This window comes from Heteronotia binoei, chromosome 10, assembly GCF_032191835.1.
Source record: "Heteronotia binoei isolate CCM8104 ecotype False Entrance Well chromosome 10, APGP_CSIRO_Hbin_v1, whole genome shotgun sequence".
Lineage (NCBI taxonomy): Eukaryota > Metazoa > Chordata > Lepidosauria > Squamata > Gekkonidae > Heteronotia > Heteronotia binoei.
Genome location: NC_083232.1, coordinates 94819826 through 94942687, shown reverse-complemented (window position 1 = coordinate 94942687; position 122862 = coordinate 94819826). Strand labels below are relative to the sequence as shown.

The following is a 122862-nucleotide window of genomic DNA, read 5'->3' as shown; positions in this document are numbered from 1 at the left end:
TGAAGAAGAAGAAGAAGATATTGAATTTATATCCCACCCCCCCACTCTGAAGAGTCTCAGAGCGGCTCACAATCTCCTTTACCTTCCTCCCCCACAACAGACACTTTGTGAGGTGGGTGGGGCTGAGAGGGCTCTCACAGCAGCTGCCCTTTCAAGGACAACTTCTGCCAGAGCTATGGCTGACCCAAGGCCATTCCAGCAGCTGCAAGTGGAGGAGTGGGGAATCAAACCTGGTTCTCCCAGATAAGAGTCCGCACACTTCACCACTACACCAAACCTACTCTCCAGAATAGTCCACTTGGTTAAAGAGCTCAAGTGAAAAACCAATTCTCTGCAGCTTGTCATCAACCGGTTTTAACCAAAAGCTTCAAAAACCATCTTTATCTAGGTACTATAGATAGCACTCCCCTGAGGAATAAATAATCTTTAGAAGGAGGGCAACTAAGGTGATTAGGAGGTTAGCTATGAGGAAAGGCTGAAGAGTCTGGGACTTTGCAGTTTAGAAAAAAGATGACTGGGGAAGGCAATGGCAAACCACCCCGTAAAAAGTCTGCCATAAAAATGTCGTGATGTGACGTCACCCCAGAGTCGGAAACAACTGGTGCTTGCACAGGAGACTACCTTTACCTTTTTCAGAGGGACATGATACAGGATGGACAAAAGAAAATATGGTACCATAGAGTTTCCCTTCCAAATTGCTAGTGTCCAGGAAAACCATAGAGTTTTCCCAGAAGCTCCTAAAGCGGCCAGCACATGATGTCGTCAGCGCGATGATGTCACTTGCGAGTGACATCCTCACGCCAGTGACGTCGGGTGGGGATCCTTCAGGGATGGGGACCTCCAGGGTAGGAGAACCCCCGCCCCACCCAAGAGCTTGGCAGTACAGCCCTAGTATTCACCTAAGCTTTTAATTCAAAGCAGGGCTTTTTTGGGTCGCACAAACTCTTTTACAGATTAGGCCACACACTCCTGATGCAGCCAATTCTAGAGCTTGCAGTAGGCCCTGTAATAACAGCCCTGTAAACTCTTGGAGGATTGGCTGCATCAGCGGGGTGTGGCCTAATATGCAAAGGAGCTCTTGCTACAAAAAAAGAGCCCCAATTCAAAGATTGATCTTTTAATTAAAATATTAATCTTTTGACACTATTTTAGTCTGGAAACTTTTTTTTTTAGCTATCAACAGCTTGTTTTTATGGTCTGTGTTTTAATGCTGAGCTGAGCTTTTAATATTTTTTAAATTAATATATTTTTTAATGTTTTCTTTTTCTTTTTTTCTTTTAAAGTCACCTTGGGCAGGTTCCTGGAGAGTTGGCATAGCTTTCTCCTAAATAAAATTACAAAATAAATAAGTCCACCTCCTAAGGAGCGGTTGACCCCGCCAGTTTAGTGTAGTGGTTAAGCGTGGGGACTCTTATCTGGGAGAACCAGATTTGATTCCCCACTCCTCCACTTGCAGCTGCTGGAATGGCCTTGGGTCAGCCATAAATCTCACAGGAGTTATCCTTGAAAGGGCAGCTTCTGGGAGAGCTCTCTCAGCCCCACCCACCTCACAGGGTGTCTGTTGTGGTGGAAGAAGATATAGGAGATTGTGAGCCACTCTGAGCCAATCAGAGACTCAGATTCAGAGAGAAGGGTGGGGTATAAATCTGAAGTCTTCTTCTTGACGATGCAGCTGGTATTTAGCAGCAGAAACCTTTCCCCTTCCTTCCGTGGGGTAGTTGTGATGTCATGGGAGCACAGGGAGGGGTGTGACCTAGTACAAACACTCCAGGGATTCCAGGAAATTGAGCTATTGGTTACAAAAAGTCAAAGAGTCAACATAATTGAGGGCATCATTAAATCCGGCACCCGAGGCCAATAAGAAATGCAAATATTGGTGTTGCCTATGGATCGTGGTTGTCATAGAAGCTGGTGTCCTTCTGTGATGTGTCTACTCATGTGTAAATGCTTCAGAGGGCAGGTAACATTTTAAAAACGTGTTGTGGATTTTTTTAACAAAAGCAATTGTTCTAGGGATTGGATTCAAAGGTGCTCTTCTGCCAACAGAGGAATCGTCTACTCAAGGAAATACTCCACCCAGAGAAGCTTCAGTATGCAGAAGATCCCCGTGGGGATGGGAGGGCCCCCTTTGGATCCAGTGGATAGTCACTTTATGAAGAATTGAACAGGCAATAGCAAACCACCTCTGTTCATCCTTTAGCTTTAAGCCTTACAGAGTCTCCATAAGCGGGCTGTGACTTCACAACACTTTATACAGACACACACAGGCAATGGGGAATGCTCAGGGTTTGCCTCCCCTCATCTGCGCATAGTATTTGCCCCGTGACGCAGAGTGGTAAAGCTGCAGTACTGCAGTCGGAACCCTCTGCTCACAACCTGAGTTCGATTCCAGCAGAAGCTGATTCAGGTAGCCGGCTCCAGGTTGACTCAGCCTTCCATCCTTCCGAGATCGGTAAAATGAGTCCCCAGCTTGCTGGGGAGGGAAGTGTAGATGACTGGGGAAGGCAATGGCAAACCACCCCGTAAAAAGTCTGCCGTGAAAACGTTGTGAAAGCAACGTCACCCCAGAGTCGAAAACGACTGGTGCTTGCACAGGGGTCTCCTTTACCTTTTTTTTTTTTACAGCATAGTATAGGGCTGCACTCTAAGATTGGAGAACTGGGTCAACGGCGCCAAGCCAACTATATGCAACTCAGGGTTCCTGCACAAGCATATTATTGGATCATTCAAACAGGCCAGGGGCTCGTGATTGGATCAAGGCAACAGGGCAAATTTTCACCTCCAGGAATTCCACTCCTAGGCATTATGCAGCTGAGGGGAGGCAAATCCTGATATTTTCCCATTGCCTATTTCTATGTGTATGCATGCGTATAAAGCGCTGTAAAGTCACAGCCCACTTATGGAGACTCTGTAAGGCTAGATGGCCATCTGGCAGCAATGAAGATCCTGTGAATTTGGGGTAGATATTCATGGGTTTCCTGCATTGTGTAGGAAGTTGACCCGGGAGGTTCCTTCCAACTCTTCTATGATTCTATAATGGAGCGGCTGGTCATTTTTTCCACGCACGTTGCAGTGGTGCGCAGAGACTATTTTCACCTTGTAATTCTCCGGGCGACCAAAGAGACGTCTGCTGTGTTTCGGAATTGCTATCGACAACAGTGAGATTGTATTTGTCTAAAGAAATTTCACCTCCAGGACTTGATTTTTACAGCTGGCACTGAAACAGTTCCCGAATGCTTTGGGTAGAGAGGTAGTTCCTTCAGAGGCCTGAAGGTGGAGCTCCTGTTGTTCTTTGGCGTTGCCACAAACCTAGACATCCCGGAGGCTCTGGTGGATTTCTCACCCGAATCCTGAAGATGGAAGTCTGCCTTCTTCTCCCCCCTCCTCCCCCAAAGAGATCCAGAATACAGATCAGGTGTAGGTGTGTCATCTGCCCTTATGGAAGTTTATCTGTGTTTCCATTTGCCTGGCTTCTTTTAAAAAATCTTCCTTCCACAGTTAGACAACTGAGATCAACCAGTTTGGTGTAGTGGTTAAGTGCTCGGACTGTTATCTGGGAGAACCGGGTTTGATTCCCCACTCCTCCACTTGCACCTGCTGGAATGGCCTTGGGGCAGCCATAGTTCTTGCAGGAGTTGTCCTTGAAAGGGCAGCTTCTGTAAGAGCTCTCTCAGCCCCACCTACCTCACTGGGTGTCTGTTGTGGGGGTGGGGAAGGTAAAGGAGATTGTGAGCTGCTCTGAGACGTTGAGATTTGGAGTGGAGGGCGGGATATATTTCCGATATCTTCTTCTTCTACTTCACAAAAGGTAAAGGTGCAAGCACCAGTCATTTCTGACTCTGGGGTGAAGTTATTTTCACAGCGTTTTCATGGCAGACTTTTTACGGGGTGGTTTGTCATTGCTTTCCCCAGTCATCTACACTTTCCCCCCAGCAAGCTGGGTTCTCATTTTCCTGACCTCGGAAGGATGGAAGGCTGAGTCAACCTTGAACCGGCTATCTAAACCCAGCTTCTGCCAGGATCGAACGCAGGTTGTGAGCAGAGAGCTTGGACTGCAGTACTGCAGCTTACTACTCTCCGCCATGGGGCTATTCTACTTCACTAGCGGCCATGAAACAGCAGCTACCCAGGGAGCAGAGGGCTGCTCCTTTTCTTTCCCTCTGTCCTCATTCAAAACAGCTGGTCAAAAACCTGCTGAAACCTTCAGCAGCCCTTAGCGGGCATATTTCTCACCAATTAAAGGCAGATGTATAAGGACGCTGAAATCGCTTACTTGTGTATGAGCTCGCTGAAGTCTTCTAAGTCCTGAACGCTTTCAAATTCATGGTTGTGGGCTTGTTTCTCATGTGCAATCTGTCCCGATTGTTTAAACAAACTGTCACAGTAGACCTCTTTGGGCTCAGTCTGTGAGGGACATTTTTCTTAAATGGGTTAGGTAAGCAGGGATCTAATTTAAGATAAGTGGGGTTCTTGAAAGCCAGTGCAGGAAATATCCTTGGGGTGTGTCTAAGGAGGATAGAAGTACTGATAGGAAAACTTAATAAAGCTACAAGGACAAATTACAAATCCAAGCACAAGCTTTCTAACAGCTGGACAGCGAGTGAGCCTCCACAGTCTAGAAAACCTGCTGGCACAGTTCACTGGTGTGTCAGGGTAGTTAGTGGCTTAGTTCAGTTATTACCCATGGGTCTCAACAGTCCTAAGCTCTGCTCATGACCTGAGTTCGATCCCCGGCGGAAGCTGGGTTTTCAGGTAGCCGGCTCGAGGTTGACTCAGTCTTCCATCCTTCCGAGGTCGGTAAAATGAGTGTAGATGACTGGGGAAGGCAATGGCAAACCACCCCATAAAAAGTCTGCCAGGAAAACGTTGTAAAAGCAACGTCACCCGAGAGTCAGAAACGACTGGTGCTTGCACAGGGCACCTTTCCTTCAACAAAGGTGATCACTTGTATTTTATTGGTAATCATGGTATACACCATGTCTTGTGAGCCGCCCTGAGCCTGCCCTGGCGGGGAGGGCGGGATATAAATAAAAGTTTATTATTATTATTATTGTAGCGTCAAGGCACTAGGCAGTGATACCTTACATTCATCTCACCTCAATACCCAGAGCTCTTAATCATAATCGCTTATGGAATTATTGCATTTATCCAGCAACTTGTGACTTGCATTCTGCTGGGCTAACATAACTCAAGAGCAAAGCAGTGAAAAGCTTTCAGATCCTTCATTGGGGATGCACTGATTTTGATAACATCGTCTAGATTCGGCATAATCGTTGCAGGTTTCTAACCGGGCTGAACCCACACCTGGAAATCCCTTCTGTATTTTAGATCAAGATGGGAAGTCATGTTAGTCTGTCTGTAGCAGCTGAAAGAAGCGAGAGTCCAGCAAAACCTTAAAGACCTTCAAGGACTTGAAGGGCTGTCATATAGAGGATGGGGTGGAATTGTTTTCTGCGGCCCCAGAAGGTAGGACCAGAACCAACAGGTTGAAATTAAATCAAAAGAGTTTCCAGCTCAACATTAGGAAGAACTTCCTGACCGTTAGAACAGTTCTTCAGTGGAACAGGCTTCCTCGGGAGGTGGTGGGCTCTCCTTCCTTGGAGGTTTTGAAACAGAGGCTAGATGGCCATCTGACTGCAATGAGGATCCTGTGAATTTAGGGGGAGGTCTTTGTGAGTTTCCTGCATTGTGCAGGGGGGTTGGACTAGATGACCTTGGGGGTCCCTTCCAACTCTATGATTCTATGACTAAAAAAATGTGGCAGGGGATGAGCTTGTGTGAATCACTGATCACTTCTTCAGATATGACTCACACAAGCTTGTCCCCTGCCACAAACGTTGTTGCCTTTAAGGTGCTACTGAACTCTTGCTCTTTCCTTCCATGTTTTGTTGGCCTTTTGTTACACAACATGCCCCGAGAACTATGCATTAGTCCTGTTAAGAGTATATGGAGCCCCAGCCCCTTTCCTCCGATGGATCCGGTTGAACCAAAAACATTTTGCCCAGTGCTTGATTACTACTATTATTTAAAAAAAAAATAAAAATAGCGGAGTGAATTGATTACCCGCACAATAGTTCAGATTAAAAGGGTTCCAAATCATATACGCTTCTTGTTAGAGTTTTTCTTTTGAAGGGAATGGGCAGGGGGAATCAGTAATTGATTATCGAAAATTGCTTCTCTGCCTGAACACCTGATGGGTAAGTTTTCCATTAGTCTTATTGATGTTTGAGAGTTAAATGGCTTTGTGTGTGGTTTTTTTTTTTTTTTAATGTTTCAGGTCTGAACAGAAATCAGCATGTGTCTGCATCCCCTGCAACTTTCTTCAAAAGCGGAATGTCCTTTGATTTCGAAATGCATGTTCTGTTTGGATGCAAAAGGCAGAAAGTATAACTTTTCATAGGAAAGTGATCTGTCGTCGAATGGTATCTGACCACAAATGTGAAGAAGGCCTGTTTAGAATTAGGGCTCATTCCCATAGGGTACCGCAATGGTGATTTCCCACTGAGCGTGTGTTGGACACAGAACTGCTCCCAATCCTTGTTGTTATGTGTTTGCTGTGTTATGTATTGCATCTCACTGAGTTATTATTGCCTGAACTTGAGATAGGCACTCCTTGCAAACCAGGATCCTGAAGCCTGGAAGAATTGGCCAATCAGGATGCTAGGCATGTAACAACTTGTAACAAAGAGATGCAAATGAAGGATTCTGGAGTGAGCCAATAGCAATAACTGTTGCCTGTTGGGGGGCATGGTTAACCATGGCCAGAGTGTATATAGCAAGTGAAGTGCCTGTGCTGTTTGTGACTGTTTCTTCTTGCAATAAAGTGTTCTTGGTTGAGTCAGAGCTGACTGAAATCCCTTTACAATACTTGTCCTCTTGATAAATCCATCTGCATAACCCACAAGTTTTCAAACACCTTTGAGTTAGAAAAAAAGTAATAGTTTTTTATTTATTTACTTTTTTAACTTCATTTACACCCCATCTTTCTCCCCAGTGGCGATCCAAAGTGGCTGACATCGTTCTCTTGTCTTCCAATTTTATCATCACAACAGCCCTTTAAGGACGGTAGGCTCAGAGACTGACCCAAGCACGCTTTCATGGAAGACTGGGGATTTGAATGGAGTCCCCCAGATCGTAGTCCAGGGGTGGCCAAAGTTGCTTAATATAAGAGCCACATAGAATAAACATCAGATGTTTGAGAGTCACAAGACATGAGTGTCAGATGTAGGTGGGTAGGAAGGAAGGAAGGATTAAACCACAATTCTGGTGGTTTGATCCCCAGCTCCCACTTGGAGGCTGGCATTCCTAATGGAACCATGAAAGAAAAGCCACAAAACCACCTTAAGGAAGAGCTTCAGTCAAGCCATTGTGGTGTAGAGCAGAGGTGGCCAAACTTGCTTAATGTAAGAGCCACACACAATAAATGCCAGATGTTTGAGAGCCACAAAACAGGAACATCAGATGCTTGAGAGCCACAAGACAGGAAGGAAGGAAGATAGGGAGAGAGGTGGAAAGAAAGCAACTTTTAACTTTACATGCATTCTCCAAGCTGCCAGCTGGTTTGGCTTGGAGAAGTGATTCAAAGAGAGAAATGCCTTCTTCAAGCTGGTCAACAGGGACTGAAGGCTTCAAGAGCCACACAATATGTGTGAAAGAGCCATGTGTGGCTCCCGAGCCACAATTTGGCCACCCCTGGCGTAGAAGTTAGTGTCAGACTATGAACAGAAGCAGTCAAACTGTGGCTCGAGAGTCACATGTGGCTCTTTCACATACTGCATATCATGTGGCTCTTGAAGCTCCCCCCCCCACCTCACCCCATCAGCCAGCTTGGAGAAGGCATTTATCTCTTGAAATCACTTCTCCAAGCCAAACCAGCTGGCAGCTTGGAGAATATATTTTAAAAAGTTGCTTTCTTTCCATCTCTCCCTCCCCATCTATTTTCCTTCCTTCCTTCCTTCCTTCCTTCCTTCCTTCCTTCCTTCCTTCCTTCCTTCCTTCCTTCCTTCCTTCCTTCCTTCCTTCCTTCCTTCCTTCCTTCCTTCCTTCCTCCAACATCTGATGTTCTTGTCTTGCAGCTCTCAAACATCTGACGTTCTATGTATTCTATGTAGCTCTTATGTTAAGCAAGTTTGGCCACCCCTGGCCTAGCCATTTTAGGGTGAACCACAGGACTGGCTTACCCTCTCTGCACAGTCAATTACAGTCTTAGGGGCAGTAATACATTCTAGAGACCTCAGTGGAATTTATATCCGACTAAACATATTTGGGATTACCCTGCCTCAGGGCTTTTTCTCTGAAAAAATTGGCGCCAGAATTCTTAAGAGGGAAATAAAGGAGAAACACACCGTTGCCCCTCGTGAACGTGTAAACATTTTTTGAGAATTTTGTTTCCACAAAGAGGTTCCAGAACTCCGTTCCGCCACATCCCCCCAGGAAAAAAATCCCTGCACTGCATAATAGTGTATTTAGATTTAGGAGTGTAGCCATGTTGGGAAGGAGGAGGAGGAGGAGAAGATGAAAACTGCAGATTTATACCCCGCCCTTCTCTCTGAATCAGAGACTCAGAGTGGCTTACAATCTCCTATATCTCAGGTTGCCAAGTCCAATTCAAGAAATATCTGGGGACTTTGGGTGCAGAGCCAGGAGACTTTGGGGGTGAAGCCAGGAACAAGGGTGTGACAAGCATAATTGAACTCCAAGGGAGTTCTGGCCATCACATTTAAAGGGACAGCACACCTTTTTAAATGCCTTTCTTCTATAGGAAATAATGAAGGATAGGGGCACCATCTTTTGGGGCTCATAGAATTGGACCCCCTGGTCCAATCGTTTTGAAACTTGGGGGGTATTTTGGGGAGAGGCAGTAGATGCTGTACTAAAAATTTGGTGCCTCTACCTCAAAACATACCCCCCCCCAGAGCTCCCAATACCCACGGATCAATTCCCCATTATTCCCTATGGGAATCGTTCACCATAGGGAATAATAGAGTGCCCAGTAGAAATTTCCCTCCCCCCCCCCTCACTTTCTAACGTGGGGGGAGGGCCTCCAAACCAGGGAATCCCCTGCCCCCTCCCTCTCTCTCACACACACAAATACTGACTGGGTCTTGTTCCTGCAGAACTTTACTTGATCTGAAAACGAAAGCAAAACAAAGGGAGGGGCCGTTCTCCGAAGCCCTTCCTGTTTCCTGCTCAGCCTTAAAGGCACATATTTTAGAAACGGACCTGCAGGAGCAATAAAACTACATGGTGACTGTGGGGGGCGGGGCTTCCCCTGCCGGCCAGCTGGCTGGGGGCGGGGAGAAGCCTGTAAAAACAGGGGATCCCCCGCTGGGACCTGGGGATTGGGAAGCCTACCTATATCTTCTCCCCACAACAGACACCCTGCGAGGTAGGTGGGGCCGAGAGAGCTCTGACGGCGTTCCTGTGCGCTCCTGCTGCAAAAAAAGCCCCAGGTCTATGCATACATAAATATTGTTGCTGTGAAATTTTTGTATCTGGCTTGAGCAACTAGGATTGAGCAGCCCACTTTGTCCTCCAACCCAGTCTTCTTGTGAGGTCCGCCCCCCCTTCCACATTTTAATTTGAAAGACGTACATTAAAGACGAATGCTTCTCTGCATCGCGGGGTGTGCACACACCTGATAGCAGCGGCACAGAATAAGTAGTGGTGTCCATGGAAGCAGGGAACAGCCTAGATCTTGGTTTTAATTAAATAGTTAGGAGTCTGGGACACTTGATAATAAATTAGGTGACATGTCGAATGTGTTTGCTGTAAGCTGTTTAAATGTTTACTGATGGGCTAGTGTTCTGTTTGTTTGCAAAGAAATCAGATTAATTATTTTGCTACCAAACGTTCTCCATAGCACACACTTTGCTCTCCAAATGAGATGCTGTAAAAATACATTAGGAATTCCTAAGTCAATATTGACCTAAGGCTCCTGCCACAGGTTTTAGACAAATATATGCGCAGCCACTCTACGTCTAATCCATGTGCACATAATTAGCCATTTTTATGAATTTTCAGTTTACATATAATAATTACTTTTATTGTACTTCTGACCATCATGGAGAGTGCAAATAAAAAGACAGGTCGGCCTAAATGCATTCCTCTTATTTCCGATAAAATAAATGGGAGATTAGGAAGCTATTATGAGGAGGACCTGTTTTGATGGGAGGGGTCAGAAAAATTCAGCTTCCTAGCGGTAAAGTTGAGATGGGCCGAATGGCCGTTTTAGTGGTCCAAGAGCTGGGTCACAAAACATGGACCAGTGACCAATACTCCCTCTAAGCTGTGGGGTTTTGTGAGCAAAAATTTTACTTTGTGAGCTACTGGCATTAAAACCGTTTGCTCTGGGACCATTTTTCCTGAGCTAAGACAAAAATGTGTGAGCTGGAGGCTAAAAAAACTGTGAGCTAGCTCACACTAACTCAGCTGTGAGGGAACACTGCCAGTGACCATCTTTGGCTTGGCCTAGTCCATGATCTGAACCTAAGTGTAAGTGCACTGCCACTAGGGTTGCCAGCTCCAGGTTGGGAAATTCCTGGAGATTTGTGGGTGGAGTCTGGCAACAGTGGGGTTTGGGGAGGGGAGGGACCTCAGTGGGATATAATGCCACAGAGTCCTCCCTCCAAAGCAGCCATTTTCTTTGGGGAAACTGATCTCAGCAGTCTGGCAGTCAGTTGTAAGTCTGGGAAATATCCAGGGCTCACCTGGAAGTTGGCAACCCTAGCTGCACACTTGGTCGTCTTCTTCTTCTTCTTGAGAGCCAGTTTGGTGTAGTGGTTAAGTGCATGGACTCTTATCTGGAAGAACCAGGTTTGAGTAGGCTTCCCAACCCTCCCGCCCTGGCGGGGGACCCCTGAATTTTCAGCCTCCTCTCCCGCTCTTAAAAAATCTGGGGGCGGGGGGAGAGAGAACATACCTGTAGACATCATGTTGTTTTACAGCTTGGGATCCATTTTTAAAATGTGTCCCTTTAAGGCTGCACAGGAAACAGGAAACAGGAACGGCCCCTCCCTTTCTTTTCCTGTGCAGCTTGCTTTCGTTTTCACAGCGAGCAAATTGATCCATGGGTATTGGGGGCTCTGGGGGGGCTATTTTTTGAGGTAGAGGCACCAGATTTTTAGTATAGCAGCTAGTGCCTCTCCCCAAAATACCCCCCAAGTTTCAAAAATATTGGACCAAAGGGTCCAATTCTATGAGCCCCAAAAGATGGTGCCCCTATCCTTAATTATTTCCTATGGAAGAAAGGCATTTTAAAAGGCATGCTGTCCCTTTAAATGTGATGGCCAGAACTCCCTTGGAGTTCAATTATGCTTGTCACATCCTTGTTCCTGGCTCCACCCCCAATGTCTCCTGGCTCCACCCCCAAAGTCTCCTGGCTCCACCCCCAGAGTCCCCAGACTTTTCTTTAATTGGACTTGGCAACCCTAGGTTTGAGTCTCCACTCCTCCACTTGCAGCTGCTGGAATGGCCTTGGGTCAGCCATAGCTCTCGTAGGAATTGTCCTTGAAAGGGCAGCTTCTGTGAGAGCTCTCTCAGCCCCACCTACCTCACAGGATGTCTGTTGTGGGGGAGGAAGGTAAAGGAGATTGTAAGCCACTCTGAGATTCAGAGTGAAGGGTGGGGTATAAATCCAATATCTTCTTCCTCATCTTCTTGTCTCATGTGTACATGCAGGAGGCAGGGGAAGGCCCTGTACGTTGAAACCTTGAAATTTAGCTTTCATGCCAAATTTGAAATACCCGCCATGAGGGAATCTCCCTTGGTCTCACATCTAGGTAGCATCCTGGGGCAGCTTGGGCTAGCTGGTGGAGATTGTAGCCACAGACCTCAACACCACTGCCAGCCCCTGATGTTGTCACCTGAGCAGGTCACCCAGGTTGCATTTGGAGAAGATTCTGTCTTTACTGCCTCATGAGCCTGTCATGACCAGTTTTTGCACAGGAAGCTCAAACCAATAGGCTGATATGAAGCAAAAATCATGGGTGGGGGGGGAAGAGAATAGACTTTACAGGAGTCCATCCCCTAGGCTGTTTTTTTGTTTTCCTATTAGTCTGAAGAAGTTGTTAGGAATACAGCAGATTGTTACATTCAGCAACGTGAGTAAATTTCCCCTGTAAGATCACAATCGTGTGTGCTTGCTGTGTTTATTTTGGCTGCTTGTTAGATTGTGTGAGTGCCCTTTGAGAATTTTGTTTCCATGAAGAGGTTCCAGAACTCTGTTCCATTGTGTTCCCTCAGACAAAAAAGCCCAGAGGGTTACAAATATGGAAGTCAATTCCATATGCTAATACAGAAAGATGTACAGCTCTTCTAATTCCGTTCCAACAGGTGTTGTGAAGTTAACATCATTTACAAAGTTGAGGGAATCTCCAAACAAAAATATATATGTGGTACTAAACCTACAGAAATTCACAGCTGGCTTAGATTCTCTTGGGAAGTCCTGTTCATAAGAACATAAGAGAAGCCATGTTGGATCAGGCCAATGGCCCATCCAGTCCAACACTCTGTGTCACACAGTGGCCAAAAAACCAGGTGCCACCAGGAGGTCCATCAGTGGGGCCAGGACACCAGAAGCCCTCCCACTGTGGCCCCCCAAGCACCAATAATACAGAGCATCACTTGCCCCAGACAGAGAGTTCCAACAGACAGAGAGTTCACTTTCAATTGGTTAGTGTTTGTTCCACACTACCCAAAATGCAGAACACAGAAGAAGTCCTCTTGCTTTAGGATTGAGGCCTAACAAAATCTGCATGAGGTTAGATAGGCTTGCCAGTCCCCAGGTCCAGGTGGGAGATCCCCCAGTTTTTGAGGCTTCTCCCCACCACCAGCCAACTGGCCGGTGGGGGAAGCCCCACCCCAACAGCCACAATGTGCCTTCAAACCTCGGCAGGTTTAGAAGAGGCTTGCAACTGTTGGTGTTTCTGAATGTGTCTGTGCCTTTAAATCTCAGCAGGCAACCTACAGGGAGCAGGATGAGCAGACAGAGCCAGGTGGATCTCAGTCCTTCTGTTTGCTTGGAGGAAAACTGCACCCCCTACCCGGGCTGTTCTTTTGTTTTTCTGAAGAAGTTGGTTGAAATACAGCAGATGGTTACATTCAGCAACGTGAATAAACTGCCTTAGATCACAAAAGTGTGTGTTTGCTGTGTTTATTTTAGCTGCTTTGTGAGAGTGTGTGTTCTCTTTAATTTAGTGGACGTGTAGCTGTGGTGGTCTAGGAAATGAAGACTGTCTTCAGGGGAACTGCACTGTGGTTTGTTTATTTGTTTGTTTGTTTATGGGACTGGGAAAGTCTTCTGGCTCCACCATGAAAGTCGCCCAGCTCTGTCCCCCAGTGTCCCCAGATATTTTGTGAGTTGGGTCCGGCAACCTTAAGGTTAGGACAAATACTACTTGGACAAACTGTTCTTACTTTGCATCTCCCTTCTATAGGACTTCTTTTAATGAAAGTATATTGCTACGAAGAGTCATACAAAATACTTAGTATTTTTGTGGCTCAAGTTCTCCAAACCCCCAACAGCAACTGCAAGTTAAACACAGCAAAACCAGCAATGGAATTCCTTATCGAGGGAGGAAGAAGGAACAACAAGGAAGTGGATCTGGGGCATCGTCCATTTCCGAGGAGACCGAGATGGCTGCCGCTGAGAATTCTGTCATACAAAAGATCTTGGCAGTAACTTTTACTCAAGGCCTGTGATTCAATGGCTTTTAGGTGAGGCAAAAGCCATAAATCCCTCTATTTAGGATCATTTTAATCACTCAGATCGGCATGAAATTATGGCACAATTTGGAGGTAGCGCTTCCACTCTTAAGGGAGATGGTGTGCTATTAGAATGGGCTGGAACGAAGGTTTTAAGAAAGCACAGAGCAGATAATGGGAGAGGAGCTGACTTTTGCTCTGTGAAGGCTGATTGCCCGGTTCTTACAGTACCGAATGAGCCGTGGAGGTGATAGAGGCCCTTTTACTTCTTTTCTTTTACCAAGCTTCCTTTTGAGATGCTGAAAAACAAAAGTTACAGGAGCCCGTTTATGGTTCTGTCTTTTTCATCTGGAATTGATATCGGAAAGAGCAGAAATTATTCATTCACATAAGTAGCCTAGACAGTGGGGTGTATTTCTCAGCACTATTGACCATATTATAAATAAGGGTGGATCCCACAGGTCTAATGGAGGTGATCTCTCCCCCTTGGAAGGAGCCCACCTCTGATACCAGAGAGCTCTTTTGGCCAGAGGAAAGCGTACCTACTGATGAAAAGATCCATGGGTCCCAACCTGTTGTCTTTTTCAACTATTTTAGCAACTCCAAGTAAGCTCCTGGAACAGAGAAATTGGGCTTAAAGGTCCAACAGGATAACAGCCTAAACGACGAGGGGCCAAACTTGCTTAACATAAGAGTCATATAGAATAAGCGATAGATGTTTGAGAGCTGCAAGACATGAACATCAGAAGTGCTGGATTAAACCCTGTGGAGGCCCCTAGGCAGTCAAGATCTTGGGGAGGGGGGGGGCTTGCAAATGATCTCCTAATATCTCCTGCAGGCACCTTCTCAAAAGCCCCTTTGACAAAGCTGTGGAGGAGAGGCAGAGAGAGGCAAACTGGCCCGGGGACCTTAAAGATGTGGGGGTCCACAGGCCAGTGCCTTCTCGGCCTATTTGTTAATCCGGCCCTGAACATCAGATGCTTTGAGAGCCGCAAGACAGGAGAGGGAGGGAGGAAAATAGATGGGGAAGGAAGAGGTGAAAAGAAAACAACTTTAAATACCTTCTCCTTTATCTCTGTAAGTGTTTTGTAAGTATATCTTGTCTCAGGACTGTGATGTCAATAGACTAAACTATACCTTCTCCAAGCCAGCCGGTGGGATTGCGGGGTCTTCAAGAGCGACGCAACGTGTGAAAGAGCCACGTGTGGCTCCCGAGCCACAGTTTGGACACCCCCGGCCTAAACTCTGCAGAGACTGATAAGCCCAAATAAAGTAGCTTCATTTGTCATTTTTTAAATTCCCTACCACTCCTCCCAAGGGCTACAGTCTACAGACAAATTGAGAAAATCTAGTTCAGTGAGTGAACTGCATAACTGTGATTGCTTTTAATTAAAATCAGCAGTAATAAGCTCAAAGTGCTTTACTTTTTATACATCGTTTTCTTGAGATTCATGGCACCCAGGGCTGGACCTAGACTGTCTGGCACCCTAGGCAAGTCTAACTTCTGGCACGCCCCCCCCCCCCACCAATAATGTCCCCGACTCAGACAGTGGGCACCCAATTTGGCACCCCCGGAAGGTTGGCACTCTAGGCAATTGCCTAGTTTGCCTCGTGGCAGAGCCGGCCCTGATGGCACCCACTCTGACACCAGCATCTGTTACCAGAATTCTTTGACTCTTGATCCTCAGCTCTTCATAGGATCGGGGAGACTTGTCTTAGCAGTAGTATGTGCGAAAAGGATCTAGGGGTCTTAGTGGACCATATGCTGAGCATGAGTCAACAGTGTGATACGGTGGCTAACAAGGCAAATACAATCTTGTGCTGTATCAACAGAAGTATAGTGTCCAGATCACATGAAGTGATGATATCGCTTTACTCTGCTCTGGTAAGACCTCACATGGAGTGTTGCGTTCAGTTTTGGGCACCACATTTTAAGAAGGATATAGACAAGCTGCAACGGGTCCAGAGGAGGGCGACAAAGATGGTGAGGGGTCTGGTGACCAAGTCCTATGAGGAAAGGTTGAAGGAGCTGGGCATGTTTAGCCTGGAGAGGAGGTGGCTGAGAGGTGATATGATCACCATCTGCAAGGATTTGAAGGGCTGTCATATAGAGGATGGTGTGGAACGGTTTTCTGTGGCCCCAGAAGACAGGACCAGAACCAATGGGTTGAAATTAAATCAAAAGAGTTTCCGGCTCAACATTAGGAAGAACTTCCTGACCGTCAGAGCGATTCCTCAGTGGGACAGGCTTCCTCGGGAGGTGGTGGGCTCTCCTTTCTTGGAGGTTTTTAAACAGAGGCTAGACGGCCATCTGACAGCAATGAAGATCCTGTGAATTTAGGGGGAGGTATTTGTGAGTTTCCTGCATTGTGCAGGGGGTTGGACTAGATGACCCTGGAGGTCCCTTCCAGCTCCATGATTCTAAGCATCTGAACTCTCTCTCTCCCACCCCAACTTCCCCATCCTTGATTTCCTTTTATATAAACCAAACATCCAATGGCACCTTAAAAGATTAACAACATTTCTATGACAGCCCACTTTGTCAGACGGATCCCTGATGGAAAGTCAAACTAGGAAATTTTATAAGGCAGATTTAGGGGGAGGAGCCGAGGTTTGGTATGAATTATACAAAGAGCCTTTCCTGTTTAAGTCTCGAAGTAAGGGGGAAAGGGAGGAGCTGATGTAGAAGATGCAGGTATGTAGATCAAGCACTAATACCTTGACTTCTTCCCCTAAATCTGCCTCATAAAATCTACCAGTACTGCTCTCTGTCACCTGAAGAAGAGGGATGTGATCAAGGAAATAGGGTTCCTGGCAATAGCAGAGATTCTGGTGATTCCTAGAGAGGCTTGACATCACATCTGCGGACTGCATTGGTAAGCCAATTTGGACCGGTGGGTTGGGAATCTCCAGGGCGGGGGAACGTCTGCCCGGCCGGAAGCTTGGCATCCTTATGCTTCCATTATCAGTGGTATCGCTTTAAAAAGGTTAAAGGTAGTCCCCTGTGCAAGCACCAGTCGTTTCCGATTCTGGGGTGACGTTGCTTTCACAATGTTTTCACAGCAGACGTTTTTACGGGGTGGTTTGCCATTGCCTTCCCCAGTCATCTACACTTTCCCCCCAGCAAGCTGGGTCCTCATTTTACCGACCTCAGAAGGATGGAAGGCTGAGTCAACCTGGAGCCGGCTACCTGAACCAGCTTCCGCTGGGATCGAACTCAGGTCGTGAGCAGAGAGTTTGACTGCAATACTGCGGCTTTACCACTCTGCGTCATGGGGCTCTTAAAGGAAAGGTCCCCTGTGCAAGCACCAGTCATTTCCGACTCTGGGGTGACGTTGCTTTCACAATGTTTTCATGGCAGACTTTTTTACGGGGTGGTTTGCCATTGCCTTCCCCCCTTATTATTTTTTTAATGGCACTACAATAGCTATAGATCAATATACCACTGTAATGATAGGTTAAAAAAGAGCCCCGTGGCGCAGAGTGGTAAAGCTGCAGTACTGCAGTCAAACTCTCTACTCACGACCTGAGTTCGATCCCAGTGGAAGCTAGGTTCAGGTAGCCAGCTCCAGGTTGACTCAGCTTTCCATCCTTCCGAAGTCGGTAAAATGAGTCCCCAGCTTGCTGGGGGGAATGTGTAGATGACTGGGGAAGGCAATGGCAAACCACCCCGTAAAAAGTCTGCCGCGAAAACATCATGATGCGATGTCATCCCAGAGTCAGAAATGACTGGTGCTTGCATAGGGGACTTACCTTTCTAATGACAGGTTTAGCAGATTCTCTGAATTTCCAGGTTTCATTTTAAAAAGTTAGTCCCTTGTGGAGATATGCCTTTCCTCGTATACCTCCGTGAAGGCAGCAGCTAGAGACATTTTTTTTTTAAAAAAAAAGCAACAACAAAAGGCGGGAATTGAGAGAACTTGCTAGGCCCATTGTTACAAGGGGATATTTCTGTATCAATATTGTAGTGCTGCTTATAAAGAGGGGCACCAAAGAAGAGGTGCAAGGACTCCTTGAAGAAATCCCTTGGCACCTGTCGCATCAACCATCACCAGTGGTCTGACCTAGCCTCAGATCGCAAAGCATGGAGGCACACCATCCACCAGGCTGTCTCTTCCTTTGAGAACGCACGCATAGCTGGTCTCGAGGACAAAAGGAGATTGAGGAAGAATCGCACTGCTACAGCACCAACCCCAAATCAGACTTTTCCCTGCAGCCACTGTGGCCGGACCTGCCTGTCCCGCATTGGTCTTGTCAGCCACCAGCGAGCCTGCAGCAGACGTGGACTACTGCACCCTTCTTAAATCTTCGTTCGCGAAGTCAAGCCGAGAGAGAGAGAGAGCTTATAAAAGTAAACATAAAAAAACAAATGTCTTCAGGGAGGGGAGGGGAAGGAGTGGTTTTCCATTTGTGACAGTCCAATCATTAAAAAGCGGGTCGGAGGTGGGTGGGAGTGGGGGAGATGAAGAAACCCGAAAGAAACATTCTGCATGAAGGAAAAGAGTAGACGACTCGAGGCTCATGCTTATCATCACCCAGTTTCTTGGCAGTGCCTGGCCCTTGGGAACTCTGTCTTGCTTCTGCCTGGGATTTTTCCATCATAGCCCCATCCTGGTGGGATTCCTTATCGGAAAAGCAGTGTTCCCTCTAAGCTGAGTTAGTGTAAGCTAGCTCACAGATTTTTAGCCTCCAGCTCACACATTTTTGTCTTCGCTCAGGAAGGAAGACCCCAGAGCGCGCTAATTGATGCAGGAGCTCACAACATTCTGAATAAAACTTCGTTGGTCTTTAAGTTGCGACTTGACTCCTACTTTGTTCTACTGCTTCAGGCCAACATGGCTCCCCACTTGGATCTAACTTTAATGCCAGGAGCTCACAACTTGCTCACAAAGTAGAATTTTTGCTCACAAAACTCCGCAGCTTAGAGGGAACACTGTAGAGGAGACACGTGGCTTGTGGGACCTCTCAAGCTTCCACATAAGCAGGGGGGGAATTCTAGCAAGAGCTCCTTTGCATATTAGGTCACACCCTCCTGATGTAGCCAATCCCCCAAGAGCTTACAAACAAGAGTCTTGTAAGCTCTTGGAGGATTGGCTACATCGGGGGGTGTGGCCTAATATGCAAAGGAGCTCCTGCTAGAATTCCACCTTTCTGTCCAAGTATCCACCAGGCAGTTAGAATCCAATGACAAAATAGCGAAATGAACAAATTGAACGAACATTTGGTCTGGATAGCATTGGCGTGGGAAACCAATAAAATGGTAACATGTCAGAATTGCAAGCAATAGAGCCATTAACAGACTACGTTTATTGCCTCGTCACCCTCTCACCATCATTCTTCCGTTCTGACATTGTTGGTCTCAGAGGTGCTACTTCTAGTCCTTTTAACCCATCCGAAACAGCAACCGAGCATCCTTCTAATGAGCCTTTCGGCCCGAGACATTCTTTCCTGGCCGCCGGGATGCAACAGAACATTATGAGAAGGATTGATTTTCCTTCCTTCCCCCTCCCGTCTCTCCCCACCACCCCCACTACCTATGTGTCATTTCTTCCTTATTTCCTTAATTGCTGGTTCCTTCGCAGTAAAGACGGCCGATCAATGGGGTTAATACAGAAGATGGCTGGGTGGCAGAGTGCCATTGATTCGCCAGCAGGAGCAAAGCCCTGCCTTCCCCCAAGTTTTCTTCGGTTCCCTCTTCAGCATTCACAGCGGCACTGTTGACATCAGCTTCGGCCCTGTCAATCTTCACCTGCTGAGAGGAGATGCAAAGGAATTACGAGGGAGGGTCCCCGCTGGGAAGCCGGTGGTAAGCCAATACACACCATTTTAATGTCTGTAATCAGAGCCCCCACCACGGCTTTCATCTGCTCCACTCCGCAGCCAGGCCACCTTAATGGCGCTTCATTAATAGCTCTGGAGCCCACTGTACAGAAAGCGGCCATCTTGGAGGAATTTAACTCTTAGGCAATGCAAGAGGGGGGAGGCCAGATGGACCAGGGAGGGCTGCGGAAAGTTAAAGCGGGATGGGGGGAGAGAGAAAGGAGGGCCCAAGCATATTATTTCATCTGCTGTGGTGGGTGTGAATAGATGGGCTTGTGGCCCCGGGGGGGGGGGGAAGGGGGGGAACTCCAAACGAACCTTTCCCTGCCATGCTGGGATTTTCGAACAGCCCTTCTTTAGAGCATCAACACACCGCCTTATGTGTTTCGCAGCTGAGAAATCAAAACTGGCCTGCTTTTGTCTGAGCCTTTAACACGTTAATTGTGCCAAACACAAGGCAACAGCTAATCAAATCCGGGAGCTTTTAGGAGACAGAGGCAGGCTCATCCTCCAAAAGCTTTCAGGGCTCTTAGTACAGGGCCCACTCTAAGCCCCAGGGGTGTGCGGCCTAATATTAGGGTTGTCAAGTCCAATTCAAGAAATATTTGGGGGCTTTGGGGGTGGAGCCAGGGGACTTTGGTTGTGATGAGCATAATTGAACTTCAAAGGGAGTTCTGGTCATCACATTTAAAGGGACCACACACCTTTTGAGAGCCCCGTGGCGCAGAGTGGTAAAGCTGCAGTACTGCAGTCGGAGCCTTCTACTCACGACCTGAGTTCGATCCCAGCGGAAGCTGGTTCAGGTAGCTGGCTCAAGGTCGACTCAGCCTTCCATCCTTCCGAGGTCGGTAAAATTAGTCCCCAGCTTGCTGGAAGGGGGAAGTGTAGATGACTGGGGAAGGCAATGGCAAACCACCCCGTCAAAAGTCTGCCGTGAAAACGTCATGATGCAACGTCATCCCGGAGTCAGAAACGACTGGTGCTTGCACAGGGGACTACCTTGACCTTTTACACCTTTTAAATGCCTTCCCTCCATTAGTGAAGGATAGGGGAACTTTTTTGGGGGCTCACAGAATTGGACCCCCTGGCCCAATCCTTTTGAAACTTGGAGGATGTTTTGAGGAGAGGTGACAGATGCTATGCTGGAAATATGACGCCTCTACCTCAAAAAACAGCCCCTCTCCTGAGCCTCAGATACCCATGGATCGATTCTCCATTATACCCTATGCGAATCTTTCTCCCCAAGGAATAATGGAGTGCCCAGCAGAACACGCCTCACCGCTTTCTGATGACCCTGAAGCAGCAAGAGTGCCTCCAACCCGGCGGATCCCCTGCCCCCACCTGGGGACCGGCAAACCTACCTAATTTGCAAAGGAAGCAGGAGTCAAGCAGCACCTTTAAGACCAACAAAGTGTTATTCAGAACGTAAGCTTTCGTGTGCTAAAAGCACACTTCTTCAGAGGGGTTAGGTACAGTGGGCTGAAATACATGTAGTTGGTGGGCTAAGAGGGCAAACTGATATAGAGCTAGGATCACATGGCAAAGCAGTGTCACAAATTAGAGGGCCGTTTGGTCTGGACAGCCATAAAAGGTAATAAAAGTTGCCTGCCAGTTGGTGTTGCTGCAAGTCTAGGTAGGGAAAAAAAGGACATGTATTTCCTCATAAATACAAAAAAGAGCCTCGTAAGCTCTTGGAGGGTTGGCTACATCAGGGGTGTGTGGCCTAATATGCAAAGGAGCTCCTGCTAGAATTCCACGCCTGGGTTTGAGCAAACAGATGGGATGTTTTGGAGGGCATTCATTCGTAGGGTCACCATGAGCCAGTAGCTGCTTGATGACACTTGACAAGGACACACAAAAGGTAACTGGAGGGACTGAAACACATCTGTAACTCTCCCATTGAAATGAAAGGATATTAGCCCTGACCTGGATAGCCCAGGCAAGCCCAATCTCCTCGGAAGCTAATCAGGGCCAACTATGGGAAGTACTTGGATGAGAGACCTCCTTGGAGTACCAGGAGTGGGAGGCAGAGGCAGGCTGTGTCAAGCTACTTCTCTGAATGTCCTTGATGCCATGGTAGGGGTTTCCAGAAGTCACTGTGACTTCCAGGCATGCCATGCACACACACACACACACACAAAACAAAGCAAAACAAAAACCCTAATGGTTATTCATCCTTTGCTGAATCATGCTCATCATGGTTTATTATTAGAGTTGTTCGGTTCCTTCTGGCCACTAGCAGGGAATGGGTTGAGTTGGGTTGCCAGATTCAGGGTGGGAAATTCCTGGAGATTTGGAGATGGAGCCTGGGGAGGACAGGGATCTCAGTGGGGCACAATGCTATAGAGTCCACCCTCCAAAGCATCCATTTTCTCTAGGGGATAGGGCTGCCAAGCTCCCAGTCTGGGTGGAAGTTCTTCCGCCTGGGAGGTTTCCAACCCGCCGGCCCACATTGGGCCAGCAGGGGGGGACCTCCCCCGACATCGTCGGCATGGTGACGTCACCCGGAAGTGACGGCATTGCGTCGGCAACGTCGCTCATCTTCACTCTAGGAGTTTCTAGGGAAATTCTATGGTTTTCCCGGACACTCTAGCCATTTGGGAGGGGAAAACTCTATGGTACAATAGGTACCATAGAGTTTTCCCCTCCCAAATGGCTAGAGCACCCAGGAAAAAAAAGAGTTTTCCTAGAAACACCTAGAGCGGCCGTGAAAACATTGCTGGCATGATGATGTCACTTCCGGGTAATATCATTGTGTCGCGTGCACGCGAAAGTCCCCTGCCGGACAACGCGGGGGACTTGGCAACCCTACTAGGGGAACTGATCTCTGTAATCTGGAGATGACCTGTAATTCCAGGGGATCCCCAGATCCCTACAGGGACCAACTATTTTCTAAAGAGGATTTCAATCCACTTCATATTTTTCTGTGCAAGCACTACTTTTTCATTGTGAAGCTGGATGCATTTTAAAAGTTTGGAATTGCATGCACATGAAAACTTATACCTTGAATTAAACTGTGTTGGTCATAAACTTTGTTGGACTCCAATTTGGTTCTGTTTCCTCAGACAAACATGGCTACCCACCTGAATCTATCCTGATTCTCAGCTGGTTTATTCCTTGATCAATTACTTAGAGATTTATCAACCCTGATTCCTCCTCCCCCCCCCCCTTCAGAGTGGCTCTTCCATTCAGCTGTGGCAGCCCCCTGAAATGTGTATGAGGCGATGGCCTCAGAGGAGGTTTTAACAAAAATGTACCTCAGGTATCATTTTCATAGCTACTTGGAGACTGAGGTAAGCAGTTCACTTTTTTTCAAAAATATTAAATTGCCCAATCTAATTGAGGATCTTAAAGAAAGAAATGATGGGGGTCGTGGGGAAATAGATTCCTTGCTGCCATTTTCAGCATTTCTAGACACTCAGAAATTCAGTTTCGTTGTGGGCTATTGTGCACTGAGAGACACATCTCTGGTGACACCATTATCTTATATTGTTCATCGCTGTCTGTCATATTTTAGATATATCAAAATCAAATTAGAGCAACACACATTCCTTTACAGTCGCACAACTATAAATTCCAAATATTTAATTTAAAAAACCCCCCAATTCTAAAGGACTTATTTTAAAGTTAACATTTTTAAACTGATTATACGGTGTTTGTGACAGATAGTCCTGTCAACATTGTTGCAGTTATATTTGGCCCTTCACATCCCCAGTGAAATGATATTGTGATGTGATTAATTGTTTTGTAAATAAAAATATTTTTTAAATCATCAATTCTATGTTTTTGGAAAGAGAAAGAGAGAAAATCTAATTTTAAATAATGCTTTTGGAATACTTGGAAGGTTTTCACATCTCAGGAGCTCCACGGCGCAGAGTGGTAAACTGCAATACTGCAATCCAACACAAATTTGATCCTGGGTTCAGGTAGCTGGCTCAAGGTAGCCTTCTGAGGTCAGTCAAATGAGTCCCCAGCTTGCTGAGGTTAAAGCGTAGATGACTGGGGAAGGCAACAGCAAACCACCCTGTAAAAAGTCTGCCAGGAAAATGTTGTGGTGCAACGTCTTGCACAGGGGACTACCTTACCTCCCCTCACAACACACACACACGTCTCAGTCACATCTTTCTTCTAATCTTGTGGCTCTTTGACTAAGATAACTGGGAAGTTGAAGCATATTACTAACTGTGCCTTCATGTTAGGCTTTCTGGCATAATAGTAAAATGTGCTACAAATATTGCTTCTACTTAGACTCAGCTCCAGTAGCACCTCAGGGCCAACATGGTTTTCAGGATATAAATCTGACAAAAGGAGTTTGGACTCTCAGATGCTCATACCAGAACGCTGAGGTGTGGTTGTTAATGGGGCTCCCTCAATGGGAGCACATTCAACCAGTGCTGAAAGAGCTGCACTGGCTCCTTGTTGTGTACTGAATCCGCTTCAAAGTGTTGGTATTGACCTTTAAAGCCCTGTATGGCCAAGGACCTGTCTATCTAAGGGACCACGTTTCCCCATATATACCCCAGAGAGCACTGTGTTCAGTAGGCTTGCCAATCTCCAGGTCCCAGGGGGGGTTCTTCTGCTTTCCCAGGCTCCTTCCTGCCCCCAGTCAGCTGGCTGGAGGGGGGAAGCCCCACCCCCAGAGGACCATGTGCCTTTCCACCTCCGGAGGCTTCAGTCTCTGATTGAAAGGCTTCCTCTTGGGATGGTGTGTCTGTGTTACTTTGAAGAAGTTGGCAGCAACTTCTGAGTAGAGAGGCCAATCCCTCACTTCAGAGTCGCCAGAAAACGAGGTGTGGGGGAGGGAAACGTCTTCTGAGCACTTCATTATTCCCTATGTGGAGATTGATTCTCATGGGAAATTGATCTGGAGGTTTGAGGGGCTCTGGGGGAGCTGTTTTTTTAGGTAGAGGCACCAAATTTTCAGTATAGTATCTAGTGCCTCTACCCAAGGTACCCCCCAAGTTTCAAAACGATTGGACCAGAGGGTCCAATTCTATGAGCCCCAAAAGAAGGTGCCCCTATCCTTCATTATTTCCTATGGAAGGAAGACATTTAAAAAGGTGTGCTATCCCTTTAAATATGATGGCCAGAACTCTCTTGGAGTTCAATTATGCTTGTCACACCCTTGTTCCTGGCTCCACCCCCAATGTCTCCTGGCTCCACCCCAAAGTCTCCTGGCTCCACCCCCAAAGTCCCCAGATATTTCTTGAATTGGACTTGGCAACCCTAGCGTTCAGGAAGTCAACATCTGTTATCCATCCCCGGACCAAGGGAGGCCAGATCATGCTCTACAAAGAGGAGCCTTCTCTGTGGCAGCCCCTAATTTATGGAACGCACTTCCAGAGGCCACGAGAGCCCTGCGGGATCTCTCCCAATTCCGCAGGGCCTGTAAAATCGACCTTTTTCGGCAGGCCTACAGTAACTAATGCGTAAAGAGCTGCCACTAGTATGTCGCTGAATACTACCATCCATCTACCATCCAAATAGAGCAATACAGAGAATTAAGAACTGTAATGAAGCTGGACCGCCTATGTAAGAAATTTTATAGCACCATTTTAAAGTTTTTAAATTATAAATTGTTATATATGTTTTGATTTTATAATCATAAGGTATTGTATTGTGGTATTGTGACTGTGAGCCTCCCAGAGTCTGTATGGAGTGGGCGGCACACAAATTTAAGGTTAATACCCTGAAAACCTGTTGGTCTCTAAGTTGCTTCTGGATTCATATCTAGCTGTTCTACTGCAATCTATAAGAGCCCCGTGGCGCAGAGTGGTAAAGCTGCAGTACTGCAGTCGGAGCCCTCTGCTCATGATCTGAGTTCGATCCCAGCGGAAGATGGGTTCAGGTAGCTGGCTCGAGGTTGACTCAACCTTCCATCCTTCCGAGGTCAGTCAAATGAGGACCCAGCTTGCTGGGGGGAAAGTGTAGATGACTGGGGAAGGCGATGGCAAACCACCCCATAAAAAGTCTGCCGTGAAAACGTTGTGAAAGCAACGTCACCCCAGAGTCAAAAACGACTGGTGCTTGTACAGGAGACTATCTTTACTTTTTTTTACTGCAATCTAACACGACTACCCTCCAAAACTACTTCTATTTACAATTATGTTCCAAGTAACTGTGTCACTGTATTTGACTTTTCTCATCCCGATTTTTCCATGCCGATCAAGTCCTCGAAATCTGGAGAGACGGCGGTGTGTGTTCTGCCTACCTGCGGCGAGCTACGTCTTGTTTTTAAACCTGCTAATTTCTACAGCTTATTTATGCACCAGTAGTCAGGGGGGTATTACCAAGTGCAACGAGGGGGAAGTCGCATCCCTGGAGGCAAATGCTCTTAAAAGGATTCCCCCTCCCCTCGCTGGCCGGCTGCAAAATACAAACTGGCAGCACTGCCTCTGGCAGGTGCACTCATTGGGGGAGCCCTGGGGGGGGGCAGATTGGACTCCTTGCCGGTTGCAAAGTGGCAGGGAAATGCAGCTGCACCTGGTGGTAGAAATCTCGGGCTTCACAGGTGGAAAATTGACACAAGGCGAGTTCAGGAGAATCTTTACCCCCATGAGGTGAGACGCCCTCCCTTCTGCAGTCTTGGAGGGCAGATATCACAAAATGCCCTTTGAAGATCATATCTGCTCCTGCTGTAATGAAGGGATAGAATCTTTAGTGCATGCCCTGTACGACTGCAAGGGGTACAACATTCACCGTGAAATCCTTCCTTTTCCTGCAGTCTTGCCTACCCCTCTTTATCAAAAAATGCAACAACTGAAGGGTCTTCTGAACGATAGGAACCCTAGGCTTATACTCAAATTGTTGTGGTTAGCCGCCCTGAGCCTGCTTCGGCGGGGAGGGCGGGATATAAATATGAGGAATAAGTAAATAAATAAAAACTAGCTAAGTTTGACTGGCTTGCCACCGGAACTAGAAAATCACTCGTAGCTCCGAAGGGTAACAGCTAGGCATTTTCTTTCTCTGTCTCTTCGTTGGTAGCTTTTAAAATGTTTAATCTCATTCTAAACCAGTGGCGGCCTGGCCAGGGTGTCAGCTTCCCCGATGGCAAGTGGGCCCTGTGGACCCCCAATGAAGTGGGCCCCCTTAAACATTAAACAATATGTTAAAAATGTTAATGACCTTTTAGTGGCTTGAAAATATATTAAAAGTTCCAGTATTAGTACAGTGATGCAACTAAAATATACATTTTGTGTAGGGTTGCCAGCCTCCAGGTGGGGCCTGGGGATCTCCCGCTTTTACAACTGATCTCCAGCTGGCAGAGACCAGCTCCCCTGAAGGAAATGCCATCTGCATTTGCATTTAGTATCTACTGTATACTGCCAGTAATGCGTACACTGTAATTACTAATATATATATATATATTGCAAAAGTTTTAATTGTACCTTTTTTCCACTTGCGTATTTTTTTTAAAAATTATTTCTTACAAAAATTAAATTATAGCCTTATAGTTGGGGGCCCCCCATGTCTCCTCCCGGCAACCAATATTTTTAGACCCAGACCGCCACTGTTATAAACTGTATGTATGTTTTAGAATCGATTGTAGCAATTTTACCTCTGTTCTCTCAGCATAATTTATATGGCTTACTGTAACCGGCACTGGTTTTATCTGTATTGTTTTTGCTGGCTTCTGCTGCAAATAAAGTTGACTTTACACAAAGTCCATAAGGTGGGGGACAGAATGGAGAAAGCACACTCATTCATTCATTCATTCATTCATCCAGGTGGGCAGCCGTGTTGGTCTGAAGAAGTGTGCATGCACACGAAATATTCTGAATAAAAGTTTTTTGGTCTTAAAGGTGTTACTTGACTCCTGCTTCATTCATTCATTTTGGATTTATATCCCGCCCTCTCCACAAGTGGACTCAGGGCAGCTAACAAATGTCCCAAAAAGATTACATACTAATTTCACTAAAAAAACAAGACAAGACTAAAAATTGTAAAATACAACCTTCCGGTGCTGTTCAAATAGCAGGGAGTTCACAACTTTTGCAGCAGGCAGATTCAGTTCTTATTACTTTCTTAAGTTGTTCTATCCATTGGTGGTCCTTGAGATGTTACCTAATTACTCAGTATTTGCTCAATTGTACAGGAAGTCATGGATTTTGCAGGGTGGCACATGCAGAAAGCCATCCTCAGATGGTTCTTGTTAAGTCTAAAAAATTGTGGAGGATCCATTCAGGGGTTTCCTCCTACAAGTCCAGTTTGGCCCTTGTATTAATAAGAGCTGAGACATCTGCTTAAGAGATCAGTGCTGTGGGGGCTGGCATGTTCGAGCCATTGGGCGGCTGTTTCCATTGGCAATGCTGGTCACCTTTCCAAAAGCGAGTTCTTGGACAGAGCTATTGCAACCCTACACTGGCATGTTGGCTTGGCTTTGTGAATCTGCCCGGCAACAGATGGAGAATCAACTAGTTTTTAAGGCCTAGTTTTTGTTCCTTGCAGCCATCTGAAAGTGTTTGGGGTTTTTTTTGTTCTGGAACATTCTTCTTTTCCATCCACCCACCTCCTCATCCATCAGCTCTGCTGCTCAACATCTTGCAAACATTATTCATAGCAGGCTTCTTGGCCGGGCTCAACCTTTCTCTGTGATACACAACTCGCTTTTATTCTGCCGTGCACTCAGGAGCCTGTACTAGTACAGCGAGATCTTCGAACTCAGGTTTTGTCACCCTTTTAACAGCATCTCACTCGTTTTTGTTTACAAATCCTTTGTGATTAAATGGATAGATAAAATAAGATTAAATTAGATAGATAGATAGATAGATAGATAGATAGATAGATAGATAGATAGATAGATAGATAGATAGATAGATAGACAGACAGACAGACAGACAGACAGACAGACAGACAGACAGACAGACAGATAGATAGATGATAGATAGATGATAGATAGATGATAGATAGATGATAGATAGACAGATAGATAGATAGATAGATAGATAGATAGATAGATAGATAGATAGATAGATAGATAGATAGATAGATAGATAGATAGATAGATAGAATCAGCCATCACTTTGTACCCACTATGCCAGTATTCATCACTGTATCATTGAATTCCATGCTCTTCCATTAATATGGACGTGTGGCATCTGTATCTTCAACGTCACTATAAAAAGCAATTTGTGTGTGTTTGTGTGTGTGTGTGTGTGTTGTATGCTGTCAAGTCACTACCAACTTATGGAGACCTTATGAACGAATGCCCTCCAAAACATCCTCTCATTAACAGCCTTGCTCGGGTCTTGCAAACTGAGGGCCCTTGTGGCTTCCTAGAATGAGTCCATCCATCTCCTGCAGAATATTTCTAATATGATATTACTTGGTGAGATTAAAACATCACCAAATCCAAACTGCACGTTTCTAGAAATATCTCATCACAAGATGGTCTACTTTGTTGTATGGGGCTGGACAAAACAATCCACAATGCCACAGCACTCTAGGAATTCCCATAACCTCTGTGGTAAAAACCATAGAGATGGTGGAATTCTCCTTGAGTGGTAAATACTATAGAGATTAGGAGAGTCTTTGAATGTGACAGATGCCTTGATGTCACTTCCAGTACTCACCTGGAAGTGACATCATAGCATCACACACCATCATTCTCACTCCCATTTTTTACTTCTGTCCCATTGAGCAAAAACAGGGGCCAGAGTATATGGGTTACTTGATGTGTGGGGCTGGCTGTGACCCATGGTGCACATTGTAAAGTTGGCAGCCCAAAGACCAAGTTGAGGACTATTGATGCTACATCTACGTTTGCTCTGGTGAGCACAAAAGCGCTTTTAGCAGGTATTTTTGATCAACACAGACTTTCTTAATGACATGGAAATGAAAATATGAATGGTATTGTATATATAGTTGTCTCTCTCTTTTAAAATAAAAGGTTGGTTTTATGGAAGGAAAATATATAAACTTGATTTTTGGAGTTAAAACCAACTCAAGTTATTCTATCTGTGTTTTATTTCCTCCAATGTGGAATATTAGGATTTTACAGGGAAAAATCCACATGTTCCAAAAGCTGATTACAGTATTTTTAAAGAATAATTACAATAATTTTTCTCTAGCTGGAAACCCTTGCCTAAGTCTTACGTTACTTCCAGAAGGTCCTTGGGTGATGACGGACTTCAGGAGATTAAAAAAGAGACCACTTGTTTGTTTACATTTAGATAATAAGATCCATCGTTAAAAACTCAGTGCATTATAAAAAAACCTTTGGTTACTTAGTAGCTTACTTACAAACATTTTTCAGACTTAAACACACTGTAAAAGATGGTGTTAAACCAAAAGCCCCTTAATTAAACCCCTGGGTAAACAGAAACATTTGGGCCTGGTATACGGTTGCCAATCCCCAGTTGGGGGCAGGGGGTCCCCTGGTTTGGAGGCCCTCCCCCCACTCCAGGGTCATCAGAAAGGAGGGGAGAAGGAAATGTCTGCTGGGCACTCCATTATACCCTATGGAGACTGATTCCCATGGGGTTTAATGAAAAATTAATCTGTATTTGGGGCTCTGTTTTTTGAAGTAGAGGCACCAAATTTTCAGCATAGCGTCTGGTGTCTCTCCTTAAAACAACCCCCAAATTTCAAAAAGACTGGACCACTTATTTTTGGTCATATTTACTTTGACCATTTTTTCATTTGCGAACTATCTTTGCTCAACTATTTCATCCCTCCAAGTTCCTCAGTAAACCAAGGATCTGAGGCTCTGAAGGAGGGAAGCGGGCCAGTTTGGTGTGGTGGTTAAGTGAGCAGACTCTTATCTGGGAGAACCGGGTTTGATTCCCCACTCCTCCACTTGCAGCTTCTGGAATGGCCTTGGGTCAGCCATAGCTCTAGCAGAGGTTGTCTTTGAACGGGCAGGTGCTGGGAGAGATCTCTAAGCCCCGCCCACCTCACAGGGTGTGTGTTGTTGGGGAGGAAGGTAAAGGAGATTGTGACTGCTCTGAGATTTAGAGTAGAGGGTGGGATATAAATCCAGTATCATCATCTTCTCCTCCTCCAGAGAAATCGTGTCCACCAATCAACAAGGGCCGTGACAGGAGCTCGAATCTTGATGAACAGAAAATCCTTCTGATTCATTGACTAGGTGATTTCTCTCTAGTTCCCACCCCTGCTCTCCTTGCATCTTGGGAGGAGCTTTTACATTGCGGAGTGTCCTCGTTTCAGCATCACACAGACAATAAGCTTAAGAAAATGCTTCTAAACAGACAAGGAAGCATAGCTGGCTACAATAGTGTCCAGATCACGTGATGGGATGGTATCACTTTACTCTGCTCTGGTAAGACCTCACCTGGAGTATTGTGTTCAGTTTTGGGCACCACATTTTAAGAAGGATATAGACAACGGGTCCAGAGGAGGATGACGAAGATGGTGAGGAGTCTGGAGACCAAGTCCTATGAGGAAAGGTTGAAGGAGCTGGGGATGTTTAGCCTGGAGAGGAGGCGGCTGAGAGGTGATAGGATCACCATCTTCAAGTACTTGAAGGGCTGTCCTATAGAGGATGGTGTAGAATTGTTTTCTGTGGCCCCGGAAGGTAGGACCAGAACCAATGAGTTGAAATTAAATCAAAAGAATTTCTGGCTCAACATTAGGAAGAACTTCTTGACCGTTAGAGCAATTCCTCAGTGGAACAGGCTTCCTCGGGAGGTGGTGGGCTCTCCTTCCTTGGAGGTTTTTCAGCAGAGGCTAGATGGCCATCTGACAGTGATGAAGATCCTGTGAATCTGGAGTAGGTATTTGTGGGTTTCCTGCATTGTGCAGGGTTTGGACTAGATGACCCTGGAGGTCCCTTCCAACTCTATGATTCTATGATAATCTCTTTTACTTTTAACTACAGTCTCGAGCGCAACTGGATTTTGATATTGTAAATGTGGGAAACAGTTGACTTGTGTTATACAGGTTAGGCCTGATCCGTTTGGCGATACCTTCTGCTTTTATAATCTATAATCCTCCAATATGCTCGCTTGTATCAAATAGCTACAAGATTTTTATGCAGAATCAGGTGCTTGCTCTACGGCGTTATTTAAAGCCAACATCATTATTCTTCCTCACATTTTTCTTTTTTTGTAAAATAATCCAACCCCCATAAATTTCACTATTTACAGTTGGCATGATACTATGCTAACACCACAGATGGATACAGATGTAATATTTATCTTCCCCCCCCCCCCCATTTATTTCCATATAGATGAAATGGGTGAAAATTGAGCTTTTGGACTCATCCGAATAATTTTAAAAGCCATTATTGCAAAATGTCTGTACCCATCTTGTTAAAACAGCAAATGGCAAGAAACCGGGCTATCTGTCTCAAAGTATTCTGAGCTTGGCCATGGCAATACTGAACTGGTAGTTCCCACTGCTGCAGTAATGTTGGTACAGTTCACTCCAGGTGAAACTGGGGTGAATTGTGCACATGGTGTTTTGGTTGCAATCCTTGCCTTCCTGTGTTATCAGATAAGATTCAAATGAGTAGCTGTGTTGGTCTGAAGCCATGGAACAAAGTTTGTGTCCAGTGGCACCTTTAAGACCAACAAAGTTTCATTCTGGGAATAAAGTTTTCATGTGCATGCACAAAGTCATCTGATGAAGTGTGCATGCACATGAAAGCTTATACTCAGAATTGAATGTTGTTGGCCTTAAAGGTACCACTGGACTCAAACTTGGTTCTATTCTTACGTAGATGTTCTATTCTACACTTTGTTCTATTCTTACGTAGAATAGAAGATTCTATTCTATTCTACATCTTCTGGGTTCTTGAGGACCACCCAAGTTTCCAAACGGTTTTATCAGAGGTGAGAACTTCACATGTACAGAGCACGTCAGTTAAAAAAAAGAATTCCCCCTGTACCCTTTGAAAATAGTTTCTTTTTAAACGAACATGCAGGAAAAAGCCTTATACTGAATCTGACCTGTGGCGCGTCAAATGTCAAGCATGCTATTTCTTATTTGAATTCTGTTTTCTTCCTCTCTCCATGACAATGGCCCTTTCTCATAGCTGCAGATCAAAGCTAAAAACTCCCCTCTAAGTTCTCACCTCACTTTCTCCTTTCCCACCTCATGGTGGCAAATGTAGGAATGCTGTAACTTTGATGATAGAAAGAAAGGAGGTGCCTTCCCCCCCCGACCGGTTCCCATTCATAGCTTATTTACTGCATGTAAGAATGTGTGAGACTGAGGGAAGTTTCAACCGCAAGATAGGGCTTTGCTTAGTTGTAACAGTTCACACTTACTTGTTATGTCTTGAAGCTATCTTTCCCATACTCTTTGACGTAATCCTTAAAACACCATGCTATAAGCAACTCTGTATCACTTTCAAGGTGCTGCACCTTGAGCAACATGGATTATCAATAAACTAAGACTTTGTATTCAATTGCTTGATTACTTGAAATACCTATGCTTGACAGAACCAATGTTCCCTCTATGTTGCAGAGTCTTGTGAGCAAAAATTCTATTTTGTGAGCTACTGGCATTCAAGTTGTGAGCTACTGCATCAATTATTGTGCTCTGGGGCCATCCTTTCTGAGCTAAGACAAAAATCTGTGAGCTAGTTCAGCTTAGAGGAAATACTGATCAGAACTGACTATTCAGACATGGTCTCAGGCCAAGATCTTTTGTATCATTTGCTGCCTGGTCCTTTTTAATTGGAGGTGTTGGGGATTGATGAACCACAGCCCTCCCCAGAAACGCACAAGTAAAACTTAAATGCTTAGACCAGGGGTGTCAAACATGCAGTTCGGGGGCTGAATCAGGCCCCCGGAGGGCTCCTATCAGGCCCCCAAGCAACTAGCTCATGTCTGCTTCCTTCTCCCTCTGCTTCCTTCTGCATCTCAACTTGTTTTCCTCTGGACTCAATTGCACAGGAGCTACAGAGCAAAGTCTCCATTGGCTGAGCCTTCTCTCCGTCCTGGTCCCCTAAAGGAGGAGGGGAAGAACCAGAGCTTCCTTTGCCCAGTTCCCTGGGAGAAATACAAAGAAAGCACCTTTAAGACCAACAAGTGCTAATGTTTTAAGCATGTTTTATTTCAAGGTTTTTAATCTTTAGTTGTGTTTATGTCCTTTAAAAAGTTTATATCACTGCTAATCTTAAATAGGTGCACACATGGTCCAGCCCAGCTCAGCCTGGCAAGGTCTCATTTATGTCAGATCTGTGCTTCATAATAAATGATTTCAACACCCCTGGCTTAAAATATTTGGAGAGGGCACCTGTTTTGCTTTATTAGTCCTCCAAGTCAAAATGACCAACAAACTCAAGTGTGGGAATCCCATTTCCCACTTCAATGCTGCAAAGCAAGTGTGCAGAGGTGCAGGGGGGGAGAGATTGGTACTGTGCAATAGCTTAGCTGCTCCTCTGAACCCCTGTGGCTCAGTGGCAAAGCATCTCTTTGGCATGCAGAAGGTCCCAGGTTCAATCCCCAGCATCTCCATTTAGGGTTCAGGTAGTAAGTGATGATGATCATTACTGATAGGAGCCCCGTGACACAGAGTGGTAAGCTGCAGTACTGCAGTCTGAGCTCTCTGCTCACGACCTGAGTTTGATCTCGACGGAAGCTGGGTTCAGGTAGCCGGCTCGAGGTTCGCTCAGCCTTCCATCCTTCCGAGGTTGGGAAAATGAGGACCCAGCTTGCTGGGGGGGAAAGTGTAGATGACTGGGGAAGGCAACGGCAAACCACCCCATAACAAAAAGTCTGTTGTGAAAACGTTGTGATGCAACGTCACCCCAGAGTCAGAAACGACTGGTGCTTGCACAGGGGACTACCTTTACCTTTTAGTAGGTGGTGTAAAAGACCTCTGCCTGAGACCCTGGAGAGCAGCTGCTAGTCTGGATAGGCAGTCTTGACCTTGATAAACCAGTGGTCTGGTTTTATTTTATTTTCTTACCTTATTTATAGTCTACCTTTCTCAAAGGGACTCAAAGTGGATTAAACAGAGCGAGTCAATACAATCAACAAAATGGGACATTCAATGAAATATGCACTGGGATTGTACGAGCTTGGAAGCAACCAGGAATCTAAAAGGTAGGCCTGGAATATGGTTATAAGTATTAACATGGCACATTAAGCAGTACAGAAATTAACACAATAGGCTCCTACTTACAGTGGCTTATACACAGCAGTACAGACCACAATCCTTAATCATTTATCCAACAAAGTTTGCAAACCGTCGCATACAGTTGCAACCGTAATTACCTGTGCAGAAAGGTCCTCTTGAACAATTCAGTTTTGCAGTTTGCGGAAGGCCAGGAGAACATACGAAGCTGCCTTATACTGAATCAGACCCTCGGTCCATCAAAGTCAGTATTGTCTTCTCAGACTGGCAGCGGCTCTCCAGGGTCTCAAGCTGAGATTTTCACACTTATTTGCCTGGACCCTTTTTTGGAGATGCCAGGGATTGCTTCTTTCATCCCACAAGGCGGAAGCCACAGTGGAAGAAAGCGCGTGTATGGGCGTTAGTTGATTTTGCCTGCTTGCAGAGGGCCCTGCTTGGACGAGCACGGCTGTCATGGCAGAGCTCACGTAAGGCAGTTTCATGCACCCCTGCATAACCCCTGCCCACCTTCTCCTCACGTGGAGGCATATCAAGAAAACCATGTCCTTTAATCAGGAGACCAAGTCATGTGAAGAAAGCCTGAAGGAGCTGGGGATGTTTAGCCTGGAGAGGAGGCGGCTGAGAGGTGAGAGGATCACCACCTTCAAGTACTTGAAGGGCTGTCATCTAGAGGATGGTGTGGAATTGTTTTTGTGGCCCCAGAAGGTAGGCCCAGAACCAATAGGTTGAAATTAAATCAAGAGTTTCCGGCTCAACATTAGGAAGAACTTCCTGATCGTTAGAGCGGTTCCTTAGTGGAACAGGCTTCCTCAGGAGGTGGTAGGTTCTCCTTCCTTGGAGGTTTTTAAACAGAGGCTAGATGGCCAACTGACAGCAATACAGATCCTATGAGTTTAGGGGGAGGTGTTTGTGAGTTTCCTGCATTCTGCAGGGGGTTGGATTAGATGACCAACTTTGTTGGTCTTAAAGGTGCCACTGGACTCAAATGGTAGTAGTTATTGGCATATCAAATGGAATACAAAGGCCCTTTATAAACTAGTCGCTATTTTCTAAATGAATTAATTATTGTACTAGTATTTTAAAAAGGCTGGAACAACACCCCTGCCCAGCAACAGAAATGAGCACTTGAATAATTTCTTTCCTTGAAGCCAGAGAGTATGGAATACTTAAGTCTTAACTAATCTTTTTTTTTTTGGTCTTTCCACTTTCTAAATATTTGCAAGATACAATTTATAGCAATTGTAAAAATAAGGTAGCACAATGGAGTTTCTAAACCTACCATGTGTAACATTTTATCTGAAAAAGCATACATTTTACAATTCTGAAAACATCTGTACCAACATTTCTCTTTCTTAATGAGTAAACAACACAATACTGATATATAAAATACTAGTCCCCATTTTCAGCTTTTCCTGTTGTGATGAACTTCCAGTTTCCAAATTTCTTACTTCTTAAAGTTCAAATCTTTGGCTTTCCTGTTACCTTCTTTTTTAAAAATAGTTAAGCTGGGTGGATTTTTATTTATCAAAATGGTCTTCTGACAGCAGCTTCCTTTGCCTTGACACGCAAGTAACTTGGAGAACAATGCAAAGTCTTGCGGTGCCTTACAAGCTGACAAAAACATCATGGCATAGGCTGTGTTGTGAGCCGAAGTCCACTTTGTTAGATGAATGAAGGTTTACTTTCAATTGGCAGAGATATAACCAAAGCTGCAAAGAACCGAAGAAGTTAGAAGGCCCTGTTCCCCAAGGTGAGCAAGATCATAATGCAGCAAACACATGGGAAACGGAGATCTTGTCAAAACGGAAAGCGATTCACTCAACACCGGCCACTCCCTACTGTTGATGGATTGGTGATGTCAGATAAATCTGGATAGCGTACATAACCCTTTCATGAGGGACAACTATTCTTTCTCATCGGTTAACCTCCCCGAGTCCCTGTTGAGCTCAAGTAGGATGGAAAGCATATGCAGAATTGATCCCAACTGAGCTGTTTCTCATGGGAGTCATTCTTTGCAATACTTCTGTTGACGTTCTGCAACCTGCTTCTGTTTCCCATTTTCATGCCTTGTTTGTGTCCATTTAGACTTCTGTGGACAGCATGCAGTTGAGCCAATGAAAACAGCAGGACGATGCTCACACACGAGTGCCTCAAACACGGGGCACATCAGTTCCTGTCATGGCACCAAGTGTTTTCGAAAGCGGGTGGGGCTCCTTCCCAGCAAGTTTCCGATTAGCCACTGACAATCTGATCGGCTGGAGAGATAAAAATAATGTTGTTTGGCAGTAGGTGCCACCAACATAGAATCAGAATCAGAGTTCGAAGGAACCTCCAGGGTCATCTAGTCCAACCCCCTGCACAATGCAGGAAACTCACAAACACCTCCCCCGAAATTCACAGGATCTTCATCGCTGACAGATGGCCACCTAGCCTCTGTTTAAAAACCTCCAAGGAAGGAGAGCCCATCTCCTCCTGAGGAAGTCTGTTCCACTGTGGAACCACTATAACGGTCAGGATGTTCTTCCTAATGTTGAGCCGGAAACTCTTTGGATTTAATTTCAATCTGTTGGTTCTGGTCCTACCTTGTGGGGCCACAAAAATTCCACACCATCCTCTATATGACAGCCCTTCAAGTATCACCTCTCAGCTGCCTCCTCTCCAGGCTAAACAGGCCCAGCTCCTTCAACCTTTCTTCATAGGACTTGATCTCCAGACCCCTCACCATCTTCGTCGCCCTCCTTTAGACCCATTCTAGCTTGTCTATATCCTTCTTAAAATGTGGTGCCCAAAACTGAACACACTACTCCAGGTGAGGTCTTACCAGAGGAACGTGATACCATCACTTCACATGATCTGGACATTATACTTGTTGACACAGCCCATAATTCCATTTGCCTTTTTAGCCACCACATCATACTGCTGACCCATGTTCGGCGTATGGTCTACTACAGTGGCCCCCAACTTTTTTGGCACCAGGGACTGGTTTTGTGAATGACAATTTTTCCATGGACCAGTGGGGTGAGGGTGCTGGGGGTTTTGCTGTCCCAGGCTGCCCACACCTTCTCCCTGCCCCCCCCATACGGATCTTTAAATGAGGAGTAGGTGAAGGTCTCTGCCTCACTCCGCGGCCTGGTTGCTAACAGGCCATGGACTAGGACCGGTCCACGGCCCGGTGGTTGGGGATCCCTGGTCTACTAAGACCCCTAGACCCTTTTTGCACATACTACTGCTAAGACAAGTCCACAGTATTGTTCTTATTCTCTCTCATTCCTCTTCCACAGTGTACTTAGGATTTTTGTGTGTGTGTTACTCTGCCTCCCATGGTGGCCATTTTGTGGCTGGCTCCACCTCCTATGGAGGCCGTTTTGGTGTTGCACCTGCCATCCTATGTCAAGAATCAAATGGTGCTTGTGGGTTCATAAAGGCTGGGGACCCCCGCGTTAGAGGATGTGCAGGTAAATGAGCCTGTAATGGTATAGCTGACATTACTGACAGTCCTCTGACATGGTCAAGTGGTGGTGGGGGGAGATATATGACAACTGTGATTCAATTGATTTGCTAGTCTCTTAGGTGCCACCGGGGGTGGAATTCTAGCATACAAGGCTCTTTTTTGTAAGCTCTCGGAGGATTGGCTACATCAGGGGTGTGTGGCCTAATATGCAGTCCTGCTAGAATTCCTTACAAGGCTCTCAGTACAGGGCCTACTGGAAGCTCCAGGAGGATTGGCTACATCAGGGGTGTGTGGCCTAATATGCAAAGGAGGTCCTGCTAGAATTCCTTACAAGGCTCTCAGTACAGGGCCTACTGGAAGCTCCAGGAGGATTGGCTACATCAGGGGTGTGTGCCTAAAATGGCAAAGGAGGTCCTGCTAGAATTCCTTACAAGGCTCTCAGTACAGGGCCTACTGGAAGCTCCAGGAGGATTGGCTACATCAGGGGTGTGTGGCCTAATATGCAAAGGAGCTCCTGCTAGAATTCCTTACAAGGCTCTCAGTACAGGGCCTACTGGAAGCTCCAGGAGGATTGGCTACATCAGGGGTGTGTGGCCTAATATGCAAAGGAGGTCCTGCTAGAATTCCTTACAAGGTTCTCAGTACAGGGCCTACTGGAAGCTCCAGGAGGATTGGCTACATCAGGGGTGTGTGGCCTAATATGCAAAGGAGCTCCTGCTAGAATTCCTTACAAGGCTCTCAGTACAGGGCCTACTGGAAGCTTCAGGAGGATTGGCTACATCAGGGGTGTGTGGCCTAATATGCAAAGGAGGTCCTGCTAGAATTCCTTACAAGGCTCTCAGTACAGGGCCTACTGGAAGCTCCAGGAGGATTGGCTACATCAGGGGTGTGTGGCCTAATATGCAAAGGAGCTCCTACTAGAATTCTACCCCTGGGTACCACAACCGACACTATTATCTTGGCTGCAACACAGTAACACAACTAGCCCTCTGGAATTAACCTGGAAGGTTAATTTAACTTGAAACAGCTTAGCTCAGTTTCCCACATTTTCAATACACAGTAAGGAAGGCGCTACGCAAATTCTGTAAAATGGTAATTTTATTCCCCCTCCCAAGTATCCAGAATATCCCTTCAGTAACAAATGGACAACCAAACGATGTTCATACGGAGGAGGAAGAAACGGTGGCCAGACTACCAAATTACATCAACGGAAACCCAGGAGTCCAGTTTGTCGGGGGGGAACAGTGCAAAGTGAACAGCCTCTCGCCGGCACTCTCGACACCTTCATTTTGGATTAGAAAAGTTTTACAGAACAATTTGCAGCAGCAGCAGAACTTTGGAAAAGATGCTGTCCCCCAAATGACCCACATATATTTACAAACCCCAGGGAGCCAAAAATCAAAATCAAAATAAAAAAATACACAGAATTTATGAAAATAGAGGTTTCCTATTTCCACCCCACAGGAGTCATTGCTGCTGTCTGAAAGGCTCACGAGATGGTCGCCAAGTCTCAGAGTTCGTCTTTCTCCCGCAATAAGGTATACCTATGTTCGCTGGGTGCTAGCTTCTGGAAGGAACTCTCCGGAGGGCTACTTGCTATATCCTGAAGAGGCTGAAAAAGAACAAAATCATATTTTAAGGGAAGCTACACTCCTCTTTCACACATTTATTTGCTCAACTATTGCTAATTAAGAACATAAGAGAAGCCATGTTGGATCAGGCCAATGGCCCATCCAGTCCAACACTCTGTGTCACACAGTGGCAAAAAAATTTATATATACACTGTGGCTAATAGCCACTGATGGACCTCTGCTCCATATTTTTATCTAAACCCCTCTTGAAGGTGGCTATGCTTGTGGCTGCCACCACCTCCCGTGGCAGTGAATTCCACATGCCAATCACCCTTTGGGTGAAGAAGTACTTCCTTTTATCCGTTTTAACCTGGCTGCTCAGCAATTTCATCAAATGCCCACGAGTTCTTGTATTGTGAGAAAGGGAGAAAAGTACTTCTTTCTCTACTTTCTCCATCCCATGCATTATCTTGTAAACCTCTATCATGTCACCCCGCAGTCGACGTTTCTCCAAGCTAAAGAGTCCCAAGCGTTTCAACCTTTCTTCATAGGGAAAGTGTTCCAGCCCTTTAATCATTCTAGTTGCCCTTTTCTGGACTTTCTCCAATGCTATAATATCCTTTTTGAGGTGCGGCGATTATTATCGGAAGCTCATGCAACATAGTGGCACAGACTTCTGCTAACCAGAAAGTACCCAGTTCAAGAATCAAAAACCAAGCAGGGTTTGGTACTTGGATGGAAGTTCACCGAAGAAGATGGTAAACCACCTCTGAACATCTCTTGCCTTGAAAAACCCTACGAGGTCATCATAAGTTGGCTGTGCCTTGACAGCAAAAAAAAAGGTCAAATGCAGTCCTAAGACAGCCAGTTTGGTATAGTGGTTAAGTGCATGGACTCTTATCTGGGAGAACCGGGTTTGATTCCCCACTCCTCCACTTGCACCTGCTGGAATGGCCTTGGGTCAGCCATAGCTCTGGCAGAGGTTGTCCTTGAAAGGGCAGCTGCTGTGAGAGCTCTCTCAGCCCACCCACCTCACAGGGTGTCTGTTGTAGGAGGAGAAGCTATAGGAGATTGTAAACTGCTCTGAGTCTCTGAGATTTAGAGTATAGGGCGGGATATAAATCCAATAGCATCTTATTCTTCCTTCTTCTAAGGTCTTCAAATGCGTCCTGAAGACTGATGGGACCAGGCGCACTTCCCTGGGAAAGTTGTTCCATGATTGTTGAGCAGCCATTGAAAAAAACCTTCTCTCATGTGCCTCCTAGAAGCATTTCCCGCTAAATTTCTATGGCAACCAAGTTGTATTCCACAACATCAGAAGAGCCCTGGCTGGATCAGACCAGTGGTCCATGTAAGTCCAGCATCCTGTCTCACATGGCAGCCAACCAATTTCTCTGGAGGTCCAACAAGAGTGCACGGAGGAGCAGCTCCTTCCCCTGATGTTGCCTCCTGGCACTGGGATCCAGAGGTTGACTGCCTCACCATGGCTTGTATCCATTGACAGAGCTGTTCTCCATGAGTCTCAAATCCCTTTTTAAAGCTATCTATACCTGTGGCTATTGGAGATACATATGGAGCAGAGGTTCATCAGTGGCTATTAGCCACAGCGTATTGTTGAAACAGTGATGCTCTGTATTCTAGGTGTTTCGGGGCGGGGGCACAGTGGGAGGGCTTCTAGTGTCCTGGTCCTAGGAGGTCTACTGGTGGACCTCCTGATGGCATCTGGTTTTGGTGACTGTGTGACACAGAGTGTTGAACTGGATGGACCGTTGGCCTGATCCAACATGGCTTCTCTTATGTTCTTCTGTGACACAGAGTGTTGGACTGGATGGACCATTGGCCTGATCCAACATGGCTTCTCTTATGTTCTTCTGTGACACAGAGTGTTGGACTGGATGGGCCATTGGCCTGATCCAGCATGGCTTCTCTTATGTTCTTAAGTGACACAGAGTGTTGGACTGGATGGGCCATTGGCCTGATCCAACATGGCTTCTCTTATGTGACACAGAGTGTTGGACTGGATGGGCCATTGGCCTGATCCAACAGGGCTTCTCTTATGTTCTTCTGTGACACAGAGTGTTGGACTGGATGGACCATTGGCCTGATCCAACATGGCTTCTCTTATGTTCATCACTACGTCTTCTGGCAGCAAATTCCACATTTTAATCAACTTGCATAAATAGAAATATCTGAAGAGGTGAGCATTGACTCATGAAAGCTCACGGCCTGCCACAAATTCTGCTAGCCTTCAAGGTGCTACAGGACTCTTGTTCTTTTCCAGTGGTATCAACAGGCAACGATGGAAAGATGCAATGTCTCCATCATGAAAAGATGCAATGTTTCCTTCCCAATTAAAATGGAGATGCAAAGCATCCTGAAAATAATGGGCCACAGGAAAAAAAAACACACTGACTTCCCCTGAGGCTGCTATGCCTTTCTAAACGCCCGTTTCCTGATTCCCAAGATCAAGAAGAGCAGTGGGGACAGCAGTGGATCGTACGCTGTCCATGGACTGAGTCCTGGCACCACCAGTTTCACTCAGGAAGCAGAGCTGGGAGGTCTTTGCTGGACAACCTCAATAGAAACTGTACCCCATTCTATTGTCTGATGACGTATGCACGGATACGAAAGCTTACATTCTGAATAAAACTTCGTTGGTCTTAAAGGTGCCACTGGGCTCCAACTTTGTTCAATAGAAATACTAAGTTAGAAGATATTGGATTTATATCCCGCCCTCCACTCCGAAGAGTCTCAGAGCGGCTCACAATCTCCTTTCCCTTCCTCCCCCACAACAGACACCCTGTGAGGTAGATGAAGATATTGGATTTATATCCCGCCCTCCACTCCGAAGAGTCTCAGAACGGCTCACAATCTCCTTTACCTCCCCCCCCCCACAACAGACACCCTGTGTGGTAGATGAAGATACTGGATTTATATCCCACCCTCCACTCTGAAGAGTCTCAGAGTGGCTCACAATCTCCTTTCCCTTCCTCCGCCACAACAGACACCCTGTGAGGTAGATGAAGATATTGGATTTAAATCCCGCCCTCCACTCTGAAGAGTCTCAGAGCGGCTCACAATCTCCTTTCCCTTCCTCCCCCACAACAGACACCCTGTGAGGTAGATGAAGATATTGGATTTATATCCCGCCCTCCACTCCGAAGAGTCTCAGTGCGGCTCACAATCTCCTTTCCCTTCCTCCGCCACAACAGACACCCTGTGAGGTAGATGAAGATATTGGATTTATATCCCGCCCTCCACTCCGAAGAGTCTCAGAGCGGCTCACAATCTCCTTTCCCTTCCTCCGCCACAACAGACACCCTGTGAGGTAGATGAAGATATTGGATTTGTATCCCGCCCTCCATTCCAAAGAGTCTCAGAGCGGCTCACAATCTCCTTTACCTTCCTCCCCCACAACAGACACCCTGTGAGGTAGATAAAGATATTGGATTTATATCCCGCCCTCCACTCCGAAGAGTCTCAGAGCGGCTCACAATCTCCTTTCCCTTCCTCCCCCACAACAGACACCCTGTGAGGTAGATGAAGATATTGGATTTGTATCCCGCCCTCCACTCCGAAGAGTCTCAGAGCAGCTCACAATCTCCTTTACCTTCCTCCCCCACAACAGACACCCTGTGAGGTGGGTGGGGCTGAGAGGCTCTCCCAGCAGCTGCCCTTTCAAGGACAACCTCTGCCAGGGCTATGGCTGACCCAAGGCCATGCTAGCAGCTGTAAGTGGAGGAGTGGGGAATCAAACCCGGTTCTGCCAGATAAGAGTCCACACACCTAACCACTACACCAAACTGGTTAGAGAATGCCGCTGTTGTGGAAGGCAACAGCCCAGACGCCAACAACATGGCAGGGCCTTGAAAAATACACTTTTATGGAATGAATGAATATTTTATGTTTAGTCAAAGACAATTATTTACAAGCCACAGGCGATTAACCATAATTCGTTATTAAATACCTTATTAAAACCACCAAAAATATTCCAAGGAGTATATTTGATCATAGAAATCTTCAAACCTTATAAGAATCCAAAAAGTCTAAGTCCAGAATGTCAAATATCAAACGTCTATAAGATCATATAAAACACACCATTCAGGCAGGGCATACAAATCATACAGAATCGTGTTTGTTATTGTGGAATTTTACCAAACGGTAACACAGAATTGAGCTGTTTGTCTGGAGATAAGCGGATTTTCATCAGCTGAAAGTTTCCCCAGGCAGACCTTGTCTGCATCAGCTATTGTTCTGTCTAAAAATGGGGAAATAAACTTATCCCTATATACTTGATGGAATGGACATCGAAAGAACATGTGGATCATTGATTCCACGTCTCCAATGAAGCAAGGGCAACATCTGTCTTCATATGGAATCTTCTTATATTTCCCATCTAGCACCTTTGAAAGAATAACTGCACACTGAACCAAAGTAAAGGCTTTTCTATAAGAGGGCACCTCCAAATAGGCGAGGTATTTGGCCATCCTCATATGAACATGAACATATGAAGCTGCCTTATACCGAATCAGACCCTTGGCCCATCAAAGTCAGTATTGTCTTCTCAGACTGGCAGCGGCTCTCCAGGGTCTCCAGCTGAGGTTTTTCACACCTATTTGCCTGGACCCTTTTTTGGAGATGCCAGGGATTGAACCTGGGACCCTCTGCTTCCCAAGCAGATGCTCTACCACTGAGCCACCGTCCCTCCCTATGATGGCATCCTCATGACATGTTTGGACTCAACAGGTGTCAGAAAAGGTGCACACTTTATGGAGGGTGTGCATGTTTCTTTGAAACATGCTAGATTTGATAGGTAACCGGTTACCATGAATATGCAGTGCTCAGGTTCATTTTTCATATTATAAAGTGCATAATGATTTATCTACTGCAGAACTGTAAGCATTTTTCTAAGCCACTCTATATCCGTACTTGAAAAATCAAAGATTTCCTCACAGCCACCCACTGCAAGGTTCTCAGAAGTCTGCAAGTGCTTTCTTCCTTACCTGACCAGGCACTGCATCGGTTGGATCTGGGCCATGATGAAACTCCCTGTGCAGCTTTCCGGAGTGTAAATCTAGTACAAACTGCTTGAGTTTACCCGGAACGCTGCAAACAAGCAAAACAAAAATGGAAGCATCCAAATGACAATGGAACAAAAAAGCATCCCGAGCATCATTATGCGGAACTGGGGGGGGGGGGGGGGGAGACACAACCAGAGAAGTCACTCAGCAGTAAGGCATCTGTGCCTGCTCCCATTGCCACCTTTTCCTGGTTTTTTGTTTTACTTTTTCTCAATTTATACTCAGGCTTTCATTGGCCTTTGCAATTGTTTGTTTTTCCTTTTTTTTTTTTGGCACCAACAATACAAAAGGGGCTGAGGCGAAGGCAAAGGGGAACCACGAATTATAATAAAGGCAGCCTTTCAAACAGCCCTGTGACGCAGAGTGTTAAAGCTGTAGTACTGCAGTCCTAAGCTCTGCACATGACCTGAGTTTGATCCCAGCGGAAGCTGGGTTTTCAGGTAGCCGGCTCGAGGTTGACCCAGCCTTCCATCCTTTCGAGGTCAGTAAAATGAGTCCCCAGCTTGCTGGGGGGAAAGTGTAGATGACTGGGGAAGGCAATGGCAAACCACCCTGTAAAAAGCCTGCCGTGAAAACGTTGTGAAAGCAATGCCACCCCAGAGTCAGAAACGACTGGTGCTTGCACAGGGGACCTTTCCTTTCCTTCAAACACAATTGTTGTCTTTGCATACTCTATATTCCAGGGGTGGCCAAACTTGCTTAATGTAACAGCCACAAAGAATAAATGTCAGATGTTTGAGAGCCACAAGACATAAACGTCAGATGTTTGAGATCTGCAAGGAAGGAAGGAAGGCAAATAGATGGGGGGGGAGAGAAAGATGAAAAGAAAGCAACTTTAAACATATTCTCCAAGCCGCTGGCTGGCTTGGCAAAACGATTTAAAGAGAGAAGTGCCTTCTTCAAGCCAGCTGACAGGACGGTGGGGGCCTTCAAGAGCCACACAATATGTGCGAAAGAGCCACATGTGGCTCCCGAGCCACAGTTTGGCCACCGCTGCTATATTGTTTTGGGTTTTTTTAAAATAAAAATGATAAAAATTGCACACCCCAAAACCCCCCACATTCCACTATAAACAACATCTAAACTAAAAACATTTCAAAGCACGTAGGTCATACTTCCTTTGCTGGAGATATCTTTTTTGTTTGTTTGTTTAAGTCAATAATGTGGGACCGAGAGCCAGAGCAGGGTCTAGGGGGAAGCTACCCTACCCGCGGCTTTTTTCTTCCTTCTGATCTCCTGAGGGCACAGCAAGCCTTTCTTCCCTTATTAATTCCCAACGCGCTGGGCCGCCCGATAACTTCATTGTGTGCTCCCTCCGCCACAATTGCGGCAGCAGAGCACAGCAGGTGCCAAATGCACAGTTTACAAATACAAATGACTGTCAGGTAGCCGGTATTGACAGAAAGCGCCTTTGAAAGCTTCTCCGGGGCCTGAGTAATTGCGCCGACATCAGAGATGAACACTGAAGGGATGGCCATTTAAATTGCATCGGAGATCATCTACCGCCTCTCGGCGCCGAAGAATTAGAATTGGGGACGCTGCAGCCGGCCTCCTGTAATTCGGACATGTCAGATGTTCAGAACGCTGAACATCAGGAGGAGGTGGCAAGATGGGGGCTGGAGCCATTCAGAAATCATCTCAGGAGAAGAGTCGATTGTTTCTTGTGGCAGCATGACGGCAGGGAAACAGAAATGGAGCATTGAAGAGGACACATTGTACATGCAAACAGGGAAGCGCTCTTTGCCGCTGCAAATGCTCTTTGGGAGAGAGAAGGACCAAGGAGGTCAAGAGACCACCCATACTAATATCCCAGGCACAGGCTGCATTTGCTTTATAGTTGGTTTGATGTAGTTTACAAGACTATGCATGGGACAGAGAAGGTAGAGAAAGAAATACTTTTCTCCCTTTCTCACAATACAAGAACTTGCGGATATTCAACAAAATTGCTGAGCAGTCCTTCTTCACCCACAGGGTGATTAACACATGGGAGTCACTGCCACTGGAGGTGGTGGCGGCGACAAGCATAGACAGCTTCAAGAGGGGATTGGATAAGCATATGGAGCAGAGGTCCATCAGTGGCTATTAGCCACAAGGTGTAGATGGAACTCTCTGTCTGGAGCAGTGATGCTCTGTATTCTGGGTGCTTGGGGGGGACACAGTGGGAGGGCTTCTGGTGTCCTGGCCCACTGGGAACTTCCTAATGGCACTTGGTTTTTGGCCACTGTGTGCCACAGAGTGTTGGACCATTGGCCCGATCCAACATGGCTTCTCTTACGTTCTGATGTGTAGTAGTTAAGTGTGCGGACTCTTATCTGGGAGAACCAGGTTTGATTCCCCACTCCTCCACATGCACTTGCTGATGTGACCTTGAGTCAGTCACAGGTTCTTGCAGAGCTGTTCCTCTCAAGAGCAGTTTCTGTTAGAACTCATTCAGCTCCACTTATGTCACAGGGTGTCTGTTGTGGAGAGGAGAAGGGAAAGGAGATTGTAAGCCGCTCTGAGACTCCTTCGGGTAGTGAAGGGCAGGGTATATAAATCCAACCTCCTTCTCAGCAACACCTGAGGCCCTCCCTCTCACTGCAGGTCTTGCTCCCTCCCTGAATTGTTCCTTCAGAAGCACCTGAAATAATTCCATTTCCTAGATCTCCCTGGAAATCTACCACTGGATCCCTTTAGTACAACTTTTATTCCTTCCTTTTCTAAATATGGACGTAAGCTTGAAAGCAGGAAGCTTACAGGGCGAGATCGCAGGGCAGGAATGAAGACCAGTGTGATAGCAGGTAATGCTATCATTGCTATGGAGATGGGACCTTAAGTACATTACTTGGAAACAGAGCTTTTTTTGTAGCAGGAGCTCCTTTGCATATTTGGCCACACACTCCTGATGTAGCCAACCCTCCAACAGCAAGCTCTTGGAAGACTGGCTACATCAGGGATGGGTGGCCCAATATGCAAAGGAGTTCCTGTTACAAAAAAAAGCCCTGCTTAGAAACAATTAACTTCAGCAAGTCTCAGTTCCTTTTAACCTTGCACAGGGCCTTTTTTGTAGGAGAAAGCCAAGCAGGGACTCATTTGCATATTAGGCCACACCCTCTGACATCACCATTGTTTCACACAGGACTTGTTTGTAGGAAAAGCCAGCAGGAGCTCATTTGCATATTAGGCCACACCCCGACACCAAAAGATCCCCCGTGGTGCAGAGTGTTAAAGCTGCAGTACTGCAGTCCTAAGCTCAGCTCACGACCTGAGTTCGATCCCCGGTGGAAGTTGGGTTTAGGTAGCTGGCTTGAAGTTGACTCAGCCTTCCATCCTTCCGAGGTCGGTAAAATGAGGACCCAGCTTGCTGGGGGGAAAGTGTAGACGACTGGGGAAGGCAATGGCAAACCACCCCATAAGAAGTCTGCTGTGAAAACGTTGTGAAAGCAACGTCACCCCAGAGTCGGATACGACTGGTGCTTGCACAGGGGACCTTTCCTGACACCAAGCCATTCCTGCTTTAAAAAAAAAAAGGCTCTGACCTTGCACAGAATTTCAGCCAGCTCTATGGCAGAAACTGCAACACAAGCTTAAGAAATTGTCATGCGAGGCATTAAGTTCAAGCTCAGGGATCCGGCACTTCATTCACCCAGGATTAAAACTCTGACCCACCAAACTGGTCCAGTTTGCTGCACCTGAAGGCACTGAGCTCCTCTCTGTACGTTTCAAACACACAAACAGATGGGATGCTCAGGGCTACTTTTCTCCCACGACAGCCTCTCAAAGCCACTTCTGAACACTGGGTGACCCACTGAGAAGAATCTTGTAATGAGCAACAGGACAGTGGCGTTGGTACAGGCTGTGTACGCGACGGAAACCATTTGGGCATGCATATGGGGTTCTCTGGATCCCAGGCAATGCGTTTCAGTGTTTGTGATTTTTTAAAACATAAAATCGCACAACTGTCAATCGTATGTTGTATTTTAAGAAACACCCCGAGCCTCCCCTGCCTTGGCAGGGCTTTGTTTAGTTGCGTTTTGCTCACCCATCTGAAAAGGCTTTGGGTTCCTCCCCACAACCGCTGACCTCTTTGGAAGACCAGACTGTCGAGACGGAAGGAACAGGGTACTCACGCCAAGTCGCCGAAGTCTGAGAAGACGTACATATGTCTAAAGCTGTCAATAGCAATAACAGGGCAATCTGCGGGAGTCTTCTGGATGTGGAGAAGCGGATGCCGGAACTTATCGCAATCGGCGTGTAAAAAGTTTATTGAACCTTTAAAAAAGCGGAGAGGTGAATTTACATCTAGGTCCCTTTAAAACTGCGAGACACGCAACTCAATGAAGTCATGCTAACCAACACAACGGCACAAACAAGCCTCTAGGTAAAGCTATCTATTCGATCGGTTGGCTTCCCCTACTGTACTATTCCACTGTGCTGTTCTGCTGTACCTTTTTGTTATACCATCTTGCTGGACCATCCTGTTGTACTTTTACTAAATACTGTAATTGGTTTTTATTGTGATGTTACTGCGCTTTTATCACTTACGATGTACTTCGTTCTGAGCCCCCATGGGGGAATTGGCGGAATATAAATAAACTACTACAGGAGAAGGGAGAAGGGAGAAGGGAGAAGGGAGAAGGGAGAAGGGAGAAGGGAGAAGGGGGAGGGGGAGGGGGAGGGGGAGGGGGAGGAGAAGAAGAAGAAGAAGAAGAAGAAGAAGAAGAAGAAGAAGAAGAAGAAGAAGAAGAAGAAGAAGAAGAAGAAGAAGAAGAAGAAGAAGAAGAAGAAGAAGAAGAAGAAGAAGAAGAAGAAGAAGAAGAAGAAGAAGAAGAAGAAGAAGAAGAAGAAGAAGAAGAAGAAGAATCACTTCCTGCCTTGTTCAACTCAGGCACTATTTAGGGGGAGGCATGTACTAATTATCTGTATTTTTATCTCCGGCCTTGGGTACTGAGAAGACATATTTTAAATAAGTAACTGTGAGATCTTGCAGCTATTTCTCAAAGCTGGAGGGAGGGGAAGAGCTGAAAAGTGGTTAAAGGTACTTGTTAAGTCAATATGCCCAATAATAACAAGCAAAGCTCGTGGCCAATTACTGCAAAAAATATTTTATACTTTGAACAACTTATTAAAGTGCTTCTAAGTGCATAAATTGCATACTCGTATTTTATACGCTGTAAAAACGGTCACAATGCATGCAGACTCAAAAAAAGCAGAGCACATTTGCAGGTAAGCACAAGCTCTATAAAGTCTCACAAAAAGCTTATTTCTCTACAAGAGCACAGCTCAGTCCTCAGATCTCAGCATTCACGTGTAGCCCAGTCACGGTGATTCGGTGGAAAAGCGCAACAGCAGACCGGTATCCACACTGTTTCCCAGCAAGCTTATTTAGGCGCTTATATAATAACGAGATGGTGATACAAACACAGGTTACACTTCGAGTCATGCATCAGTGCTGGCGTTCTGGATGCATCAATGCTGGCGTTCTCGGAGCCTTATAGAGCTTGTGCTTACCTGCAAATGTGCTCTGCTTTTTTTGGGTCTGCATGCATTGTGACTGTTTTTACAGCGTATAAAATATGAGCATGCAATTTATGCACTTAGAAGCACTTTAGTAAGTTGTTCAAAATATATAATTTTTTTTTTGCAGTAACTGGCCGTGAGCTTTGCTTGTTATTGTTGTACTACACGGTCTCCTCTTGTGTAAGTCAACATGCCCATCTTCAGAGTCAAATGTGCAGAGTTTTAAGCGGAGGCTGAGGTGAAAGAAGTTGAAAGAACTGTCCCATCTGCCGTTGCTAGCATAGATTAGAAACGCACACAAAAACGCTGTGTATACTATATTTTCAATAATTATATTATAATCACTCAATGCAGCACTGACTCGTAATTACTCTTATTCATAATTCATATAACTTTTCAGTCCAACTCACAGTCCAAATTCATAAACCAAATAAATTGGAAATCCCAGTCCTGGATGCTTGAAGAAAGGTACCATTCTCCTGCTGTACCTTCAGCTTTCAGACGCAGGTGGCACCGTGAAGACGTGTAATGTTTCTTAAAGGCAGCAGTCCGCTATTCAACCGGTGCGGCGACATGATTCCGGCTATTCTCGTGTTTCGTTTCCCACTTCCACGGGCCGTGACAGTTACTAGTAACCCGTGCTAAGGCAACCGCTCTCAAACGCTACAGCTCATTAATCACAATAGCACGAATAGGTTCTACATATTGCTAGCACAGAGGCAGCTCTCCATGGAGTTAGCATCTGTTACACCAGACAGCCCTTTGTTTTAAAAGAACAATGCCTTCTCCAAGCCGGCCCATGGGGTGGTGGGGGCTTCAAGAGCCGCACAAGATGTGTGAAAGAGCCACATGTGGCTCCCGAGCCGCAGTTGGGCCACCCCTGCTAAGACACCAATACCTTGAATTGGACCCAGAACAGATAAGATCCTGATGACTGGGCCTTGACAACAAGTGGGCTTACTGCATTTTGCAGCAGCCAAAGCTTCTGGATAGTCTTCAAGGGCAGCCCCATGTACTGCGCATTACAACAAATCGATAAGATTTCGCTGAAAGCTGGTCTCACTTCCCATTGATATCTGGGAAACCCCTTGTAACAGCTGCGCATCCCGGAATATTTACAGATGGGGCACTATTTTTTTTTAAAAAAAAAAATTCTAGAGCCAATCTCAAGAATGCAGCAGCAGCCTTGCAGGCATGGAAACAATCACATCTGTATGTTGGCTTGAAAGCAGGAAGTTCACAGAGCAAGCTTGCTGGACAGGAAGGGAGACCAATGCGATAGCAGGTGACGCTATCAATGCAATGCAAGTACTTCTACTTGGAAGCAACTGACTTCCATCAAGAAGTCTCAGCTCCTATTCACCTTGCACAGAATTTCAGCCGGCCTGATGGCAGAAACTGCAACACAAGCTTAGGAAACTGTCAACGCCAGGCATTAAATTCAGGCTCAGGCGATCCAGCACTCCACCCACCCAGAATTAAAATTCTGACCCACCAAAATATGTCCAGTTTGCTGCAGCTGAAGGCACTGAGGTTACAAGGCAGTTTAAAAAGAACTAGTTTTCCCTGACATACTAGGATTCTAAGAATTCTAAGCTGGAAAAAGCTGTGGCTCAGTGGCAGAGCATCTGCTTGGCATGCAGTAAAGTCCCACGTTCAATACTCAGCATCCCCAGGTAAAAGGATTCAGGAGGAGGTGATGTGAAAGACAGCTTGATTCAGGAGAGCTGCTTTTTTTTGTAGCAGGAACTCCTTTGCATATTAGGCCACACACCCCTGATATAGCCAATCCTCCAAGAGCTGACAGGGCTCTTCTTAAAAGGCCTACTATAAGCTCATGGAGGATTGGCTACTTCAGGGGTATGTGACCTTATATGCAAAGGCATTCCTGCTACAAAAAAAAAAGCCCTACTGGATAGACACTACTGACCATGATGCACTGCAAGTCTGATTCAGGGCAACTGTATGCGTTCAGCCATCCAACTTTACATTTACACATCCCAGGCCAACAGAGTTAGTTCTAAACCTGGATTCCTGAGCTGTGGTCCAGGTGTAGAGAGAGGAGCAAGTCACGCACACTAACCCAGTGACAAGCCAGGTTCATTGTGCCCAATGAGGCTTAATGGCTGCTTGATGGGGTATCTTCACTGTGGCCAGAAGCACGGAGAAGTTTAATTCAATGGGAGACGCAAGGCAAACTCAACGCCTACCTTTTTCGCTGATCAACTGCCGTGCAACTTCCTGCTGGAACTTTTCTAAGCTCTCCGTGTCGTCTTTCATATGGAAGAGTATCAGGAAAGGGAGACCTTCTTCTGTCAGTTCCTATGCAGAGAGAAAAATAAGGCACAGAGCAAACTTCAGGTTTCTGCCAGGTATTACTTGTGCTCAGTTTGGAGTGCTCAGAGAGCCAGTTTGGTGTAGTGGTTAAGTGTGCAGACTCTTATCTGGGAGAACCGGGTTTGATTCCCCACTCCTCCACTTGCACCTGCTGGAATGGCCTCGGGTCAGCCATAGCTCTGGCAGAGGTTGTCCTTGAAAGGGCAGCTGCTGTGAGAGCTCTCTCCAGCCTCACCCACCTCACAGGGTGTCTGTTGTGGGGGAGGAAGGGAAAGGAGATTGTGAGCCGCTCTGAGACTGCTGGAATGACCTTGGGTCAGCCATAGCTCTGGCAGAGGTTGTCCTAAAAAGGGCAGCTGCTGTGAGAGTCCTCTCAGCCCCACCCACCTCACAGGGTGTCTGTTGTGGGGGAGGGAGATAAAGGAGATTGTGAGCCGCTCTGAGACTCTTCGGAGTGGAGGGCAGGATATAAATCCAATATCTTCATCTACCTCACAGGGTGTCTGTTGTGGGGAGGAAGGTAAAGGAGATTGTGAGCCGCTCTGAGACTCTTCGGAGTGGAGGGCAGGATACAAATCCAATATCTTCATCTACCTCACAGGGTGTTTGTTGTGGGGGAGGAAGGTAAAGGAGATTGTGAGCCGCTCTGAGACTCTCCGGAGTGGAGGGCGGGATATAAATCCAGTATCTTCATCTACCTCACAGGGTGTCTGTTGTGGGGGAGGAAGGTAATGGAGATTGTGAGCCGCTCTGAGACTCTTGAATGGAGGGCGGGATATAAATCCAATATCTTCATCTACCTCACAGGGTGTCTGTTGTGGGGGAGGAAAGTAAAGGAGATTGTGAGCCGCTCTGAGACTCTTCGGAGTGGAGGGCGGGATATAAATCCAATATCTTCATCTACCTCACAGGGTGTCTGCTGTGGGGGAGGAAGGTAAAGGAGATTGTGAGCCGCTCTGAGACTCTTTGGAGTGGAGGGCGGGATATAAATCCAATATCTTCATCTACCTCACAGGGTGTCTGTTGTGGGGGAGGAAGGGAAAGGAGATTGTGAGCCGCTCTGAGACTCTTTGGAGTGGAGGGCGGGATATAAATCCAATATCTTCATCTACCTCACAGGGTGTCTGTTGTGGGGGAGGAAGGTAAAGGAGATTGTGAGCCGCTCTGAGACTCTTCGGAGTGGAGGGCAGGATATAAATCTAATATCTTCTTCTACCTCACAGGGTGTCTGTTGTGGGGGAGAAAGGTAAAGGAGATTGTGAGCCGCTCTGAGACTCTTTGGAGTGGAGGGCGGGATATAAATCCAATATCTTCATCTACCTCACAGGGTGTCTGTTGTGGGGGAGGAAGGTAAAGGAGATTGTGAGCCGCTCTGAGACTCTTCGGAGTGGAGGGCAGGATATAAATCTAATATCTTCTTCTACCTCACAGGGTGTCTGTTGTGGGGGAGAAAGGTAAAGGGCGGGATATAAATCCAATATCTTCATCTACCTCACAGGGTGTCTGTTGTGGGGGAGGGAGATAAAGGAGATTGTGAGCCGCTCTGAGACTCTAGAGTGGAGGGCGGGATATAAATCCAATGTCTTCTCATGGTTTTCGGAACAGACCGCAGGACCTTTGTACTGATCAACTTTGTGCCTGTTCTTGGATACTTTCCTAAGACAACTGACTAAGGATAGATTTCTCTAGTTTCAATGAACTTGTAACACTTCAGTCTTTGTTTTAACCAAACATTCTCCACCCAAAACAACAAATTTAAAAAAAAACCCATCTCGGAACAATTTTTAGAAGTCTGATTAAGTTCTTCCGATGAGGTGGAGGAAACCCACCTGAATGTTAGTGCAAAGAGGCAACGTCAGAGGAAAGGCCTCAGCCTCTATGCCTTGTTGTTGGTCCTTCAGAGGAACTGGTTGGCCACTATGTGAGACAGGAAACTGGGCTAGATGGGCCACTGTTCTGATCCAGCAGGGTGGTTCTTCTTATCAGGTGTGAACCAGAAACTAGAAAGTTCACCTGTTACAACCCACCAGGCATTGAAAATGATGTTTTATACTTGATTCTAGTGGTTTAATCAGAAAACATATCCTGCAGAACACCAAAGCAATGGAGAGCAGAAGATTCAAGAACCCTCTGAGAGGCAAACCACGCAATGATATGGCTGGTTTGGGTGTGAGCTTCTCCAAAAGATACAGCGCAAGTATTGAATTACATAGCACCTTAAAGACCAACAAATTTCCCACAGAGTACAAGCTTTCATGAGGCAAAGCCCACTCTGTCAGATATAAACAGGAATGAAGATCCACCAGCCCTTATATCCAGGTCAGAAGATGGGAGGGGTGTTAAGAAGAAGGGCCAATTGGAGTCAGGATTGGAGGTACAATGCAAATATATCAAAGATTTCAGGTTTACACGGCTGGTAACATCATTAGGGTTTGTAGAATCTTTCGGGATCAAGTGCCATGTTCTACTGGAGAAAGTTTTCCTTCCAGACGTTTCGTTCTCAGCTGCGGAGAACATCCTCAGTGGCGTTGCAGCCGGAGCAGGCGCTCAGACCTTCTTGGCTGCTGTGCATTGAGTGGGGCCAGGGCTGCTGGAGAGCTGCTATTTCTAGGCTGGAGGGGGTGTGGTGAGAGGGCAATTGGTTTGTGGATGTGCCCATTGTTTGGTGGGGCTTCCTGGAAGGGTAGTGATAAGGAAACTGGCTGTTGAATGTGACCATTGTTCTGTGTTAATTGCTGGGAAGGTTGGAAAGGGTTTGAAGATAAGGAAGATGGTTGTTGACTGTGCTGATTGTTCTGTGGAATTTGCTGGCTGTTCTGAGACTTTCTGCAATTTATAGTCTGTAGGGTGTTTTGCAGAGCTGGGTACCAAGATTGGTGGATGAAAATGCCTTCTTCCTTTCTGTTAAAATTGTGCAAATATAGTTTGCTTAAAGCTGGAAGATAGGCACAGAGGTGGAAAATGCAGAAATTTGCAATGAGTGAGTGAATGAATGAATTAGTGAATAAGTGAACAAATGTTTTTATTTGCAGTCAAAGACCACTAACAAGGAGCAGGGCTTTTTTGTAGAAAAAGCGCAACAGGAACTCATTTGCATAACAGCCCACACCCCATGACCTCACCGTTGTTTCGCACATGGCTTTTTTGTAGGAAAAACCTAGCAGGAATTCATTTGCATATTAGGCCACACCCCCTGACATCAAGCCAGTCAGAACTGTGTCCCTGCTCAAAAAAGCCCTACGTAAGAGTACATTCTTATTAAAACTGAGGAGATTTAATTCCTGCACAAAACATATGTATACACATAAAACCTTAAAAACCATTTATAAGATGTAACAACCCCAAAATCTAAGGTAAGTCTAAAATGTCTAATATATATAAAATATATCATATAAGCAAAAAACTATACATGCTCATGATCATGCTTCATATTGCGAAATTTTACCAAGTGGAATTTGGCAACTTGCCTGGAGATGGACAGGTTTCTTACCTGTAACTGGTGATCTTCGAGTGGTCATCTGTGCAATCACACATATGGGTAATCCGCAGGATTGGCCCCGACCTCGGAGAGTTCAAAGCAATCTTGATCGTAGATCTGGCGCGCCTCCCACTTGTCCTGGGAGGAGACAGCTACTGCGCATGCCTGGACAAGGGGGAGGTGCTTAGCCACTCAGTTTCTTCCCGCCGCCGGATAGGTGGAAATAACTGTGCTTACTAGCTTCCAGCAGCGGGGAAGGCTGGGTGGGTCTGTGTGATTGCACAGATGACCACTCGAAGATCACCAGTTACAGGTAAGAAACCTGTCCATCTTCTTCGTGGTCTCTGTGCATTCACACATATGGGTGATTAGCGAGCCATTTCTTCGGAGGTGGGTGCTGGACCTGTAAGAACATGAAGGGTTAGAGCGTAACGTAATGATAGTGGTACTCACAGTGGTTAGTCGATTGTTGGACAGGAGCAGCAAGGTCGTAAACCAGGGTTGGCGCGGCCACCATGGAGTTATGAGGATGCAGTTTGTGTGGTCTACCTGAATCTTCTGTAGAACTCTGGTGATAAGTGGAATGGGCGGAAAGAGGTAGTGGAGTGTTCCTTTCCAAGTTTGTATGAAGGCATCCCCCCTGGAGAGGTGGGATGGAGGACCTCTCATGTAGAAGCGGGTGCATTGGGCATTTGACGGTGAAGCAAATACATCTATCTTCGGTTGTCCGAAGATGCTGAATATCTGTCTGATGTATCGGCTGTTGATAGACCACTCGTGGTTGTTGGTGGAGTGGCGGCTCAGGGCGTCTGCCTGGGTGTTCTCGGCCCCTGGTAGGTGTACGGCCGTGAGGAAGATGCCCTGGCTTATGCTCCAATGCCACAGGGCTAGGGCTCTCTTGCAGAGTCTGACGGAGGCGGTGCCGCCCTGCCTGTTGATGTAAAAGACTGTGGCGATGTTGTCGGAGGTGATCTGGACGTGCTGGTTCCTTAGCGATGGGAGGAAGGACCGCAAAGCCTTGTGCACTGCGATGAGCTCCAGGCAGTTTATGTGGAGAGAGCGTTCGTAGTCTGTCCACTGGCCCTGCACCGTGAGGTCTTCCAAGTGGGCTCCCCATCCCCAGTTGGAGGCATCTGTGGTTACAATCACCGAGGGCGGTGTCTGCTTGAATGGCATGCCCTTGTAGAGGTGACGTTCCTTGGTCCACCATTTGAGGGATGGTACAATGTGTAGTGGAAGGGTGAGCAGTGTGGATTGATGTTGTGTGTGAGGGCGGAAAGTTCTTACGAACCACATTTGGAGGGGACGCATGTGCAGCTTCGCAAACCGCAGAACTGCTGTGGTTGCTGCCATGAGGCCTAGCATTCTCTGGAAGGTGAGCGCTGTTTGGGAGCGCTGGGCGATGATAGTGTTGGCCAGTGACATTATGGCGAGTGCCCTGTCCTGAGGTAGGAAAGCCGTTTGCGAGAGCGTGGAGATGTCTGCTCCTATGAATTGGATCCTCTGGGTAGGGACTAGTTTGGATTTTGAGAGGTTGACTAGGAGGCCTAAGGTGGCCAGGGTGGAGAGGGTGGTCGAGACGTCCAGTTGTAGTTGCTCCCTGGAATGGGCGACGATCAGCCAGTCGTCTATGTACGGGAAGATTGATATCTGCTGCTGGCGTAATGTGGCTGCTACTACTGCCATGCACTTGGTGAAGACCCTTGGTGCTGTGGAGAGACCGAAGGGAAGGGAGCAGAACTGGAAGTGCTGCTTCCCTATGGCGAACCTGAGGAATCTTCTGTGATGATGGTTGATTGTAATGTGGAAGTAGGCGTCCTGGAGGTCTATGGACGCCATCCATGCTCGTTCTGGGATGAGCGGGAGGATTGCCTGAAGCGTGACCATACGGAATTTCTTGTAGGTTATGTGTAGGTTGAGTTTGCGGAGGTCGAGAATGGGTCGGAGTCCTCCGTCCTTTTTTGGCACCAGGAAGTACCGGGAGTAGAAGCCGGTGCGATGGTATTGGGGTGGGACTGGTTCTATCGCGCCTTTGTCCAGCAGAGACGCGATTTCCGTCTGCAGGGGTGCGGACGGGGGTGTGGTGAGGAACCGGTGGTGCTTTGGAGTGGACGTAAACTCTATTAGGTAGCCTCTTTGAATGATGGCGAGGACCCAGGCGTCCGATGTTATGGTCCTCCAGGCAGTGTAGAATGGTTGTAGTCGTGTTGATGGGTTTGGCTGATGGAGGGAGACTGGACGGCTCGGGGCAGGGAGGTCAGAGAGACGGTTTGGGTGTGGTTGAAGGTTTCTTGGTTGTTTGGCGTCTGTGTTGAAAGGAAGGTTTGGACTGCGGTGGTTTGCGCTTCCATGGTTCCTGTTGCCGTGGGGATCTGTTCCCTTTGTATTGGTTGGACCTCCAGTTCCTTTGTCGATTGGTTTGGGTCAGAGGTTGGGAGACTCCCAGTCGTCTTGCCCTCTTCCTGCCATCGTCTACAGATGTGAGGATGTCATCTGTAGAGGAGCTAAACAGGCCAAGGCCATCAAAGGGCAAATCTTCAACTTTGTATTTGATGTCTGGTTGGAGGGAGGAGGACCTGAGCCACGCGTGTCTGCGGAGTGCTATGGCTGAGGCCAAGGTTCTGGAGGAACACTGTGCAGCGTGACGGGCAGTGTTGATTTGCTGTTTGGTTACTCTGGCCATCTCCTGCAGGGTGGTGGTGGCTGACTTTTGGGATGCCTCGGGCAGGGATGGTACCAATGCGGCGAGGGAGGTGGTCAGGTTGTGGGTGTATGCGGAGAAGCATGCCATGTAGTTGAGGATTTTGGTTGTGGCTGTAGTGAGGGCGTAAATCTTTCTTCCGATCGTGTCGAGTTTTTTGCCCTCCCGTTCTGGTGGTACCGGGTGTCTAGTCTGCTTCGACTTCGAGGACGAATGTACAATGATCGAGTTCGGAGCCGGGTGGGTGAACAGGAACTTGGAATCAGGTGCGTGTATCTTGTACAGCGCTTCAACCCTCTTGGATGTTGGCGGTACCGATGCCGGTTTGTCCCATGCTTCTTTGAGTGTTTCTAGTAGAACGGGGAGCATTGGGAGAGAAGAGCTGGATGGAAGATCCGCGTGGACTAGATCAAAAACGACGTCCGAGACTCTGGGAGCGTCTGTATTGAGCTTTAGATTTAGCGAGCTTGCCATGTTTGCTACAAGGTCGAGGTAGGATCTTGGGCCTTCAGACGGTGATAAGTCTGCTGGCTTGGCTATGTCGGAGTCTGGGGATTGTAGGTCCGAACCCGAAGAGTGGTCGGAGTCGGAGAGTTCCTCCTCGGATCCGTCGTCGGTTCCTTGAGGTAGGTCGGGCTGAGGTGTTGTCTTGGGAGCCGTGTGTAGGGATTCTAGTGGTGACGGGAGCTTCGGTTCGGCGCCGAGGTCCGTAGGGTCGTCATGGTGGTGAAGCGATTCGATCGATGCAGTTTGGAGTCTGTGTGTGCGATCTCGGTAGCGCGGAGACTCTTGGTAGCTGTGGTAATGGCGATCGTGGGATGGTGATCGTCGGTGCCGTCTTCGGTGCCGTGGGGATGGAGACCTAGATCTCGATGGAGAGTAATAGTAGTGTCTCCCCCTGCGGTGGCTGCGAGAGCGTCGGCGGCTGCGGGACCTGGTGCGGCGGCGACTGCGGGACCTGGTGCGGCGGCGACTGCGGGACCTGGTACGGCGGCGACTGCGGGACCTGGTGTGTCGGCGACTGCGGGACCTGGTGCGTCTGCGACTGTGAGATCGAGGTCTAGTCAGGGGATCTCTCGGGGTCGAGGGTTCTCTGGTGAGCGCGTGGGCGTCTATCGGCTGTGAGAGATCTATGAATTTAGTGGGGTCGAGAGTGTGGGTCCTAACGGATGCGGTAGAGTGCGTATCCAGCAGCTGGTCTGGTGGGGAATTCGGAATGGACGGCGACTTTGATGAGATGCGGATGATTTCCAACGGAGTGATTGACGGTGTTGCCGTCGACTTCGACGTCGGAGTCTTCGGCATCGATCCGGAGGCAGTGGCGGTCGGGTTCGGGGCCTTCGGTTTGGTGGTCGGGTTCGAGGCCGAGTCGAGAGGGCGGGTCTTATGCTTTTTTGAGCTAGTGCTACCCGTCGGGTCCGAGTGGGCGGAATCGGAGCGGCGGCGCTTTTTGGGGTCGTCCGACTTCTTAGAGTGCTTGCCGGTCTTAGGCTTACAGGGAGTCTGTGCCACGGAAGCTGCCGACTGCGCCTCTCCCACGAGGTGTGGGGAAGATGGCGCGGGTTGTTGTTGTCCGCCACGCGGCATGGCCGGTCGGAGTGAGGTTTCCATGAGGTGGCTCTTGAGTCTCGCGGCGCGGTTCTTGCGGGCCTGTTTACCAAATTGGCTGCAGTGCACGCAGGAGTCTGGACGGTGTGCCTCTCCAAGGCAGAACAGGCAAAGAGAGTGGCCGTCGGACGAGGGGATTTTGGATGAGCAGCTGGTACAGCGTTTAAAGATTATCTTGTCCCTTCCTTCCATCCGCCCGGGAGGGGGGGGGGGGAGGGAGGGGGAAAGTCCAGAAAGATAGTAAGAGGAGGCTTTTTTTTTTTTTTTTTTTTTATACGATACCAGGAGAAGTAGAAGATGAAGAATTGAAGCGAAGAGAAGGTAGTTGTTGGAGATTGCAATGAAGAAGTTGGAGATCAACGAGGAAGGTGCGATCCGGTCGGCGGTAAGGAAGAAACTGAGTGGCTAAGCACCTCCCCCTTGTCCAGGCATGCGCAGTAGCTGTCTCCTCCCAGGACAAGTGGGAGGCGCGCCAGATCTACGATCAAGATTGCTTTGAACTCTCCGAGGTCGGGGCCAATCCTGCGGATTACCCATATGTGTGAATGCACAGAGACCACGAAGAAGATAGTAGGATTTTCATTAATTAGAAGTCTCTCCAGGCATTCCTTATCTGCATCCACCATTGGTCTGTTTAGAAATGGGGAAGTAAACTTATATCCCTACGAACTTGATGGAATGGGCACCAAAAGAACATATGGTCCGTCGATTCCACTTTTTCAATAGGACATGAACAATATCTGCCTTCATATGGAATCTTCCTGTATTTCCCATCTAGAACCCTAATAACAAATGAGTTTGACACGCCTGGTTTAGACTGCTAAATTGGCCTCTAAAAGGGCATCAGTGGTCATAGGTTATCCAGTGCCTGCCTGTAACACACGTAGTTGATCTTTATGTGTCTCAAAGTATAGTTTAAATTATTCCCAACCTTCTGCCTCCACCGCCAGAAACACAACTCTAACCTTTATTAAGCAGCCACCCACTAAATGAAACCCTCAGGGGGAATAGCAATTACGGAGTAATTATTTCTGTCGAGCAAAACTATCACAGTCAGGCAGTAAGGGAGGCAACAAAGAAAAAATCCCTCTCCATATACTTCCCCTTTCTCAGTGCAGCACACAAGCTTCTTGCCCCCATGTGTGAACCAGGTAACACTCCAGTAAAAACTGGAAAGGAGTCGTGACTCAGTGGTAAAGCCCAAGTGTTGCAAGCAACAAGTTCAAGGTACAGCCACAGGCATTTTCAGCTAAAAGGACCCTAGATAACTAGTTGAGACAAAAATCTCCACTGGAGTCCTTTGGCTGCAGCTGCAAAAGAAAAGGGGGGGGCTGCCCCCCCCAATGATCGGGGGCATCATTACACAAAGAACAAAAGAAGTACCCAAATGATGGGTTGAAATCTCTCGGTATATATCTAAAACGCTACTCGAAAAATACATCCTAACTCTTTGAAATCGTTTTGTAAAGCACAAAGAACGAACACCATATTGGTGGGGGGACATGCATCACATTTCTAGCAGGCAGAAATATCCAACTTCGGCAGTGATTGAACTGAATGGATGCTGGAAAGCCCTAAGTTTTGAGAACAAACGTTGCTAAGAAAAATGCCCATCTGGAATGACCTGTGATTGAAGTGCTTGGCTAAGTAAACAGGAGTAGCGGACAGCACGAACAGTTACAGAACTTTACACAGATAAGTGCTGGTTTCTAAGGCTCAGAATTTGACTGGGCTGTGGGAAAAGTACACTGAAAATTCATCAAGAAGTCCTAAAAGGCTAAATACCTGGCATCTTCTACATAGCAAAATGCAAATGATGGGGGAGGCGGGGAAGAGGCACTTGACACCATTGACAAAATGTTGCAAAGAATACATAGTTTTGTTGCCCAAAGTGCATGATTTGTGCTCCCCCAAGACTTGGAAGGGCTTCCCGTGATGAGAGTCAAAAGATTTCAGAAATGATGCCTAGCATTTGTACCGGGTCAGCAACAGTATTATGTTTCATTATTCAGTTTTCTGTGTGTTTTCTCCTTTTTACCACGTTTTTTCTCAAATAAGACAAGCAAACCCCAATGGAACATCAGGCTGAGAAGAGTTCAGAGGAATCATACCGAGACACTGCGCAGATCACTTATTTTGTTTTTTCCGTAATGTCTTCATTAGTTGTTCCTCACATTGTTCAGCGCATCCACCAGACACCGCTCCCCCTTTTATCACCTAAACATCAGTTTGCAGGCCCGATGCTGAATTAAATTGCCATCTTTTACATTCCCAACTGGTTAAAGAAATCTTGAACTCTTCACCATCTGCTTGGAGATGGTGGAAAGTACTTTCAAGCTGCGGCCCAGTTTATGGTGACCTCACGGGATTTTCAAAGCAAGAGACGTTCAGAGGCGACCTGCCATCGCTTGCCTCTGCACAGCAGCTATGGACTTCCTTCCTGGTTTCCCGTCCAAGTGCGGACCAGGCTTGACCCTGCTTAGCTTCCAAGAGCTGACAAGATTCAACAAGGCTCGTTTGTGAGGGAAAATACAATGGACTCTAGAGACTCGGGGTGAGTGCCCTGCACCCACCCAAGTGACGGCATTCACTCCCCTCCACCTCCAGGAGAGGTGAATGAATGTCTGTCATCTGGAGAGCATAATTCTGAGTGATCTCCAGCCCTCACCTGGATATTGGCAAAAATACTTCCCTGAGAGGCTGGTTTGGAGGGTGGAATCTATGGCATTGTACCCGTCTGAGATCCCACCCCCTCCTGGCTGGTTTAGAGGGTGGAACCCATGGCATTGTACCTGACTGAGGTCCCACCCCTCCTCAAACTCCTAAAGGCCAGCAGGAGGACAATATACAAAATCTAAAACTCGACAGAATATAATTTCTACATGCATACAGACCATTTCAAACATCAGTCCTTTCTCAAGGGTATACGTATTCCACTGAGCTGGCTCCTGAAGATCTGCAATCGCTTCCCTGTAGGACCTGGACAATATTTCTAATAGTGCAATTTATCAAAATTTTCACTACGGAAGACAATCTTATTCTCCTTATTTTAGCATGGTGGACCGCCACAATGCCTTACCAGCAATCATTTCAAGTAACAGAGAAGGTTTTTTTTGCGCCTGTGGGCACCTTTGGAATTTTAACACAGTGTGGAGGGCACAGCCACAAAATGGCTGCATCAAAATAGCTATCACAGGAGGTGGAGGCAGCCAGAAAAATGGCTGCTTCAGTCACACGGTGAATGACAATCCTTGTGCTGTGGTGACAGCTGATGCCCAATAAACATTTTAAAAAGTCTGCACAGCCAATCAAATCTCCAATAGCCAATCAAAAGTCCTCCTGGGTAAAAACTGCACCTGGCCCCGCCCACTTTCTCAAAACACCTGGTGAGCACAGGGGAGGGTGTTGGTGGCCAATACGGCAATCATGGACGCCAGGTTGGGGAGCCACGACTTTGACAGATGAATAAATGAAAACTCACCTCTCCGTTCTCAAATGTAATTTCACGAACAAGAGGGACACATTTATCTTGAGTCCATGCATAAACCAAGTCAAAATTTGTCAGAGAACCCAAGTAGACCATATCTGGAGCATTTTCCTGTTTAAAGAAAGTTTCAATTATCCACAAGTAAAAGGACCAACAGGTTTGGGGGGGTTTTGAGTCAATTAACAGCCAAGCTACACACTGTGCGCGCAAAGTGTTGTCAAGTCACAGCTGAATTACTGCAACCCGCTAGGGTTCACAAGGCAAGAGATGTCCAGAGGTGGGTTGCCATTGCCTGCCTCTGCAGAGCGACCCTGGACTTCCCTGGTGGTTTCTCATCCAAGTACCAACCAGGGTTGATCCTGCTTAGCTTCCAAGATCTGACGGGACTGGGCTAGACCGGGTCATCCAGGTCAGAGCAAACTACACATTACACCTGCTATAAGAATGCCAAAAACACATTGACTTGAGATGAGTTCTTCCCCCCCCCCCCCAAATTCAGGTGTAACCTCTTAGCAGTTCTACATAATGCAGCATCACCAAATTGAGAGTTTTTATGCACACCCAAGAGACAGCATACAGCACACAATAAAGGCAGGGCAATTCACAACACAGCGATACCGTCTCACATGCTGACAACTCCTGCACTTTAGAACTGCAAAATGGTGCTCACCCTTGGGTAATTTTCAGAAGTACAAAAGAATATATGGAAGCAGGATTGAGAATTTTTTCTGCTTAATCTTAAAAAAACAACAACCAAAATACCCCCAAGAAATAAAACACTGTTTAAAGTTGCAACCCAGAAAACACTGAACTCAGTATGAAGAGTACAAATAGCATAAGGAAGAGCCAGTTTGGTGTAGTGGTTAAGTGTGCGGACTCTGATCTGGGAGAACCGGGTTTGATTCCCCACTCCTCCACTCGCAGCTGCTGGAATGGCCTTGGGTCAGCCATAGCTCTGGCAGAGGTTGTCCTTGAAAGGGCAGCTGCTGTGAGAGCCCTCTCAGCCGCACCTGCCTCACAGGGTGTCTGTTGTGGGGGAGGAAGGGAAAGGAGATTGTGAGCTGCTCTGAGACTCTTCGGAGTGGAGGGCGGGATATAAATCCAATATCTTCATCTACCTCATGGGGTGTCCGTTGTGGGGGAGGAAGGGAAAGGAGATTGTGAGCCGCTCTGAGACTCTTCGGAGTGGAGGGCGGGATATAAATCCCATATCTTCATCTACCTCACAGGGTGTCTGTTGTGGGGGAGGAAGGGAAAGGCGATTGTGAGCCGCTCTGAGACTCTTCGGAGTGGAGGTTGGGATATAAATCCAATATCTTCATCTACCTCACAGGGTGTCTGTTGTGGGGGAGGAAGGTAAAGGAGATTGTGAGCCACTCTGAGATTCTTCGGAGTGGAGGGCGGGATATAAATCCAATATCTTCATCTACCTCACCCTGTTGTGGGGGAGGAAGGGAAAGGAGATTGTGAGCCGCTCTGAGACTCTTCGGAGTGGAGGGCGGGATATAAATCCAATATCTTCATCTACCTCACAGGGTGTCTGTTGTGGGGGAGGAAGGTAAAGGAGATTGTGAGCCGCTCTGAGACTCTTCGGAGTGGAGGGCGGGATATAAATCCAATATCATCATCATCTTCTTCATAACTGCTTTCAGGATTAGGCCAATCTATTTTAAGAGTAATGGGTCTTATTTAAAAGGAGAAAAAAAAAATAATGGGGGAAAGTTCAACTCACCCCTGGCGGTTTGTAGATTACATTGTCCCCAGTAAATCTTTCTGGTTTGGAAACGGACCTAAAACAGCATGCAAAGAGTTATTTTACCACTGAAGTTAAGCACTGCGTTTATCAAGCAGGCTTTAAAAGGAATAATGGGTACGGGGTGCAGCACTATACAATTCAGGTCCGCATGCACAGGGTTATACTGCCAGGGACCCAATCCTTCCAAGTATCTATGGGTTAACCTAAAAATACTTCTTCAATTGTATGCTTGGCGCTTACTAAACAAAGCGTTCAAGGCAACTCATCTGAAGGGAGAGCATCTTTAACAAAGATTATGGCGAACCAAGTTAGAATCCAGGGGCACCTTTAAGACCAACAAAGTTTTATTAAAGGCATAAGCTTCTGTGCGCATGCACACTTTTACAGATATGTTGAAATTTCCCCCTAGAATTAAACTCAAACAAACGGTGACCATATAAACTAAGTTTGTTATTCCAGTTTGGACTTTCCACCTGTTAAATACTTTTATTATAAGTACATTAAGAAGAGCCCATCTAGTCCAGCATCCTATTTCACACAGAGGTCAACTTGTTACTCTGGATGGCCAACAACAGGGCAGAGAGGCCAAGGCCTTCCCTTGATGTTGCGTCTTGGCTCTGGGGTTCAGAAACTTGGTGCCTCTGAATGTGCAGGTTCCCTTAGTGCCTCTAAATGTGCAGGTCACCACAGCTGGTAGCCACTGACAGACGCATCCTCCAGGATTTCATCTCATCTCCTTTTAAAGTTGTTACCGTGCTGTATACTAATTTGCTGCTCATCCTCTATATATATTTATGAACTGGAAACTGACATTTCAATGTATCTGAAGAGGTGCGTGTGCACACGAGAGCTTATACCTTGAATAAAACTTTTGTCTTAAAGGTGCCACTGGATTCAAACTTTGTTATGGTGCTCCAGACCAACACGGCTACCTAGCTGTATCTAGCTGAATCTATGCAATTTGGGCCTGTATCAACAGAAGTATAATGCTCAGATCACATGAAGTGATGGTGTCGCTTTACTCTGCTCTGGTAAGACCTCACCTGGAGTCTTGTGTTCAGTTTTGGGCACCACATTTTAAGAAGGATTTAGACAAGCTGGAACTGGTCCAGAGGAGGGCAACAAAGATGGTGAGGGGTCTCGAGAACAAGTCCTATGAAGAAAGGTTGAAGGAGCTGGGGATGTTTAGCCTGGAGAGGAGGCGGCTGAGAGGTGATGTGATCACCATCTTCAAGTACTTGGAGGGCTATCATCTAAAGGATGGTGCAGAATTGTTTTCTGTGGCCCCAGGAGGTAGGACCAGAACCAGTGGGTTGAAATTGAATCAAAAGAGTTTCTGGTTCAACATTAGGAAGAACTTCCTGACCATTAGAGCAGTTCCTCAGTGGAACAGGCTTCCTCCTTGGGAGGTGGTGGGCTCTCCTTCCTTGGAGGTTTTTAAACAGAGGCTAGATAGCCATCTGACAGCAATGAGGATCCTGTGAATTTAGGGGGAGGTGTTTGTGAGTTTCCTGCATTGTGCAGGGGATTGGACTAGATGACTCTGGAGGTCCCTTCCAACTCTATGATTCTACCTTCAAAGTTTATGGAGGAAACTCACTCACTCCATCCACCCATCCTCATACAGCTATAGCCTTAAGCAGAAAATAAAAAAGCAAAATAAAATAAACCATTGTTTGATTTGATATTCTTCTGCTGTTTAATTATTGCCCTAGCTGATCCCATTTTATTATAGGCCTGGCAGCAGAATTTCCAGCACTTTGGAAAGGGAACACGGAATAAAGGAAACTCAGCTTCTGAAAGTGCGTGAGTTCCATGGATCAAAACTAGGCTTGCCAATCCCCAGGTCCCAGCGGGGGTTCTTCCGCTTTCCCAGGCTCCTTCCTGCCCCCAGTCAGCTGGCCGGCGGGGGGAAGCCCTGCCCCCAAAGCCACCATGTGACTCCCCCCCCCCCCCCCCCGGAGGCTCCAGTCTCCGATTGGAAAGGCTTCCTCTTGGGATGGGGTGTCTGTGTTACTTTTAAAAAGCTGGCAGAACTCGTGAGTAGAGAGCCCAATCCCTCGCTTCAGAAACGGGCAGGGGGGGGGGCGGGGAGGGGAACGTCTGCTGAGCACTTCATTATTCCCTATGTGGAGATCGATTCTCATAGGGTATAATGGGGAATTGATCTGGAGGTTTCGGGGGCTCTGGGGGAGCTGTTTTTTGAAGTAGAGGCACCACATTTTCAGTATAGTATCTAGTGCCTCTCACCAAAGTACCCCCCAAGTTTCAAAACGATTGGACCAGGGGGTCCAATTCTATGAGCCCCAAAAGAAGGTGCCCCTATCTTTCATTATTTCCTATGGAAGGAAGACATTTAAAAAGGTGTGCTGTCCCTTTAAATGTGATGGCCAGAACTCCCTTGGAGTTCAATTATGCTTGTCACACCCTTGCTCCTGGCTCCACCCCCAAAGTCTCCTGGCTCCACCTCTAAAGTCCCCAGGTATTTCTTGAATTAGACTTGGCAACCCTAATCAAAACTGTGGTTAATACAAATTGGTTCTTGTTATTGCAGAACAAACACCTTACCCAAATGCAGCAAGAAAGACACAATCATCGTGCAAAATATTTGCTACTCTTTCGAAGGTCCTGTAGTTGTCTGAATCTTTTTGTTCAAAGTATCCAACAATGCTTCTTTTGCTGCGCTGTAAAATAAACAAATGAATAAATTTAATTTATCAATAACGATTAACCAAAGAGATTTCTGTTCTGCCCGCAGTCCTTCAGACATGGCAACAAGTATCACCAGCCTGTACTCCCAGATGGCAGAGGGTATATATACTAGATACAGGGCTGAAATTTCAGGGAACATAGTATATTCCTTGTAAAGGGGACGTGTCTAAAGAGGAAATACAGTGATAGATAGCATCTTGATTTTTAAAATGCCAATTCCATCCCCCCCTCAAAAAAAGATAGTTCATGCACCTTCTTAAATAGCAAGAACCTGAGTTACACATGTAAGTTATTCAATATAACATGATCACGCGATCTAAAAAACAATAAGACTCACATCATGAGAGTTAATTTCTTCCAAACTGAGTACTTCTTTAATGGGATCGCTCTTCTGTTGCCGTATATAATCTGCTATTGCTGTCACTGATCTTTGACCCCGATATTCTCTCTTCATCATCATTCCATTCCGGAACAATTTTAAAGTTGGATACTTGCTTATCCGGTACCTTTGGGCTATGTCCGCTGAAAAACAAAAACTGTGCATCAGAATGTATATACCAAATAATACGTTAACGCCGGCACACAGAGGTTTCGTCTTAAAATCGTAATAATTGTAGACCCTCTACATCTTTTAACTAACAGCACATCAGATAAAATTATCTCTACAGTAGGGGTGTCTAGATTTTTTCTAGTTAGATAGAGTTTATTTACAGCGAAAGCCAACATCTTAAACAGAAGGGATAACTATACATATCCATAAGAACTTTCTGCAAGCTGTATGCCTTTTAACATCAGGGTTGAGAGCCAATCTGGTGTAGTGGTTAGGTACACGGACTCTTATCTGGGAGAATGTCCTGGCCCCACTGATGGACCTCCTGATGGCACCTGGGTTTTTTGGCCACTGTGTGACACAGAGGGTTGGACTGGATGGGCCACTGGCCTAATCCAACATGGCTTCTCTTATGTTCTCAATATTTTTAAACAGAATGCCTAGAATGATGAAGAACTATCATCAGAGTTACGCATGACCTCATTCTGTGGCTGGCCCATCATCTTTTAACTAACAGCACATCAGATAAAATTATCTCTACAGTAGGGGTGTCTAGATTTTTTCTAGATAGATTTTATTTACAGCGAAAACCAACATCTTAAACAAAAGGGATAACTATACATATCCATAAGAACTATCTGCAAGCTGTATGCCTTTAAACATCAGGGTTGAGAACCAGTTTGGTGTAGTGGTTAGGGTACACTGACTCTTATCTGGGAGAACCGGGTTTGATTCCCCACTCCTCCACTTGCAGCTGCTGGAATGGCCTTGGGTCAGCCATAGCTATTGCAAGAGTTGTCCTTGAAAGGGCAGCTGCTGGGAGAGTCCTCTCAGTCCCACCCACCTCACAGGTTGTCTGTTGTGGCGGGAGAAGATAAAGGAGATTGTAAGCCGCTCTTAGTCTCTGATTCACAGAGAAGGGTGGGGTATAAATCTGCAGTCTTCTTCTTGTTCAAGATCCCATATATTAGTTCTGTATGACACATCTCAACAGGCAATAATCCTTAGTAAAACGGCATGTTTCTAACATGAAAAGTCATTGTTAAATACAATTTTTAAAAAATCATGCCATAATTATAACTTAATTCCAATATCAGATCAGTGATATGCTTCTTCTTTGTATAAGATGGTATAAAGTTTACCAAGCGTAACATTCCATTGTTCAAAAGTGTCCAGCTATAGATCTCCTATTAAAATACTGTGCAGCTGAATTTAGAGGCAGAACCTTGCTCCCACTGGCTATTTAGAAAAAAAATATGCAACATATTTTTAACACCCACTTGTCCTTGTTCAAGTACCTCATTCTATTAATTGAGTTTTGACTGCAGTAAATTACTACTTAAAGTAATTTGACCAATTAGCTAAATGAACAGGCAATCACTTACATTTAAAACAGGTGATGCACCTAATTTCAACAACCTTAATTTTTCTTAAAGATGTCTCATCTTACAGTAAATTCTGATATGACTGTATGACGGCACCACTATTCATACTACAGATATATAGCAAAAAAGTTACTGTTTGCTATGCTTCGCTTATCCCCATTGCCAGATGTAATCAGATTCTTACAGCGTTTTCCCACAGAGCTTACCGCGGAGCGACGTCCCTCTTCACCACGCAGCGTCTGCGCGGATTTCCCACCAACCGCTCCGCAGAACCAGGAAGAGCCGTGGCTTCTGCGTCGCTAACGTAAACTGGTTTTTAGCGGTTTATATTTGCGATGCAAAAGGCCCGGCACTTCCTGGTTCTGCAGAGCGGTTGGTGGGAAATCCGCGCAGATGCTGCGCGGTGAAGAGGGACGTCACTCCGCGGTAAGCTCTGTGGGAAAACACCCTTAAAGTAGTTTAAACCATCTTCTGCTATAAGAAGAAGAAGATGATGATGATATTGGATTTATATCCCGCCCTCCACTCCGAAGAGTCTCAGAGAGGCTCACAATCTCCTTTCCCTTCCTCCCCCACAACAGACACCCTGTGAGGTGGGTGGGGCTGGAGAGGGCTCTCACAGCAGCTGCCCTTTCAAGGACAACCTCTGCCAGAGCTATGGCTGACCCAAGGCTATTCCAGCAACTGCAAGTGGAGGAGTGGGGAATCAAACCCGGTTCTCCCAGATAAGAGTCCGCACACTTAACCACTACACCAAACTGGCTCTCCTATAAATGTGTCAAGAGACCAACGAGACATATACGGCTGGCAGGAAGAAAAGGCTTTTGTGCCCAATTCCAGTACAAGGCGGTGGGGAATTAGATTAGGGGAGCCAACTACCAGGAGGTGGTGGCTGCAGCTCTCCTGGGATTACAACTGATCACCAGGAAAAGATCTCAATGTCCCCTGGAGAAAATGGCTGCTTTGGAAAGTGGACTCTATGGAATTGTACCAGGGGTGGCCAAACTGTGGCTCAGGAGCCACATGGGGCTCTTTCACACTTATTGTGTGGCTCTTGAAGCTTCCACCACCCCGTTGGCTGACTTAAAAAAGGCATTTCTCTCACTTCTCCGAGCCAAGGCAGCTGGCGGCATGGAGAATGCATTTTAAAGTTAAAGTTGCTTTCTTTCCACCTCTCCCTCTCTCCTTCCAGCTATTTGCCTGCCAGCCTCCCTGTCTTGCGGCTCTCAAACATCTGATGTTCCTGTCTTGCGGCTCTCAATCATCTGACGTTTATTCTGTGTGGCTCCTACGTTAGGCAAGTCTGGCCACCCCTGAGTACCCTACTGTACTCGTCGCCCTCCCTGAACTCTTGCACTCCCCCCCCCTTGAACTCCTGCCGTCCTCAGGCTCCACCCCAAAAATCTCCAGTATTCCCAACTCAGAGCTGGCAACCCTTGAATAAGATGCAAAGGAAGACACTAACTTCTCATTTATGATATATGAATAGTTACAGTAAAATCTTGATATGGCTAGACCCACTGTGAAAGTGAATTCTTTTTGGTCAGGTACTGTTAGGTAACTGGCACTGTCAAGTAAAGTTTCCGTTCTTGTTTTCTATTTAGATACTGGCTGAATGCTCAGCATGTTTTTAACGATCCGGTTAGAAATAATTTAATATTAATGGTTTACACAGCTAACTTTCCTTGTGAGAAAGTTGTTTTTTTTTTAAAAAAATTAAATGATGAATCAAACAATGAAAAGTCCTAATAAAATATTAAGGAAAATAAAACAACAGAACAGGAAAAAAACAACCTCACAGAATAGAAACAATTGCTCTTTGGGTAGCAATAAGAAGGATGAAAAAACCCCCCCAAAGGTATAAAGGCTGTTTTTCTGAAACGGATGTTGCATGCACAGTCACACCTATGCAGCCAGACAAAGCAGCCTCCTGAACTATTTATCTTTTATGTATTTTTGTCATTCGTAGTCCACATTTCTCACTGAAACTCAAGGTGGGTTACGTAATGCAAGTCAGTCCACATCAGCAGGATGAAATGACATCTAATGCACAATGCAATAGGACTAGGACCACAAAAACCGAAACAAGGAAGAAACACTAACCATGACTTCTTATAAGCAATGCAAGAAACGATATTATGCAGCGAGAGAAACATAAAAACATACAGCAACAGATAATACACATTAGTAGTATAGCCCACAATCCCATTCTCTCTGTGGAAGCATTTTCCTGCATCACTCTATTATAATGCAGCCCTGTTTGACTGCAAAAATGCCTTCTGGAAGAGGTCTTTTTTATACAGACTGTAGAAAGCCATGAAGGAGACGAATGCAGATTTATACCCCGCCCTTCTCTCTGAATCAGAGCCTCGGAGCAGCTTACAATCTCCTATTATCTTCTCCCTCCACAACAGCCTGAGAGGGCTCTCACAGCAGCTGCCCTTTCAAGGACAACCTCTGCCAGAGCTATGGCTGACCCAAGGCCATTCCAGCAGCTGCCAGGGAAGGAGTGGGGAATCAAACCTGGTTCTCCCAGATAAGAGTCTGCGCACTTAACCATTACACCAAACTGGCTCTCAAACACGTGGGAGCCTTCTTGACCTTGTCAGGCAGGCTATTCTATATGGTGGGGGCCACTACAGAGAACGCAAATGTGCAGGCAAGTTGCTGACCTGCCTATTTGGAGGTGGGACCTGTGGAAGGCTTTGTTCAGATGAGTGACGTTGTCGAGGCAAGGTGTGAAAGGAGAGGCAGTCCTGCAGATATGAGGCCCAAGCCCATGAAGGTTTCCCGAAGGGATGGCTGGTATCTTGAACTGAACCCAGTAATGAATGGGCAGCCAGCAGAGTGACCAACAGAGTCTTACTGAGAATGTAAGCTTTCGTGTGCTAAAAGCACACTTCATCGGACAATAGTATGGGATGGAATTAGCAGTCCTACATATATAGAGAGTGGGCAGTTAATTAGTATGCAAAATAGTGAAAATATTTTTAGCAGATTAAAAGAATGACAACCTGGGGTCCGGTGGCTGTCAGTTTGTGTTAACTGGGTGGAAAAAAACAGCAAAGGCGGTAAACGTCCGAATTGGAGACTGATGTCAATGTCCTTCGGTCTCTTAATTTTTGATCTCTGGATAGAGAGAGCTCATAGTATTCAATGAAACTTTCCGAGTTTTCCTCCGCAGATTCGATGCACTTTCTGCCCCACCAGCTCTGGATCTTTTCTTCCAGCCAGCAAGTTTGGATAATAAGTAGCTTACTGCCCATGTGCGAGTGCATACGTCACAGTGGTTTAAAGGAGGGGTGAACAAGTTACCCCCAAATCAGGACGGTATGCAACATTTGAAAAGCTCTGAGAACCCTGCATGCTCCGCCTCAAGAAGATGATGTATCCTTCTAGGTGCAGAAATGCATTTTGGATTTAAGAGCTGGATATGTCCAGATGAAAGGTGGCCAAACTGTGGCTCGGGAGCCACATGTGGCTGTTTCACACATACTGTGTGGCTCTTGAAGCACCCCCACCCCATCAGCCAGCTTGGAGAAGGCATTTGTCTCTTTAAATCACTTCTCCAAGCCAAGCCAACTGGTGGTTTGGAGAATGCATTTAAAGTTAAAGTTGCTTTCTTTCCACCTCTCCATCCCCCCTTCCCCCATCTATTTGCCTTCCTTCCTTCCTTCCTTGCAGCTCTCAAACATCTGACGCTCATGTCCTGTGGCTCTCAAACATCTGATGTTTATTCTATGTGGCTCTTACGTTAACCAAATTTGGCCGCCCCTGGTCTAGATCATGCTCGCATTTGTTCTAAAAGCGAAAATATTTCATAGGAATTTTCTTCGGTATTCCAGAATTCTACCAGAAAGACTGAGAAAAAAAATTTTCAGGAGGAAAAAGTGCCCCATCACCCCCACGGTCTTCCCATCTCTACAGGTACATTTCCCTGGGGGCAAGTGAGAGGTGAACTAGGCTATCAGCAGCCACGTTGGTAACAACAACCTTCCCCAGAGATGGTCGTAAGAACATAAGAACATAAGAGAAGCCATGTTAGATTAGGCCAATGGCCCATCCAGTCCAACACTCTGTGTCACACAGCGGCAAAAAATTTTATATATACACACACACTGTGGCTAATACCCACTGATGGACCTCTGCTCCATATTTTTATCTAAACCCCTCTTGAAGGTGGCCATGCTTGTGGCCGCCACCACCTCCTGTGGCAGTGAATTCCACATGTTAATCACCCTTTGGGTGAAGAAGTACTTCCTTTTATCCGTTTTAACCTGGCTGCTCAGCAATTTCATCGAATGCCCACGAGTTCTTGGGCAGGTCAGGGCAGATACTGTGAGCTTGCATTCACAGCTATGAGATTTCACCGTTACGTTTATTTATGTGAATGCAGGGGCCAGCCAGCATTGCTCCCATATTCAGGAAAAAGTCCCATGAAACAGACAAACTGCTCCAGGTCTTCACAAATCACACAGAATATCCAAAATGCTATCCAGTGAAGACAGGTTGAGCAGGAAAGCGAGCCTCCACAAGCACCGTCTGCATTTGGCAAAACACCTCCCACAAAAAATATAAAAAATGCAAGAACACGAAATGCTGTTTGAACTCATTCCCAAAGTCAAATACAGTACATTTTAAATGGTTTCATTAAACCCTGACACTGGATACAAGTGCAGCCAACACAATCAGAGCTACCACAGTATAGCTTAAAAATTGAAAATAGAAAAAGTGCAAACAGACAATGTTATGACTGTTTTATTCATCAACAACATTTGTTATAGTTCATCAAATTTAAAATATTCCCAGGCACTCGCTGCTCACTTGCAAATCAATAATTTTTTTTTACCGGCGTAGTCGAAATGGGCAGAACTGACATACTTAATACTGCCAGCAATACATCACGAATCTTCAGGGTAGGGGGAGCAAACCGTGGGCTCCGCACTCGGGTTACAACTGAGCAAGTCCCTCTATATGTGTATATAAGAGTAGATGTGCACAACTGAACATCTCAGGGGTGTCAAACATGTGGCCCGGGGGCCAAATCAGGCCCCCAGAGGGCTCCTATCAGCTCCGCCCCCCCAGCAACTGGCTGCCATCTGCTTCCTTCTCCCTCTCTCTTGCTTCCTTCTGCAGCACACAACAAAAATGCAAGCTAGTGACCAATTTACTGAGAAGTATATAGAAATCTTTTTGCACCATAAGACTCACTTTTCCCCCCCAAAAAAGTGGAGGGAAAAGTGTGTGCGTCTTAAGGAGTGAATACTGCAAAAAATTCACACAAATGCCTCTAAATTCACACAAACGGCTCTAAAAACTAGGTGCGTCTTATGTTCAGGTGCGTCTTATGGAGCGAAAAATACGGTATATTCAAGTCCCAAAGTAGTGTGGTGACAAGCCAATTGATTAAGTACTTGTTTCTTTCCTGTCTTCATCAGACCTGGGACCAATATTGATTCAATCATATGGATTTTTTACACAATTTTCAAAAAAGAGGGACGCAGAGCGTCTCCAGCATCAATTTCACCTCGGCTACAGCTCAGTAAAAGAAGCCACATACTGAGCTGTAGCCGAGGTGAAACTGATGCTGGAGACGCTCTGCGTCCCTCTTTTTTGAAAATTGTGTAAAAAATCCATATGATTGAATCAATATTGGTCCCAGGTCTGATGAAGACTGGAAAGAAACAAGTACTTAATTGACTGGCTTGTCACCACACTACTTTGGGACTTGAATATACATGTTTTGGACATTAGGACTGATTTCTATATACTTCTCAGTAAATTGGTCACTAGCTTGCATTGGCCACTGCTTCTTTGTTGGGGCCCACTGGACTCCCAACCAACGTTCCCTTCTAAGCTGCAGAGTCTTGGGAGCAAAAATTCTACTTTGTGAGCTACTGGTATTAAAGTTGCGAGCTGCTGCATAAATTATTGTGCTCTGGGGCCATCCTTCCTTAGCTGAGACAAAAAGGTGTGAGCTGGAGGCTAAACATCTGTGAGCTAGCTCACTCTAACTCAACTCAGAGGGAACACTGCTCCTGACTTCTGCATCTCCTCTGATGCCTGCCCTCGCACCCTTTCATTGCCCGCGAGTGCTCTGTCACCTGCGTTTCCCAGCCGCATATGCTGCCTAGTGCTGCTGGAGAAGGGCATGGGGGGTGGTGTGCAAAGCATCAGTGTTTCTGGTAGCCTTGGCATCCATAGCTGCATCCACTGGCCAGCACCAGCAGGGAAAGGGCATGCAGGCAATGTGGACAGGTGTTATTGCATATGGTGGGAAAGCTCATGAATGGAAAGAAGAAGGGTGTACAGGGAGGAGGAAGCACACAGGTGGGCACGAGGGAGGTCTAGTAGCGGAAATGGAGGGGCCCAGGTGTCAAGGGTCTTGCCATATATTGTAGAAGCACATGCTTGTATTGCGTATCGCTTTCTGAAATGCGCTTTGTAACAATGCATGATCCCCCTTGCTTTGCGTCCCCTCCCTGCCTCTTCGCTTATCTCAGCAACTAGTTAGGAAGCCTCTTCCACCGACCCAGACACGGCTCAAGGCCAGACTCCTACACTCGCTACTGATACGGTGCACCTGCATTCCCAGGACTATTAAGTAATGCCCGCCAAAATGTTCCCGCTTTGCCTTCCCGCGTTTTGCTTGAAATAGTAACAGTTCTGATCATCTATAAGGAGGAGGACTCTGGGGGGAAAGCCTGAGTCTTAGCAAAACCCTGTTTTGCCTCTACACCTTGTCAGTAAATAAACCTGCCTTTTGGAATGGATGGTGTGATTGACTGAACTGGAGGGGGTCTTGATACCAGGGTGATCTCTGTCCTGGGCCCACCAAAACCTGGAATCAGACCTGGATCTGCCACCCCATCAGCTCAGCCTCTGAGTCAAATTCTGCAGTGGATTCTTTCCTGCATTTCACCCAAACCTGCCAGTGCTTATGCTTGGCCGCAAATGATTCTGCACTGGTGGACTGTAGGCTCTCATGCAGTTCCTCAAACTTCAGATTTAACACACCTCCAAATGAATCACTGATCAGTGTTTTGAGAATGCCGATGTCCTGCAAAGCACCATTTGGACAACCCAGTACAAAATCTATTAGTGGTAATCCTGTATTCTTTATGTATTTATGACATCAGGAACCTTTACACCAATGCCCATCCATAGCAACCTAAATAAATGAAGGAAATAAGAGCAGGGATTGGTGTAAGGGCTGCTGATGTCATAAAGGCGCTGCCTTTCTCCTAACACAATTACAGTTCAACTAGACTAAAGGGAAGATGACAACAGACCAAGGTAAGGATACACATGAGGGACAAAGAGAGGGAAGGAGCAAGAGAAGAAAGGTTAGACAAAGCCGTGGAAATTGGGGATATTATTTGTCCCAGAGCTCAGCTACAGTCCATATCAATTTCCCATTATTTGGTGATTATTTTGCTAGTGGAACAATGGAGACAGCTGGCTTACCTACAAATCAATTATTGTATTTTAACCACTTTGCCATATGTATTTATTTACTATTTATTTATGTTATAGTCTGCTTTTCTCACTGAGATTTAAGGAAGATTAGACAGTATAAATAGATGCCATCAATAAAAGGAGACATCTAATAAACAATGTAATAGAATTAGGATTATAGAAATCTGAAACAATGCAGAGAATATAAAACATGACATCTTAAATAACCCCAAAATAGTATTACACAAAGAGAAAGCAACACAATGATGGAAGGATAAAACATACAGCAACAGATATTATACATAACAGTGTGGTCCGCAGTCCTGTTTCCATTATAAAGCACCCTCTTGAACTGTTCTTTATAATTTAGTCCTTTTACCTGCATAAATCTATAAAACTATTCTATGTACTTGTGACTGCTAATACACTGATATATGACACCTGTGCTTTAGATGCTAAGAATATAATAATAAAGATAATTCTAATCTAACTTGTGTAATAATTCTTATAATCAAGGTGATACAACAAACAATATACATTCAAGCCACAGACCACAAGGGTGGTTAAAGTCCAATAAATAACATATGCAAGAATCCAATCAAGTCCACGACAGTGTTTTTTCCCCAACACCATTTCTGGTTCAACAAAATGACTCCCAAAACAAAGTGGTAAAAATCAACATTCACAACTGAAAAATCTCACAAGAATCGGAAGTGGCTCCTAAGTCATGCTGACCTTTCAGTAGTCTTCATCAGATGAATTTCATTAACACTGTCACAATCACAGTCCTGTTCATTAAGACATGTAACTTGTCAAAGTACCAATCAACAATTCTAAATGACAAGCGTTACACAATATGTTCTCCTGCTGGAAATACCAACTAGACACAGGTTTTAAAGGAGTCTATCTGGGAAACTAAAGCCACCAATGAGACAAGGAGAAAGAAGGGAGGATGCAGAAAGTTGTAACACAGAATGATGGGGGGGGGGGGGGGGTTTCACTAAAGTTTCAGAAATGCTTATCTACTTGAGCTGTGCCATATACCATATCATGGGTCTCCAACGTGGTACCCAACGGAGCCTTTTCTGTTGTCCACCAAGTGCTTGCAGAAAGAGGCACCAGGTGAGGTTTTTTGAGATTTTTATGCTTGTGGTGTAATGCAGATGGTGGCTTTATGTAAAGTACTTTACCAGTGCAAAAAGAGAAGAGTGATAGCCTGAAAAACACAATGGACTAATGAAACACAATTGGGGGCAGGGCTAAAGCACCTAACCGGAATTTCGATTGAAGTCATCAGACTTCCTGGTTTTCATGTATTTTTTTTTTTTTATAATTCAGATGGAAGTTGACAGTAACATCACTACACTAAATTCTGCTCACGGTGCAGGTTAAAAAATGTATTTTCTCTTTCCTTTTGCACAAGTGCATTAAAAAGGTCAAGGTAGTCCCCTGTGCAAGCACCAGTCGTTTTCGACTCTGGGGTGACACTGCTTTCACAACCTTTTCACAGTAGACTTTTTACAGGGTGGTTTGCCATTGCCTTCCCCAGTCATCTACACTTTCCCCCCCAGCAAGCTGGGGACTCATTTTACCGACCTTGGAAGGATGGAAGGCTGAGTCAACCTTGAGCTGGCTACCTGAACCAGCTTCCGCTGGGATCAAACTCAAGTCATGAGCAGAGGGCTCCGACTGCAGTACTGCAGCTTTAGCACTCTGCACCACGGGGCTCATTAGAGTGCATTAGGGGTGCATTAGAGGCCTGCAAAACAAAGACAGGAGCAGCCCGATGGGGATTTTCTTAGCTAGCTCAATATATATACTTATTGTGTGACTATGCAAGAAAATATTGGAGCAAAGGTCCGTCAGTGGTTATTAGCCACAGCATGTTGTTGGAACTCTGTCTGGGGCAGTGATGCTCTGTATTCTTGGTGCTTCGGGGGCACAATGGGAGGGCTTCTAATGTCCTGGCCCCACTGATGGACCTCCTGATGGCATCTGGGTTTTTTGGCCACTGTGTGACACAAAGTGTTGGACTGGATGGGTCAGTGGCCTGATCCAACATGGCTTCTCTTATGTGACACAGTGTTGGACTGGAGGGGCCACTGGCCTGATCCAACATGGCTTCTCTTATGTTCTTCTGTGACACAGTGTTGGACTGGATGGGCCATTGGCCTAATCCAACATGGCTTCTCTTATGTTCTTAATATTTTTAAACAGAATGCCAAGAATGCTGAAGAACTATCCTCAGAGTTACGCATGACCTCATTCGGTGGCTGGCCCTCCTTCCTACCGCAGCCACGTTTGGTTGGCTCTACTGCCCTGTGGCAGAATTCCAAAGCTTCCCACCAATGGTAAAAGGCCAGTGACCCCTGGTCTAGATTCAAGCAGCCAAGTCTAAGTTTCCATTCGGTGCAATCACGAACTTTCTTTTATCAGCAACCAAACCGCACTTTCTGATCTTTAGGAGGCAGTCGAAGTTGTATTCAGGACCACATTTGGTTACATTTGCTAGCAGTCCTGAATTATGATTTTAAATTTTGATTTTCATGTTTTCACATATCTTGTTTTATATATCACAGCTATGTTGCAAGCCGCCATGAGCTCCAGAAGGAAGAAAGGCTGCTAATAAATGTTTTTCATAAATAAGTAAATTTACAGAAGAGAAAGCACGTAACTACATGGCCTGCCCTTGACAAATGCAGTTCAGAGCCCCTTCATTAAATCTATAATCATTCCCTGAAAAAAGGACCATCTTAATTTTTTTTTTACTGTAGTAAAATCCCAATCCCCATAATATTGTCTCCAAATAGTTTTTGTTTAATCTTCAGTCAGGTGCTCCAATGGATTTTGGGCCCCACCGATCAACTAAATCTTTGGAGTCCTATTTCTTATAACCACCTTTCAGGGTTTTGTTTTAATTAAAAAAAAAAAAAACCATGATAAAACAGAAGAGCACTAAAAAAATCTTGGCGTTCTTAAACTCATCAGGGTTCCACACCTTCTCCAACAAAAAAAATCCTTATAATGGCTGCGAGGGCAGGCAAAATGACATTTTGTCATTAAGCATCAAACATTGTGCAGGATCATCAATAATTCTTTTTAATTTCCTGGGCCTCAGAGCCTGGTAAGGAGCTGCTGGAGCCCCTCAGCATGCCACTCGGCTTCAAAGCGCGAGCCGCTCTGCCAGGCTGACCGCTCTGAATGCAGTTTGGGGGACTGCAAAAGCAGCCACTTCTGCTCCCTACAGAGCTTGCCGTTTCCCGCGGAAGGATGTCATTTGCATTGCAAACCAGGTCTCTCCTCAAATTAACGCTGCTGAAAGCCAATTATAAACCACACACCCACACAGAATAAAGAGCCCCAATATTAAAAGAACACCACATAACCATTAAGGGGAAAGAATCCTTCATTTAGCCTGGAGAGGAGGCAGCTGAGAGGCAATGTGATCACCATCTTCAAGTACTTGAAGGGCTGTCATATAGAGGATGGTGTAAAATTGTTTTCTGTGTCCCCAGAAGGTAGGACCAGAACCAATGAAATTAAATCAAAAGAGTTTCTGGCTCAACATTAGGAAGAACTTCCTGACCGTTAGAGCGGTTCCTCAGTGGAACAGGCTTCCTCGGGAAGTGGTGGGCTCTCCTTCCTTGGAGGTTTTTAAACAGAGGCTAGATGGCCATCTGACAGCAATGAAGATCCTGTGAATTTGGGGTAGGTATTTGTGGGTTTCTTGCATTGTGCAGGCAGTTGGACTAGATGACCCTGGAGGTCCCTTCCAACTCTATGATTCAGAGTGTTTGGAACAAGTGATAGATCACCACACACACACACACAGAGGTGATAACAAGCTTAATTCTACCCATTTGACAGTTCATGTAAGATTTGAGAGGTATATTCATTTTGTTAAGCAAATCGTCAGCCTACTGAGTCTCTTCTATTTCTGACCCCCAAAGATACAAATGTTTTTTTATTGGGGTGCAAGTTACAAAGAGCCCCGTGGCGCAGAGTGGTAAAGCTGCAGTACTGCAGTCTGAACTCTCTGCTCACGACCTGAGTTTGATCCTGGTGGAAGCTAGTTTCAGGTAGCCGGCTCAGGTTGACTCAGTCTTTCATCCTTCCGAGGTCGGTAAAATGAGTCCCCAGCTTGCTGGGGGGAAAGTGTAGGTGACTGGGGAAGGCAATGGCAAAAGTCTGCTGTGAAAACCTTGTGAAAGCAACGTCACCCCAGAGTTGGAAACGACTGGTGCTTGCACAGGGGACTACCTTTACCTTTAAGTCACTAGGTACATTTGCTTAATTATACTGAGAAAGCATGTTAGAAAAAAGGGGACCTAATTGTGAGAAGTTATTACTGGCACAAAATCTGCCGTTGCACTAAAGACAATGGTGTGCCATTCCCAGAAGAGTTTAGACCTGGAACCATTTCCAGAACAAATCTATCGACAGGACTAAGAAAATCATCAACATTATAAACCTTTTGTCTACTTCTGCAGTGGAGGAGAGCCTCAGTGAAGCACTCCAGTTTCCTTTTGCATCGTGAGCCACTGTGCTTAATGTGCTGCCCTATCTGAGCAAATCATTCTGCCATTTACCTGCACTGAAATGGAATTAATGATTCATTTGCTCCTGATGTGCAGAAACAGCAGAACCACCTAACCACCAGGGAGCAGTAAATCATTCAGAGACGCAGCAGGCAGCTTCCTCAGCGACTGGGTATTTGGGGAGTTACAGGAAGCTTTGGTTGGCTGCGTCTGAAATACACCAACAGTTCTTTTGCAGCACTCCGTTTGGCAGCTACTGATCTATTCTGATCTATTCCGTTTGGCAGCTACTGATCTATTCTGAGAACCGCAAATGCCTGTTTGGAGTGCACATTGTTATGGAGCACTGGTTCCAGGTTACTGAAGTATTTTGATCAGAGGAAGTTTGACAGCGAAACACGTAACTTTACCTGGGAAACATGTTATCAATTATACTTCTTGTTGGATGGAAGCTGGTATATATCAATTCCAAGACATCATTAAAAATAAGCAAATGTTAACTAAAACACAATTGGAAACTCAGTATAAAATATCTATTCCATGGTTCCAATACCAACAACTGCATTATATCCTACATAATCCCAGAATTATAGACATAATAGATAGGTCATTAACACCGTATGAAAACTTGTTGAAAAAGAGTCCAAAGCAAGCGAAAACTTTAACTTCGACTATCTACAACCTTCTCGATGTTAAAAATTGGTCTGAAATCACAAGCCAACAAAAAGCCTGGGAGAAGGATTGTGGTATATTATTTACTTTAGAACAATGGCAGACTATATCGGGAGTCCCGACTATATAACACCTATTCATTGAATTTAAAACTCCAAAATTATAAGCTCTTCTCACGGTGGTACTTAACACCTAAAAAGCTTTTTCTATCACATATAAAGCCTACCCCTGAGTGCTGGAAAAAATGTAAACAGGAAGGGTCATTTTTGCATTGTTGGTGGCTGTGCCCAGAAGTGAATAAATTCTGGAAAGAAATTAAGCATATAGTAGACGACATTGTAGAGGGTAATATTCCTTTTACTCCGGAATCCATTCTTTTGAATTACTGGCCAAATATGAAGCTCTCTTCATTGGAAAAAGAGCTCGCAACTCTACTATTGATGGCAGATAAACTTCTGATAGCTCAATATTGGAAGCGAGATGTATCCCCTAATAAGAAACAATGGATGTCCAAGGTATGGGAAGTAGCAGCTTTAGATAAACTAGCAGCTTTAGATAAACTAGCCATACAAATAAGGGTAACTGATTTACAGCAGAAGGTCAACAATTTTATTGAAAAATGGTTCTCCTTTTTCAATTATATAAATTCAGAAGAAGAATTTGATAAACACATTCCAAAAAAGTATATAAACTTCTCGTACTATTGAAGTCCTTTTTCCTAAATGCAATATAATACAATGAAAGATAGTATATTTGAAGTATGGATGGTAAATGCATAACTATGTATTGATAGAATACTGTAGGGGTGCTCTGATTAGTACTAATGATAATATTGCCTTATGTATAGTATATGTATTTATTTTATTTGTTTTGCTGTTTATTGTGTTTTTAAAGTTGGTGGTTATGGTTGGAAAAATTAATAATAAAAAATTTAAGTATAAAAAAAAATTATACTTCTTGTTCATCTTCGAGTCATCACTACACTGCAACGTTGTTCTGAGAATTTCCCAACAATAACTTTGTTTCTCTACAGATAGATCCAAGCGGCCAGCAGTGCTGGTCTGAAGCAATAGAATAAAGCAGTAGACAATTGGTACCTTTAAGGCCAACTAAGTTTATTCAGAATGTAAGCATACGAGCATATGAACGCTTATATTCTGAGTCAAACTTAGTTGGTCTTAGTTGGTTCCTTTTCTCCCTTTCTCACAATACAAGAACTCGTGGCATTCGATGAAATTGCTGAGCAGACAGGTTAAAACGGATAAAAGGAAGTACTTCTTCACCCAAAGGGTGATTAACATGTGGAATTCACTGCCACAGGAGGTGGTGGCGGCCACAAGCATAGTCAGCTTCAAGAGGGGATTGGATAAAAATATGGAGCAGAGGTCCATCAGTGGCTATCAGCCACTGTGTGTGTGTGTGTATATATTTGGCCACTGTGTGATACAGAGTGTTGGACTGGATGGGCCATTGGCCTGATCCAACATGGCTTCTCTTATGTTCTTATGTAAAGGTGCCACTTGTCTACGGCTTTGTTTTTTGTTTCTCTACAGAGAGGTCTGCGTGTCAACACTGCTACATTTCAGCAGCCCGTTTGGGATGGACTACTTAAGTGGCTCGTTTTTCTGTATGATTTGTAATTGTTTATATGTTACTTTAAACAATTATAAATCATAAATATTTATATGTTACTTTCTTAAGAGCCCAGTGGCACAGAGTGTTAAAGCTGCAGTACTGCAGCCCTAAGATCTGCTCACGACCTGAATTCAATCCCTGGTGGCAGCTGGGTTTTCAGGTAGCCGACTCGAGGTTGACTCAGCCTTCCATCCTGCTGAGGTTGGTAAAAGGAGTACCCAGCTTGCTGAGGAGAAAGCGTAGATGACTGGGGAAGGCAATGGCAAACCACCATGTAAAAAGTCTGCTGTGAAAACGTTGTGAAAGCAACGTCATTCCAGAGTTGGAAACAACTGGTGCTTGCACAGGGGACCTTTCCTTTCCATATGTTATTTAAAGAGTGGCGTTAGCTTGTAAGAATAGGCTTAATGCTTTAACTGCACTCCTGGTCCTAAGGAGGCCAAGTTAAAAACAACAAGGGAGCAGGCCTTTTCGATAATGGCTCCCCAATGGTGGAATCAGCTGCCAGAGGAGGTGCGGGCCCTACGGGATCTTAATCAGTTCCGTAGGGCCTGTAAAACCGCCCTTTTCCAACTTGCCTTTTAGGGTGGAACCTTGGGCAATAATATCAAGCCATCTTTATATATGTACTGAAATTGTAGCACCATTAAGTTATACTGGTTTTTAGATTACTTATTTAACTTAAATGAATTTAATGTATGAATTGTATTTTAATTGTTATTATTCTGATTTTATTGTTATAGCATGGCTTGTACCATGTCTTGTAAGCCGCCCTGAGCCTGCCTGGCAGGGAGGGCGGGGTATAAATAAAAAATTATTATTATTATTATTATTACTCATAGCTTTACTAATCAGCCTTGGAGTAAATCTATCTTGGCACTGAGTCTGTGTGACTGTTGTAGTTATTTATCAGAGACGTTTTGAGATTCTTTATATCTCTTTTGAACACAGTTCTCCCTAGGTTTCCAACCACACTGTGTTCTTCCCGTTTGGTTTACACTGATCTATTCTGAAGCAGTTCTGACATTTGTCCTGGGACACACGTATGGGGTGAGGACAGAAGAGCTCTGCTCCCTCTACCCACTTTAGATTATGAAAGATATATAGAGAGATCAGTTCCTCAATACAACGTGCCCTCCCTTCCCTGTTTTCCTGTGTGTATGAGGATGAAATGCCAATATTGGAGAAGATTGCAGCTAGCAATACAAACTCGCGGCCAGCCTCCAAAGACCGACACACAAACAAAAACCAAACATGACAACTGGAGAGCTTTTTCCTTTGGTATCAGCTTGATAACTGCCTTGCCATTACGTAACAGTGGATTTAACCCACCCTAGTCTGCCACGCTAACAGTGCAAAAGCCTTTGCTATGCTCTAAAATTCTTAAATATTGGAATATGCTCAATTAATCATTTAAAATCATAGCAGAACTAAAGCATTACTTACAGTGCTGATCGCAATCTACTCTGGCAAACACCACCTGTTTCTTGTTTGGGAATTCTTCCTTAATGACGTTGGATGCTTCCTCAAAGATGGGGTGCAGCATTTGACTAAAGCGACACCTGTTGGAAGAAGAGACACTTTGTAAGATTAAAATTATTCAAATAAATGTTTGGAATAAGGAGGGGAACTGGGGAGGGAGTAAGGGCTTTTTCTGAGCGGGAACGCAGTCCCGGCTGCCTTGGCATCAGGGGGTGTGGCCTAATACGTAAATGAGCTTGCTGGGCTTTTCGCAAAACAATGGTGCCATCAGAGGGTGTGGCCTAATATGCAGATAAGCTCCTGCTGGGCTTTTTCTACAAAAAAAAGTTCTGGAGGGAGATGAAAGCCTGCCAACAATCTCCCATAAACTAGTTTGGATACAAAGAAAACATACCTGGGAGCTGCGGAAAATCTGAATTTGAGAAGCTGGATTTGTGTGTGTTGTATCATTCCAGTTAATTTGTACAATTCTACCTGAATCCTATACTAAATAGTCAAAAGTTTAACAAGGAGTAAGTAATCTTGGTTCTACTTTAGTGAAAGTAGATAAACACTCACCAATCCGCATAAAAATTCACTAAAGCAACATCTGCATTGTCTAAAAGGGGAAAAAAAGAAAAGAAATTAATAGTCATGGCAACACGCAGCCATACCAGAAGATCAGTGGACAAGGAGAAAGCTTCTTGATGTCACAGCTACTAAAACATGGTAGGACCCTGGACATTGCTGAGTTTACAGGAGTCTGAGAAATGAATAGGGAAGAATGTTAACCTTGGAATTCAAGCTCTATCACTGAAAGTATATCAGACTATAAAAATGACTTCCCCTTTACACCACTAGGCTTGTTTTTTTGGACTGCGATGACATGTGCCCCCAAAGCTGCCCAAACTTCCACCTGTCCTAACCGAGCTGGTTCCTGTTGTCTAACCATGCTGCGTCACTCAGTATTCTTTGGCTCTTCAGCTCCTTCCATTTGCCACATTCAGATATCTCAACAAATGAATGACATTTGTGGTCATGCTTGTGCTCCCCTCCCCTCCCCCCAAGTGTGTGCAGCATGACTGAAAGTTTCTTGGTGTTTGAAACCTCGAAACAAACTCTGATTTATGGTGACTTCCACACGCAAGTGCCTGGGTGATGCATGGCAGGCAGAAGGTCCGTGAGCAGGCCTTCCAACTGGGGTTCTGGCACGGCCCTCCTTCCGGAAGTTTGGTTAAGTGCGTGGACTCTTATCTGAGAGAACTGGGCTTGATTCCCCACTCCTCCACACAAAGCTGCTGGAACGGCTTTGGGTCAGCCATAGCTCTTGCAGAACTGTCCTTGAAAGGGCAGCTTCTGCGAGAGCTCTCTCAGCTCCACCTACATCACAGGGTGTCTGTTGTGGGGGAGGAAGGTAAAGGAGATTGTGAGCCGATCTGCGATTCAGAGTGAAGGCTGGGGTATAAATCCAATAGCATCATCTTCCTCATATGTGTGGGGTTCTCCCAGAAATCTCTGCTAAATGACTGCATGCAAGGTTTAGACTGGTTAATCTCCTACACATAAAAATTATGGGACTCCCCCCCACCACCACCCATGAGTCCTGATGTATAGGGATAGTTTTAGGGACTGGGCCTCTGGAGCCCCACAACATGTCTATTAACAGATATTTGATCCTGGGCCTCCGGAGCCCCACAATATTTGATCCTGAGGCTGCCCTGTAGAGTTGGAGATGCAGATTCTAGTTCTGCTTCCACCTGTTGGATCAGATAGGTTATTAATGCCTTCCTGAGTGTGGGAATGGCAGCTCTATCTTTGAAAGACGCCACGGTAAGACCCACCTACCTCTCTAAAGAGACTGAGACCCTAACAACCTATAGACCAGTGTTGAATCTCCCATAGTGGTGTGTGAGATGTTTGAAAGATTTGCAGCTTTCCCTGTTATTATTAAAACATGTAATCCCCACTGTGCCCTTCACCAGTCAAGGGCAGTATTCTGACAGGCAGTGGCATTCCCAGGGTCCAAGTTAGAGGTCTTTCCAAATCACCTACTTCCTGACCTTTTTTAACTGGAGATGACAGATTGAAGTAGACACCTTTTGCATGCATGTATATATATGTATGTATATTTATGTGGCTAGTTTTATTAATTCTAGTTAGTGTACTGGGAAGCAGTATTTCTGCCCATCCTTTATTAGTTAGTTTTAGTTTTTTCTTTCTCAGTGGGAGTGGGGGGGGTGTAGTTAAAATGGAAGGTCTAGGTGGGAAGGGTGTTTATCTGTTAGTACCTTAATTTTTATTGTACTCTGCCTTAGGGGTTTTATTGAATTACTGTTAACTGAGGATTGTTAATGTCTCCTATGGTGATTTTGTCTGTGAAGGTTGGGTCGGTGTGAAAGACCTAGCAGGGGAGGCCACTGCGGAGTTGGGAATTCCAGTGATTGAGGGACATGGAAGGTATGGTGGCGGGGCGAGGTTTATAAAGGAAGGAGGCAGAGATATGAATATATGAATATATATATATATGAATATATGAAGCTGCCTTATACTGAATCAGACCCTTGGTCCATCAAAGTCAGTATTGTCTTCTCAGACTGGCAGAGGCTCTCCAGGGTCTCAAGCTGAGGTTTTCACACCTATTTGCCTGGACCCTTTTTTGGAGATGCCAGGGATTGAACCTGGGACCTTCTGCTTCCCAAGCAGATGCTCTACCACTGAGCCACCGTCCCTCCCCATGGTTATGCTCGGTTTCCTTCCAACCTTTGCCCCATCCTGAGATATGCCGGTAGCAGTGTTTCCTCTAAACTTGAGTTAGTGTGAGTTAGCTCACAGATTTTTAGCCTCCAGCTCACACGTTTTTGTCTTCGCTCAGGAAAAGTGGCCCCAGAGCAATCTAATTTATGCAATGGCTCACAACTTTAATGCCAGTCGCTCACAAAGTAGAATTTTTGCTCACAAGACTCTGTAGCTTAGAGGGAACACTGGTTGGTAGTAGGGCTAAGAAGCTATAGACTTTTCCGGCACTGATGCTGTGTAATGCCAGGTCCATTAATAACAAGACCTCAGTTCTGCAAGATTACTTTGCAGCTCAAAAGGTGGATCTGGCATGCATGACTGAGACCTGGGTGAAAGAGGGCTAGATATCTATATATTCCGTACATAACTCAAATAAAGGAAGATCCAAGTGGGCAGCTGTCTTGGTCTGAAGCAGTTGAACAAAGCAGGAGTCAAGTGGCACCTTTATGACCAACCAAGTTTTATTTTGAACGTAAGCTTTCGTGTGCTCTCTAAGAACACTTCATCAGACAAGGGGATCAGGTATTGCGGGCACAATACCTCATCCCCTCGTCTGATGAAGTGTGCTTAGAGAGCACACGAAAGCTTACTTTCAAAATAAAACTCGGTTGGTCTTAAAGGTGCGACTTGACTCCTGCTTTGTTCAAATAAAGGAAGTTCCCCTTGTTGTCTGTATTAGCACATTTCCTGCAAAAACAGAAACAACTCCCTCCTCAACCACTTTTTCCTGCCTCAGAGAAGCACTGTAACTTTACCTCCAGTATGTGGCTAATGCTAAATTGTTTCATTTCCAGCTTCCTCCCCAAGACATGACTGTTCGGGACTGCTGTTACAACATGGATAACAGCATGAATAATTATTAAAAGCCATTTAATTGTTTTTTCCAAACTGCTGAAAAGCCTCTAAATGCTGACACCACAGACGCACCCTCAAAAATAAACATGAAATAATCTGCAGAAACCAAGCATATATTCATTCAGTCAATAAAATATGGCCGTCTGAACACTTACTTAAAGTATCATCTATATTTCCACTGTCAAGGCTTGTTATTTCACTTCTTGCTGAATTGAAGAGCCAGGACACCTGAAACAAAAGTACAGATGATTTAAAATCTGTTCAATAAACATCAGTCAGTTTAAACAGAAGCTCATGCACAAATTATCTTTTTGCCACATTCCAACATGACCAAAACCACACAGACATGCAGAATCATAGAGTTGAAAGGGGACATACAGGCCATGTAGTCCAAACCCCTGGCTAATGCAGGATCAGCCTGAAGCAGGGGTGGCCAGACTTGCTTAATGTCAGAGCCACATAGAAAAAACGTCAGATGTTTGAGAGCCACAAGACATGACTGTCAGATGAGGAAGGGAGGAAAACAGATGGAGAGGTAGAGGTAGAAGGAAAGCAACTTTAACCTTAAAGACATTCCCCAAGCTGCTGGCTGCCTTGGCAAAGTGATTTAAAGAGCGAAATGCTTTCTCCAAAAGACAGCTGATGGGGTGGTGGGGGCTTCAAGAGCCACAGAATATGTGAAAGAGCCACATGTGGCTCCCGAGCCAAAGTTTCGCCACCCCTGACCAGCGTTCTGACCAGCGTTCATCCAGTGACTGCTTGAAGACTGCCAGTGGGGGGGGGGGGATGGTCTACCTACCTAGGTGGTTGATTCCACTGCTGAACTTAATGTAATCTTTTTTTTAAAAGAAATATCCAGCCAGCACCTTTCCACCCATAATTTAATCCCATTATTGCGAGTCCTATCCTCTGCTGCCAGTAGCAACAGCGCCCTGCTCTCCTTTATAGGGATGGGCACAAACCTCATCACGAACCTAAATTTATCATGCAAATTGCCCGGTTCATGGTTCACGAGCCGAGAATTGTGTGATAGAGTCTGCAATGAACCTCCATGGCGGTTTGTGCAGCAGACGTGCTGGTGCTGATCAATTAATCACCAAAGCGACAGGGAGGATGGACTTCTGCAGCCCTTGAGACGCCAACAGTGCCTCTCCAAAGCCCAACAAGAGAACCCCATTCTGCTCTATGGGACCAGAATGGATATATACCCCCAGTTCACACGCAGCTTTTTACTAGGCAGAGAGAGAGAGAGAGAGTTAGAGGCAGAGCGGGAAGGGAAGGGAAATGGAAGCCATTCCTCAATGTGAACAGTGAGGTTGGGGGCTTTGGGCCTTACTCAGGGTTCCAAGGCACCTGCCATTCTGCTCAAGCCAAGCAGAGAGGCTCAGGCAGCAGGTGCCTCTGCTGAGGAGCCACCCTCCTGCCTAATTGTCAGCACCCCCTCTGTGCCATGAGTGTGAAAGTAAGGTGCTCATGGCGGGGGGGGGGGAGAGAAGTTCACTCCCTGTCTCACAGCGCCCCCCCCCCCCGCCCCGTGGAACAAGCCCATCCTGCCAGTCCACCATGTCCAACTGTACTAGGGTGTCCATTAGGGGTTTCAGAGGCAGGGCCTCTTTTCTCCAATGTGTTCTTGGGGATGAACTCGGGGAAGAGCTATTAGCAGGCCTTGAATTCAGCAGAAGCTCACAGGAGCACAGCTCCTGAACCGTTCTGATGGTTCCCCCTCCTCCTCCCCACATACTTCATCCATTGAATAGTAGCTGCAGCTGCATAACAATCCCTGGATTAGGAGAGCAGGCAGGCAGCCAGCCAGACACCAGGAGATTTGCCACACCCCCAGCAGCCCTCAATAACCCCTGGAGAAGCCCATGCCACCCTTTCTCCACTTATGTGATTTTGGGCGGTGGGTGGCTTGCTGGCCTTTTGACTGAGGGAAGGAGCCAAGGAGAGCCCCAGGTGAGCGAGGCCTGCTTGGGCTGGCTGGATCTCTAGCCAGTCCAAGCAGGCCTCGCTTGCCTGAGGCTCTCCTTTCTTGTATCGGGTTGCTTTTGGCTGGTGGGGTTGGCATATGAGTTGTGCTAATGAGCTCCATCACCTTATTTTTCTACAAAACGACCCCTGGCTATTAGCACCGCCAAAACCACAGCAGTTACTAAAACTGTTTGCAGAGGAGGAATCTGAGAGTGGTGAATTAGGAGGTGGTGGGGAAACTTCCAGCCCCTCCACATCCAAACTCCTTGGGGTTGCTTCTACCTCGAGTCCACCCCCTTCTCTGGTGCTGGAGGGAGGTGCCTCTCCTCTCAACAGCCTTCTTAAGCGCCGCACCATATGGCCAGCCCCACCAAATGCTGTCTCTGGCTTGGCAGGACTCCCAGTGAACAAGAGGAAGGGCCAAGCGATGTGGCCTCAAGGAGCACAGAGACCTCCCATTGTGAGGTGTTCCTAATTCAGGAGCATGTATTGCCCCCACCTAGCTATGGCCCTGTGATAGTGGGGGGACATCTGCCATATGCATTTTGTTGCCCTACTATATTTGCAGTCCACTTTCATCTGGAGGACAGAATCAGTTCTTCCACAGTATTTTTTCTACAAGGCATCAACAGCTTATTCTTGCTAAATCCTTTCTTTTAACTCCTTTACTGGAGGGGGGGGGGTTGATTTTCACCATTTTCTACAAGGAAATTAATTTTTGCTCAGTCTAATCTAACCTGAAGGCCACACTGCACATGACGTTTTTGTTGGACTGATTTGATCTCTGTGTACAAAATATAAATGGAGCAGGTATTTACTGTGCTACGTTCCAACCAATGTTCCCTCTAAGCTGCAGAGTCTTGTGAGCAAAAATTCTACTTTGTGAGCTACTGGCATTCAAGTTGTGAGCTACTGCATAAATTATTGTATTCTGGGGCTATTTTTCCTGAGCTAAGACAAAAATGTGTGAGCTAGAGGCTACAAATCTGTGAGCTACCTCACACTAACTCAGCTTAGAGGGAACACTGGTTCCAACTGTTTTCAAGCTCCTCATCTCCAAACCTTTAGCATGTGACAAAACACAAGAACCTGTTCCAACCATGTTTATTCATGGACATACAGAATGTTTCTGGTGTAGGAACAGTGCAGCGTATTAGCCATTCCAAATGTTCTGTAGCTATTTTGCTACTAGTAACAAACCCATGAGGGAACCTCTACGTTCCTTTCCTGGTGAAGGAAACGAGAAGCCGCTAGAAATGCAAGCGTCAAATGGAAAGATGCAGCAGAGAATAAAGATTTTGTCGGGGAAGAGGACAACAGTCAGCTCAAGCTAAAATTAGCTGGACAGCAAAGTTCACCCATTCTAGGAAGAATGAGAAAAAGGGAAGGATTACATGAAGGCTGCATGATATGCTTTACTTTAAAGGCAACCTTTATTGGCATAACCAGGAAAAGAGAGAGAGAGAGAAATACAGGCCAAGATAGAAGTAAACAATCCTCAGGAGTTTTCTAGTACAAACAGAGTTACAGTCAAGTCTTAATCAAAAGGATAAAGCAAAGCTGTCCCCTATCTGTTAGCCCTATCGCTTTGGGTTCCTATCTCTTTCACTACTAGAGCCAAGAACTCTGCCACCTGCTCAGTGATTGGGGGACATCTGTCAGCTAGCAAGAATTCTGCGTGGTATGTATTTTAGGGACTGAAAAGGAAGAGAGAATGAAGGTATGACACACCCCTTTCACTTTTCTCCCTCAGAGGCTAGATCTTTCCTCAAGAAACTTTGGCCATCCCACCATGTCAGTAAGATATATTTTAGCTGTTTGCTCAACCTGGGAACCTCAAGGATGGGATAGGACTACCCTTTAACTTAAACCCTTGAAAATGGTGCTTGTGACACTTTAAAATTCAAAAATGACAAAAGGGTTTATTTAACGTCAAGGGAAAGGCAAGGTGAAATCAGGGGCTGAAATTACTGAGGTAAAATTAGTACCATCACAGACTTTTGTTCTTATATATCAGGATTATGAGAGGTTTTAAAATTATTCACAGTTTCATAGATCTTTATATTGTGAGACTTTTGTTTCAGGTTTTCCCTCTAGTACACTCTTGATGCCCAGAAGGATGGGACACTCTTCCTAGTACCCAACCCCCTTCTCTTGGAACACCAATACTTTTCATGAGTTCTTCACTAATTTTTAAGGTCTCTACAACAGTTTCTAATCACACCAGACCAGGGAATTCTGTACTCCTCAGAGATAACTCCCCCTGTTTGGTAAAGAATCTTCTCTATCTAGATCTACCCCCTCTCATTTGCCCAGAATGGGAGTCTTCTCTACTACCCAAACTTCCTTGCCAAACTTTCCCCCAATTCTCTGTCTGTGTTCAAACTGCTCTCAGCTAACGCTGAATTTCGACTGTGTTCAGTCAAGACTGAAACCTGACTCTGTCAGCACTATACCCTTTTTGTCAGGGCTATTCTCAGATGGTCTCAGTACATGTCTCTTCTCAGTTAAGGCAGGATTCTGACTGAATCTCCTCAGCATCCAGCTCCCTTGAGACTTTTTTTTCTGCTGAGCTGATGCTAGCCAATCAGATTGCCTCAAGCAGCCTGTCACTCAAGGCTCTCTGGCTCTGTGAGGAATTAGCCCTTCACAGTCCTACAGTTGTTGGTACCGGACTTCTAAGCCTCTTAAAAAGTGCAATTTGTCACAGAAGGCTTTGAGAACACTTCCAGTTAATGAAGGTGGACGCTGGTTGGCTTCTAAAAATGTACTATATTTTTGTCCCACAACATTCTCCAAGGTGCTCACAGCAACATCTATCCCAGCATCCTGTCTCACACAGTGGCCAGCCAGTTCCTCTGGATGCCCAACTACATGGCATAGAGGCCGAGGCTTTCCTTTGATGCTGCCTCTTTGCTCTGGGATTCAGAGAATAAGTACCTCAGAATGAGGTTCCTCTCAGCCACCATGACTAGTAGCCATTGACTTACCCTCCATGAAACTATCTAATCCCTTTTTAAAGTGTTTATTCCTGTGTCCATCACTACATCCTCTGGAAGTGAGCATAAATGCTTCCTTCTCCTTTCCTATTCTATCCTCAATGAGGGTTCGATTGAGAATGTGTGTGAGATTGACTCGAAGTCATCAACTAAATTTCACAACAGAGTAAGGATTTGAATCGGTTTTCTCAGTTACAATCCAACCATTACACCAGCGGTCCCCAACCTTTTTGGCACCAGGGACCAGTTTTGTGGAAGACAATTTTTCCATGGGCTGGGAGGGGGGGAATGGATTTGGGATGATACAATTGTACACTTTTTCTATTAATTTGGTGTAGTGGTTAAGTGTGTGGCCTCTTATCTGGGAGAACCGGGTTTGATTCCCCACTCCTCCACTTGCACCTGCGGGAATGGCCTTGGGTCAGCCATAGCTCTTGTAGGAGTTGTCCTTAAAAGGGCAGCTTCTAAGAGAGGTCTCTCAGCCCCACCCACCTCACAGGGTGTCTGTTGTGGGGGAGAGAAGGTAAAGGAGATTGTGAGCCGCTGAGACTCTGAAATTTAGAGTGGAGGGCAGGATATAAATCCAATTGTAATATATAATTGTAATATATAATGAAATAATTATGCAACATGGCCTGGTTGCTAACAGGACATGGATCAGTACTGGTCCACAGCCCACGGGTTGGGGACCCCTGCACTATACAATGCTGGCTGAATCTAAACAGCACTGGGCATAAATTTTTACCCCAGAACAGCGGCATGAGTCATGTGTCATAGCCCACCTTACACTCTATGCCGGGACTGGCATTTTCCTTTGACGTAACCTCACACTGTTACTTTAGTTTACAGATTTCGTAACTGATCAAGATCTAGAAGAGGCCCTTTTTTATTTAGAAATGTTTATGCCACCTCTCAAGGAACCTGTCCTTGGCTACTTACACAACAATTAAAAACACAACATTAAAAGGTGTTAAAATCCAATATTTAAAATCCAGGTCATCATAAAAAAGAACCACTGTCAGCTTAAAATACCGGTTTCCAGGCTTAAATACTATTAAAAATCAACCCTTTAATTAAAAGGCAGTCAGACAGAGGGGGGAGAGAGAGGTGGAAAGAAAGCAACTCTAAATGCATTCTCCAAGCCACTGGTTGGCTTGGCGAAGTGATTTAAAGGAAAAAATGCCTTCGCTAAGTTGGCGAACAGGACGGTATTTTATTTATTTATTTTATTTACGTTATAGTTATATCCTGCCAATTCCATACGGACTCAAGGTGGCTATCAGCATAAAACAGACAATAAACAAAACAATATTAAAACAATTAAACAATCAGGTAAGTAACAATGGTGCTACTTCAGGCAGATCATATAATATTTTCTTTCTCGCGCACAGATCCTGGGCAGTTAGTAATAAAAGCGCTATGGATCCAGATACAGTGGCAGCCCTCTCCCATTAGATGTTATATGCCATCCGAAACAGTTCAGTCTTGCAGGCCCTGCGGAATTGCGATAAATCCCACAGGGCCCTGATGGCTTCTGGAAGGGTGTTCCAAAGTATTGGGGCTGCAACCGAGAAGACTCTTGCTCTGGTGGAGCTGAGCCTAGCCTCCTTTAGCCCAGGGACAACCAAAAGATTTTGAGAACTTGATCGCAGTGCTCTCTGGGGAACATATGGGGCAAGGCGGTCCGCAGATAGGTAGGCCCTAGGCCATATAGGGCTTTGAAGGTTAATACCAGGATCTTGAAATGGATTCGGTACGCAACAGGCAGCCAGTGCAGCACTCTCAACACAGGCTGAATGTGCTCCTGACGAGGAAGCCCCATTAGTAGCCTGGCTGCAGCATTCTGCACCAGCTGCAGCTTCCGAATCTGAGTCAAGGGCAGCCCCATGTAGAGAGCGTTACAGTAATCGATTCTTGAGGTGACCGAGGCATGGATCAACATTGCTAAGTCGCTGCGCTCAAGGTAGGGGACCAACTGCCGCGTTCGCCGAGGATGAAAAAAACCAGCTCTGGCAGTGGCTGCTACTTGGGCCTCCATAGTTAAGGAGGACTCCAGGAGCACTCCCAAGCTCCGGAAGAGACTTCAAGAACCACATGATTTAGATATCCAAAATGGCATCCACATAGGTGTCTAACAGTATACAGACGGGGTGGTGGTGGTCTGTGAGACTTCTGGGGGGTGGGATCCTATCCCTCCACTCTCTCTCTCTCTGAGCACACTGTGGAGCCCAGGCTTTCTGCACCTCACCGGAGAGGGGAGACTGTGCTGGCTTGCCCGAAGCTGCTCTTGGTGAGCCGCAGAGAGCGCTGGTGAGAGAGTCTCTACTGGCTTGCCTGGAGCTACTCCTAGCAAGCTAGCAGAGACTGCCCCCAGCTGTTCTCTGCAGCTCACGGAGCTCCAAGCTGCACAGCCTTCCCTCCCAGGTTGTCACAGCTCTGCTGCCAGGCCACCAGAAGCAGGTGATTTTTATTCTGAGGAGAATTTAACCCCCTTGTGTATTTTTAAAAACATTTTAGCTTTTTCTGCACACATGAACATCCCCCAAGTATGCAGGAAGATTTGTTTAGCCGCCGCGTGCCCTTGATCCACAGTGTTAGCTATCTGCAGATGGGGGGCAAAGGTGGCGAGAAGGAGGAGGACGATGATGATACTAATTTGTATCCTGCCCTCCACTCTGAATCTCAGAGCAGCTCACAATCTCCTTTTCCTTCCTCCCCCACAACAGACACCCTGTGAGGTAGGTGGGGCTGAGAGAGCTCTCCCAGAAGCTGCCCTTTCAAGGACAGCTCTACGAGAGCTCCGGCTGAACCAAGGCCATTCTAACAGCTGCAACTGGAGGAGTGGGGAATCAAACTTAGTTCTCCCAGATAAGAGTCCGTGTCTTTTAGAATTTTGCATGTTACTGCGTTATTGTGTCTTTAAGAATTCTGTATGTTACTGCGTCTTTAAGACTATGATATTATATTGACTATTTTCTTTTACTACTATAGCATTTTGATTCAACCATTATAATCCCCCATCATGGATTCCATTCTATGCAAACTATATGTACATTCCTGGAGTCATGGACCATACTTAGACCAGGACACCGAATAAGATGCTGCGTCTGCGTCTTGGAACTCAACCATGGAGAAGTGCTTTTGATGGTATTGAAATAAGGATTATAACACTTAAATTACCCCTGAACTATACTAGAACAGCACCTGTTGATTTAGTGCACAAACTAGAAGGCTGCATTGTTTAAACAGGATTATCTGTTTCTGGCAGAAAGGAGCTAATGTAGGAGAAAGCATTGTTGGGTATCCTGATGATCCTTCTCGGTCAAGATTAACTACAAGAAATAAAGTTATGGTTACAACATGCTAATGAAAGTTAACTGAAGTATATTTAGCAATTTGATGGTTCTGCTCTGTGGTTTGCTTAATGAAAGGAAACCTCTGGAGAAGTCAACTGACTCCAACCTAGTGGTATGTGACCCCATACCTACTTTAAGCAGCAGGTCAGAAGAATGGAAACCTGCAAGACGCTGAGGGCAGAGATGCATTGAGGACAACGCCTTGAGCATAACTATTGTGGCTTCTACAGAAAGACTTTTCCATTGGAACTGGTTCTTGTGAAGTTTGCATGTTACTTTGTCTTTTAGAATTTTGCACGTTACTGCATTATTGCGTCTTTAAGAATTTTGTATGTTACAGCGTCTTTAAGACTATGAAGATTTATGGACTATTTTGTGCTACTCAGATTGTTCTTGTTTTTGCCATATCTATACTGAGTATCCTCTTTGTTTACCACATAGTAGTAAAAGATGCAAACTCCTCGTGCCGTCATTGTTCAGGACACAGGGTCCCACATCAGGAACGGAACAAGACTTTTCCGACACCATACCAGAACCTCAAAGTCTTAAAGTGAGTACTTCCAGTTTTTCTTTAACAATACATCATAAAAGGAGCAGGATGAAGCTTCAAGCTTCAATGACTGCATCAATGAAGCTTGCAAGACACACGAGCACCGCCGGACGACGAAGCGGTGATACAAGACCAGAAAATCAGTTAGCTTGCGGAAAGGTTGCTCTGACCATTTCACTCCAAAGAAGTGAGCAGTGCCAGTGACTCATGAAAGCTCATACTCCTGCCAAAAATTTTGTTAGTCTTGAAAATGCTGCTGGACTCTTGCTCAATTTCCCTATGGATATTTCGCAAGACACTCCTCCTTGATAGTGATAACTTTCTTATCAGAGATAACTTGGGTTAAGACTGATTAAAGTGGGGGCTCCGAGGTCGCAGGAGGGTGATCCTACTGAATACTGCAACTCCGATCATGCCTCAAAATGAGATAAGTCCTGAAAAACACGAAATGCTCTACCTCTTACAACAGCGCTACAGATACGATTAGAATTTCAATAGCTAATCCATATACAAAAGAACCCCCACAGGAAAGCTCCTCCATTAACAAATCACAGACTGGGAGGCTCCCAAAAGATAATGACTCAGCCCTACCCCACTTTCTTGAGTAGATATAAATTACCTGCCTATCATCTTCTTCTTACTGTGACCCATAAGAACACAAGAGAAGCCCTGTTGGATCAGGCCAATGGCCCATCCAGTCCAACACTCTGTGTCACAGAAGAACATAAGAGAAGCCCTGTTGGATCAGCCCAATGTCCCATCCAGTCCAACACTCTGTGTCACATAAGAACATAAGAGAAGCCATGCTGGATCAGGCCAATGGCCCATCCAGTCCAATACTCTGCGTCACATAAGAACATAAGAGAAGCCATGTTGGATCAGGCCAATGGCCCATCCAGTCCAACACTCTGTGTCACATAAGAACATAAGAGAAGCCCTGTTGGATCAGGCCAATGGCCCATCCAGTCCAACACTCTGTGTCACATAAGAACATAAGAGAAGCCATGTTGGATCAGGCCAATGGCCCATCCAGTCCAACACTCTGTACACACAGTGGCCAAAAAACAAAAAAACATCAGGTGCCATCAGTGGGGCCAGGACACTAGAAGTCCTCACACTGTTGCCCCTCCCAAGCACCAACAATACAGCATCATTGCCCCAGACAGAGAGTTCCATCGATACCCTGTGGCTAATAGCCACTGATGGACCTCTGCTCCATATGCTTATCCAATCCCCTCTTGAGGCTGACAATGCTTGTAGCCGCCACCAGCTCCTGTGGCAGTGAATTCCATGTGTTAATCACCCTTTGGGTGAAGAAGTACTTCCTTTATCCATTCTAACCCAACTGCTCAGCAATTTCACTGAGTGCCCGCGGGTTCTTGTATTGTGGGAAAGGGAGGAAAGTACTTCTTTCTCTGCCTTCTCTATCCCATGCATAATCTTGTAAACTTCTATCATGTCACCCCTCAGTCAACGTTTCTTCAAGCTAAAGAAGAAAGTGTTCCCCCTTTAATCATTCTAGTCTTCTGGGTTATACCTCTGAGGATGCTAATCACAGTTGCTGGCAAAACATCAGGTCTCTCAATGCCAAGACCACGGCCATACATCCCGGAATATCTACAACTACTATAAGGCCATTCTCACTGTGGTAGCTATGCATGGTTGCAAACAGAATTAAAACCATATGTGGCCTCTATAGTGCTAGTTCTCACCCTGGAGCCAAGACTTCTTTCCACAGACCTTTTGTGATCAAGCTTCCTGCAAGAAATCCACACCCTGACACTTCCTTAGATGGGCTGAATTTGCAGGGGGTACCAATTCTAGCATGATCTGAGCATGTGACCTCTCTGCACACTACAGCGCTTTCTTCTGACATTGATTAGTTCAAATCAGTCAATGTGCAAACATATGGCTGCTATTATAAGGCTTCGATTATACCTCCACACCGGTTGTCTTTGTTGGGCAACAATGCTCTTTTGCGTCACTGTCGGAAGACAAAGATCCCCAATGGTGAAGAACGTATGTATTGTTCAGTGAACATAGGCCTTCTTGTGTGACCATTTTGTGGCGGATGAGTTTCTTAAACCCTTTTGTTATTAGAACATCAAACAAAAGAGACTGTCTTATTCCAGAACGGAAGAGGAATGGGATGTCTTGCCAGTAATTCTAAAAGCCATCTTGCCAGCCACAAGCTTTTTCCTATTTTCAGGCTGCACTGTGCTGGTGCGAGGCCAATGAAAATGAAATGGGACACTCAAAAGTGCATTCCTTTTATTTATATTAACAGCAACATGATGGAGTTTAAACAGGGTCTTCCCTAGTTAGAGATGTAAAATTTCTCAAAATTTTGAAATATATGAAATACTTTCCTACCAGCCCTTAACTTGCTTTACAGCACTGGCACAAATTGCATAATTTATAACAGGGGAGGGACCGTGGCTCAGTGGTAGAGCATCTGCTTGGGAAGCAGAAGGTCCCAGGTTCAATCCCTGGCATCTCCAAAAAAAGGGTCCTGGCAAATAGGTGTGAAAAACCTCAGCTTGAGGCCCTGGAGAGCCGCTGCCCGTCTGAGAAGACAATACTGACTTTGATGGACCAAGGGTCTGATTCAGTATAAGGCAGCTTCATATGAATATATATGAATATGAACAGCATAGAGAACTGTAACATTTGGTATATTTACAGGATTTAAAAGTATAGATGCCTCAGTTTCGTCAATCAAAACTGCAGGTATACCCATTACTTGTGAGAGCCACAAACTGCTGTAGCCTACAATACTTTAGCACATGTGTCTTAATTTGTCATCTAAGAGACAGGAAAAAATAGTTGAAATTAGAAAACAAATTTTGTAGTAGTCAAAAGACAGCCAACCAAACAGCCACCAGCATACCCGGATGCCACTCTGCTCTTTGTAACAATGGAAGCACTGAACTCTTTTAATTAGATATTATCAAATACATTATAGAATATTAACTGTTGACAAAATTATTCACATTTAAACAATATACATATCCTTGACAGTATGTTAGGTCTTCTGTATGCATAGAAATTAACATGAATGAATACTGTTTTACATGTTAAAAATTCATGTGACATTTTGAGTCAGTAACTGTCCTTAAAAGCGTTTCACTTACTTCAACAAACAATATTTCTCTATATATGCCTACCAAAGTTTCTCAATTTTCTACAGACAAAAATGGAAAAAGTCCTTTTAAAAAGTTCTCCCCCAGAATTTTCTAGGGCCCCCCTCCCATTTCTATCTTAACTGCTACAGGTGTAATAACATTCTTGCTACTCTAACACAAAAAGAAGCATATCTGTTGTGAAGGTTGTAGAAATTACAACCAGAGCATCACCATTTAAGATTTCTGTTTCAACAAAAGCTGTAGAAAGCAACCATTAATAATCACCAATGACATGTATATAATAAAGTAAGCTACAAATCAAACTTTATGTCAGGTTTATGACAAATTAGATTGTTTTTTTAGCTCTCAGAATTAAATGAACCAATCCCAACTTAAAATCTTGAATGCCAGACAGCAACAGTAACATGTATAACTCTAGCTACGGTTCAAAAATAAAAACACGGCTAACTGGAATACTTAATTTAGGAAAGAATCCCATCAGATAGCAATTATACTGTTATAAAACTAAGTCAGCTTTAAATGTCAATCAAAGGTAATCCCCGAGGCGCCCACATACTTGCTGAGCTGCCTTCGCTAATTAATGGATCATTAGTAAGAAAGAACCCCTCACTGCTTGCCCTGCGCACCACATACAGTCATAATTACCTTTGTAAAACAAACCATTTTCTTTCACTCATTTAGCACAAAGTCCCGCATGAATTAAACCAAAAACCTTTATGCAGAAAAACACTTTTCAGATATTATTTAGCAGCTGGAAACAGGAGACCACTTTAACCTATTATTCTCAGAGTAATTTTATAATTACTCTGCCAAAGAGAATACTGGTGATGGTGGTAGAAAGTCACAGTTGTTTTATGGCAGAGGTGGCCAAACTCGCTTAATGTAAGAGCCCCACAGAATAAATGTTAGTTGTCTGAGAGCCACAAGACATGAGCATCAGATGTTTGAGAGTCACAAGTCAGGGAAGGAGGGAGGAATAAAAGCAAATAGGTGGAAAGAAAACAACTTCAACTTTGAATTCATTCTCCAAGCTGTCAGCTAGCTTGGCTGGGAGAAGGGATTTAAAGAGATAAATGCCTTCTCTAAGCCAGCCTACAGAGCAGTGGGGGCTTCAAGAGTCACACAATATGTGTGAAAGAGCCACATGTGGCTCCTGAGCCACAGTTTGGCCACTCCTGATTTATGGCAACCTCATAGAGTTTTCAAGGCAAGAGATGAACCGAGGTAGTTTGCCATTGCTTGCCTCTTTATAGCAGGCTTGGACTTCCTTGGTGGTCTCCCATCCAAGTATTAAGCAAGGATGACCCTGCTTAGCTTTTGGGGTTTGATGAGGTTTTTGACCTCCTCCCCCCCCCCCCATGAGATTTCCCAGCACTTATCTGTTGAAGTTGTATGTGACTCATGAGAGCTCATACTGAAATAAAATGATGTTCGCCTTTAAAGATGCCGCTGTATTCTTGTTTTATTTTGCTGTAACAGACCAACACGGCTACCCCTTTGCAATCAATTGACTCTGTCTGAATCGCTGTTAGGAGCGATTCCTCAGTGGAACAGACTTCCTTGGGAGATGGTGGGCTCTCCTTCCTTGGAGGTTTTTAAACAGAGGCTAGATCTGACAGCAATGAAGACCCTGTGAATTTAGGGGGAGATATTTGTGGGTTTCCTTGTATTGTGCGGGGAGATGGATTAGATGACTCTGGAGGTCCCTTCCAACTCTATGATTCTGTGATTCAGTTACAAGTCTGTGTTACGCTAGATTTATCATTACTAGATTAGGTCAGTTTAGCAACCCAAAATGCTGTCTTTCATCATCACTTGGTACGAAAGTTGGCCCTTTGCCATAACCATATCAAACTGGCCATGGTCACCCGTGAAGTTGGACTACTGTAAAGTGCTTTACACAGATCTACCCCTGAAGATACTTCAACTACTTCAGTTGAGGCTGAATTCAGCAGCTCATCTACTACTCAGTGCTAATCTCAATGCATATATCATGCATGTTCTTGAAACTGCTTCATGGTAGTTTCCAAGTTCAGTTCAGTGTGCTGATACTTCATAGTCTGTGACCCATCCATCCACAGGACTATCTCTCCAGTTATGGTCCGCTGTCAAAGCTCTGCTCTAATTCTTTCTGACAGGTGTCCGAGAATGGTGCTTGCACTTTTCCCAGTAATGTTCCTTTTTCCAGTGGAATGGTCCTCCTGAGAACATCTGGAAGATTGTTAAACTGCTGAAAGCTATGAAAGGGCAAGCTATTTAGATAACTTATGTTGTGAAGTTGGATCAACTGATGCTCTGGGCTAGCCAGATTTTTACATGATTTTATTTGCTGTGCTTATAGGCAATAATCATTAGGGGTTCATCTATGTTTTTATTATGGTTTAATTAATGCTGTAATCCACCTTGAGCTCTGTCTTATGACAGATTTAAAATGTCATAAATAAATAAATATTGTTAATTGAATCCTACCAGTCCTTTCCTCCCTGATTTTTGGCCCTTTCAAATATATGACATTTGCAGGCTTTAAGGTGGCCTGTAGATCCTTGGAGTACAGCTGTGCGTTGTTTTTGTCCCGTCCTCTGCCTCCCAATAAGGAAAAAAAGCACCAACGATTAAGCAGCCAATTTTAGCTAATATTTATTTAACCTTGAAGAAGGTGAGTGCTGAAAAAAACAATTCTGGGTTCTCGTCATCATTTCAGCAACTATATGCTACCAACGCAGCTATAAAATGCTAAGGGGTGCAGTGAGGAGGAACAGACTTACAAGCTCGAACCCCGGCTTTTGGTCTCTGTTTTAAATAATCTTCAAACGAATTGGTCAGGATGCTCAGGTGAAGCCTCCTCACCTGCTAGGTCACATCCCTGTAAGAAGATAAGATCAGACCAGGAGCCTGTCTTACTCAGTGGTCAACCAGGACCTCTGGATGTCCAACAACAGGGCACAGAAGCGAAGCTCCTCTCCCACAACATTGCCTCCTGGCACTGGTATTCAGAGATTCCCTTCACTCACCATGGCTAGTAACAACTGACAGACCTATCCTCCATGAATCTGTCCAACCCCTTTTAAAGCTGTCTATGCCAGTGTCCAGAGTCCCATGGCGCAAAGTGGTAAAGCTGCAGTACTGCAGTCGGAGCCCTCTGCTCACGACCTGAGTTCAATCCCGGCGGAAGCTGGTTCAGGTAGCCAGCTCAGGTTCTCAGCCTTCCATCCTTCCGAGGTCGGTAAAATGAATACCCAGCTTGCTGGGGGGGGGGGGGGAGTGTAGACAACAGGGGAAGGCAATGGCAAACCACCCCGTAAAAAGTCTGCCGTGAAAATGTTATGAAAACAACGTCACCCCAGAGTCGAAAACGACTGGTGCTTGCACAGGGGACTACCTTGACCTTTATGCCAGTGTCTATCACTAATAACCTCTGGCAGATTCAAACCTTGGGTGTCTGAATCCTAGTCTGAAAACCTAATCACTACACCCCACTGGCTTGTGTGGGATTGTGGCTGCTCAACAACAGCCAGAAGCTGGACGTGGGTGACCCCAGCAAGTCCTGTAGTAACCAGTCGACTGGCGTCTGTCACTGGCCCTGGCGAGTCCTCTTTCAAAGGCCCAAATCAGCTCTTACCCCTCCCTTCTGTGTTTTACTGACAAAAAAACCCCACAACTGGAAATCTGGCAATTCTGTTGTGCTTGCCTAAGCAACGGCCACTGAGGGCATTCATTTCTTAAAGCTACAGGTTTTCTGAAACCTCAGCCTCATCAGTCTGCAGTCCCCCACCTCTGGATTTAAGTACTGACCGATTTGGCCATGTTGAGAATTAGATACATCGATGACATACACACAAAAAGCTGGCGACTGGCTGGAATTCTGCTGCAGCCTTAAAAATGTGTGTTCATTTCCCAAGAAGTGGTCCTGAGGTTCTTTGTACACATGAAACTTCAGCCTTCTCTAGCTGCCATTGACAACGGTAGTGTAATCCTCTAACTGGCCATAAGAAACCTATGGTCTTTCCAACAAGTCCAAATGAACAAACTACAAAGAGCCAGATATTATGAAAGCAGTGAGCATAACAAGCCCAAGATAAGGGTCATATGCTGGCTTTCCTCTCACTCCATACAGTAGTGATAGCAAACCTATCATAGGTCAAAGTTCACAGTACAACAATATGATAGCAGCAGACAAGACGATGACGACACTGGATTTATATTCCACCCTCCACTCAAGAGTCGCAGAGCAGCTCACAATCTCCTTTATCTTCCTCCCCCACAACAGACACCCTGTGAGGAAGGTGGGGCTGAGAGAGCTCTCCCAGAAGCTGCCCATTCAAGGACAAACTCTGTGACAGCTATGGCTGACCCAAGGCCATTCCAGCAGCTGCAAGTGGAGGAGTGGGAATAAAACCCGTAAGAGTCCGCGCACTTAACCACTACACCAAACTGTCTCTCTACAAATACCTTTTAATTCTGGTACTCTCAAATAGTTGCAGTGTATGTGGTATGGCAGTGATGGAAGTTTTCTGGAAGATTTGTAATGTTCTATAGCATGATCAGTTTGACATACTTAGTAAATAAAATTTTAGCCTTTTGTAGACTTTATGTCCTCAAAGTTAACAAATACTTCAGCTGAAATATTTGATTAGGGGGGAAAGTGTTATAGTCAAACAAATCCAAAGCTTAATGTGGAAACTGCTTACTGCAATAGTACTTGTGAAAACTTTAAAGGCAAAATAGCACGACCTCCCTTTACATTGTTTACATTTAAGCAGGACCACAAAGGGACTGATAGCCATTGACATGCTAATTATAGCACATCCTAAGAACTCCTGCATGATATGCTGACTTTTTTCCAACAAAATTTGTCTTCCACAAGGGTCATGGAAGCGCCTCAGCTTCGTCACCCCTCTCTGCAGCATTACTTGTTAGTTCATACTCATTTGGCAATTACACAATCCCACTCTTGAACATCTTCTACCCTGCCTGGGTGTAGGGAATCTCAAGTTGAGAAGTAGCAGATGGAGGGTGCGGAATCCACGCTCTCCCCTCTGCTTTCCCTCCTCTTAAGCCACTCTTCTTATAGCTGGACTCAACTGCTGATCGGAAAGCCTGGTTAGGCAAAAAGCAGCCATGCGTTGTATGCATAGGTGTAGGAGTGGGCAAGATTGCCCTGTATGGCAAACTCTCCACCGGCCATCGAAATAGAGGGGCACCAAAGAAGAGGTACAAGGACTCCTTGAAGAAATCCCTTAGCACCTGTCACATCAACCATCACCAGTGGTCTGACCTAGCCTCAGATCGCAAAGCATGGAGGCACACCATCCACCAGGCTGTCTCTTCCTTTGAGAACACACGCATAGCTGGTCTTGAGGACAAAAGGAGATTGAGGAAGAATCGCACTGCTACAGGACCAACCCTAAATCAGACTTTTCCCTGCAGCCGCTGTGGCCGGACCTGCCTGTCCCACATTGGTCTTGTCAGCCACCAGCGAGCCTGCAGCAAACGTGGACTATTGCACCCTTCTTAAATCTTCGTTCGCGAAGCCAAGCCGAGAGAGAGAGAGAGAGAGAGAGAGAGAGGAGTGGTCAAAACATGGCTCAGTGGTAGAGCATCCGTTTCACACGCAGAAGGTCCCAGGCTCAATCCCTGGCGTCTCTAGTCAAGGAACAAGTAATAGGTGATGTAAAAAAAACCCCACCCAAAACAGCAGAAGGATGCTACCTGTCTGAGTAGGCAACACTGACTTTGACAGACCAATGGTCTGACTCAGTTTCTCAGCTTCAACACAACAGGCAGGGAGGTGAACAGCATGCTTTCCCCATCCCACTTAACAGAAGGCCAGGGTGACTGCCTCCGATGAGTGAATTTGTTTGGGGGTACTGAAGTGTAGATGACTGGGGAAGGCAATGGCAACCCACCCCGTAAAAGAATAGGTGGCCACGGTGGATTTGGTGGTTGACTTGCAAGGAGATTTTCTGAAGGGCCACTACCCTGGGGCTACTGGTGTCCAAACCCCAGCAACTGCACCAATGCTACATGGGCCACTTAGCGCAAACCCTTCATTGATAATCACTGTCAGTCGACCAACTGTCTTCTCCTGCACTGCCACTATTTTGTGGGATGAGGGTGACTCAATGTCTATTATTGCTGGCACAGAGTTCAGGGGCCTCTGATAGGGGCTACTTTGCTGGGCTTGTTCCAGAGCCATTTTCACTTCTCAGTTTGCTCCTATAGATGGCCTTGCCTACCTGCTGTGCCTGGCATTTCTCCACTCCCGGGTTCCCCTCTAGAAGCCTCAGATAGGGAGGGAAGAGAGCTGTCATTCACCCACATCTTCCTCCTTCCTTCAGCCTGCTCTTGCACTTGACATTTGGAGACCGGGTCCACCTCAACTGTTTTCAATGAGCAGCAAACCTGGTGTCTCTGTCAGGATCCATGTAATGCAGGGGTGTCAAACATGCTGTTTGGGGGCCGAATCAGGCCCTTGGAAGGCACCTATCAGGCCCCCGAGCAACTGCTGTCATCTGCTTCCCTCTCCTTCTCCCCTGCTTCCTTCTGCATAACAGCTTGCTTTGGAAGGCTTGCTCAATTGCACAGGAGCTACAGAGCAAAAGCTCTATTTTCTCCATTGGCTGAGGCTCCTCCCTTGGGGAGGAAGAGGGGAGGAATAGCTTGTTTTTCCAGGCTCTCTCAATTGCACAGCAGAGCTACTGAGCCAAGGCTCTCTTCCCTCCTTTGGCTGAGGCTCCCCGCCCCCAGTCCCCTGGGGAAAGAAGCCAAAGCTTCCTTTGCCCAGTTCTCTGGATCCCATGGGAGAAACACAAAGAAAGCATCTTTAAGACTAAGGAGTGCTAACATTTAAAGCATGCTTTAAGTTTTTTAAAATATATATTTGTGTTTGTCTGTGTTCTTTATAAAATTTATATCTCTGCTAGCTAATCTTAAATAGGTACACACACGGTCCGGCCCAGCAAGGTCTCATTTATGTCAGATCCGGCCCTCCTAACAAATGAGTTTGACACCCCTGAATGTCTTCTGTCGTGTTTTGCTTTGCTTTTTCCTGTTACTGTCATACCATATATTGCTGTGGGAATGGGTTGTGCTAGACTATTATGTCTCCTATACTGCCAGCGTTAGTGGTTGGGCTCCTACCGCCCCCCATACCATCCAGAGCCTGGGAATAAGATAAGGAGATGAATTTCCTGTGAACAGGGAAGAGCTATGTCTTTGAAAGCTGGGAGGGGGGAAGAGTCTGTGGTTTGGGTAATGCATTTAATCTTGTCTGTAAATTTCAGTTTCACTTCTGGCAAAGCCTCTGTATGGAAAGGTTTGAACTAGCAGCATATAAATAAAGCTGTGCTTTCATAAGCAGAAGTCTATCTGAGTGTTACTTGGCAAAGCCTCACAGTCTCCTTCTCTCTCAGAGCCCAGTGAGAAGCGAGCTCAACCCTTCTCCCTTCCCCTGGCCGCTGGCAGACCTTGCATATCCCCCCAATGATCCCCTCCCTGCCTGGATCTCGTGAGGGCCCTGTTGTCATGGTAACCGGCTCAGGAGTCATCCACCCCCTTCCAGGACAGTACACTGGCTGGACCAGTCCTTGGGGGGCCCCATGGTCAGTCTTCAGATGACCTAAGAAATCTGGTTTCCTATCACAGAGGGCATTCCTTCTCCAGGTGGTATGGTCCTGTTGCCAAGCTCAGCTGTGCTGTCAATGTCAGGGTTGACTCTGGACATGAATACCTGCCGATTATGGCACCTAAATTATCATTCTGGCATTTACTGGAAGAAGACTACTCAAGACCCCCATGTTTAGAGTTTCATAGTTTCATCACTGGACGCTGAAGATCCTTTAAGAGAGGAATGCCAAGGTTTTGCTTTAACAGAACACCCCTGGGCTATTAATACACCCCTAACAATTGTTTGTTTTTAATATTCCATACAAAAAACATTCAAACCTTTAAGCAAATAGGCAGCGCACCAGAAATCTTGGCAAATACTACAAGAGACAGTTTATATAAACATATTTAATCTTCAAAAAAGAAAGCATTCAGATTGGGGAGGGAAAACGGGGCTATATATTACGTAACACTGCATGGGATCTTACAAAGCGATAAGGATGTGGAACAAGGTAGCATCAAGATGGAATCAGTGACCGCTTATGAGAGCTGACTCCTATATACAAATCAAGACTTCAGAATAACAGCACCAGTCAGGAGCACTGACAACATACCACTGCCCTAACAGCATATCTACATCAAGCGCCTGTCTGAAGAGCAATCTTCTTCAAGCTCACATCACCAAAGTAAGAATCAAAACATTATTCCCTTGCATGTTTGTGATGCAATTACTCTGGTCATCCTTCCCCTGCTTGAGAACACAGTTCTCAAGTTTGGAAACACGTCTGTAGTTTATCCTAGACTAGGATCTGTTCCTTTTTGTTATGTGAACAACTGAAATATGCAATTCCCCTGAAAACTGGAATTTAGCTACGCAAATACAGGCATCGTTTAATTAACTGACTAAGCATATACGTTAACATATTCTGGCTTAGTAAGCATAAAAGTATACACATACTGGTCTAGATACCACAGCCTTGGCTTCAATTTCAATTTCCTTTAAATGTCAGTCAAAACACCAATTAGAACTACCTAGTTATTTTTGCCTCACTCAGTACTTAAACAGACCCAGGTGAGCAGCTGTGGGGGTCTGAAGCAACAGAACAAAGTTGGAGCCAAGTAGCACCTTTAAGACCAACAAAGTTTTATTCAGAATGTAAGCTTTCTTATAAATACTTGCAGATAAACACTTTCATATTTCTTAATAAGCTTTTACATTTGTGATATAAGCACATTATCTTTCAAAGTATCCAGCACTGAACCACAGTGCCTGACATAGGTTTTCTTCTTGCATATAGATGAAGCCTAACATTTTATACTAACATACACATGTTGTATGCATATTAATGTGAATTTGTCACTGAAGTTTTACCCCACTTTCCAACCCAAAAGTAGCTCCTGAATCAGGTGACAGCATTTTATAATGTAGTAGCAACTAAAATGAAATAAAAAGCATGCTCAAGTAGTTTCTGATCAATACACAAGTGCAGCAGTACTGTGATCTGAACTCTCTGCTCGCGACCTGAGTTCGATTCCGGCGGAAGCTGGATTCAGGTAGCCAGCCCAAGGTTGACTCAGCCTTCCATCCTTCTGAGGTCGGTAAAATGAGTACCCAGCTTGCTGGGGGGAAAGTGTAAAAGACTGGGGAAGGCAAACCACCCCGTAAAAAGTCTGCCGTGAAAACGTTGTGAAAGCAATGTCACCCCAAAGTCGGAAACGACTGGTGCTTGCACAGGGGACCTTTCCTTTCCTCAAGTGTATACTATCACTCCCTAATAAGATTATTACAGTCTTTCAGTTTCTTATTTTGCTCCTGTGTTCTTTGCTTGGTCCACAAGCTCACCATTTTCTTTCTCTCCCTTCCTGCCACTTTGTTCTCTGTGCAATCTTAACAAAATCAATTTTTTCAATGTAACTTCTTCAAGCACAGGAACTGTCTTCCTAAAGCAGAGCCTGCAATCATCAGATCCAGCACTGAAGACTTGATCTGACGACGCTCTGGAACTGCAGGCTCTGGAAAAACGTCAAATCCTACAAAATGTAGAGAAGACCCAACATGACTCTCAACAATCCTCAAACACTCGATATGAAACTACTAATTATTCTTAACAGGCTGGATCCTACTAACTTTTCCACTAGTACAAGATGGCAGTGACCTTCCAAAAGGCGGTGCCGGGAATTATGAGGGGTCTACAGAGACAAAAAGCCGCACTGGACAGTGTTACAGTGAAGAGAACTGTGCAGATCTCATCTCCTTCCAGCCTTATGCAGACACAGAAGTCTGGCCAAATGTTCTCTCTTTTTGAAAGATCTGAAGGCAATAAATCAAGCCTGTAAACAGGTGCTTGGCAGGCATCCTGTGGCAAGCAGGAACTGCCTCCAGGCAACCTGGCAGTAAAGCTCCACCAAGCTGAGCTTGTCATCTTTTAGTCCAAATGAAGTGAATGAACTCTACAGGTAGGTAGACTCCCAAGAACTATTGAAATACTGCAGATTAGCCTGGCCCCATTTTACCTTGGTCTCTGCCTCAGAAGATTTTGTTTTGTAGTCTGAGATTCGACAGATAGACAGACAGAGCACCAGCCAGTCATATGGCTAACCTATGGAGAACTCTGCTTGTGTGGGTGGAAAGTACTGTCAGTTCCTGTGACGTTTCATAGGATTCTCAAGGAAAGAAACTTACAGAGGTGGTTTGCTATTGTATCCCTCGGCATAGCAGACGCTGGACCCCCTTCGTGGTCTCCCATCCAAGTACTAACCAGAGCCAAGCCTATTTAGCTTCCAAAATGTGATGAGATCATGTTAAACTGGGCCATTGAAGCCAGAGTGCTATAAGCCATATAACTAAGAAGTGAGCACTAAGGAATTCGACTTAGCCTTGTTCTACCCAGGGCCAAAAGGGAGACTGGGGTAGGGCACTGCAGCTTCTATAGGGGACACTGCCCCCAGTGCCCCCTGTTGGCTACAGTCCTGGCCCTACCACGAAAAGCTGGCAATTAATTCTTACACTATTTGATCTCCTGGGCAGCCTGCAGCAATACTTTAATGCAACAAGCATCCTTTATGCTCACAGGGGACAGGGGAGTGAATCACACACTCTGAGGATTAGGTGGACTTGCATTCTTCATCAGTTTGCTACAAGCCTGATTATTATTAAAAGCTTTTCTGAACTTCTTAGAAAAGTCAAACACTTTGACTGGTTTTTAGCCTACAGCAAGAGAAGTTTCATGACTACTACAGTAGAGAGTCTTAAGTTCTGCTCAAAACTCTCATACCTCTAGACGTTCATGAAAAAATAAGTATAAACTTCAGTCTTTTGATCTAGCTTAGTGAGAAAAGCATAAATAGCCACACTCAGAATGTGTACAGAATTTTCCATTCTAATGAATTCTTGGGGGGGGGGGTTTGAAACCAGGAAGTTATGATCCTAAACACCCTTGCCTAAAAGCACAAACTATTGGATTCAATGGAACTTAAATTCTCAACACACCTGCTTAGGAGTTAATGAACGCTTCAAAAGCATTCACGCAACATCAGGACAAAGCCCAAAGAACCTTTTACAGAAAACTGCACCTGTACTTTTCCAGACAGTCCCAATGAAACTACCCTAAGTACCACTAGCTGACATTTTTTTTTAAATTAAAGAAGAAGAAGATATTGGATTTATATCCCGCCCTCCACTCCGAAGAGTCTCAGAGCGGCTCACAATCTCCTTTACCTTCCTCCCCCACAACAGACAACCTGTGAGGTAGATGAAGATATTGGATTTATATCCCGCCCTCCACTCCAAAGAGTCTCAGAGCGGCTCACAATCTCCTTTACCTTCCTCCCCCACAACAGACAACCTGTGAGGTGGGTGGGGCTGGAGAGGGTTCTCACAGCAGCTGCCCTTTCAAGGACAACCTATGCCAGAGCTATGGCTGGCCCAAGGCCATTCCAGCAGCGGAGGAGGAGTGGGGAATCAAACCTGGTTCTCCCAGATAAGAGTCCGCATACTTAACCACTACACCAAAGCTTGTCCTTCATTCTTATTTCTAAGAAGCCCTACTCTACTCCAAAATATTCTGCTTCCACACAGTCCTTTAATAAAGAAGTCTCCAAGTCTTTCAGAAAAAGAGCCACCATGCAATTCTGTGTTTGCCCACAGCCCAATTCCCTCTTATCTTAAAGGAACAGCTATAAAGTCCATAGAAGAGATGCAGGAAAAAGAGTCACGTCTTCCTTAAGTTATAAAGGTCACAAAAGACTGACGTGGATATTGCAGAGCTTCTTGGAGAAGCTGGACCATTTCCCTAAAGCACACTACCCAGTTTGTCTGATGTGACAAAGTCCCTCCCACTGTGGCAGCTTCAAACACTTCTATACAAGTTCATTCCTACACTGTGCCTTTCTAATCTAACATCAGAACCTTCCCCAAGATAAAAAGCATTTCAAGAGTACATGTGAAAAGGAACAGAATACAGGTGCTATCGACTGATCTTTAGAATAGAAGAAAACTTCAGATACCTAAAATCATCATTTTGATTTGCATGTTCCTGGTGCTAAGACACTTTCTACAATACTTTTGCATTTTCAATGTAAGCATTTCAAGCATCATGCCTAAGATTCACTTCCTCCAAAGCTAGGGGCACTTTCGCATCCACTAAAGAAAGCAGTTTCAATGCACTTTGCAGCTGGATTTTACTGTGGGGAATGCGACCAGTTGCAGGTGTGGAATGAAACCACTCTTCAACATGGCTGCAACCACACACACTACATAATCACTTCCAATGCACTTTCAAACTGGATTTTGCCCGGTTCACACAGTAAAATCCAGTTTGAAGGTGGACTGAAAGTAGATTATTTAGTGTGTTGTGACCGCAGCCCATGTCTGAAAGCCCCCTTCATGGCATGCAGTTATTTCAACCCATTCTTGCAGGAGCAGAGAAGGCAAGTTCCACACTGCATGGTTCCTCTGCTGCTGACTTGAAACATAAGCAAGTCTTCATTCAGACTGGAGGAAATCGGGTGGCAGAATCTGCAAAGAGCCCAGAATGCCTCGATCCCATCTCCACCCTGCAGGAGCGGAAACTGCTCTGGCCAGCAGCGTGACAAAGTGCGGTGCCACCTGACCCACACCCTCTAAACACACATGGCTGTGAAAGCACCACACAGACATATGCGCATGTATCTCCATGTTGGACACCAACCCCTTGGTCTCACACAAGGTAGCACTTATTGCACTCGCAGCTAGAAAAGTTAGATCCAAGGTGGCTCCTAGCATTAAGCTATTATGATTTTAAATATACCAATGATGTACTTATGAAATTTTAGAAACGTACAGTTCTAACCTGAAGATCTGCTTTTTTAACTATGGTTTTCTGAATGAAAATTGATACACTCAGGGGTTTTTTTGTAGAAGGAACTCCTTTGCAATATTAGGCCACATACCCCTGATGTAGTCAACCCTCCAAGAGCTTACAGGAAGCCCTGTACTAAGAGCTCTGTAAGCTCTTGGAAGATTGGCTACATCAGGGGGCTGTAGCCTAATATGCAAAGAAGTTCCTGCTACAACAAAAACCCAGGTTATACTATAATTTTATATTGTAATGGCCATATACAATAAAACTATTACCTACCCACATGCATCTTCCTTCCACACATCCTCCCCTAAGAGAAGCCATGTTGGATCAGGCCAATAGCCCATCCAGTCCAACACTGTGTCACACAGTAGCCAAAAAACCCAGGTGCCATGAGGAGGTCCATCAGTGGGGCCAGGACACTTGAAACCCTCACACTGTTGCACCACGAATACCGAGCATCACTGCCCCAGACAGAGCGTTCCATCAATACACTGTGGCTAACAGCCACTGATGGACCTCTGCTCCATATGTTTATCCAATCCCCTCTTGAAGCTGGATATGCTTGCAGCCGCCACCTCTGGAGGCAGTGAATTCCACGTGCTAGTGAAGAAGGACTTCCTTTTATCCGTTCTAACCCGACTGCTCAGCAATTTCACTGAGTGCCCACGAGTTCTCATATTGTGAGAAAGGGAGAAAAGTCCTTCTTTCTCTGCCTTTTCTATCCCATGCCTAATCTTGTAAATCTCTATCACAGGGGTGGCCAAACATGCTTAACGTAAGAGCCACACAGAATAAATGTCAGACATTTGAGAGCGGCAAGACATGAACGTCAGATGTTTTGAGACCCACAAGACACGTCAGATGTTTGAGAGCCATAAGGAAGGAAAGGTGGAAAGAAAGCAGATAGATGAGAGGGAGGAAGAGGTAAAAAGAAAGCAACTTTAACTATAAATGCATTCTCCAAGCCCCAGCTTGGAAAGCAGATAGATGGGAGGAAGAGATAGAAAGAAAGCAACTTTAACTATAAATGCATTCTCCTAGCCCCCAGCTTGGAAAGAAAGCAGATAGATGGGAGGGAGAGAGAGGTAGAAAGAAAGCAACTTTAACTATAAATGCATTCTCCTAGCCCCCAGCTTGGAAAGAAAGCAGATAGATGGGAGGGAGGAAGAGGCAGAATGAAAGCAACTTTAACTATAAATGCATTCTCCTAGCCCCCAGCTTGGAAAGAAAGCAGATAGATGGGAGGGAGAGAGTGGTAGAAAGAAAGCAACTAACTATAAATGCATTCTCCAAGCCCCCAGCTTGGAAAGAAAGCAACTTTAACTATAAATGCATTCTCCAAGCCCCCAGCTTGGAAAGAAAGCAGATAGATGGGAGGGAGAGAGCGGTAGAAAGAAAGCAACTAACTATAAATGCATTCTCCAAGCCCCCAGCTTGGAAAGAAAGCAGATAGATGGGAGGGAGGAAGAGGTAGAAAGAAAGCAACTTTAACTATTAATGCATTCTCTAAGCCCCAGCTTGGAAAGAAAACGGATAGATGGGAGGAAGAGGTAGAAAGAAAGCAACTTTATAAATGCATTCTCCAAGCCCCCAGCTGGCTTGGCGAAGTGATTTAAAGAGAGAAATACTTTCTTCAAGCCGGCTCACGGGGGGCTTCAAGAGCCACACTTCGCCCCCCCCCCCCCCCGTTGTAGCCTGTCGCCCACCCAGGAGAATGCAGCGGGGGGCCGAAGGGGAGGCCGAGCAGGGCGCAAAACAGGGACCCCCTTCCCGCGGACGCGCCGCCTCCTCCGGCTGCCGGTTTTCCGGGTCCGAGCCTGCGGCAGCCTATCAGGCTGAGCCACACCAGCCGGCGGCCGCCGCCGCACCACGCCCGCCCCGCCTCCCGCCCCTCTGCGGCTCCCCTCAGGAGCCCCCCGCAGCCAGCCAGCCAGCCCAGGCCGCCGCCCCCGTCCCTCGCCTCAGCTCCCCTCAGGGGCCTTCGCGCGTCCCCGCCACTCACCAGGAGGAGCAGGAGGCGGCCGGGCTCGGGGAAGATGGCGGCGGCTCTCATGGCGGGCGGCCTGCGGTGCTGAGGGGGGGAGGAAGGAAAGGGGGGCCGGCGGCGGCTTCCCGGTCTCCTCGTTCCGCCGGCCTCCGAGGCACACTGCACCGCGGCGGGCAAGCTCCACCGACGGGAGAGGGAGGAGCCCGGCCTCGCTTGCGCCCCTACCGCCCGCCCCCTGGCCGGGCCAGCGCGCCCACTTCCGGAGTCTGGCTCTGTCCCTGAGGCATCCCGGGAGATGTAGTTTTTGTCCAGGGGGGGCCAAACTGGCTTAAGGTAAAGCAAAAGCGAGAGTCAATTTGGCAGTTTGAAGACCAACGAAGTTTCATTCAGAATGTGAGCTTTCGTGTGTGCTAGAAGCACACTTCGTCAGACAGCAGTATGGAATGGCAAACAGGCCTACTTACCAACGGTGTTTTTATGAAATTTTAGAAGTGTATAGTTCTAACCTGCTTTTTAAACTATGATTTTTTGAATGTTGAACATGAACATATGAAACTGCCTTATACTGAATCAGTCCTTTGGTCCATCAAAGTCAGTATTGTCTTCTCATACTAGCAGCGGCTCTCCAGGGTCTCAAGCTGAGGTTTTTCACACCTATTTGCCTGGACCCTTTTTTGGAGATGCCAGGGATTGAACCTGGGACCTTCTGCTTACCGAGCAGATGCTCTACCATTGAGCCACCATCCCTCCCCTAAATGTTAATTGTTATACTGTAATTTTATATTGTAATGGCCAATGGCCGTGTGCAATAAAACTATTACCTACCTACATAATGTAAGCTTTCGTGTGCTAGAAGCACACTTCATCAGACAACAGTATGGAATGGCAAGCGGGCGTACTTTCTTTATATTTAGGACTGCTTGCCGTTCTGTACTATTGTCTGATGAAGTGCGCTTCTAGCATACGAAAGCTGGCATTCTGAATAAAACTTTGTTGGTCTTCAAGGTGTCCCTCGACTCTTTCTTTTGCTGTACTGCTTCAGACCGACATGGCCGCCCACCTGGATCTTGCTTAATGTAAGAGCCACAAAAAAAAATAAACGTCAGATGTTTGAGAGCCACAAGACAGATGTTTGGAGAGCCACAAGACATGAACATCCGATGTTTGAGAGCCGCAAGACCAGAAGGGAGGAAATAGATGGGGAGGGGGAAGTGGAAAGAAAGCAACTTCAGCTTTAAATGCAGGGATGGCCAAACTTGCTTAATGTAAGAGCCACATGAAATAAACATCAGATGTGTGAGAGCTGAAAGACATGAACGTCAGATATTGGAGGGAGGGAGGAAGATAGATGGCTGAGAGGAGAGAGAGGTGGAAAGAAAGCAACTTTAAATGTCTTCTCCAAGCCAGCTGATGTGGGTTCGAGAGCCACACAATAGATGTGAAAGAGCCACATGCGGTTCTTGAGCCACAGTTGGGCCACCCCTGTCTAAATGCATTCACCAAGCTGCTGGCTGGCTTGACTTGGAGAGACAAATGCCTTCTCCAAGCTGGCTGATGCAGAGGCGAGGCTTTGAGAGCCACACAATATATATGAAAAAGCCACATGTGGCTCCCGAGTCACACAGTGGCAGACTGGGTCTAAAAATATTGGTTGCCAGGAGACATAGGAGGCCCACCCACAACTATAAGGCTATCATTTAATTTTTGTAAGAAATAAATAAAATTTTGATAAAATACATGTGGGAAAAAGGTATAATTAAAGCTTTTGCAAAATAAATATATATATTTTAGTAATTACAGTGTAATTTAGTAATTACTAGAGCCCCGTGGCGCAGAGTGGTAAAGCTGCAGTACTGCAGTCTGAGCTTTCTGCTCATGACCTGAGTTCGATCCCGGTGGAAGCTGGGTTCAGGTGGCCGCCTCAAGGTTGACTCAGCCTTCTGAGGTCGGTAAAATGAGTACCCAGCTTGCTGGGGGGAAAGTGTAGATGACTGGGGAAGGCAATGGCAATCCACTCCGTAAAAGGTCTGCCGTGAAAACATTGTGAAAGCAACGTCACCCCAGCATTGGAAACGACAGGTGCTTGCACAGGGGACTACCTTTACCTTTTAATTACAGTGTTCATATATTGTACATATTACTGGCATTATACAGTAGACACTAAATGCAAATACAGATTGCATTTTCTCCAGGGGAGCTGATGTCTGCCAGCTGGAGATCAATTGTAAAAGCGGGAGATCCCCAGGCCCCACATGGAGGTTGGCAACCCTAAATACGTAAATTTTAGTTGCATTACAGTAATAATACTGAACAAAGCAGGAGTCAAGTGTCATCTTTAAGACCAACCAAGCATTATTCAGAACGTAAGCTTTCGTGTGCTCTCTAAGCACACTTCATCAGACTTAGCACACGAAAGCTTACGTTCTGAATAAAACTTGGTTGGTCTTAAAGGTGACGCTTGACTCCTGCTTTGTTCAACTACTTCAGACCAACACAGCCGCCGGCTTGGATCTATCTACATGGAATGCAGTAATAATACTGGAACGTCTGTTATATTTTCAAGCTATTAAAAGGTCATTAACATTTTTTCGCGTTTTGACAATTCTTAAAGTCATAACCCAAAATTTTAGAGATTTCTTGTTGTATCATCTTCCAATACTCTTTCGCTTTTTCACAAGTCCACCACATGTGAAAGAAAGAACCTTCGTGTTTTCTGCATTTCCAACATCTATCCGACATCTTTTTACTCATCTTAGCCAGCTGTTTCGGAGTCATATACCACCTATACATCATCTTAAAACAGTTCTCTTTGATACTCTGACAAGTTGAGATCTTCATCGAGTTCTTCCAAAGGCGCTCCCATGTATCCATTTGTATTTCTCTATTCACATTAATTGCCCATTTTACCATTTGAGACTTTACTACTTCTTCTTCCGTAGACCATTTCAATAACAATTTATATACTTTCGATATTAATTTTTCATTATCTCCAAGCAGGACCCTTTCCAGTTCTGTTTGCTCGCGTCTAATTCCATCCGATTTAATAACATTTTTAACATATCGCCTAATGTTTAAGGGGGCCTACTCGCCATCAGGCAACCTGACACCCTGGCCAGTCCGCCACTGGAGCCACAGGGGAGGGACAGTGGCTCGGTGGTAGAGCATCTGCTTGGTAAGCAGAAGGTCCCAGGTTCAATCCCTGGCATCTCCAAAAAAGGGTCCAGGCAAATAGGTGTGAAAAACCTCAGCTTGAGACCCTGGAGAGCTGCTGCTGGTCAGGGGAGGGACGGTGGCTCAGTGGGGGAGCATCTGCTTGGTAAGCAGAAGGTCCCAGGTTCAATCCCTGGCATCTCCAAAAAAGGGTCCAGGCAAATAGGTGTGAAAAACCTCAGCTTGAGACCCTGGAGAGCCGCTGCCAGTCTGAGTAGACAATACTGACTTTGATGGACCGAGGGTCTGATTCAGTATAAGGCAGCTTCATATGTTCATATGTACAGTTCGGCCACCCCTGCCCTGGACGGAATGGGATTTCTCGCTCTCTCGCCTGTTCCCTCCAGGCAGTCGGACGAGCGCCCTCTCTGCCCGTTCGTGGAACGACAGCCTTGCGCCGGTCGGGGAAAGGCGGGCAAGTTTCTAGGGATGGGAACTTCTGGAGTTCCCATCATGCCTCGCGGGAGAGGCGCCCCGGCTGCCCGAAGTGGGGCCGCGCGCGGGTTCGGAGGCGGCTGAGGTAAAATTAGGCGGGAAGGGAGCGGCGGGGCGCGGCGTCTTCCTCCCCTCAGGGCTCTCGCCGTTCTGTAGCGGGTGTCACTCCCCGAAGGCGAGGGCGTCGTCGCTTCCCGTTATTCCGCCCAGGCTCCTCTATCATGGAGGAGCCTCTGTCGTCCTCTCCGAAGAAACTCCGGGGTCTCCCCCATTGCGGAGCAGGGGTCGGAGTGGTGAGACCCAGGTTCAGATCCTGCGGGGAAAGTCAGCCTGACGCGAGCGCGCTTTGGGGCTGGCCGCGCTTTCCTCGCCTGGCGTTTTAGGGGGGTTGTCAGTTCTGGGTTGGGGGGGTTCCTGGAGATTTGGGGGATGGAGTATGGGGAGGGGAGGGAGCTCAGCAAAATGCGATGCCCTGCTGGCCACCCTCTGAAGCTGTCGTTTTCTCCAGGGATGAAAAATGCAAGGAAATAAAAGACAGGAAAAAGGTAACAAAAGACGTAAACTCTCTAAAGCAGGGGTGTCAAACTCATTTGTTATGAGGGCCGCAATCTGACATAAATGAGACCTTGTTGGGGCGGGCCGTGTCAGGTTACAAACTTTATAAAGGACACAGACAAACTCATTTTTTTAAAAAATAAAAACCCTTATCCTTAAAATATTAGCACTTGGTCTTTTTTTTTTTTTTTTCAAAGTCTTGAAAACTGTCTGCTGAGTCTTTTCCCTTGAAAATTTAATGATGACTTCCCTTGGGGCACCCCCATCTTGTCTCCTTTGCAGTCTATGAGCTCTCTCAATATCCTGAGATTGCAGAGTGACTCCTTGCTCACCCATCCAGTCTATAAGGGTTCCTTCCAGGAGCTTATTATTTATTTCCTCTGAAATTCCACCCAGGATCAGATTCGCTCTTCTGTTACGATCAGAGAGCTCTGTAAGTTGCGAATTCAGCTGGAGTATTTTTTTGTTTATTAGATAAGGCCAGCTCATTAGCAGAGATTGCAATGTTCCGTGTGTCCTTGAGCTCTGCACTCAACTCTGTAAAAGCATCCCTGAGCGATTTAATTTCAGATCTCATCTGGTCCTGGGACGACATTATTAAAGTCTGGAAAGCTGATATCTGCTCAGATAATTCTTTAATTGTCTTAGCCATGATGATTATTTTCCGGAGTTACCCGCGACCGCTGAGTAATTAACCAGGGCGTTGCCTCGTTAATTTGATAGTAAAAGTTGTTGTCTTACCCTCTGGGACCCCAGAAAGGAATTCTTATGATCTTCAGACCTTCGTAAGTAAGCTCGTTCTTCAAATAGACTTGCCAAAGAGCTATTTACATTCTTTTGAGCTATTTAAAATTCCAGTTCGAAGGAAAGGACGAGCACACAGTCGGCTTAGTTAACGCATGCGTACAAACCCCCCGCACTTGGTCTTAAAAGGTACTTTCTTTGTATTTCTCCCATGGGGCCCAGGGAACTGGGGAAAGGGAGCCCTGACTTTCCTTCCTTCCCCAAGGAACCAGGAGGGGGAGGAGCCCCAGCCAATAGAAGGAAGAGAGGCTTGGCTCACTAGGTCTGTTGTGTGATTGAGAGAGCCGGGCAAAGCAAGCTCTGCACCCCCCCCCCCACTTCCTCCCCAAGGCAGGAGCCTCCGTCAATGGAGCAAACAGAGGTTTTGCTCTGTAGCTCCTGTTTGATTGAGCAAGCCTGGCAAAGCAAGCTGTGATGCAGAAGGAAGCAAGAGAGAGGGAGAAGGAAGCAAATGACAGCCAGCTTCTCGAGGGACCTGATTCGGCCCCTGGGCCACATGTTTGACACCCCAGCTCTAAAGTATATGACATTTGTAATTGAGAACAATATGTAAAATAACAAAGCCCACTCAAACAAGGGAAAATTCTACTAACAAGTAATGCTACAAACTGTAACGCAGTACAGTAACCGGTACAAAAGCAGGTTGCTTCTTTAAGATGGTCAAGTCTGAAGTGGACAGAGAAGAATACTGTTGGCTGAGCCACACTTTTGGACTGGCTTGATATTTATCTATTTGTTAAGAGCAACCTGCTTTTGTACTGATTACTGTACTGCGTTACACTGTTTGTAGTATTACTTGTTAGTAGAATTTTTCCTTGTTTGAGTGGGCTTTGTTATTTTACATATTGTTCTCAATTACAATGTCATATACTTTAGAGTGTTGTTAAGTATTGAAGTCTTTTGTTACCCTGGGACTTTTCTTGCATTTTACAGACACATAATTACCCCAGGTCTCCTTTGTTTGTTGATTTTCTCCAGGGAACCTGGTCTTGGTAGTCTGGTGATCAGTTGTAATTCTAGCAGAATTCCAGCTCTCCCCTGGAGGTTGGCAATCCTGCAGTAGTAACGGGTTGAGGGATTTCGGGGGAACAGAAGCTGAGGAGGCAGGGCTTGGGAAGGAACGTCAGTGGGGTATTGTGCTACAAAGTCCATCTTCCAAAGCAGTAATTTTTTCCAGGTCAGCTGACTTCCTTCATCTGGAGATCACTTATAATCAATATTCCCTCTAAGCTGCAGAGTCTTGTGAGCAAGATTTTTCCTTTGTGAGCTACTGGCATTCAAGTTGTGAACTATTGCATA

General features: G+C 45.7%; 2 protein-coding genes across 2 annotated transcripts in view; one reads left to right on the top strand and one right to left on the bottom strand.

The window, feature by feature from the left end:
- Window positions 1-39103: 39103 nt before the first annotated feature.
- Window positions 39104-116810, bottom strand: ERP44 (endoplasmic reticulum protein 44). The gene is made up of 12 exons (XM_060247799.1): window positions 116575-116810; window positions 89759-89831; window positions 86532-86571; window positions 85938-86053; window positions 68591-68775; window positions 68110-68225; window positions 65518-65575; window positions 63780-63896; window positions 52385-52496; window positions 48785-48926; window positions 44598-44700; window positions 39104-39635 (listed from the first exon to the last, which is right to left on the bottom strand). Exons 1-12 carry the CDS (start codon window positions 116623-116625, stop codon window positions 39534-39536), a joined length of 1215 nt encoding a protein of 404 aa, XP_060103782.1. The 5' UTR covers window positions 116626-116810; the 3' UTR covers window positions 39104-39533.
- Window positions 116811-120188: 3378 nt separating this feature from the next.
- The window catches only part of INVS (inversin), a 131819-nt gene continuing 129145 nt past the window's right edge, over window positions 120189-122862 (top strand). The window contains exon 1 of the mRNA XM_060247789.1: window positions 120189-120289. The gene's annotated coding sequence lies outside the window, so the exon portion shown is untranslated. The remainder of the gene's footprint in view (window positions 120290-122862) is intronic.

Excerpts from the sequence above, each read along its gene's own strand:
- ERP44 (XM_060247799.1), bottom strand. The coding sequence starts at position 116,625 with ATGAGAGCCGCCGCCATCTTCCCCGAGCCCGGCCGCCTCCTGCTCCTC. Across the intron at positions 65,576-68,109 it reads GTCTTTCTTGCTGCATTTGG|GTCCGTTTCCAAACCAGAAA; the intron begins GTAAGGTGTTTG and ends ATGCTGTTTTAG. Across the intron at positions 63,897-65,517 it reads TAATCTACAAACCGCCAGGG|GAAAATGCTCCAGATATGGT; the intron begins GTGAGTTGAACT and ends TTCTTTAAACAG.